This window comes from Tamandua tetradactyla, chromosome 17, assembly GCF_023851605.1.
Source record: "Tamandua tetradactyla isolate mTamTet1 chromosome 17, mTamTet1.pri, whole genome shotgun sequence".
Classification (NCBI taxonomy): domain Eukaryota; kingdom Metazoa; phylum Chordata; class Mammalia; order Pilosa; family Myrmecophagidae; genus Tamandua; species Tamandua tetradactyla.
The window spans coordinates 42,065,099-42,186,994 of NC_135343.1; the positions used below are offsets into that span (position 1 = coordinate 42,065,099).

A 121,896-nucleotide genomic window follows, 5' to 3' on the forward strand; every position below is an offset into this window, starting at 1 on the left:
GGACCCCAATGTAGACAGACTTAAAATTACAGCAGCCAGACAGAAATGTCCCTTGGCAGAAGGAGGCTTGGGAGATACCGCCCCGATGGGCTCCCTCAGTAAATTTTTGCTGAAACTTGTAGTGGAACAGAGGAATGGAGCTGGGACAGAAAAGAGATCACTGAAGTGATGAAAAGAAATAGTTCCTATAATAGCTCTGGAAGCTTTGTTCTGGACAGAGATCAAATTCCCCTCAATCGGAGCCATAATCACTTTGCTATTGGTATTAATCAGAAAGAAAAACTTTCTGACTATGCCTAAGAGCCATAGTCTGCATTCAGCCTTTTCTGTTAGACCCAAAAGTCCTTTAGCAAATTGGGCAAAATCTATACGGTTTCATAAACTGTGGACTATTTTCTGCTATGCTTTTTGTTCTCCAGGTGTTTGGGGATATTTGAAGGTGATCCCAATCAACTCCTCTGTTTGGCCAAAACTGTAATAAGCTTTTACAGAAATCCACATGTGCTCACGGAAGTGACTGAATGCAGAAACCCACGGCGCCCACAGGCTCCAAAGCCTTTTTGTGGATTAACATCCTCAGGGCTTTTTTTCTGCCCCATGTATCAGGAACTACACATGACATTCCTTAGAGGCACCTTAAATCAATACCAACCCTAGATCAACACTGGAAATAATAATTCTCCAAATAAAAACAAATGCAAGTTTTAATTGTACGGGCTACTTTACAAACCATCAACAAACTTCTTTTGCGTAGCAGATAAAGCACGGTGACTCCTTTTATGAAACTGGTCAAGACTCATTTCCTTTTTACCATCAGAACTAATGATCAGAAATTAATTCTTTGCTTTATTTTGAATTTTATTCTTCAAGGACCATATTGTATATTTTCTGATCTTTAAGGTTTGTACTGGCACATGGAAAAAGTGTTGACCTACCACCTGACCTATAAATACTTGGCTGGGTGACCTTAGGCAACTCGCCTCTCCATTCTATTCCTCAGTTTTCTTATTGGTAGAATGGGATGAATAATACCTGCCCTACTCTGTGAAGGTTATGATGGGAATCATAAAGGGGAATTGATTCGCAATGCCTATGGGAGGCAATGTGCCCTCTATCCTGTGGGTGGAATTGATTTAAAGTGAAATCAATCGCTCACATCAACTCTTCCCTTCCCCCAGCAGGTCTGTGTGTCATTACTCAACTTGAACCGTGGGTTTCCTATCACTGGAGAAATCAGCTGCCTCTATCACTTCCTGCTTTGCTGAGCTCCTTGTGATTTCAGGAGAGAAGAAGCCACTGGCAGGGCACTTCATGTTTGGTGCAAAATAGAGTTCTCCAATGTTGGATTGGATTTCCTCTCAGGAAAGCTTCAGGTAGACAAAAAAATTACAAGTTTGCCTTTCTGCAGCTTGTATTCTCTTCCATTCTCTGACTGTCAGGATTATAATATACTCCCTTCCTCCCCACCCCTCCCTAGGACACCACTTCCTCCCACCCCGTACAATCAACCTGATAAACTGGGTGTGTCATCGTTTGCACACGTGCTGGTCTGCTGGGCTGCTGGGCAAGTGCAAAGTTGCTCTTTAAATCACACTGATGATTCTGGGCCAGAATCTGCCAGCACCCTCAGCATCGCGGGGCTGCACTGATTTTGGACAGACAGCTTCCTTCCTTTCTCTCAGCACTCCCCTCCCTGCAACTGGCCCAAGTGCTGTTTGCAGACCGATAGACTTTTAAACAGGGAAGGGCAGGTCTCTCATGCTCCCCAGATTGGAGCAGATGAAGCACATTTTCATGTGCTCGCTATTCTGCTTACATTATTATTAAGTCCCATGAAATGGAGCTTCAGGGCTCTTCAGAACACATTATTCCACCAATGGAAATTATTTACTTTTGTAATACTTATTAAGAACTTGCTTATATGCCAGCCACCATATTGAGTGCTTTTTAGGTATTAACTCATTTAAACTTTCACTGGCTCTTGAGGGAGATAAAATAATTATCTTCATTTTATGTGTGAGAAAAGCAAAGCTTAGAGAGGTTAATCAACAAGCCCACAGTCACTCAGGTAGTGAGATGTGGAGTAGGACTTAAACCCAGGGAGTGTGACTTTAGGGCCCCTGCTCTTAACCACACTCTATAATGCATTCTCACCCACTTCTGGTCCCCTGAACTTCCTAACTTTTCCATTTCACTTATGGCCATGTGAATGCTCAAAGACAGCTGTACAAAACGCCATGCAAAAGATTCAGGGCAAACACACAAGTGTCACGGGCTGAAGACACTCTTGGGCAGAAGGCCAACAGGCACACAGATTTCCTACTTGCCAAATTGGGGAGGGGTGTGCATGGGCTGGCGTTCAGCTGGATGCACCAAGGATCTGCACTCCAGCAGGGGCACCACCACCCCATCTGTGCCTTTCTTATGGGGCCAGTGTGACAGTGGCCGTGTTTTCCACCTTGGGCTGGCCATTCCCAAGCTTGTTTTAGATGTGCTGCTGATGGTTGGTCAGGAATGTGGAATTGCTAGCAAATTCCATGATGATGGACCCCCTGGGAGGCACTGGTCATAAATGGGGTTTCTGTTGTCAGATCAGGGAATTGTAGCACATGACAAAGAAGATAATCTATCATTTTAATAGTCAATGGTCCTCCACTCAGGAGAGTCAGACAACTTCATATGCTGAGAATGTGTTCAAGAAGGTTAAGTTTAGGGGTATGGAGTTTAGAAAGGTGATCTGCTAACTGTGGGCCATCTAGACACTCATGGCAGTGAACCCATCATGCTCCAGCCACAGACTGCTTAGCTGGCAAGTAGTGCAGCTCCATGTCTGATAAGTTCTTGGTTGAGCTTCCGGCTCCTCGGTGGCCATTTCATTACTGTGATGGTTCTGAGCCTGGGTTATGCAGGCCTTAATGGTCTGCTCTAGGTACCTCCGAATGGCTCATTGGGCTTTTCCATTCCATACCTTTTTCTCAAAAGGCGGCCTCCCTGAGGAGCACAGCCGCACACCCATGTTGCTGAGTGTATGGGATCTATGGGTACCAGCCGGACCTTCTGCCTGTGGCACCAGCAGCACACGTGATGGCCTCAGTGCGCTCTGAGTGCTGGTGTGGAAGGAATACTGCCATCCTCAAGCTTGTGGCAGGGTTTGGCAAGGCCTTGCAGGGGGAAATAGCTCCCCTATCCCCTGGGCAAGAGCAGGTTGTGGGAGATCAGTGACCAGTATGACCACAACATCGGGCTCAGTAAATGAATGAGAGGTGGGCCACTGGCCCTAAGGAGTGTTGGGGCTGGGGGTCTGGTGACCATGCTGGGGGGGCCAAGAAAACCCTGAGAATCCCAGTGTGGCAGATTACCCATAGGGGGAACTGGAGCCACGAGGCCCTGGTATCTGGTCCTTTGACTGTTCCTCATGAGCACAAAAGGCTGGGGACAAACTGGCCAAAGAGATAGATATCCAGACTGGAGGGCTATTCTATAGCTAGACTCCAGTCCCTCTAGAGAAAGAGAACCAAGCTCCTCAAGGCCATTCCACAAGAATCTCCAGGCAGCTGAGTAAGACCAGATAATAGGCAACAGAAGGTTCCAGCAGGGCTCTTTATGGCAGAATGAGATATCTGGTCTGGTTGATAGGGAGGGGCAGACACACTTGCTCTGGTCTTGAGCTGGACTGATGGAAAATTGGCTTCCATACCTGTGTGTAACTTCCCAGAGTCCCTGGATGCAAAGTTGAATAGATCTGCCAAGACCACAGGCACCTGTAGATAGCCTGCTCCATCAGCATATGCTGTCAGATTCTGAGCTGGATGGATGCAACTTCCCAATCTCCACCCAGGAAAGAGTTAAGAGGGGACAGGTAGAACCCAGAAAAGGACAAATGGATGGCTCAGATCAGCCATTGGAGCCACTCATCTAAAGTAAGATGGCTAACAGCAGCTTCTTTAGGTGAGAAAGGGGAGAATTTCTGATTCTTAAACTATTGGGAAAATACCAAAAGCCTGAAAAGAAAAACCCTGCATCCTGGGAGAATCAGAGCAAGTGCACATGAGTGCTGTCCATTTAAGCACTTGGCTTGGTTGACCTGCACCGGGCAATGAATGAATAGTCAAGGCCAAGAGGAAACATCTGGGCTCAAGAGAGTGAGGGACGTTCTGGGACCTACCCATACTGGGCCACTTGAGCAGCCTGGAGATCTATTCAGAGAACATTGGCAAAACAGGAATCCAGTGGGCCTTGGAGAGGCCTTTGGAAAATTATAAACATGGGCTACATTCCTTGGGAACTTCTTTGTGGCAGTTTGTCATAGTTGGGATAGGGTAAGGGGGGAGGAGATAAAAGACTAGGGCAGTTATTAGAAGAGATAATGTGAATTGAGTTGTATTCTACAGTTTGAACATGTTCTTGGTCTTGGTCCACATTCTAGTGGGTATGGACCCATTATAAATAAGATCACTTCAAAGTGATATTCAGTTAAGGGGAGGCTCAACTAAATGAGGTTGAGTTTTAATCTGGATTACTGGAGTACTTTATAAGCAGCATGAAAATCGGAGAGAAGCCAAGGGGAGCAGGCAGAAGCTAGAAGTCAACAGTACTCAGAAAAGAAAGGAGAAGACAAGGATAGTAATGTGACAGAAAAGCCAAGGACCAAGGATCACCAGCAGGCAGCCTCAGGATACCACAGTTTTCTAATAGAGAGCATTGCTTTTTGGTGCCTTAAACTTGGACTTCTCCTAGACTCAAATGGTGAGCCAACCAATTCCTGCTGTTTAAGCCAACCCATTGCATGGTATTTGTTTTAGCAGTTAGGAAACTAAATCAGGTGACCATCAAGAACATGGTAAAGGAAGAAGAAAAGGCAAAAAATGCTCCCTTCTTGCCCAAGGGCTCCCTCTAGGGATGAGGGAAAAGCCACCCCCTATTGAGTTCAGAAGACTGGGAGAAGAAAGAAAAGGGAATTGAATCTTGATGTTTTGACCATTTACATCCATCTTTGGGATCTAGTATGTGCTGAGTGCTTGGCAAATACTGATCAGGAACGGCTTTCTGATGGGGCAGTCGTGGCTCCCAGGCCTCTCTGCCCGGATGAGACCCCTGGATGAGAGTAAAGGAACGAGGGATGGGAGGAACTATCCCTCCACTCCCCGGGTCTTCTGGCCTGCCCACCCAGGTTGTACTGCAAAGAACTCTGCTCTCCTGCCCTGAAGGTTTATGCTATAGTTGCATCCTGTTACAGGGACTGGAACCCTGGGTATTGAGAATGGGGAGAGGGAGAAGGTAGGCATTGTCATTGCCGAAAGCCAGCCAGTCTGAGATAAACACAAACTGGACATATGGACTTGCCTTGGGTGGCTTTACTAACATAATTCCTGGTCCCTATAGGTCATCTATGGTGGCAAGATGGAGACTCCAGCATCCCCAGGGTTTATTGCTCCAAAGAGAATAATAAATAATCTGACTCACTTTGGAAGGGAAAAGAGAAACCCCAATTGATTTGGCATGGACATTTCTGATTTGGGTGGGATGGGGACAAATAATCTCTCTCTTCTTAATCCATATGTGACAAGGCCATGCCCCTGATTTGATGAGTCACTGGAGCCAGGGTCACTGTGGAGTCAAACAGGATTGTCTAATGGGTGGTCTTAGGCACTCCCTGGGTAGCCAGGAAGGATGACCTCCCTCCTTCCAGTGGGAAAGGCTGAATTCCACCTGGACTCAACTTCCCACTGGATGGGCCCCCAAGGTCTCCAGTGCTAGGGAACTGACATTTCCCCAAAATCCGTTAAACACCTGGTCTCTAAGTTCGCACTGCCTGGCATCTGAGCCTATAATGTTTATTTCTTATGAGCAAGATCACTTTCATATTAGTTCCATAGAAAAGGGGAGTAGCAGAGAGTATCTGCCTCAGCTGAGGCCCCGCCCCGCAACACATAATCTGGGCAGAATGCTAAGAGAAGGGTGATCACGTGCACATGCTGACTTTTCACACTGTTACATGTTGCCCCTGCTGATATTCTTCCTGGGCCACTTTGGGTGGCCAAAAACATTAAAGTCAAGAGAATAAGATTTTTACATTACTTAAAATATGCATCCAATGGAACTCAGCCCTGAACACTAGATTCATATCCAGCTGCCTACTTGACTATCTTCACTTGGATGTTTGTTGTTTTTAGCTCAGTATGTGTTGTTTCCACCCTGTCTCCCCAGCCTGCTCTTTTGATGTCTTTCCCATCTCTGCAAATGACAACTCCATTGTTCCGTTCTTAGGCCCTGATCCTTGTCATTTCCCTTTGTTCCTCTCTTTCTCTCACCCCTCTCGTCCAATCCACCAGTAGAGCCAACAGGATTGACCTGGGATATATCCAGAATCTAACCATTTCTCACCATCTCTCATGGCAACACCAGGGCCTTTGAAGATTCACATGGCATTGCTTTTGTGAGATTTAGAAAAATATAGCTCCATGACTTAATGACTGGACCTAGCTTTTGTGCAGAGAATGATGCATTTCCATGCCTAAGAACTGGGCTTGGGAGTGGCACTCTCACTGGATTTCAGCCCCACCTCCCCACTAAGCTAGAGCTTTGTGCATTTCACTACATGCCCGCCGATGCACAGTGTACTGGCTACCTCATTGCTCCAGATTCACATCGTCAGTCACCGTTAACCATCACAGTCAGCCTCTGATGTCTCACTATTCTGCCCTTGACCTCCTCACTCCCCCTCAGTCTTCTCTCAACATGGCAGCCATTGTGATCTTTGAAACATATAAATTAGATCCACTTACTCTTCTGATCAAATCCTTTCTCCTTTTTTGTTCCTCATTTTTGAATGAGCTGTGCATCCAAAGGATTATACTTTTCTTCTTAAACCTATTATAAGGAATCAAATAAAACAAATGTGACAACAAATGGCACCTGACACTGCCTATAGGAGTATAAGGACTCTGCAAACTTAGAGTACCTGACCTGTCTGAAGAGGGCGGCCACTGATGAGGTACTGCTGGCCGTGGTACTATGTGGTCACCAGGGGGACTAAGTGGCTAAATTTGCTGTCTGCTTCAAGATGCCAGGAACCTAAATTCCTATATGAATCTACTAATTTTAAAACTGTGGCAATTAAGGAAAGGAAACTGTAAAAGGAGGGTTCGTCAAGCATCCAGAATTATAATTATGTAAGATGTTACAAGTGGAGGAAACTAGGTGAAGGTATACGGGACCTCTCTGTACAATCTTTGCAAATTTCTATGAATCCAATTATAAAATAAAAACTTTAAAAATAATGGTAATTAGTTCTATTAAAGAATGAAGCACTGGGCGGGCCACGGTGGCTCAGCAGGTAAGAATGCTTGCCTGCCATGCCCAAGGACCTGGGTTCGATTCCCGGTGCCTGCCCATGTAAAAAAAAAAAAAAAAAAAAAAGAATGAAGCACTGTGTCATCCAACATGGGGAGGTGACAAAAAGGTATGTGATCTACCCAGATTATCAGGATAAGCTCATTGGGATGTAGTCTTTCAAAGCATTTCTTTTAGGAATGGTGTTCTGTGGATTTTCTGAATTAGGCCACCTGATTCAAATGCAAGACTCCCTGGAACATGCACAAGATGAGTGGTTTTTTTAATAGAACAAAAGTAGATAAGGGCTTGAACAGGGGTTCAAATATGCAGGGATCTGTAGAGGGTGGGGTGGGGGGAGGATGAGGGAAGGTGTTGATATTTGCAGGTGGGTGGCATAATCAGTCAAAATACACAACACCTGGGCAGGTCCAACAGCCAGTTGAGCATTCTCATGGGATGAGCCACCCAATAATAACCAACAGGGGTGCTGGGGATGGAAGTGGTCCAACTAAGAGGAAAGAATGGTTTAGCCTGATTTTTGCTTGGAATTGCTATACGTGGTGCTAAAAAAGAGCTGATAGCTTTTAGTTTTGTTACCATTTTAATATTCTCTACAGATAATGCACCCTTATTGCCCACACAGGGCAAGGCCCTCGCATTGCTCCTCTCTCCCCACCCCCGAGAAAGAAGGACATCAGATCAATGACTGACCTCCATCATGGGGGCCTTAACGAGTCATCAGACAGATGGGATGGAAGCTGGCTTCGGCCCCATCTCTCTTTCCCAAGATAATTTTGGGAAAGAGACTCAACCCCAAGTACTCAAGATTTATCTTTGTTTAAGGCAGTTTCCCTCCAACAAATGTCCAACTGATTCTGTTAAAATCAGCAACTACCAAAACTATTTGGTTAGCAATGGCAACAAAGTTTCTTGTTCCTCATAAGGAGAAACTTACTGATGAACAGGGCATTGTCCTACCCTGACAAGCCTGGGTTTAGAGAAACCTCTCCAGACTTTGTTTCCTGAAGGAGATTGCCTGAAAAATATAGATATGTTGTGAGTCTCCCAGAGCCTGTTCCTTGACTCAAAGACCCAGCCTGTGAAATTGGAAAACAAAACCCTCCCCTCTGCCCCATCTATGTCTCCGATGATGCTCATCAGTGAGGCAGCAAGAGTATTTTCTCTCTATCTGCTTCCCAGTCATTGTAATTGAACCTGCCAAACACAGCAGTTAGGACATTAATGGCTAGGAATGAGGACACTGGAGAGGACCCAAATCTGGAGCATGCAATGGGGAAGGAGAGGCAGAGATCTGCTGACAAGCGATTCTCTCCAGAAGCTCTGATCACACAAGTGTAATTGCTTTTTCAGGCACAACATCACTTCAAAGTACACGAGAACTAGGCAGTGAGTAGGGAAAGGTGGCACTTCGGTGGAGAAGAAGTGCATAGGGAAAAGGCCGTGGGAAATTTGGAATGATATTGAGCACAGTGTGTATCAGCTTCTCCCAAGGATTACAAGGACACAAAACACAATAGTAGAATTTAAGTCAAAGTTAGAGGCCTCTGGTTCTACTCACTGTGGTCTTGGGGAAATGCAGGTTCAGTGTGGCTGCATCAGGAAGCAGAATTTATGCTACGGAAAATCAAACCAGCCAATGAGCACATGAAAAGATATTCAACATCATCACTCACCAGGGAAATGCAAATCCAAACCATAGTGAGATATATCACTTTTGCATCCATTGGGATGGTTATAATAAAAAAGACAAATGTTGACGAGGATGTGAGAAATTGGAATCCTCATACATTCTGGTGGGAATGTAAAATGGTACAAGCAGCCTCTTTGAAAAACAGTCTGGCAGTTCCTCAAAAGGTTAAGCTGAGTTTCCATATGACTCAGCAATTCTACTCCTAGGGATATAACCAAGAGAACTGAAAACTTATGTTCCCAGAAAACTTGCACATAAATGTTTATAGCAGCATTTTTCATAATTGCTCAAAAGTGGAAACAACCCAAATGTCCATCAACTAATGAATGGATAAACAAAACATGGTATATCCATACAATGGATGAACCCCCTTGAAAACATATTAAGAAAGAATCAGTTGCAAAATACTACAGATCATGTGATTCCATTTATATGAAATGTCTAGAAAAGGCAAATCCATAGAGACAGAAAGTAGATTAGTAGTTGTGTGGGACTGAGGATGGGGAATTTGAGCAAAAATGAGGAGGAACTGCTAACAGGTTTCTTTTTGGGGGTGATGAAAATGTTCTAAAATTGTGGCGATGGTTGCACAACTGTAAATACACTAAAAACCACTGAACTGTACACTTTAGACGGGTGAATTGTATGGCATGTGAATTATATCTCAGTAAAGTTGTTAAAAAATTAGTGAAATGGAGGACAAACATAAGAAACTCTCTCTAATTGCTGAGGACAGTAACAGAGAGGATGAAATGAAGGCAAGATGGTAACAAAGTGGAAAGCTAGCATACAGATAAAAACTGGATTTTCTGAAAGAGTACCGGGAGCAAGTGGGATGGAAGTCACAAATAAAGATATAAGAAAAACTTCCTGCACTCATTTCTTGGAAAATCACTCAGACACATAGATACCCAGATACATCTGAGCCCTACAAATGGCTACAGAGAGCATTGAAAAATAATTGTTTCACCATTTAATACAGGATTGCTTGCTTTTTCAACTGGCAATCATTTTAAAAAGTAATAATGCCAAAAAAAGAAAGTAATAATGCCAACTATTGGTGAGATTTTAAGGAAACTGGGCCCCTCATACATTACGCTGATGGAAGCATAAATTGGTAGAACATTCTGAAAGGCAATTTGGAATCTTATCCACTTTCTCAGCATTTCCAACTTTAAGAATTCATCCTGAGGAAAAAACAAAAAGAAGAATGGATTTACCCAGCTATTTAACTGAAAGAATGCTATGAAAATTTGTATACTGTTCGAATGCTCAATGACACAGGGATTTGTTGAATAAATTTTGCTTTGGCCATATAATTAAAAACTATAAGGTCATTAATAATGATGTTTTAGAAAAATGCTTAATGACAGATTCCTTTTTTATTGTCAAGGGCAGATAGCTTATAAAACAGCATACACATTCTAATTTTTCTTTATGTAAAAATACGTATAGTGGGTGCACAGGTGGTTCAGTGGTAGAATGCTTGCCTTTCATGTAGGAAACCTGGGTTCGATTTCTGGACCATGCACCACCACCCCCCCCAAAAAAAAACCATATATGCATGCACATGCACATGCACAGATAGAAAGGGAGACATGGAGAATGAGAATGGAAAAAAAAAGTCTCATTACACTTGAGATAATAATAGTGATTGCTATTTTCTTCATGTTTGTGTGTGTTTGTGTGTGTGTGGTGGTTTTGAAGATGTATGTACCCCAGAGAAACATTTTCTTAAATCTAATCCATTTCTATGGGAAACCCATTCATTGTAAGTAGGATTTTTTGATGAGGCTACTTCAGTTAAGATGTGACCCACCTCATTCAGGATGGGTCTTAATCCTATTAGTGGAGACTTTTATAAGTGGAATGAATGTGGAGAGAAAGAGAGAAAGAAAGCCATAGAGGCAAGACGTTGAAAGCAATGAAACCTGGAAGAGAAGCGACAGACCAGCAGACACTGCCACATGTCTTGCCACATGGCAGAGGAGCCAAAGATTCCCAGCAGCCAGTCTTCAGGAAGAAAGCATCGCCCTGATGATGCCTTAATTTGGACATTTCCTTGCCCTCAAAACTGTAGGCTAAGAAGTTCCTGTTGTTCAAGCTGAATCATTCATGGTATTTGCTTTAAGCAGTCTAGGAAGCTAAAACTCTTCTTTAAAAATGCTTCAAAAATCATGCATGGACTTCTGTAACGATACGAATAACCTTAAAAGGAAATTTTAAAACATCCTCCAATGATTGTCACCGCAGGGTAGAGTGTGAGTCTATGTCCTGGTCTCATGGGCAGTTTTAGCAACTAAAAGTTGCCTAATTTGCCTGGTGGGCCTCCACCCACCCCCTCTACATTGCTTCCTGGGAAGCTGTCCCTGGCCACCCAAGCAGAACTAAATGTTTCCTGCCCCTACGGTGCCCTGTGTGTGGACTATTTTTGTACCTTGCACAGTACTGCTGCTATGTTTACCCTTCTCTCCGGTGAGTCAGTATGAGGCCAGATTCTTAATCATCCTTGTTTGCTCAGCATCCTACACAGTCCTGGCTTGGTGAAAACTCAATAAATGTTTATGGTGTGAATGAGTGAATGAATGAATGAATGATTCTATCCATTGCTGTCTAGACCCACATATGTAGTTGCAGGCAGGACATCTGCACTCCAGTGCCTCCTAAGCCCTGTTACAGATTGAATCATGCCCCCCATAAAAGACAAGTTCAAACTCCAACCCTTGTTCTTGTGGCTATGAACCCATTTGTAAATAGGATCTTTGAAGATGTTTTTAGCTGAGTCCAAATTGGATTAAGTCAATTCAGTATGGCTGAGGTCCTTAAAGCAAAGGAAATTTGAACTGACAGTAGAAACCAGAGAAGACAGAAAGTGACAGAAGGCCTGTGACGGAGGCAGAGGTTGAACCATCACCAGCATGCTACAGACTCTGGAGAAAACATGGCCTGCTGGTACTTTGATGTTGAACTTCTAGCCTCCAAATCTGTGAGGCAGTAGACAACAAATTCCTGTTGCTTAAGTCAAACCAGTGGGTGGTATTTGTCATAGCAGCCCTGGCAAACTAAGAAAGGACCCTAAATGTAACATACCCAAACCTAGACCCCAGTTTTCTCCTTGGCCCACCTTGGCTCCCCACCCCTCATTAGCAGCCTTCTTCCTTCTCTGAGATGGGAACTTCAATCCCCCAATAACTGGAGCAAGAACCACGGGCATCCCTTTTCTCTCCCCAGGGCCCCTCATGCTTATCCAAGAATTCCCCAAGCCTTTCAATTCTACCACCTTGGTGTATCTTGCATTGCTTTTTCTTCTTTCCAGGCCCACTGCTGCAGGCCTCACCCTCACCTTCACTCTCACCTGTATAGCTGCCACAGCCTCATCACCCCTACTCTGCTAAAAATTCCAAAGCCCTCCAGGGTAAAATAAAACTCTTCTCCATGCTTACTGGCTCCAGCCTACCTCCCCAGCTTCATCTCTAGCCCATTTTGCCTCTTACATCCTTTCCAGCAGGAGCCTGATAGCTTTCTTCTTGCTCTGTGCCTCTTATTTGTTCTTTTCTTTGTCTGGAACCTTCTTCCAACTCTCTTGTCTCCCTAATTCATTTGTCAAGTCTTAATTTAAAAGACATTTCCTTTAGAAAGCCTTCCCTCCCTCTCCAAGTCCCACTTAGGCCCTTAAATATAAATTCTAATCTCCCTGCACTTCTCCCAGCATAGCCCTTTTTATGCTGTATTTAATTACTCACTTAACTGTTCTTCTCCTTCTACAGACTATAAGCTGCACAGAGGCAGGGACAATTCTGCTTGTTCATGATGTTCCTTCAATGTCCAGGAAAAAGAAAGTCCTTACTCAAATAATGATTAGCATTTGAGAAGGACATAGATAAATGAATTTTTGCTTTTGCAATCACTGATGCTGACTCAAACTTTGGATGTATAAGATATCTAGTTCTTCATTTTATGAATGTTGGGGGGAGGGGAGGAGACAACACGCCCCCACCCCCACCCCAGGGCAGACAGGGCTCTTTTGCAGGAGGGACATTCATCTGATGGTATTTCCAAGTATGTACGATCAACTTCCCCCATCAGTCAGGCGCTTTTCCAAGACTCACAGGCACCTACTCTACAGAGCAAAGGAAGTGCCCTGTGGGTTAAATAAAGGCCACCTTCAAAATATATTCAGAGTGCCTGAGTTCATAGGTCCCAGGACAAGAATTTGGATGCTGTCAGGTTCCCTGTGGAGATACTGCTGGACTGGGACTCGGAATGGCTTTCCCCCCCAGACAGGGTGAGAAAGGACAGTGGTGCTGGGTCCCCCAATCAAGAGTATAAAATGAGAGTCCTGAAGTCTCTAGTTAGCTGAGCCATGTGAAGAGAAACCCAGTATTCCCGAGGAAGGTACCTGAGTAAGCTGGTGTGGTGACACAGATTGGGGTCTTGATCAGCCAACATTCCATTCCCCTCCCCCTTGGGGCTGTGTGTCCTTCCTGGCCCCTGGCTTTGGGTTTGGCCACATGACTTATATTGACCAATGGAATGAGAGCAGACTTCTTCAAGCAGAGGCATTAAAAATGTGTCTGTGTTCCTTCCCCTTAGGCTCTTCTCATGAACCTGAGAAGAATATGCCCAGAGCTGATGCAAACCCAGCCTGCAGCTTGACGCCCAGAGCCCTGGGCCTGGAACCCAGCCAAGTTGTGTGACACAGAGATCCATGAGTAGAAAGAAATGCTTTTTTGTTGTAAGTATCCAAATTTTGGGGTTGTTTGTTATAAAACATGGTGGGCTGAATTATGAGCCTCAATTTAGACATGTTTTTCATCTTTATCCATGTCCCAAAGGGGGTGAACCCGTTGTAAATATGACCTTTTGAAGATGTTATTTTTAGTTAAGGGGTGGTGAACTGAACCAGGGTGGGTCTCAGTGGAGAACTAGGGCAGGCCTTATAAGGAGAAGGTCACAGGGAGTCAGCAAGAACCTAGAAGAGAAAGAAGAGGACATTCCCATGTGATGGGAAAACCAAGGAACCTCAAGGACTGTCGGCAGCCAGCACCAGAATGCTACAGTTTTCAGGGAGAAATATCTAGATTTTGGACTTCTCCTAGACTCAAAACTGTGAGTCAATATATTTCCCTTGTTTGTAGTATTTGTGATAGCAGCTCAGGCAAACTAAGGCACAAAGCATTATTGGAGCAATGGCTAATACAATTTCAGATGACTGTGCAGTTTTTAATCCAGAAGTCTACCTAGAAATTTCTCATCCTCAAATATTTTAATAAATTTGACTTAATTCCTGATTCAGAGCTTGGGGTCCCATTGAAGCCTTCTCAGAGGTGAATTCATTACCCTTCCTCCTTCTGCTTCCATTTGGCTCTGCTTTTGAACCTGCACAGGACATATTGTTTCTGCTCTTGGGTTAGACATGAATGGAATGTTATATTGCTTACTGCCTTCCGCAAGCTATGCAATCACATTCAAAGTCTTTTTATTTTAAATAATTTTTCTGAATATTTGTGGAACAATAAAGAAAGAGGATTATCTGTCATATCCCACCCCCTCCACCCAGATCTCTTCCTTACTTTCTTTTCTTTTTTTTTTTTAATTTTTTATTTTTTTATTAACGGAAAGAAAAAAAAAAGAAATTAACACAACATTTAGAAATCGTACCGTTCTACATATGCACTCAGTAATTCTTAACATCATCACATAGATGCATGATCATCGTTTCTTAGTACATTTGCATCGGTTTAGAGGATCTAGCAACACAACAGAAAAAGATATAAAATGTTAATATAAAGAAAAGAAATAAAAGTAGTAATAATAGTAAAAAACAACAACAAACAAACAAACAAACAAGCAAACAAAAACAAAAAAAACCCTATAGCTCAGATCCAGCTTCATTCAGTGTTTTAACATGATTACTTTACAATTAGGTATTATTGTGCTGTCCATTTTTGAGTTTTTGTATCTAGTCCTGTTGCACAGTCTGTATCCCTTCAGCTTCAATTACCCATTGTCTTACCCTGTTTCTAACTCCTGCTGAACTCTGTTACCAATGACATATTTCAAGTTTATTCTCGAATGTCCGTTCACATCAGTGGGACCATACAGTATTTGTCCTTTAGTTTTTGGCTGGATTCACTCAGCATAATATTCTCTAGGTCCATCCATGTTATTACATGGTTCATAAGTTTATCTTGTCTTAAAGCTGCATAATATTCCATCGTATGTATATACCACAGTTTGTTTAGCCACTCTTCTGTTGATGGAGATTTTGGCTGTTTCCATCTCTTTGCAATTGTAAATAATGCTGCTATAAACATTGGTGTGCAAATGTCCGTTTGTGTCTTTGCCCTTAAGTCCTTTGAGTAGATACCTAGCAATGGTATTGCTGGGTCGTATGGCAATTCTATATTCAGCTTTTTGAGGAACCGCCAAACTGCCTTCCACAGTGGTTGCACCCTTTGACATTCCCACCAACAGTGGATAAGTGTGCCTCTTTCTCCGCATCCTCTCCAGCACTTGTCATTTTCTGTTTTGTTGATAATGGCCATTCTGGTGGGTGTGAGATGATATCTCATTGTGGTTTTGATTTGCATTTCTCTAATGGCCAGGGACATTGAGCATCTCTTCATGTGCCTCTTGGCCATCCGTATTTCTTCTTCTGGTAGGTGTCTGTTCAAGTCTTTTTCCCATTTTGTAATTGGGTTGGCTGTCTTTTTGTTGTTGAGTTGAACAATCTCTTTATAAATTCTGGATACTAGACCTTTATCTGATATGTCGTTTCCAAATATTGTCTCCCATTGTGTAGGCTGTCTTTCTATTTTCTTGATGAAGTTCTTTGATGCACAAAAGTGTTTAATTTTGAGGAGCTCCCATTTATTTATTTCTTTCTTCAGTGCACTTGCTTTAGGTTTAAGGTCCATAAAACCGCCTCCAGTTGTAAGATTCGTAAGATATCTCCCTACATTTTCCTCTAACTGTTTTATGATCTTAGACCTAATGTTTAGATCTTTGATCCATTTTGAGTTAATTTTTGTATAAGGTGTGAGATACGGGTCTTCTTTCATTCTTTTACTTATGGATATCCAGTTCTCTAGGCACCATTTATTGAAGAGACTGTTCTGTCCCAGGTGAGTTGGCTTGACTGCCTTATCAAAGATCAAATGTCCATAGATGAGAGGGTCTATATCTGAGCACTCTATTCGATTCCATTGGTCGCTATATCTATCTTTATGCCAGTACCATGCTGTTTTGACCACTGTGGCTTCATAATATGCCTTAAAGTCCGGCAGTGCGAGACCTCCAGCTTTGTTTTTTTTCCTCAAGATGTTTTTAGCAATTCGGGGCAAGCTGCCCTTCCAGATAAATTTGCTTATTGGTTTTTCTAATTCTGAAAAATAAGTTGTTGGGATTTTGATTAGTATTGCATTGAATCTGTAGATGAGTTTAGGTAGGATTGACATCTTAATTATATTTAGTCTTCCAATCCATGAACACGGTATGCCCTTCCATCTATTTAGGTCTTCTGTGATTTCTTTTAGCAGTTTTTTGTAGTTTTCTTTATATAGGTTTTTTGTCTCTTTCGTTAAATTTATTCCTAAGTATTTTATTCTTTTAGTTGCGATTGTAAATGGGATTCGTTTCTTGATTTCCACCTCAGCTTGTTCATTACTAGTGTATAGAAAAGCTACAGATTTTTGAATGTTGATCTTGTAGCCTGCTACTTTGCTGTACTCATTTATTAGCTCTAGTAATTTTGTTGTGGATTTTTCTGGGTTTTCTACGTATAGTATCATATTGTCTGCAAACAGTGATAGTTTTACTTCTTCCTTTCCAATTTTGATGCCTTGTATTTCTTTTTCTTGTCTAATTGCTCTGGGTAGAACTTCCAACACAATGTTGAATAATAGTGGTGATAGTGGACATCCTTGTCTTGTTCCTGATCTTAGGGGGAAAGTTTTCAATTTTTCCCCATTGAGGATGATATTAGCTGTGGGTTTTTCATATATTCCCTCTATCATTTTAAGGAAGTTCCCTTGTATTCCTATCTTTTGAAGTGTTTTCAGCAGGAAAGGATGTTGAATCTTGTCAAATGCCTTCTCTGCATCAGTTGAGATGATCATGTGATTTTTCTGCTTTGATTTGTTGATATGGTGTATTACATTAATTGATTTTCTTATGTTGAACCATCCTTGCATACCTGGGATGAATCCTACTTGGTCATGAGGTATAATTCTTTTAATGTGTTGTTGGATACGATTTGCTAGAATTTTATTGAGGATTTTTGCATCTGTATTCATTAGAGAGATTGGTCTGTAGTTTTCTTTTTTTGTAATATCTTTGCCTGGTTTTGGTATGAGGGTGATGTTGGCTTCATAGAATGAATTAGGTAGTTTTCCCTCCACTTTGATTATGTTGAAGAGTTTGAGGAGAGTAGGTACTAATTCTTTCTGGAATGTTTGATAGAATTCACATGTGAAGCCATCTGGTCCTGGACTTTTCTTTTTAGGGAGCTTTTGAATAACTAATTCAATCTTTACTTGTGATTGGTTTTTTGAGGTTGTCTATTTCTTCTTGAGTCAAAGTTGGTTGTTCATGTCTTTCCAGGAACCTGTCCATTTCATCTAAATTGTTGTATTTATTAGCGTAAAGTTGTTCATAGTATCCTGTTATTACCTCCTTTATGTCTCCTCTTCCATTTCTAATCTTATTTATTTGCATCCTCTCTCTTCTTCTTTTTGTCAATCTTGCTAAGGGCCCATCAATTTTGTTGATTTTCTCATAGAACCAACTTCTGGTCTTATTGATTTTCTCTATTGTTTTCATGTTTTCAATTTCATTTATTTCTGCTCTAATCTTTGTTATTTCTTTCCTTTTGCTTGCTTTGGGATTAGTTTGCTGTTCTTTCTCCAGTTCTTCCAAGTGGACAGTTAATTCCTGCATTTTTGCCTTTTCTTCTTTTCTGATAAAGGCATTTAGGGCAATAAATTTCCCTCTTAGTACTGCCTTTGCTGCGTCCCATAAGTTTTGATATGTTGTGTCTTCATTTTCATTTGCCTCTAGGTATTTACTAATTTCTCTTGCAATTTCTTCTTTGACCCACTTGTTGTTTAAGAGTGTGTTGTTGAGCCTCCATGTATTTATGAATTTTCTGGCACTCTGCCTATTATTGATTTCCAACTTCATTCCTTTATGATCCGAGAAAGTGTTGTGTATGATTTCAATCTTTTCAAATTTGTTAAGACTTGCTTTGTGACCCCGCATATGGTCTATCTTTGAGAATGATCCATGAGCACTTGAAAAAAAGGTATATCCTGCTGTTGTGGGATGTAATGTCCTATAAATGTCTGTTAAGTCAAGCTCATTTATAGTAATATTCAGATTCTCTATTTCTTTATTGATCTTCTGTCTAGATGTTCTGTCCATTGATGAGAGTGGTGAATTGAAGTCTCCAACTATTATGGTATATGTGTCTATTTCCCTTTTCAGTGTTTGCAGTGTATTCCTCACGTATTTTGGGGCATTCTGGTTCGGTGTGTAAATATTTATGATTGTTATGTCTTCTTGCTTGATTGTTCCTTTTAATAGTATATAGTGTCCTTCTTTGTCTCTTTTAACTGTTTTACATTTGAAGTCTAATTTGTTGGATATTAGTATAGCCACTCCTGCTCTTTTCTGGTTGTTATTTGCATGAAATATCTTTTCCCAACTTTTCACTTTCAACCTATATTTATCTTTGGGTCTAAGATGTGTTTCCTGTAGACAGCATATAGAAGGATCCTGTTTTTTAATCCATTCTGCCAGTCTATGTCTTTTGATTGGGGAATTCAGTCCATTAACATTTAGAGTTATTACTGTTTGGATAATATTTTCCTCTACTATTTTGCCTTTTGTATTATATATATCATATCTGACTTTCCTTCTTTCTACACTTTTCTCCATGCCTCTCTCTTCTGTCTTTTTGTATCTGACTCTAGTGCTTCCTTTAGTATTTCTTGCAGAGCTGGTCTCTTGGTCACAAATTCTCTCAGTGACTTTTTGTCTGAGAATGTTTTAATTTCTCCCTCATTTTTGAAGGACAATTTTGCTGGATATAGGAGTCTTGGCTGGCAGTTTTTCTCTTTTAGTAACTTAAATATATCATCCCACTGTCTTCTAGCTTCCATGGTTTCTGCTGAGAAATCTACACATAGTCTTATTGGGTTTCCCTTGTATGTGATGGATTGCTTCTCTCTCGCTGCTTTCAAGATCCTCTCTTTCTCTTTGACCTCTGACATTCTAACTAGTAAGTGTCTTGGGGAATGCCTATTTGTGTCTAATCTCTTTGGGGTACGCTGCACTTCTTGGATCTGTAATTTTAGGTCTTTCATAAGAGTTGGGAAATTTTCAGTGATAATTTCTTCCATTAGTTTTTCTCCTCCTTTTCCCTTCTCTTCTCCTTCTGGGACACCCACTACACGTATATTTGTATGGTTCACATTGTCTTTGGGTTCCCTGATACCTTGTTCAAATTTTTCCATTCTTTTCCGGATAGTTTCTGTTTCTTTTTGGAATTCAGATGTTTCATCCTCCAAATCACTAATTCTATCTTCTGTCTCTTTAAATCTGTCATTATAGGTATCCATTGTTTTTCCCATCTTTTCTACTTTATCTTTCACTTCCATAAGTTCTGTGATTTGTTTTTTCAGTTTTTCTATTTCTTCTTTATGTTCAGCCCATGTCTTCTTCATGTCCTCCCTCAATTTATCGATTTCGTTTTTGAAGAGGTTTTCTATTTCTGTTCGTATATTCAGCATTAGTTGTTTCAGCTCCTGTATCTCATTTGAACTATTGGTTTGTTCGTTTGACTGGGCCATATGTTCAATTTTCTGAGCGTGATCCGTTATCTTCTGCTGGCGTCTGGGCATTTAGTCAGATTTCCCTGGGTGTTCGACCCCACAGGTTGAAAGATTTTTCTGTGCAATCTCTGGGTTCTGTTTTTCTTATCCTGCCCAGTAGGTGGCGCTCGTGGCACAGGTTTGTCTACGGGTTCCACCAGTGAAAGTTGCTGTGGGTCCTTTAACTCTGGAAAATTCTCGCCGTAGGGGAAGTTTGGCAGCCGAAGCATCTTGGAAGAGTGCCAGCCGGCCTGGGGTTCCGAATGCGGGGAGGGTCGCTGGCCGCCGCAGCACGGGAGAGCGTCCGGCCGAATTAGCTAGTTGGCCCGGGGCGCCAAGCGTGGCGGGAGGGCGCCAGCTGTCGCAGCCCGGGAGAGTGCACTGTTCCCAGCCGGACGGGGAAGTCATGTGTTTGGAAGGGATCCCCCCGGTCACTGTTCTCTGCAGTCTGGGGATTTCCGACCCAACTCTCTCAGTTGGTCCGGGGGGCCTCGCGTGGTGGGGGCACCAGCCACCGCGGCCTAAGGGGACCGCCTGTCCAATTCTACCAGCTGGCCTGGGAAGGTGGAAGGGAGGGACTCCGGTCGCTTGCCATCCCACCCAGGAAAGCCCGTGCCCCTTGGTGATCTCACCGGAGCTGGTTCTCCCAGATAGTCAGCCGTTCCAGGATGGGGTACGCCGTCCCTTTGATCTCCCTCGTGGCTCCAGGAGCTGCTCTGTATTATCTCCACTCCCCCAGTAGCTGTTCGTGGTTCAAGAAGGCCGATGAAGTTTCAGGGTCTCTCTCTCAAGTGAGACGGCACATGGCGAACACAGTCACGGCGTATCTCTTGGCTGGAAGGGCACATGGCGAATATAGCATCATCTGCTAGCTTTCTCTCCTGGCTTCCTATTTCATGAAGCTCCCCGGGAGGCGCTTTCCTTCTTCATCTCCAAAGGTCGCTGGCTCGTGGACTCTCTGCATCTCATGGCTTCATCGTTCTGCTCTCTCTCCTTACTTTCTTTTTAACCCACTCCCTTCATGATCTGCCTTTTCCCAAGACCTGAACATCATCCTGTTGTCCCCCCACCCTGAGAAAGTGTCAAGTTCTCCACTCCTTCTGGAGTTCACCATTTCATTTCAAGTATAAAATAAAGAGAACATAGTCTTCTGTCTTTGAACTTATGTAAGCTACTTAACCTCTTTGTGTCTCTACTTCCTTATCTGTAAAAAAGGGTTAAAATAGTATTTTCTTCAGAGGAGTATTGTGAAAATTAAATAAGCTAGTACATATAAAGGATTTAAGACAGTACCTGGCATAAATTTTATACACTAAACAAAGGTTATCTTTTATTCTAGGAGCTTCTGTGAGGTGTAACAAGTACTTTAAGAAATTTATTAGTCAGAATGGTTGGGTTAAAAAAAGAGATTTTTTGTAACCAATTTGGCCCATTTTGGTCATAGAGTACATACCTCTGAGCCATCAGTGTGGGTAGGATATGGTTTTAAATAAAAATAATTCTTAGGTTTGCAAGAACAACTGGCAAGACACAAATTTGCAGAGCGTATTTCCACCCCCAACTTATGTGAGCACTATGGACTGTGTACTCTTTGTTCATTCATTCATTCATTCATTCAGTAAGCACTTACTGAGCACCTTCCAAATACCAGGCTCTATTGTGGGTACTGAGAAGAGAGGAGGGAACACAACACACAAAAATCCCTGCACTCATGGAGCTTTCATTCTACTGGAGTAGAAAGATAATAAAAAATGCATAAAACAGGGCCGTGCGATGGTGGCTCAATGGCAGATTTCTCACCTACCATGCTAGAGACCCGGGTTTGATTCCCAGCGCCTGCTCAAGAAAAAAAGGCATAAAACAAATGGTGTGTTAGAGAAAAGGAGAAAAAGTAAAGCATGAAGAGCTATGATGTGATGGAGACTAGGGTTAGAGATTTTAAATACTGTGGCTCTCAGGTAGAGGTTGTCTGCCCTTTTGAAAAACAGCAAGGAGGCCAATATCGCTAGACGGGAGTGAGCAAGGGGGAGGGCGGAATAAAATTAATTCAGGGAGGTAATGGCCGGACAGGTGGGGATATGCAGACAGATCACCCAGGGCCCTGTAGTGGTAGTACATACTGTGGCTTTCACTCTGAGAACCCATGAGGGCTTGGAGCAGTGGAGGAGATCATATATAGCAACATCATTCTGACAACTGGTGAGATTGCTGTCAATCTGAGAATAGTCTGAAGATGGGCAAGCTTAAAGAAGGGAGACCAGTTAAGGAGGCCATTGTTAAAATCCAGGTGAGAGATACCTGGGTGATGGTTGCAGAGTTAACTAGAGGTGGCCACAGTCTGGAATTTTTTAGGAGTAGAGCCATCAGTATCATGTGAGATCTAGAGAAGTCAGGATGGATTGGATGTGAGGTGTGGAAGGAGTCAGGAACCATTGTCAGCTTTTTTTGTCTGTGCAACTGGAAGAATGGACTTGCCATTTAATGAAAAGTCAAGGCAGCAGTAAGAGGCCTTTTCTACAAGGGGCCATCTGAGCTAACTGTTGTGCATGTTTAGTTTGAGACGCCTGTCAGAGATAGAAGCCAGGGTGTGTTTAAGTCTGAGTATAGGGGAATGAGTTGGACTGGAAATTCACATTGGGAGCTATCCACAGATACATGGCATTCAAAGCTTTGTGACAGGAGGGGAAGATGAGGGGAAATCAGCAAGGATGCTGAGAAAGGGCATCCAGAAAAGCAGACAGCACACACAGGCCAGTGAGGAGTGCTGGGAGCCCAATGAGGACTCTGGATTGGAGAAAGGGGTCAAAGATGTCAAATGCTGCTGGCAGGTCCGTGAGAAGAGTACAGAGAACTGGGAAGTTTTGATGTTAGTGAGAAGAACATATTCTGTGGGTCACAGGGGCAAAAACCTCAGCAGAGAGGATTCAGGAGAGAATAAAAGGAGAAACACTAGTAAGTATAGACAATCTCTACCAAAATTTTGCTCAGAAATGAGGGCAAGAAATAGGGTGGTAGTTGAAGGGGAAGTGGTTTCAAGACAAATTATTTCAAAGACGGAATAAAAGTAATGTTTGAGTGCTGATGAGAAGGATTCAGCAGAGAGAGACTTGATGATGCAGAGCTGTGCGGTGGATGACAATTGGTTCATCCTCTGGAGCGAGAGGAATGAGGGTATGGGCTGCATGCACAGGGGTGGGTAGACGTGGAGGTGGGAGCCTGTGCATAGTCTCTTCCAATTGCATCAGTTTCCTCAATTAAACAGGAAGCAAGGTCACCAACAGAGAGTGAGCGTGTGGGAGGCAAAGAAGAGTGTGACAGAGTCATCCAGGAGAGTGGAAGAATGAATGGGTCAGAGACACGTAGCTCATGTGCAGGCCGATAACGACTGCTCTGAGCACTTGGTACCTGTGATCTCATAAAGCCTCACATAACCCCATGGAGTAGACTATTATTCACACCATTTTACAGATGAAAAAATTGAAACACAGAATGGTCAAGTAACTTGTCCAAAGTCACACAGCCAAAAAGTGGAAAAGCCAGAATTCGAACAAAGGCAGCCTGGTCCCAGGGTCCAAATAATCACTGGCTTAGGCTGACCCCAGTAAACATGAGAAAACCTGTCGTGGAATTGAATTAAATGGAATAAGGGTTGAATTAATGTTTGTGGTGCAATCACTATATGCCAATCTCTGTACTAGACGTCTTCTCAACAACATGTGAGATTGTGAGTATTATCAACTCCATTTTAATGATAAGGACATTGAGACCTAGCAGGATTCAGTTACTTTTCAAAAGTTGCAGAAGTAGGAAGTAGAAGAACTGAATTTTGAACCCATGTTGGTCTAATTCCAGAGTTCACATCCTGTAATGCCAGAGAACCATTGAAGCATGCAAGTGGGAAGACCTTAGCTAAATATATCATCCTCCTCCTACATCAGGCTGAGATCACTTGGAATCTTTACCTTGAGCAGGCAGAGAACTTACCATGTGGTCCTTATGGCAGAAAGAATTTAAAAGAAGGTACTTTGGGAATGCCCATTGTCTTACTGATTGTTTATGGATTCTTGATCCATTAGATGACAAGGAAGAGAGATTGGAGCAAAGGTATAAGGTGGGTGTGCTCTGGAATTTTCTTTTTCTTTATTTTCTTCTTTTAATCAAAATTATACCTTATATCACAGGAACACTCATCTAACTTCTACAAACATTTCCAGAAAAAACATTTTCTCCAGAAAGAGTGCTCATAATACACCATCTGCACTGCACAGCACCCACTTCCTCAAATGCAAGGAAGCAGACAGTTAAAAAAAAAAAAAAGCAGAAAGGCAGCAGTTGTTTATCACGGCCTCTCCTCGCCTCACCTCAGAGGGGCCTGAGATTCTTTCGAACAGGAGCTTTGCTTCACATGACGCAGAGCGAAGTGTCAAATGGGATATTTCTGGTAAAACTGAAAGCAAGAGAAGCAGGGTGTACGCATCAGCAGGGTACAGCCCCTGTGGGACACTGGGTGGGGGTAGGGGGAATTTGGGTGACATCCCCAAGAGACAGATGGATGGACCTTTCATCTGAGAGCAAGGAGAAGACACATTGGCAAATCAACCTTAAACTCAAGATTGCTTCTATAGCAATCATAAAGAGGGAAAAGAAACAAAAGCTTGTGGGAAAGATCGAAAGGCAGGCGAATTGTGACAGAATTGCTGCTTCACCAGCCGCTCACCCAAACCGGAAGCAAAATGTCCCTGAAGTTGCCAAGGAACTGGGATTTCAACCTGAAGGAGGCTGGGAAAATAGGTATGGTAGTGTCTTTTTGTTGCTTCTGTGGTTCTTTCTTACACTCGAAGACTCTCCATTTGCATGTTGGTCTCCAGGGAGCGGGGTCTACTTAAAAATGGATCTCATGGCAAATCTGAGCTTGGTAAACATTTGCATTCAAAATGATATGTTGGGTCAAAGTTCCAAAATGCTGGGAGGGGCTTCTTCTTCGCCAAGAGGTAGCTGGGTGGTGGAGCTCCCTGGTATGTGGGAGCTGTGTTACTTTGGATGGGCTGAGGCTACATATCATACCCAACACTTTGAGTTTTCTCTCATTTATCAGAGGGTCATTTCGTCTTGTTTTTGGACACTCATCTGTATTTTGAATGACTTTGGTTAAGAGCACAAAAATTGGAGTCTTTTGAAGTGCTTGATCTCTGATAAACTTGAGATGTCCTGTTTGGGGAGCTTACTGGGCTCCTGGGGTCTCACTGTTGCCTTGGAAGCTGGGGGAAGGGGCTACTTGCAGTGAAAAGTAAACAATGGGGTGCACGGGTAGTTCAGAGGTTAGAAAAGCCCGCCTTCCACGCGGGAGACCTGGGTTCGATTCCCAGACCATGTACCCCCACCCCCTAAATAAATAAATAAATAAAAAGTAAGCAATGAAGAAAAAGAAAAAGAATTTAGACATATTTGAAGTTAAATTAAAGACAATTTTCACTAAAGGAATAGAATGGGAGGGAATTCTTAGATATGAGTTGAAAAAGAGAGATGTATTTTGGATTGTCTTAAGGAATCCTGACACGTTCTCTGAGATAGTCTAGCCTTTATTCTATACCCCTTCCCTCTAATGATGATGAGACGTTAATTTGAATTTGTTATATAATTATTACCATCAGGATCTTTATGGGGATTTCTTCTACCATTAAATAGATTGTAGTAATTTAGGGTAGAGTAATTGGGCTTAAAAGCAACTCTATGTTTTATGTATATTAATGAGATGACTTCCTTGATTTTAGATTGATAAGGGTTAAGGTGTTTCTAATGTTTTGGAAAAGTTTTGTTTGGAACAGGATTCAGACTTGGGCCTCTAATGGTGGGTAGTATCCATTGAAAAGTCACAGAGCAGTGAATGCTGATGATGTGGGCCTAAGAAAGGGTCTTAAAGACAATAGGTTGAAGGTAATCAGAGAAGCCATTTGTCTTGGTAACCACAGAGGTGAGCTTCTCCTAATCAAACTGGGAAATCACTGTCTGATGAGGTTGTTTCTCCTTTCTACTGCTCATACAAATGCACTTGGGTAATTCTCATTCTAATACATGCCATAAAAATTCGTCTTCAGAAGTAAAAATGGTCTGGTTCTGGTTCCCTGCTTCTACTTACTTGGGGCTGTTCTGCCCTACCAGCAGCTGCCTTTGAATAGGTCTTGGGTCTTACTCTCCTTCTATTTAAAATGGGAAACTTGAGCCAGTGAATTGTTGCTTTAAAAAGCTAAGCAATTTCAGGGGAGGGATAAAGGAAACTGCCACCTTAGCGTTCGGGTCTGCATGTTCTCAGGCCTGTGTTTAAGTTGTGTTCACGGTGTCCACCAGAGTGTCTTAAAGCGGTGTCCCAATGGCAGTCCATGAGAATCTCCTGGAAGGATAGTTTAAAATGCAGATTCTTGGGGACCATCCTGAAGTAGAATCAGAACCTCTGGGTGGAGATGCAGGAAGCTGCGTTTCAGGGAGCACCCATCCCCCCCAGGGAAGAGCCCCTGCGGGGGGCACTGTGGTCTGAGGGCTGTGCCTGGGGGAGCTCCCACTCAGCGAGCATGGAGCAAAGTGCCTGGCCCTAGTGACGCACAATAAATATTTGTTGACTGAATTAACTACAAGCAGATGATCCTATTCAGTGTTATATAAGGAAGACCCCATTGGAGGGATTTAGAGAAATCCTTGTCTATAAGCAGTCCATAAGTTGGTCACCCTGAGGGCCTGGTCTACAGCAGAGTGTGCTTCATGACTGTCATGTGAAGCTAGAATCCTGATCACAAGGAGAGTCCTCCATGGGGGAAAGAGTGGCTGACTCACCCACTGGACCTCCGGCCCCCTCTCCAGCATCCTGTGGCCAGCTGCCACAGTAGGAACTGGCTTAGCAATGTATCTGAGGAAGCTCATGTCTAACAAGAAGATGCCTGGAACTGAGAACCATGTTAGGGAAGCCAACGGCCTGGGCAAGTTAAGGGTGGTCCGGTGTTTCTCCACCTTGGCACTATTGACACTTAGGGCTGCACAGTTGTGGGGGTGCTTCCTACATTACAGGAGGTCCAGTGACACCCCTGGCCTCCACCTCCCCACCACCACCACTGGTGACAACCAAAAATATCTCCAGGCATTGCCAAATGCCCCCTAGGGGGGCAGCATCGCCCCAGTTGAGAACCACTGGGGTAGATCCTACAAGGGTGTGATTATATGACTGGGCCCTAAATGTCACCTCCCGATCTACTTCCTTAGTCAATTTTCAAGAGCTCTTAGTAAGATGCAACTTCAGGGGGGATGAGTGGGGGAATCGATTGGGAAACAGCAGGACACTGATCCCACCATGTTTCCCAGGAAGGAGTCCCAGCTCTTTCTTGGTGAGGGACACGTTCAGTTTCCCCTAAAGCCTCTAAGTGCTGAGCCAGGGCTGGAGGGAAAGTGAAAGTCGCTGAACAGCAGGGGAGGGGCTCTCCACTGTCCTTCCATCTCAGAGCCCTGGTCACGGCCCAGCTCGATGGCAGAACTGACCCAGAGACCACCCCCACTGCTGGGCAGCTGGTGGCACAGGGGTGGGAGGTCAGGGCCCAGGGCTACCCTGGATCTGACCTATTTGATCGTGGTGGGGAACAGCAGTTGGAAGAAAAAGAGAAATGCAGAGAAAACAGACTTGACCTGAGGCAGCACCAAGAGTATAAATTTCTTCCTCCCTTCCATCATCTTCAGTTTTAGTCCAGTCATTAAAAACGCAACAGCCCTTCCACAGACTTCATGCAGGCGTGGCTATTCAGTTTGACTAGTTCACATGTCGTCCTTCTAACGGAGCTGTAAGCCCTGCAGGGCAGGGCCCTTGAGGCTGCCTCCGTTCTTTCGCTCTCGGGGGGTCTGCACATCCAGTGCCTTGTGGTAAGGACTCCACCAAGACGATATCGACTGCCAGGGAGAGCCTCCTGGTGCTCGGTGGTTTGGGAGCATTTGGTTGGAAGACTACTCAGTGAATTTCGGGACCACTGAAATTGTATTGTATCCAGTTGCACACACATCTTGTTTTTTTCTCAGGTTCCTCAAGTCAAAAGAGGGGAGACCAGGCCCTGCAAGGTTTATGGGTTTATGATTGTGTTACACAATAAGAAGGTGACTTGGAAGGGATGGTGGAAAAAATTTTTTTTTCCCTCTGAGATTTAATGTTGCAAGAAAAATCTATTCAGAAACAAAAATCCATTGTTCTGGGTGCAGGGGTGGCTCAGTGGTGGTAGAATGCTCCCCTTCGATGCGGGAGACCCAGGTTCAATTCCTGGACCATGCACCACCCCCCCCAAAATCCATTGTTCTACTCTCCCAAGTAGTAAAGTGGATGTGAACGGTGCCCCCCCACCCCATTCCATACTAACCTAATCATCATGTGTAGAACACAGAGTCTAGTTTTTCCTTTTAGAAAATCAGAGAGTAAAGGGACTGGAGATATTTGTTACTTAAGACCTTCATAACTAGACCAATTTACAAAACAATAATGATGCAACATAGGTTATTGTTCTGGTTAAAATGTTAAAAGAGGTCACAGTTGAAAGTATTTATATATATATATATATATATATACATATATATATAAAGAGAGAGAGCAAGAGAGAGACATGAACGGAGGAGGAGAAAGAGAGCGAGAAAACTAGATAGATAAAGAAGTCCTGTGACAATAAAAATTACAAAAAAGAGGCCAATGGGCAAACAACATGAATAGGCATATTACAGAATAAGAATCATACCTGGCCAGTAAACATACGAAAATATGCTTAATCTGAATAATCAAGAAAATGCACAATGACATTCTATTTCTTGCCCACCAAATTGGCTACCACGGAAAAGTCTGACAAGAACAAGTATTATCAAGTATGCAGAGTTGTAGGAACCCTCATGGCTGATGACACAATAATTTTGGAAAACCAGTGGCAATGCACACTCAAATTGACAAGGCACAAGACCCTGCTCACCAGCCATTTCACTCCTGAGAGTGTCCCCTAGAGAAACTCTTGTGCAGGATGTTCATAGTAGTGTTGTTTGTAACAACAGGAGACAGGAAACAACCCAGAGCCCCATCAATACTAAAATGGATACATAAACTGTAGCATCTTCATAGAACAGAAAACCATACAAGAGCAAAAATAATGAATTATAACTACTCATCTAAATGAGATTAAATATCAAACACGTAAAATTGGAGGAAAAAAGGGAAATCACAGAAGAATAAAGTGATTTGTTAATGTAATAAGAAAAAACTGTATATGTATAGGGAAAAACTGAAGAAAAGAAAGGAACTAATATAAAATTCAGGATTGTGGTTACTTCTGGAGGGAAGTGGGAGGAAGACACATTTAGGAAGCTCTAAGTGTTATCGAAAACTAACAGTGTAGGAACATGAGAGTTTGCTTTATTATTGTATGTAAAATAGACAAAAACAAAGAAAACAAACAAACAAAAAACACCTAACATATAAATAAACCTTCAAAACCTGGAAGGATATATACCATTCTCTAATAGTTAGTTAACTGAATGAGGGATTTATGGACATAAGATACACACACATACACGGATTTATATATTTTATATGTATTTTCTAGGTTTGCTTTAATGAACAAGTGTTATCAAGAATATCGAAAGCTAAAACACATTTCCACATTGCTTGGCCGGGCATGTTGGCCCACGGTCAGTGGCATGTGCTCTTTGGCCACCCAGCAGCCAGTTTCAAAGCCCTTGTCTGACAGCCGAGTACGAAGGAGACAGCACCCACACCTCGGCTCCATCGACTTTCTAGACCTCCAGTCTCAGGATCCAGAACTTTCTTGGAAGAGCTACATGGCTCCACAGTGACCAGGCCAGCCTGCGAGGGCATATTCCATGCCTTATGTGAAAATTGAAGCACTGGCTCCCCAGGTTGGAAGCTCCAGCATCACACGGCTCTTGGGGTGCTGTCCTGTGCCTGTTTGGGCTTCAGCTCTAACACTTTCTCTATAATTCATTGCCAGACAGACGTGGTGTTGCCCCCCAGATCAGCCTGGGTTCTGGATCTAATGCAGTCTACTTGCTGTGGCCATAGCCATTGCCCTCCCTGAGCAGACTCCGGGTCCCTGATAGATGAAGTTCCCCTGACACAAGTACGGTGCCAGAGAAGGACATGCTTCTTTTAGGCAGTGGACACTGACACAGGCGGCTCTGCCCCTGGGCAGCCCATGCTGGTCTTTTAGTTAAGGTTACATCACTATTCCTTGTTCAAATAAAAATGCTTTAGGCATAAATTAAATTTTTTCCACTAGGCACATACTTCTTGCCCCTAAAGCCGAGAGCTTTTTGGTCTCTTGGGGAACGGGGACCGACATCTCTGTACCCCCTGCAGCAGCAGCAGAACAGGGAGCAACCTAAGCGGTGATGGGAAGTCAACCCTTGTTTTTATACTCCTGCACGGATGGAACCACTGCAGATGCTCCGCTGGCTGACTTGGAGACAATGCCTTAGCTGAGCCTGAGAGCCCTTGGTGGGCAGGGGCAAGAACAGTGGTTCTCAGTGCACATGTCTGAGATTTAAATAAACCTTCACAACATCTGGAGGGTTTGCCCCAGATTTGCTAGCGGCAGGTAAGTTTGCTGCATTTGCTGACAGTAAATGAGACACGCCGTGGGGCTGTGTGGGGACAAATGGCTGTAAGTCACTTAGCAGCAGCGATGGCGTGGGCAGCTCTGTGCACCCACGCGGTGGTTGAAGGAGCACTTCGCAGCGCCTGGAAGACGGACGAACCCCGCAGAGATTCCGGCCGCCCCCTTCCCAAGCGGAGTGCGCCCTCTGAGTCAGGGAAGGCTCACTTGGGTCCTTTCACACACAGGGCAACTTGGAAGAAAAGCAGTATCGAGGCGGGCTAAGTGGAGAAGTTGAGACAGAAGAGACAGGAGGGGGTGAAGAGCTGACACGAGGCCTCAGAGCTGTGACCACGGCATTGTCACCCGGTGGCATCCGTGGGGCAGAGCTGTGGCAAGGCCCAGCATCCTGAAAGGGACTTCCGACAGAAGATGGCAGGAGGATTTTGTGGCATTTCCAGGATGAGAACTGAGATCATGGAAGTTACAAAGAGAAGATAATTCATATTTCTCTTCGAAAGCTTTTTACAAAACCAAAAATGAACTTCACAAGCACAAAACTATACCCATGGACCTGGCAGCCGAATACTATAAAGACGGTCCTGGTCTCTGCTCCTGCAGGGCTGAGCCAAGGACACAATTACAGCCCCGTAAGGGTACGCTAAGGGCAGCTCTGGGATGGGGAGGAATTCCAGTCCCACCACACCCCTCCCCATCGTGACCTTCCCTTTCTTTAAGACGTATATTCTTCAGTGAGTCCCAGACTCCCTACATTTTCCTACTGATTTGCTTATACATAGTCTCCACTTCTTTGGAGGAAAAAAAGGCTGTAAAATTTTCTACAGCTCCTCCTTGGTGAAGGGATAAAACCAAAACTCCTAAGGATGCCCCCTGTTTACCTACCCTCTTATCTCTTGCCACCTCCCCCTAAGGATACTCACATATGCTCTGGGTTTGGGTAGCCTCTGACCTCCCTCCACTAGAGCCCTCTCTCCCTTCGGGGCTCCCCTCACGTCCATCCAATTCCTACCCATGATGGTTTAGACCTCTCGTCCTCCAGGAGTGCCTAAACCTGTTAACCATTGCAGAGTGAGTATACTAATTCATTTCCAACCATTTAAACAGAGAGGTTTACAGAAAGGAAGACCACTGACTTCCTGTAAGGTGAGGGTAGTAGCTGGCTCCTGAATTTGCATGATATGAGTTAGCCCTATGAACTCATCATTTGGTTTCTGAACAAAAAGTTTGTCCTTAATCCGTAACATGCAATGCCAGCACTCTAGGATCTTGCTGGAGAGAATAACTTTAATTGCCTAAACAAGTGGCTTTGTCGGAGGATTATCTAAGGGAGGAATTGTCCATTGACTATTCTTGATGGGGATGAAAGAGGGCAAGAGGGCATGAGGTGTAGATAAAAGTGCATGGATTGGGGGCCCTTTTGCTAATTAGCTGGGAATTGCAGGGCAAGTTGCTTAGCTTCTACATGATAGGATTAATAACATGAGTGTTGGGACGGAGAAAATCTTCCCTGCACATAGCATACAGATAGGTGCTCAGCATATATTCATTTCCTTTCTTTATAGACACAGTTTCATTTCCAACCTCAGATCAGGCTAGAGACTACTTGGACTATATTATCTCAGCACCCTCAGAGAATGGGGCTTCTCAGGTTGTGCTTGAATTTTCACTTGGTATCATCACTGCAAGTAATGTTTTCATGAAATCTGCTTCTGACTGTGTTTTAAGAATGAGAATGAGGAGTGGACAATGCAAGCTTGACTATGTGAGAAAACTATTTGAGAATTAAGTACTCAGAATTACTTTCTCTCCTCCTTTCTGCAACTTACTCTGTTTCTCTTGTCATTTTGGCTGCCAAGAAGCTCAAAAATATATCTGAAGCTCAATCAAGCTCACCCATGTGATTACATTATCTTCTGCCTTTGATAAGCATTTATCAAATGACGTTTCTTTTTGAATGTGAAAACTCCATTAAGTTGTCTTTTTATTTTTTAAGAAAAGAGTATAAATATATGCAATATAGTAATACCCAGCTCCTCCAGATATCCTGTGAGTAGATTTCAGTGAGTTGCAACTGAGCATTACATTCTTAAATTGGTGTTCAAAGAACATCAGTGCCGAGGTTCAGTTCTTTTAGTTCAGAAATGAAAACATGATTCTGTGACCACACATATTCTCTCCCTGAAGTTACAGAAAATTATGGTATCCTCAGTACATTCAGTCCCATCAGTTCTTTCCTGCATTCACTCATTCACTCATAAAACATTTACTTGTTCACCTCTGTGGGTCAGGCTCTTTACAAAGAGCCTTCCCTGCCTCCGGGCTTCTCCTGCTAGTTACATTCCTTCCTCTATACCCCACCTTTCTAAGAAAAGGGTTTCTCCACTTTAATGCTGCCACCTAGTGTCCATAATCTGGGAGCTATGTCTATCACCGTGACTGTAACTGGTCAGGTGGCGGCCGCTTAACTCCTTCTCTTCCTGCCCATGCCACCTGCTCACCCCCAGAGTGTGAGCAGAGTGTGAGCACCTGCACGCACAGATCTTAGCTCTGCATGGGGGTGATGAGGCGCCGTTGCTGGAACACTGGCCTGTGGCTGCTGATCTGTTCGTGGTTTGGGAGTTTCATAGTGCAAGAGAAAGTGCTACAGTGTAGCTTCTGAGGCTGATGCAGAATGATTGTTATAATTTTTTAATATTTTAAAATAATTTTAAATCAGGTCACAAAAATAATTTCTAAATCTAAAATGGCTATAATGGAATGAGCCAGCTGAAGTGTTTAGAAAGCTGGCAAGATTTGAATTCTAGCGCTATAAATTGCTAGTTATGGAGCCCTGAGAGAAGGAAACTGAGGCACAGAGCATTTAAAGCGTAACTCAAAAGCCTTCATCCCAGGAATGCTGATTGCCCCCTATATCAAGGACAGCTCGAGGCCTTAACAAGAACATGATTTGGGGAAGTATGCTCAGGCTTCAGAAGAGGTACTCCTCCAGCATCCTCGGCTGTGGCAAGAAGGTTTGGTTGGACCCCAATGAGATCAGTGAAATCGCCAATGCCAATTCCCATCAGCAGGTTCGGAAGCTGATCAAAGATGGGCTGATCACCCGTAAGCCAGTGACTGTCCATTCCCGGGCTCGATGCCAGAGAAACACCTGGGTCTGCTGGAAGGGCAAGGGTAGGGGCACAGGTACGCAAAAGGGTACAGCCAGTGCTCAGATGCCCGAGGAGGTAACTCGGATAAGGAGGATGAGAGTTCTGCACTGGCTGCTCAGAAGATACCGGGAATCTAAGAGTGACCGTCGCATGTTTCACAATCTATACCTGAAATGAAAGGGAATGCGTTCAAGAACAAGCAGATTCTCACGGAACCCATCCTCAAGATGAAGGCAGACAAGGCCTGCAAGAAGCTCTTGGCTGACCAGGCTGAGGCCCGCAGGTCCAAGACCAAGGAGGCATGGCTCCAGGCCAAAAAGAAGGAGATAATCAAGACTCTTTCAAAGGAGGAAGAGACCAAGAAATAAAGCTCCCTTTCTCATCTGTACGTAGTGGCTTCAGCAGTTATATAGGTCAGTCACTCAATAAATTAAGCCTTTATCTGCAAAAAAAAAAAAAAAAAAAAAAGCTAGTTATGTGTCCTTGGTCCTCAATTTCTTCATCTGAAAAATGGAAATAATAATAGTGCCACCCCATATGCTTATTGTGAGGATTAAAGGAGATGAGCTTATATAACCCTAAGCATAATAGCTGGCAAATGGTAGATGCTCTGTAATGCTGGTCTTCATCACCATCATCATCGTCATCATCATAACAGGTGTTACTGCAATGCAGGACTGATATCAGCACCTTCCAATGCAGGTCATGAGTTCATGGGATTTGTTTGTCTTGGCCCAGTTTAGTTACTTTCCCCCTTTCTTTAGAAAATCCACTTTCCTACTCATATATCAGTCCCGGGCCCCAGGCAGCCATTCCGGCCTCTAGCTGGGGGCTCACGTCTTACTCTTCAACTATTGAATGTACAGCCTTTCCTTGGTGCATGTGGACTTTCTCTCTGTTTGCAAAGCTCTACTTACTTCCCCCCCCCCCCTTTTTCTGATCCCTTCTTTGTTTTTCTTTCTTTTTTTCCTTTTTACCAGTTGTGTCTTAAATTTGTAAAATGCCTGCGTGGTGACTTTCCAGTAAGGAGCACGATGAGTAGTTTCTGGTCTCCTGTGGGATGAATGCGTGCTGCAGAAACCCCAGTCTCCATGCTGTTGCGTTCAGAGTAGTTCCTCCAACTCACCTTACTTTAGGTGAGAAAAGCGTACTGCCCGGAAGACCTTCTTCTGCTATGGAGGGGCTCTTCTTCCAGAGTTGCTAGCCACCCCCCACTGTCCCTTTACCTGGGGCCACTTAAGTGAGGTTACATGTTGTTTGTTTGGTTCTCCCTGGGGTTCGGTGTTTAACCATTAGTGATCATTTACACACAGCGGTAGCAGCGGTGTGGCAGTTTCTGCTTTGCCATAAGAATCCTGCCCTTGGCCTACTATTCATTTCCAGAGCATTATTTCTAGATATAATTGTGAGGACACAACAGGACCTTCCAATGGAGTCTCCCTTACCTCCTCACCTTCAATTCTGCTGTTGCTGCCCTAGCGTTCTTAGGAGGACATTCTCCCCTCGAACTAGCCACAGCATTCTGTGCACTGGAGCCCATGCATTTAGAACCGGAACCCGGCTTTGCTGGCAGGTGCGGCATCTGGCCAGACACACAATCGGTAGTTATGATGTTAATAGTAAAGAGCAGTGATCACCTGCACTCCCTTTTTTGCCAAGGCGCTTTTTTCTCTGTCCTGAGGCCAATCTGCTTTATCTTCATTTTGGCACCACTCTTTAAGCCCTGAGCCATTCCTAGTTTTCCCTCCCAGCTCATGTGACAAGCCATCTTAGTTTGCCTGGGATCCGGGAGCTTCCTTTTCTCAGTGAGAGAACCAGGAAAGCCAGAACCTATTTTCAGCTATCCAGGCCTGAGAAAGCAAGGGGTTTTGAGAAAGCAATGCTGAACTTGTGGGTAGATGCTCTGGGTATTTCTTGAATTGAATTTCCAGCAATGCCAAACAGTTTAGGGTAAAAATGGAGTTAAAGGAAAACAACTTTAAATCTTGAATTGCTGTTCTTTCTTTCCAGCACTCCCTTCAAAATCTCCCTTCAGCTTACTTGAATCTGCCATGTTATCTTCCTCTGTCTACTTAATAAAATCTTTAATTCTTTCTCACAATTTATCTGGAGAGCCTGGGAGTCACACCTGTCAACCATATTTCAGACAAAAACTACTGCCTTCGTGGAACCCACATCTGGACTCTCAGCTTGCCATTCTACCTTCTGGATTAACTTTTTCTACTCTGTTGCTTCCTCTCCTTTACTGTGGCCTCCACCTATCTCTTGCTGGGAAGCCTTCCTCAATTCCCCAAATGGAATCAGTTCCTTCATCTTTGAAACTGTACCGCTTTGCTCACTTTTCTTCTAATCAGATTGACAAATGTTGTTGGGCGCTTACTAGATCCTGAACACTGTACCAGGCTCTAGGTATAAGAAAGTAAAATAATTAAGCTCCTGGCTCAGTTTGGGCGGAATGATATCTGAGGGAGAGGCTGTCCTGTAACTACATTTTTCCTTGCCCCATTGGAACCATTGCCCCAAAATATCTACAAGGGGCAAGTTCTTATTTATTAATTCAAGTGGGTACCATCTATTTTTCAAAATAAATAAAGTTCCAAATCCCAGATTGCTACTCTAACTAGGAGCCCGCAGAGGGCACCCTCAGACAATAGAGCAGCATTTCTACTGAAAACGGCTCTGTTTCCATCGTTCTCTCCAGAAAACTCAGGTTTTAACCACTTCTCTGCAAACACCAGATTAGCCCCATACCCTCTCACCCTCATCTTTCTGTGGCCCTAACTGAATGCAATGAGTGATTCAGTCACCTTTGTCTTCACAAAAATCAGAAATGAAGTTCCAGATGCAAGATGTTTCTCAAAGAAAAATTGAAAAGGCACATTACTTAACCAAGAAACCATACCCTTTGACCGGTGGAGTCTTTAAGTACATGGACAGTGAAGGCTTATACTCCTGGGTTTGGTTTCCAGGTCAGCCTTTCATCACTTCTTTGACTTTTGTCACATGAATCCCTCTGTGCCTCAATTTTCTCATCTACAAAATGGGCACAATGGTTCTCTGCCTACACTATAGAGCTGTCATGAGGATCAAATCATGTGTGTGCAGGTCAATTAGCACAGTGTTTGACAGTAAATTGTTCTTGTTATCAATACTATCACTTGGCTCCAATAATGCTTCCTCCTGCCACGTCGGCCACTCAGAATCATAAATAAATCATATCATCTGTATAATTGTACTACCTCAAAAATCTCACCTTTAGGCTGCCCACTCTGTAATCACCGCATCCTCTGCTCCCAGCTCACTCAGTCCAGACACCCTCTGACCTCAGTGACCCGCCATTGCCTTGGTTCTGCTCTTCATCACCCCATTGCTTCATTCGTTTGTTTTTACAATGAATTCCTAATTTTAGTATTAAATTCACTGCTGCGCAAACAACCATAAATCCTTTGTCCCTCTCCCCCACTGTCATAGCACCTGGGAAACCGCTAAACTTCTTTAAATCCACCGATTCACCTTCTCACTGCCTGTACTTGGGCACCTGAACATCACTGGAGAGAAATCAGAGACCATGGAACTGGTTAGATTCACTTTAAATTTATGACCCATCATCTCAAGTGGGCGTTCAATACTGCCAGACAACCCTCTTATAGGCACCTTGCGATTTTACTTTCCTTTTCCCCAACTTATTATGTCATGCTTTTTTTTCTCTCCCCAATGCCCTGACACTATCTCCCACCATCACTCTCACTTTCATAGTTCATAGAGAAAAATAGGTGCCACTGAATAAGAGCAACGTTATTTTCTCACCACCAAATGCTTCTGTCTCCCCACATCTTTGTCTCCAGCACTGCCCTTATGCCTGGGCTCCAGGCTTTAGATGTCCTGCTCTAGCCTTGGTCTGTCTAGCATGCTCCTCTTCATAGAACAAGGGTTTGGCCAAGGGAACGGGCTCACCCAGAGGCTGTGCCCTGCCTGCCTTCTGCACCGCCTGCGGCGGGGTAGATACCTGGGACTGGGGCCTCTGCTCTGCAAATCACCAACAGCTGGTTTCCAGAACCCACGAAGGTGTTTTCCTGGGTCCTCTCAATGTGTGTTCCGAGGATGGTTGATCGCAGAGAGGTCCAGAACAGAGCTTAGACATCTGGGCTGTTCACACGCACACATGCGAGGACCCTCACCGAGAGAAACGGAGCTGGAGGTGGGAAGGAACGGGGCGTGGGCTGCAGGACAGGGCCCTCGGTTTGGATTCAGGCCGCAGGCTCTCAAATGTCAGTTGCAGCCTGATTGCTGCTCACTCTCCAGTCGGCTCAATTAAGTGTCAGTACACTCTGGTCCACCAACAAGTTTCTTATGAAGACACTGGTAATCAATACCACATGGCTCCTCTGTCCTTATGTTACTCAACTACTCTGCAGCATTTGACACCATCAGCCATTTTCTCTTTGAAATCATTTCTTTTCAAGACTTCCTTGATGCCACACTCCCTGGCTTTCCCTCACCTCATTACCACTCTTTCTGAGTAGTCTCTGGTGGAGACTTTTCCTCCACCAGACCTGTTACCGTTGAAGTATCCCAGGCAGGATACTTGGGTGCCCAGTGCAAAATGAAAACACAAGGTCCCTATTAAAATTAAGAATTTCAAGATGATAACCACAGAACATTAAGAGTGAGAGGCCCTTCTGAACTCAGGGCCCTGTGTGATTGCCTGGTCCCCGGGCTCCATCTCCCAGTCTTCTTCTCTTCATCCACACTCACTTCCCCAGTGATCTCATCCCTTCCTGTGGCTTTAAATTCCACCTGCACGTTTAGACATTAGCCTACCCCTCTTAGCTGGATTCTGCTCAACATCTCTACTTGTGTAACTAAGAAGCTTCTCTTATCTAGCATGTCCAAACAAAAGTCAGAATCATTTCTTTTCCCACCTCTCCCTGGCCAGTTTATCCAGCCTCAGTGTGGTGACTTGGAACATTGTATCCAGAAAAATGTTCCCAGTCTTAATCTATCCCTGTGAATGACCTCTTGTAACTGGGACCGTTTGATGAGGTTACTTCGGTTAAGCGGTGGCCCAACTGGGTCAAGATGAAGCTTAATCCTATTTCTGGAGTCCTTTATAAGCAGAAGCATATTGAGAAGTCAGGAGAGGCCGCCGTGTGCATGGCCATGTGCCAGAAAAGCCAGGGGCCAAGGATCACCAGGAGCCAGCCCCTGAGTGCCGTAGTCCTCTAGGAGAAAGCACTGCTTGGAGGATGTCTTGATTTTGGACTTCTCCTAGCCTCAAAACTGTAAGCCAGTAAATTCCCATTGTTTATGACAACCTACTGCATGGTATTTGCTTTGGCAGCAAGGAAACTAAAATGCTCAGTAAAGGACTACCATTCACGAAGTTGCTCAGGCTGAAAACTTACAGTCATTTTCCATTCATCTTTTTCTCTCCCACCGTGCATGCACTCCATCAGAAAATCCTATTGGATTCATCACTGAGTTATATCCTTCATCTGATCATTTTCATTATCTCTGGTACTTAAAACACCATCATTTCTTGCCTATTCTGCTACAATAGTTTGTAACTAGTCTTCCTGCCTCTACTCTTGACCTGTACCATTTATCTACATGCCATGTTCAGACTCAACATCTTTTATAAGTAGAAATTAAATCCTATCAATTCTTCCTTAAAACCTTCAGTGCACTGCAATGAAATTCAAGCATGTGCTCCCTGTTCCATAGGATCTTCCCCCTACCCCTTTCTCCCAGCCCATATGCTCCCCTTCTCCCCAGTGTGCTCCACCCGTGCCCATCTTCTGGTCTAAACACTTAGCACCTACTGAGACTTCAAAGGCTGCCTGAAATGCCCTTCCCAGCTCTGATCAGTTTCAATTCAGCTATCCCTTTAAAGAGGTTTTTCATGGCCACAGTATCTCATATAGCACCCCCTGCTCAAGTCTCTTTTTATCACATGATCTTATTTTTTTCATAGAACTATTTGTATTGGAAATGATTTCTTTCGTTTACATGTTCATGGTCTTTAGTCCCACTCGGATGTAAGCTCCTTGAAGGCAGGACTTTTCCGTTTCATCCACTTTTGGATCGTTGTTTCCAAGAAGAGTGCCTGGCATACAGCAGGGGATCAAGAAGACTTTGAGGGGTAGCTGGGGACTGGCCTGTGGTCTGTTAACGACAATGAGAGTGGGTGATGCACGTCCCTGCACGCCAGGGAAATTAAGTTAAAATAAGACCAATATTTGTTTTCTGTTGACTCTGTCAGTGATTGAGCAATGGTTTGATCGGGGGAGGCAGTTCCGACTTTCTTATGGGAAGAGAGGGAAATAAGACTTTCGGTTTCTGAAGCTAATTTGGAAAGTGATTGCGCTATTCTTGAGAGAGGTCAGGGCCTGAGTCACGGGAATGATACTGATGTGTAAGGTCACAAGAGATGCTTCTTGCTCCTGTACTCAAAGGCTTGGGGACTGAAGCTAAAGTGTGAGCAAAGATTTCCCCCGCTGCAGGCTGAGGTTTTGAGAGAACCGTGCTCACTGACATTGCTCCTTCCCCACCTCTTCTCTTTAAATGGACAGTGGTTCTCTTCTTTAGGATCCAGGGAACTTCTAACTAACCACTTAAAGTTTTTCATGTTAAGGGCTATGGGCTATGAGTAATTTAGTTGGTTTTTCCTCCATGGAGAATAATAAATTGACTTCACATTTAATAATGAGCAGGAGAAAGGCAACTTTACTCAGGAAACACAAACTCTAAACTTATACATCAGTTTTGTAGTATGGTCAATTAGTCTGGGTAGAGAACTGAGATGCTGAGAAAGGACAAGCTGGGGAGAGAAGGAAAGGAAGAAAGACAAAGAAGGCAAGGGAGGGGCACCCAATATATAGAGGGAGCCAGAGGCAGACAGAGGAGACAAAGAGGGGATGAGGCAGGAGGGAAGAGACTGCTTACCCTGTTGGAGAGGATACTATTAAAACTCTGCAAACTGACTTTCACCAGCTGCAGAAGGGTGGCCAAACTGAGCCTAACGATCAGATTCTGAAAGTGATCCTGCCGCTGGGCCATCAAAACAGGCTGTGGGCATTGCTCTAGAATGCTTCACTCAAACTTCATTCTACCGACGCTCTATTTGGAGACGCTGGAAAGCTAAAAGCAAAATTCCTCAGACTCTCTTGCATTAGAATTCTAGAAATGGATTACATTCTGCCAATTAGATTCATTCTTTGAGATTTGGAAGGCGAAGTAAAATGGAAGCATTTTATAATGCTTATAAACAGGATGAGAATGCATGGCACTTCCTAGTGGCACAAGCCCAGTGCCCACCCTCTGGTTCCCTGGGCATGAGAAGCAGCTGCGGTGAGGTCTTACTTCTGGCATTTCTGCACTGCTGGCACGAGACGCAGGTATAATTGCAGCTGCGGTGAGGTCTTACTTCTTGCATTTCTGCACTGATGGCCTCACGTATTGTTGAGAGCCATTACAGGAACTGGAGCTTGCTCCCTCAGCCCTTCCAAATATTTTATAAGCACCAAATTTCCTGTAAGGTTGTTCCTATCTCCTAGAAATACTGACAAATATATTGTCTTACATCACCATAGACACAACTGTTATCATGCTCTCCAGATGGAACGTAGGCTCTTGCACCATGTACTTCTCGGTCGCTGGTGCCCTTAACATCCCAGAACCCAGTGTCTGAGTAAACCACAGCCTTCAGAGGCACACTCATGCCACTCAAATATCCTGCAGGAAGTTCACTGGCCAGTAGGAAAATCTCCTGCAATAATTCTAGGCTAGTAGTTGGAAGAGTACATCTTTGGGTCCTTCAAAGAGACAAAGATCATCAGTCCAGGGGCCTGTGATCTCTAGTTGGCTCTCTCCAAGCAAACTCTTCTATCATCCACTTTTTGCTGACAGCAGATCCTGTTTTCAGCACTGGCTTCATGGCGTGTGATCTGAATGCTCGGTCGCACAGCTGCCTCACGCTGGTCTGACACTCCACTGTCCCCATCTTGAAATTCTCAATCTTTTTTGAACAAGAGGTCCCACATTTTTGCTTTGCACTGGGTCCTACCAATTATGTTCCTCCACCCTGTATTCCAGGATCTGGGTTATCGCGGAGGCAGCCTTTGCCCAGGAACTCTCACTCTGCCTCAGCCAGCACACCTCCGCCCTGTGATTCTACATTTGGAACCTGCCTCCAGGCCACCCACTGCCCTTTGGCTCCACGTCAGGCCTAGACAACCCTGAAAGCCTCCGAACCATTTTCGGCTTCCCATTTTCATGACCTTTAAATTATTCTTCACGGTATTTCTTTTACCTGAAGAATACCACCGTATAATCTTTTCTCTGGTCACTCCCTGCTGCCTACATGTACTGATGGTTTCACTGATCTCAGAGACGTCGTCTCAGGGCTCAAGGAATGAGGCCTCGGTGGCTTCAGGCTGTTGGGCTGAAGAGTTCCCATCTCTCCTCTAAATCGTTGGTTCTCAATCTTGTTTGAGGTTTAAAAACACACCGCTGCCTGTGTTTTGCTCCCGGAGATACTGATTTGAAGTGGTAAGGGGTGTGGTCTAGGTGTTGGGACTTTTTATAAGCTCCCACGTGCTCTGATGTGCAGCAAAGTTTGGAATCGGCTGCTGCAGTGCCGCCGAGATGCAGGATCTCAGCACGGTAGGGAAAGCCACCCAACCTGGCCCGGAGAGTCCTGGAGTGCTTAGAGTCGTGTTATTCTGTTTTAGTTATTTTGAGTTTTGAAGCATTTTTCTCTTCTAATAATGTACATGAAAACATTATTGATGCTTCAGAGTGTAACTGTGGATAATGTGCAATAATCCATGAGGTAAATATGATGCTCTTTTTTTCTTCCTTGATGGAGTGGGTGGGTCTTGCCGAACCCACAGGTCACAGTATTTTGCTTATAATGTGTGTGTTGGGAGAGGGACTAGTAATCGTCATTGATGTCATTAGTCAGCATATCCATGGAAAAGAGCAAGTTCAATCCTTTTTCTCCCAGCAAGCCTAGCTAACTCTTTTTTCCACCTGTCCTAAGCATGAACGGCATGCTGTTTGCAGCTTCTAACTCTAAAAGTTGTATAACACCTCAGACACTGTCTTTGTTTCCCATCTGTACACAGTGTCTCAGTCCATCTAAGCACTCCTCTAGAAGGAATTATGGAATGTTCGTCCTTATTTCAGAGCTAGGAGAGGGGACAGGACTTGCCTACATTTGCTCAGTGAGTCAGGGGGATGCTGGCCTGACATCAGCCAAGCTTCTCACTCTGAACTCAAACCTCCTTGCTGGTCAGCCAGGGACTGCAGATGGAAACCAGAGGGAAAAGGGGAGGGCTGCGAAAAACTCAGGTGTGTGAAATAGGGAGCCAAGTGTAAGGGCACAAAGGACAAGATGGGGGATTCACAGCATGAATAAATAGGACTAAAGAGCCATGTGGGCATGAGTGCATTTTGGAGGGTAGTAAGGAGCTCGTTTTCCTTCCTTCTCTCATGTCATTGTTTGTCTCTGCTCCAAAACAATTTCAGAGTGGCTTGCCACTATACATTTAATATCCAGCTAAAATTAATATTATATTCAAATTCAGTATCCTTCCCTAGGTGACCATGCTATTTTCTATCTATTTATTTTTTGCATGGGTAGGCACTGGGAATCGAACCTGGGTCTCTGGCATGGCAGATGAGAATTCTGCCACCAAGCCACCATCAAACCACCCAGAGACCATATTTTTAAGGACTTCAGTAACCCACAACCATCCTGAAATTGTTTGAAAAATTTTCTGTGCAAATGCAGACTCTCAGAGGGGTCCATACTCTTATAAAGATTAAAGCCATTGCTTTGTGTTTTGTAAGTTCCAGAAAACCACCCCGTAAGGAACCCTGTGACAACTGAGCCCAGACATAACAACTGTCTGAGCAAAGGGCTCAACACCTCTGCCCTGCCCTCCCCGCAAAGTTTTACCTTCCGGGTGTTGTGTGCAGAGAGACGTGGACGGAAAGAGAAGGCTGGCAGGGGAAATGCCACTTGGGGTCCCCGTCCATATACTCCTGGCCACATCTTCCTGGCTGAGCCCATCATAGGGGTGACAACTAACCGGGAAATTCCTACAATTGTTTCTTGTTGCTGCATTGCTGGGCCCATGTGTGGCTCAAAGGTGTGTAAGCTGCACAGTGGCCACCAGAGGGCAGCAAACTCGGCTAGGGTTGAGAAGGGTTTGGACGGTGCAGCCAGCAGCCATTTCATCAACCTCCAAATAACCCAACTGTGTGGAGTTGAGGGTCGAATTTGGGACCCCACTTATAGTAGGGCAGGGACTTACAGTGCTTTCTAATATCTCACTTGGTCCTTTTAACAATCATACATGGCAAGCTGCATAATTCCCTCACATCCTGGCATCTCTGAGGGAGCAAAGACTGGGACTGTGCTAAATAAGCGAAAATGGTCAAGGTTCATGAAATCAGCTATGCAGACTGTGGAAGATAAGTCCTAACTGCATGTGTTCTGTAGCAGTGTAAATATTGCAAACTGTCCTCAAAATAAAAAAGTGAAAAAAAAAAAAGGAAAGAAATGTTATCAAAGAGAGAGCTGCCATTTCTACCTCTGTGTTCCCTGCCCGGGCCCAAGTCATTTATTTAATGGTAGGTTCTGGAAGATGCAGTCCTTATTCCCACTTTCCAGACAAAGGCAATAGGCCTCTTTGGGAACTGACTTCACTCCTCGTCCTCTCTGAGTGCTTCACCCAGTCTCTACAGGTGACCACTGTCCCCTTGGACTTAGCGGACTGGAGCAGGTGAACAGCTGACCCAAACTGTGGCAATCTTGTTTCCTTGGTGTCTGAGGTTCCTGGAGAATGCGTGCTGGGAACAGAGCCCCATTAATGCCAAGGCCCCAGACGGAAAGACCTTGGACTCTGCAGAGAACTCTAAATCTGCAAAATCTGCCTTGTTTCTAATCAGCCTGAGCTGTCATTTTTTTCTTACAATTTCTTTAGATTATATGAAATGATATGCAATACTTTAAAAATTATATATGTATTTATATACATTTGTATATATACACACATCTAAATATTATATGTATGTATGTATCTGTATTTATAACAGAGTTTTCCAACTTCAGAACAGTTGACATTTTGGGCCAGAATATTTCTGTGGTTGTTGTGGGGGGGCTGTCCTGTGCATTGCAGGATGTTCAGTAGCATTCCTGGTCTCTGGAGGATGCCAGGAGCACCTCCAGGTGTGATAGACAAAAATATTTCCAGTTACTGTCAAAGGTACTTTAGGGGCAAAACCACCCCTCAGCTGAGAAAACCTTTCTGCTCTATATCTGTCTATCTGTGTATGTATCTATGCATGTATCTGTTTATCTCTCTATCTATCTATCCATTCATCTATTTAACCTATCTCTATCATCTGTCTAATCTCTCTGAATTATATCAGCTTGATTGGGTATCTGTTTCTTGCTGCCAAAAAATTGTTGACTAAGACAGGGAGGAAATGAAGACACAGAAAAATTTCATGAACTGACCAAATATGAACACAGCAAGTTAGTGGCAGGCCCAGAGAAAGAGATCAGGTCCCTGGAACCCTACTCCAGGGGGTTTCTGCAACTTTCCACAAGACAACACCTTTACTGGGTCTTTTCCAAAATGTAATATAAATGAAATCACACAGTCTGTAGCCTTTGGGATCTGGCTGCTTTCATTTAGGTAATGCATCTGAGATTTATCCATGTTGTTGCGTGTTTTGATATAAACAGTTTTCTCCTTTTATTGCTGAATGGTATTCCATTGTATGGATGTATCCATTCACCAATAGAAAGACATTAGGATTGTCTTGGATTTTTGGTCATTATGAACAAGCTGCTATAAATATTTGCTTACAAGTTTTTGCATGAACATGATTTTCATTTCTCTTGGGTAAGTACTGAGGAGTGAGATTGCTTGTTCATCTGGTAAGTGTATGTTTAGCTTTATAAGAAGCTGTCAAATTGTTTTCCAAAGTGGTTGCACCATTTTGTGTTTCTACCAGCCATGTCTGAAAGTTCCAGTTGCTTCTCATCCTTACTAGGTCTTTGATATTGTTAATTTGATTTTACATTTTATTTTAGTCATTCTAATGCTTGTGTAGTGGTATTTATCTCACTGTGGGTTTCATTATTTTTTTATATATTTTTTATTTTTTGCATGGGCAGGCACTGGGAATCAAACCCGGGTCTCTGGCATGGCAGGCGAGAACGCTGCCTGCTGAGTCCTTGGCCCGCCCTCACTGTGGTTTTAATTTGCACTTTCTTAATAACTAATGATGCTTAGCTTCTTTTCATTTGGCGAATTATCAGTTCAAATGGGTTGCCCATGTTTAAATTGGCTTGCTCATTTACTCACTGTTAACTTTTGAGAGTTCTTTATACATTCTGGCTATAAGTCCTCTGCAGATATGTGATCTGCAAATAATTTGCTCCCTATCTGTAGCTTGCTTTTCATTCTTAGTAAGCTTCACAGAACAAAAGGTTTTAATTTTGATGAAGTCCACTATCCAATTTTTCTTTTATGGATTGTGCTTTTGGTGTCAACAAATTGCTTTTGATTATTCCAATCCAGGATAATCTGGGGATATCAAATATGTTTGCTCATTAATATTATAGACTCTGAGTTTCTCATTTGATTTTTGCCTGCAGTAGCTTGCAAACATTTTGTTTCCTCTCCAGCACTGCCCACACCAACACTCCCACACACTTACACATTAGAAGCACAGATTTCCTGTCTCTCTGAACCCTCCTCCATCCTTTTCCAGGCCTCCTCCCAAAGATCATAAAACTTACATTTTTTTAAATCTATTTTATCACTCAGGGGAAGTGTAGGAGGATCGGAATGGCCAGTGCTTATTTTTATGGCAGAACACTCCAGAATGTCACTCTATACCTTCCTTCTCAAAATTACACAAGTTGAAATGGCATTCTGGAAGCTCAACCTCCAAAATTCATCTGTCCTGGTATAACAAAACTCACTATCTATCAATGGAATTTAATGTTCAAGCCAACTAATTAACAGCATTTATCTATTTGTATTTTTAAACATATTAAAAGGAACAGATACTTTCAGAGGCTTTTCTTGAGTCTATCTACAGCTCCCTCCCGCTTCTCGTAGGTCATAGGTGAAGTCAGCTCTCTCTGCAGTTGATACAGTGAATAAATGCCCAGAAAGAGGAAGAGAGAGGGGAGTGGCAGAACTAAAGAGTTGGAGGAGAAAAAATATATAATTTTTTCTGGAGCACATGAAATAAATCATTTTCTCCTATTTTTTATTCCACCTTAAATATTTACTATTTCTTTTCTAATGTACACAATGCAGTTTATTATAAGACATGTAGGTTGTTTTATGTTTGATGGATCTCCGCCGAGCGCAAGCATTACATTTAATGAATTGTTTCTTAACATAAAACCCAGTGCAAACATTACACATTAGTTTTCACCTTGTGCGGTCTCTTTTGCCGTAAGATGTGCCAAGCCAGAGGGACTCAGGAACTGGGTGTGAATCCTGCGTGTCACAGTGTCAGTGAGCTGAGCCACCCATGTGTGCTTCCCCTCCTGCCACTTCCTGTCTGTCCGTGGTTCCTGCTTCTTCAGCCTCCGTCCCTGCTCCTTCAGCGCTTAGTTCATCCTTCAAATGACTCCTGGCTACAACAACAACGACAGATAAAGTTAGAAAAAAAACAACAGTGGTGTGTATGAGCAATGAGAGACTTGGTGTAGAGAGGCTCTGAGACCCGCCAGTCAGTGTCACCAAAGTAACATATGAAGGGCAAGGTCAGTGTCTGGCCACCGAGAAAGCCCAGGTCAGACAGAGGCACGAAGGTTGCTCACAGATGCATACAAAATCAATCCTAACATTTTTGTGAGGACATTAGGTGATAAAAGGGAAACCCGTCAAAGCATATTTCAGACAGCAGATAAAGTCTGACAGCTTTGAAGAGGAAACAGAGCTGCAGGATGTCTGTGGCAGAATCACCAGGCGGAGAGTTCTGCATTCTGCAAAGCCTCACTCAAGTCCCATGAAGTGTAGGCTAGACTTGATTTCTAAAAATCTTGTTAATGACAACATTTGATGAAAAAGTAGAATCAATGAATTTTCTACAAGGCAGCAGCTCAAGGTAAAACATTCACACTGATATTTTTTCTATTTATGTTTCATGAATTTTAGAATGAATCCTTCTTTTCAACCTTTAAAAAATTTTTAACAGAATTGCATAATATCCCAGCAATAGAAATTTTCAGATATTCCATAGCCCTCAATTATATGACAATGTAGAAGCTTCAGAAATTTTCTGCTGTGTCATTTTCTGAGTCTTTATAAAGCATGTCACTTGTGCTTCATCATTTTTCCCTATTCAGTTGGAACACCAAGCAAATATTGGGTGAATTGCTAAGAAGTACAGTTCTTCCAATTTTCAGCAACATAAAGCATTCTCTCAATTCCTCATCTTGTTGGTTTGAGAGAGATATTCTTTAATACCTAAGAAAGTATTCTCTTATTCTTTAAATAAGTTTTAATGTAAATCATGTTTGAACTTTGATCAAGTGCAAGTTCCCAACATTCTGAGAACATACAGTTGGTTTTTTTTTTTTACTTATGGATATGATAAATTGTTTAATAACTTTCCTAATACTGAATTATCATTGCTTTTCTTAGGTATTTTAGATATGTGGTACCTGCGGTGGCAAAACAGGCAAAAATCTCTTCTTTGAGGAGCTTACCATCTATTTATCTTTGTAAAATGAGCTGGAAATTATTCATCATTATTCCAAGCAGAGCCTATTTAGCTCTTCACTGCTTCCATTTGGGATTTTTAATGTATGCATGTGGCAACTATATGTAGTTTTTAGTATGCAATTTTTTTACAACTTTATTGAGGTACAATTTACATACTATAAAAATTCCCTCATTTTAAGTGTACAAGTCAATGATTTTCCATAAATTTGTAGAGTTGTGCAAGAATTCTCACAATCCAGCTTTAGAACACTTTCATCACCCCAAAAATTTCCCTATGACCATCTGCTGTCAATCCCTGCTCTCACCATCAGTCCCAGGCAATCGCTGATCTGCTTTCCATTTTTATGAATGTGTCTTTTCTGGATATTTCTTATAAATGGAATCATATACTAAGTTGTTTTTTGTCATTTGGCTTCTTCCACTTAGCACAAGGTTTTTGAGTTTTATCCATATTGTAGTATGCATCAATACTTCTTTTTTTTATTACTGAGTAGTATTCCATTGCACGATATACAAAATGTGTTTTTCCATTCCTCTGAAGACGAACTTGGATTCTTCTAGTTTTGGCCACTGTGGATAATGCTGCTAGAAACATTCACATACAAGATATTTTGTGGACATGTGCTCTCACTTCTCTTGGATAGATTTCTAGAAGTGGAAAGGCTGGGTGGCCTGGTAAGCTTATGTGTAATTTATAAAGAAGTATTCAGGTTAGGGAGAGGGGCCCTTCTCTGTGCATGGAGAATTTTTTTTTCCTTGTGGTAGCTCCAGTTTAGTTGGAAATGTGCCCTCTGCTTTCCTTAGTACAGTCACCAGTTTTAGGAGCCAATAAGACAGGGATAACGCTTTTTGCTTGGTCTTACTTTTGGCACTAAGCGTAAGCTGGAAGAAACGAGCCCAGCTAGTCCACGCCCTGTGTGCACTTTCAGAAGAGGCCCCCAGGGCTTCCGTTTGCTCCTTCCCTCTGGTGCTTTTGCTTCTTTCTGGGAGCTGTTGACTGCAAATTCTTCTTGGGACCTTAACCTCCGGGTGGGCTGTTCCTTCATAAGCATTTATGGGTTGGTCAGCTCATCTCATTGCAGACTTGCTTATCCTACATCCTCCACAGATCTACTCCCACTTGAAATGCACACAGATACCATCTTTCTTAATTTCTACTTTAATTTCAGCTTATCCCTTATTATCACTGAGATCATCTTTGGTCATTTCAATGGGAATTTGGAAATGGGGCTGTTATGTTGTTGAATACCTGTAGTTCCCAGTGGTCACTCTTCTGGGCTCCACCAGAACATCTCCCTCCTGCTCCCTCAGGCTTTTCTCCCTTAGGGAAGCACACAGCTTAGCTCAAAGAACGTGCTCAAGCTCTACAGCTTCTGTGATGTCTCCACTGACAGCTCCAGGCATCGCCCATTCCCTGCTTCCCTGCACATTTCTCCTTTTATTTTCCTTCCAGTGCAAGTATTCCCTCATTTCTGCTGTCTGCGTTTCTAATTGTATACTCAGGATACTTTATGGTATTAGTAGACAGTGCTAGAATACAGAGACTAGAAGAAATTTGGAGTTGGAAAGGACCTTAGCGAGTGTCTTGTCCAACTTACTTCATTTTACATATGTGGAAACAGACTTGCAGAAGTTATTCTTATTAATGACTCTATAATTAAAAAAAACCTATACCTACATTATATTTCATAAAGGGCATTTATATATTGGATCTTGCTAGAAAATAATGCTGTTAGCAAGCGAAGGATGATTTGCTCAAGGTGACTTAGCTAGCTCTGGAAAAGATCTATCTCTAAACACTTGGAATTCTCTTTGGTTTCAATGATGCAAATTGCCTTTTAACGTTGGGGCAGATGCTCTTCAGTGTTTCTCTGTCTTGTCTCAGTTAATTAGTCTAAAGAATATTAGAATGGGAGATCTGGCCTGTAGGCCATTGAAGAGAAAGATGACATTGAGCTTTTACAAATAACATTTGTTATCGTTATAAAAAAAATTGCAGCAAATAGAAAATGTAAAAATTGTCTGTAATCTCACCTCTCAGGAAAGACTGTAGATAACCCTGCAATGGTCTTGTGTAAAGTCTGCCCTTATGGTTTTTGGCTCTGTTGCTGCATACATTTATCCTTTTCCGTAAATATGTGTGTTCACATGTATGTGTGTGTGTGCGCGTGTATATTTTAACAAAATGGAATCATACTGTATATACTGTTTTGGAATCTGCAATTTTTAACCGAACTACACAAAGTCAAAGTTTTCCATGTCATTACAATCCAACAATGCAACGTTTTAAGACTACATGATATTTTATTTCATGAGCATACCATACTTCATTTAACTAATCCCATATTATTAGGCATTCATATTAAATTTATTCCAATTTTTGAAATAAAATTGCTCCAGTGACTATCCTCGTAAATAAATTTAATCGTCATATATTATTATTATTTCCTTAGCTGACTTCCTAGAAGACTTCTTTGTCAAAAGGACATGAATGTGTTTGCAGCTTTTGATTTATATTACCTGGTACAGAGTTAGGAAGATCTATCCAGAAGATGATGTGTCTGTAAAATTTGGGAGTTAAGGTATCACTCCAGAACAAACTGGCTATGCTGCCTTTCGAGCCACAGGTAATAATAATAGTGGCTTTCGTCTTTGCGCCTCTTACAGTGTATTATTATTGACTTCTCAAGTGACCTTTTTCAGCCTGGTTCTAAAATTTACAAACACTCTGGACAGGGGGAGACAGGCAATCTATGCATGATTATAATGGTACAGTGGTACAAAAGACATTTTACTAAGTCCATTTTTCTTAACCCATTAGAAAACTGCATCCCCAGAAGTCCATGTTCTTGGTATAGAACTGGAGTCCTGCCTGAGTTTACCAATTAAGCTAGACACATTACACCTAAAATGGAATTTCAACACAAAGTCGTTGACTGAAAGTTGCTTTACAGGTTGATTTAAAAACTTTAGAGTCTAAAATGCATTAAATATACTTTATTTCTATGATTTTACAGATGAGGAAATGAAGGCTCCGAATGGTCAAGAGGTTATACAGCTGGCTTGTGTCTGAGCTAGAACTCAGAGCCAGGTTTCTTGATGCCTGCTACCCTCTGTTGCCCACCTATTTATTGACCACAAGGCTAGATAGACATGGCTGATTGATGGTGCTCTACCACGCTGCAGTGGCATGATATGGACCATTGGCTCCTACTTCCTCCACCTTTCTCATTGCAAACCCTGCAGCTGTCTTTGCACTGAGCTTGCCCTGGGCATCATTCCTAAGCAGATGGAGCTGCCATGCACAGTGAAAACGTGCTTTGCTTTTCTTGCAACAGTTGTTCATTGAGGTGGGATTACCCATTCCTCCTTCCCTTACCCTGGGAAAATCACATACACACACACACTATCACCACCACTAGCTGTTTGAGTCAAAGTTGACTATACAGGAAGTACTGTCTATAACTGGAAGCATCAGGAGATCCTTCCTTCTTCCTCTTCATTAACTGATAAAACGACATTGCAGGGGGAAATGGAGGGCCAGTGTCTGCCTGGGAGGGAATGTGTACGTGTGTGGTGTAACATCTGTGTAGTATCATTTTGCTGTGCTCAGAAGAATAACTAACAGGTCTGGAAATGCAGGCCTGGGAAAATGAGTAAGTTGAAGTTCAGGGCAACAGCTGATGTGCGAAAAAAAAAACTTAAGCTTAATAGAATCTTCTTTCTAAGCCTAATAGTATCTTGAAAATGATTTTTTATTGTACAAACATTTCAAACACCACTGTAGAGTCAAGTGCGATGAACTTTCAAGAACTCATCATTGAAATTCAACAATTACCAAGATTTTGCCACATGTGCTTCATCTATCCCTTTCTCTTTTTTTTTCCTTTGGTGAGATATTTTAAAGCAAATCCCAGACAGTGTGTACTTATTCCTCAGGCTCAAGGAAACACTCTTAAAAATATGGGAGTTTTATTTCCTAACCACATTGCAGTGATCACACCTAGCAAACATAATAATTCTTTGGTACCACCTACCCTCTATCCATAAATCAAATTGTCTCCATTTTTAATAGACTCTTTTTTATTACATTGCAGAATAAGAAAAACGTATTATGACCTGCGTCCCAGGCCCATTCCACTGCAAACATTGTTCCCACCCTGAGCAGAGCTGAAGGTGAATATCGGTATTCCAGAAGGTCAGTGAAGACCTGGGAATGGATTAGAGTGACATCTGTTAGGGGGACAGTAGCTTGTCAGCTCCTCAAGGACCAGGCTGGGTGTCAGGTGTCTGTTCTTGAGGATCCCTGACTGTGAAACGTGGGGGCCACAGAATGTAGTCAGGTTTAAAATATTCAAATACTTCCAACATCCTGTTGCACTATTTATGAATGCTAATGACTAATAAAGCAACTTTCCTTTCCTAAAACAGAGGGCTAGCTTGGACAATGGAAGGGTCAGTGCTTCTCTTCAGGATTGCCTAATTCGTGTTTAAACTTGCGCTGAGAAAGAGGCAGCTCAGGACCATGATTCGTAGGAAGCAGTCACAGTTCTGCAAAGCTGCGTGTTATTAGCGCGGCTTCCTGTTATGCAGAGAAGGGCAGAGAGAGCTGGGGGGGAAGTGTTGCAACCGATGGAGACACACAGACCCACAAGAGGTACCTGCTCTGTCGGCTCCCCAAGGGACATGAGGGCCCCAAAGCATGAGCACCAGAGTGGCGCCCTGGGGAGGCACCTCAGGCCAAGGGAATTTTCCAGAACACAGATGACCTTGAAGGCTCCTTGCAAGCTCAAGTTTCCAGAGCTGCTGGAGGGAAAGAAGAAACAGAACGCTTGACTCTCTCTTTGTCTCTGGGCTCCTGAGACAGCATTTTTCACTTCTTCATTCAGAAGACTTTTTGATGTGTGATTAGTCCCTTTTCAAAGCAGAATTTGCTCTTTCAGGTTGAAATGTTCACTTGTCCAAAACTGAAGGTGATTTCTACAGGCTATAGAACATGGGAAAATTAATTTCCTGGATATTGAGGCATTCAGGGAACAACTTCTAAATGTTTCTTCTAATTAGGTTATGTAAATTAGTCTGAATGGAGAGTGTTCTGGGAAAGCCTGAGTGGTTTAATTTCAGGGTTCAGGGGGCAAAGTCTTTAATAACAGTTAACAATAAAACACAGCACGGAAAATAAAAAATAAAACCAGGAGAGCAGCCATAAAAAAAGTAACTTAAAGTCTAAATGCCAGTCTGCGTGCGCGAGTGCGGGGAGCTGAGGAGGTGCGAGGTGGGTTTGTCATTTCCAGGCTGCGCCGCTGCTGGCTCCCAGGCCTCTCCCCCGCCTACCTCGCCTCGAGGCGCCACAGCACGCTCGGGTCAGAATCCTTAAGTCTAGTCAAATGAGCTTGGGCTAGGACCTGGTAAGACGTGACCAGATGACCTGATACACCATCTTCCTGCTGGGTGTCTGCGCGGGCCCCGGTAGCCGGCTTGAGGGTTTTGTGCCGTTTCTGTGCGCCTTAATGACAAGGCCTGCGGAGCAGAGGCTGGGTGGAAAAACTAGCCCGATGTTGTTTACACACACTATGGAGGTAAAACGCCCCCTCTCCGCCCCCGCCTCCGCACACAGACACGCGCTCTGACTCTCACCTGCTCCCATGCGCGGGGCGGGGCTGTCGCGGTCCCAGGTCCCCGGATAGAGAAGGGGCGCCGCTCACTGCCCGGAACAGGGCTGGCGTCTCTTGCGTCCACCCGACTCTTACTCTCTAACCTTGTGACTGATTATCCCAGATGTGTACGCCTTACCGTCACTGCTCCAATATATGCTCCTCTGTGGGCTGTGCGAGAGAGACTGGCTCCAAGATCACTCAGAAGTAGAACCTCTTACCAGGGCCCTGGCTTCCCCACTCGGAGCTGCAGTTCCTCCTCTGTAAAACCAGGATAGCAATAATAGCAGGTTTCACCAAGAGTTGATATGTGCCTTCAGTGAGAAAAGGCATGGTAACGCACTAGCATTGTCCTCAATTAATAAGTAACTTGAGTGGGTCATGGTGGCTCAGCAAGCAAGAATGCTTGCCTGCCATGCCAGAGGACCTGGGTTTGATTCCCAGTGCCTGCCCATGTTAAAAAAAAATAAATAAGTAACTTGATGTTTATTATCATCACGTCAGGCATCATACCTGCTCCTCCCCGCTCGGCTTGCGTGCGTGCAAGTGAACGTGTGTACAATCCCACCCGTGGGTAGACTGGCCAGTGTTTGTTGCAAATGTAAGATGCCTTGATGGTGGCTTGTAAGTCCCTCTAAAATTTTTACTTTATTCACACAATAAATATTAGTTGAGAACCTTTGATGGGCAGGCACTCACTCTTCTAGGAGTCAGCATAGATCAGTGAAGAAAACTTGTAGAACCACTTTCTGATGGTTGAGCTTCCATTCTGTTCTTCTCTGATGGTTGTATTAGTTTGCTAATGCTGCCAGAATGCAATATACCAGAAATGAAACGGTTCTTACAAAGGGAGTTTACTAAGTTACAAGTTTACAGTTCTAAGGCCATGAATATGTCCTAAGGCATCCAGAGAAAGATATCTTGGCTCAAGGAAGTCCTTTCTGGGAAGGCACGTGTCTGGTGTCTCCTGGTCATTGTTCCCAGTTCCTTTGCTTCCAGCTTCTGATGCCAGTGCTTTCCTAAGTGCCTGTGGGACTTCAGTTAGCTCCTCTGGGACACAACTCTGGTTTCTGGCTTGTGTATCATCTCCTGGGAAGGCTCTGACTGTTTCTAGGCATCTGTTCTCTGTCGGCCCTCCAATCATCTCCAAACATCTGTGTCTCTGTCAGCTCTGAAGCAATTTTCTCTAAGTGTTTGTAACTGAGATTTCTTCAAAATGTTTCCCCTTTTAAAGGACTCCAATAAACTAATCGAGACCCACCTTGAATGGGTGGAGTCACATCTCCATCTCCTCAAAAGGCCACATCCACAATTGGGTATGTTACATCTCCATGAAGATAATCTAATAAAAAATACCACCCTACAGTATTGAATCAGGATGAAAAGAAATAGCTACCCCCGCAAGATTGGATCAAGATTAAAACATGGCTTCAAACTGGCATAGTGGTGTTTTCTCACTTTGAAAGAGAAAGCCTGCATGAGGTAATAATCTCTTCTTAACACTTCATGTTCACAATTGATTACTAATTCCCCCTTCCTTTTTGAAATTTTCTTTTTTTTTACATGCGCAGGCACTGGGAATATGAACCCGGGTCTCCAGCATGGCAGGTGACAACTCTACCTGCTGAGCCACCATGGCCCACCCTCCCCCTTCCTTTTTATAGGAAGGCTGGGGTCTGTCAAGAACTAGGGCTGGAGTTGAGGTGGCCATTGGCAGCAGAGAAGACTACAACTCGTGTTTGTGCGCCAGTGTGCACAGTAAATGTTTGAAACCTCACGGGTCTCAAATTAACTAATTTAAAGGGTTTCTACTACTTCTCTAATCCCAGCCAGTACCTTCTCCAGGGCTCTGTGCATAAAAAATGCCTAATAAATTGTTCTGACTGGTTAATGAAAGAGATATGAGAGGAAGATGAATTTCTTTGTTAAAGAGAGACCATCTAATGAATCTTTCATTTGAAATTATTCAACATTACTTTTTCTCTCTCCACATATAACACACATGTGTGCATGCACTCTTTTTTGTTTTTTACTTTTTTATTGTATAGTGTAACATATATACAAAGCAAAGAAATAAAAAAGCAATAGTTTTCAAAGCACTCTTCAACAAATGGTTACAGGACAGATCCCAGAGTGTGTAATGGGCTACTATACCATCCTCTCAGATTTTTCCTTCTAGCTGCTCCAGAATATAGGAGGTTAGAAGGCTTAAATATTTTTTTATCGTCACAATTGACTTTTTTCCTTCTTTTCTTGTTAAAAATAACGTATTCAAAAAAGCAATAAATTTCTATGCATAGCACCATAATTAGTTGTAAAACATATTTCAGAGTTTGTCATGGGTTACAATTCCACCATTTTAGATTTTTACTTCTAACTGCTCTAAAATACTGGAGACTAAGAGATATCAATTTAATGATTCAACATTCATATTCATTTGTTAAATCCTATCTTCACTGTATAACTCCACCATCACCTTTGATCTTTCCATCTCTCTCTTTTGGGATGTTTGGGCAATGGCCATTCTAACTTTTTCATGCTCTGGAGAGGCTGGGCCTTCTAGGTTTCAGGATTTATCTGGACCAGGAACCCATCTGGAGGTTGTAGATTTCTGGAAAGTTACTCTACTGTATGGAATCTTATATATTGCCCTAGGTGTTCTTTAGGATTGGTTAGAATGGTCCTGATTGGGGGTTGGCAGGTTGTGATAGGTAGCAAGGTCTAACTGAAGCTTGCATTAAGAGCAACCTCCAGAGTAGACTCTCAACTCTATTTGAACTCATTCTGCCATTGATACTTTATTAGTTATACTTCTTTTCCCCCTTTGGTCAGGATAGAATTGTTGGTCCCACAGTGCCAGGGCTGGATTGATCCCTGGAAGTCATTTCCCATGTCACCAAGGAGACTTTCACCCTTGGATGTCATGCCCATGTAAGGGGGAGGGCAGTGATTTCACTTGCAGAGTTGGGCTTACAGAGACTGAAGCCACATCTGAGCAACAACAGAGGTCCCCCAGAAGTAACTCTTAGGCATACCTATAGGTAGTCTAAGCTTCTCCACTACCTACATAAGAGTAAGCCTCAGGATTGAGGGTATGGCCTATTGATTTGGGTGTCCCTAAAGTCTGACACAAGAAATCAGGGGATTTCTTGATGGTAAGATTTAATAGTTCCATGGTCTTTCTCCCATCCTTCAAGGGACTTTGCCAATCTGTTTAATATACTCTAGGATGTATCTAGGCATTGCAATAATCTATAAAGGATTCAAGGACCTCTTTGTTATTCAGGGTTCCCTGTTTTTCAGTTGTTCAAATGAGCTATACAGATAGGTTGAATTAGATTATGTGCTAGCAGAAAATTTCACTTTCAGACCAAATAAACCTTTCTTCCTTTGGTCTCAAAGAGTATGTGTGGCTCTAAAATATAGACACTGTCTTCCTTACCCCTGTGTTCTGAATTACTCTAAACTCAACCTAATCAGCTTCAGTCTTATCTCTAAATATCAGGTTATATATAAAACAGCCTCTCGAAATCCAGAAGGAGACCATACCAGTGTTGTTCTTTTGTTTCTAGTTTATTTTGCCTCACCAAATGTCCCACATGTTCATTCACATCATTGCAAACCATGCATACACTCTTGTACACACATAGTCACAGACTTCCTTCCCGTCTTCACTCTTTCCAATGAAATTTTCTGAGCCAGATCCCATGATGGGTCCTCAGGATACAGAGGTGTATTAGACATGGTACTTGCCCTCAAGAACTGCTTTGGAGCTCTGGTGCCTTAGAACCCACAGACATATGATAAAAGCTCAAAGATGTTGCTCCTGAAGCTACGAGACCTTCTGCTCACTTTGTAGTCAGATAGACCTTTCCAACAGAGACATCTGGGATCAAATCTTGAACACTTCTTTAAAAAGGATCTCTTGCTTTTGAATGGTGCTTTATAGCCTTAAATGAATTCTTGCAGAACACGTGTGGTTATGCAAGTTGTGTATTGCCCAAAGGTTTTGGACAGAATGAGAGAGTAGGGCTGAAATCTAGCTGCTGCTCCTTTCATTGAGCAGTTACCCTGGTAACTGCATTCACCTGGAGACAGAGAAGTCTATTTCTTCTCCCAAAGACACCATCTGCTCACCAAGACCTGCTTCTGCCTCAGGTGTGTTGCGTGGAAGGGAAGTGGACCTGTCCCTTGCTTGGCACAGGATGAAAGCTTCTCTCCTTTCACTCTCTTTCCAGACAGCAGCCTCCTGCTCCAGTCTCAACCTATGGGAGAAATGGATTTTCTCACTTTTTCTCATTTCTTCCATTCTTCAGCCTAGTGTCAACTCTCTTGAAAGTCTCTGGAGAAACAAACAATGCCACTGTCTTGTGTGTAGGTTGATCTCCATAGCCCCAAATTAAAATTGCTTTCATCAGTGTTAAATGCCTGCATGCTCAGGCTTTTTGTTTGTTTTTGGACATGTATCGTGTTTCTTTTCTGTTCTGAGATTAACGTGTCACTCAAATATTCTGGCTTTCACTTGTGCCTCTTTTTTCTCCCTTTCTTAATCTGAAGACCTTATCTGTCAAATACCAGAGTTCCCGGGAAGCCTGGAGCTCTTGGGACACCCTCACTCGTCATCATGTCCAAAACTGGACTCACCCTCCTGTCCAAACCAGACTTAGCAACTCTGACTTCCTTCCCTGCTTCTAGGAATTGTTCTCCCAGGCCTTTGAGCCCTTTGGGGCAAGGTTGTTGTGGCTGACTTTAGATCCCCAGCACCCAGCACACTTGCTGGTATAGACGAAGTACTCAGTGACTTCGTGGATGCATTGAATCAACAGATGAAGGAAGTGACCTTGCCTGAGAAACCTCACAAGAGCCTTTGCCTTACACTCTCCCTGCTTAACCTCAGGTCTGCTTCATATTCTTTCCTTTCCATCTGCCACCATCCTAACTCAGAATTTGTATCTCAAATACAACAAAAATACAGTTAGTCTTCCTTTATCCTTTCATCACTCCTCTTTCGTCTCTACTTTCTTTCCTCTCATTTAGCATAAAATTGAGTACGTACTCTTACAGCAATATTAATAATAATAGCAGCTTCTATTTAATGCACATGCCTTACAAGGCTGTTGCTAGCTGGGACTTCTGCACTTGTCATTGCTAATCCTTACCATGTAATCACCCCAAAAGTGCATATATATTTCCCAGAGGAAGAAGCTGACTCTTGGAGGGAGCACATGATTTGCCCAAGGCTGCATATGCAGCAGCCTCTGCACCTTCTGCTCCTTCATCCTGCCTTTTCTTTGTCAGGCCTTCTATGGATGCTGGAGATTCAAGGATGAGTAAAACACTGAGAGGGCACATCAAGAGGGGAGACAGAGTAAGAGTAAAGGACCCCCTAATGTGAAGAAGGGACAGAACTGAAACGTGACTAAGTCTGGCTGTGCTAAGGAGGGTTTCTCACAAGATATGTGGCCTGAAGTGACTCTTGAAGGGTGAGCAAGAGCTTTCCAAAGTGGTCAAGTTGGGGTGTGGGTGGGGACAGGTGGGTAAAGGGTGCCAGCAGAGAGAAGAGCATCTTTGTCCTGGATGAAGGGCAGGATGGGTTTGGAGGAAGAGTAGGAAATGCAGTTAGGAAAACTTAAAGGCCTCTGAGCCTCATGCTAGGGAGTTTAGTCTTCATCTTTTAGGGTGAAGATAATGGTGGCATGTTGGGGATTGAATTATGGACCCTAGAATAAAACATGTTCTTAATCTTAATCCATGCCTGTGGGTGTGAATCCATTGTAAATAGGACCTTTTGATGAGGTTATTTTTAGTTAAAGTGTGGCCTTAATCAGGATAGGCCTTAATCCTATTACTGAAGGATAATATGGTGGTGGTGGGTGGAGGTTGGGGTGAGCCAGAAGCTGGAAGTCAATGGAACACAGAGAAGATAAGAGAGAATGTTGCCATGTGCATCACCATGTGATGGAAAAGCTAAGGAACCTTGAGGATTGCCAATGAGCCAGAAGATACTGACCCTGCAGGAAGCAAGCTTTTTAGGCTCCCATTGATATAGGGAGTCATTGGAGGCTTCTAGGCAGCATAGTAACATGATCAGATTTGTATTTTAGAAGGGTCATGTCACAAACCATGTCATCAGAGGATTGGAGGTGGGACTGGTAGGAGGGAGACAGGTCAGGGGACTATTGTAGAAATGCAGGTGAGGCTAGGAGGCCAAAACCAGGCCGGGATACGAAGGAAGGCTGGATGGGAGAGAGAGAGATGCTGATTGTGATTGATGGCTGATTGGAGTGGGCCCCTGGCAGCAGAGAGGGCTGAGCTGGCGGCCTACTTTCCGGCATGGTTGGCTGGGAGAAGTTATTCACAGCACATTCCAGAGACCAGTGGAGGCAAAGCAGGCCCCGGTGTGAATGTTTGGTGCAAAGCTGGGCAGTGGAAGGAGGGGGCAGGGGGAAAGTGGTAAGCTTGGCTAGTGACCATGGTGAGTTTGAGATTCCCTGCCGAAGTGTGTGCAGGCAGCTCAGAGAGAGGGGCTAGCTGAGGAGAGAGGTCTGGGTGGAACCCTGTAAATTCCAATTGCTTTTTAAGTTGCCAGGCAAATCTACTGCTCATTGACATGAGAAAATATCTTAAATCTTTCCTCTTAGATTTGAATTACCTGCTCACACTTCTCCCTCATGTTCAAAGCCATTGTGATCTAAACCAAGGCAGAGCTGAAAGCAGATATAAGAAATATCTCAAGGGTAGACCTTAGGAGATTTTGTGATTGTTTATTTTGGGAGTTAGACTGTTCGAAGGAACTACCAAGGAAAGTTAGTCAAAACAGACTAACAGAGCAGATGGGAAGATTAAAAAAGGAAATGATAAAGTTTCCCCAGCCGACTCTTCTGTTCATACTTCCTTATTTACTTTTCTCTTGCTTCAGCTCAGACGAAAAGTAACTAACTTCTACTGCAGAAATGAAATCCCTGATTGTGGCATTTCTCTCAATTCTCTTCTTTCCTTTATTGTACCCTCCCTCACCTGAAGACTGTATAAAAAGTTCAGTATTCATAGTCAAAGGACATATTTCATCTATATTTTATCACGATCCTCCTTTGCTCAACAACATGAAATGGCTCTCTCTCTTACCTTTCAGTTCAAGGTTCAACTTTTCATTCTGCCACCCCAAGCCATGTTTTTCTGCTTAATTTCTCCATGTGATGAAATGCCAAATCAGCTTTATGGCCCATTTTGTCCCATGTTTTGGAATAATAGCATTCAGATTCTGGGAAGTGCTGACCAACAGAACTTTCTGTGAATGATGGAAATATCCCCTGTTTGTGCTGCCCAGTATAGCAGCTACCAGCCACATGGGGCTACTACTGAACACTTGAAGTATAGCTGGTGTGACCAAGGAACTGAAGTTTCATTAAATTTAATTCATTTCACTGTCCACAGCCTCCATAGCTAGTGTTGGGGCTGACATTACTGAGACCTTCATTTCCTACCTGCCCCAGAGTGTTCTGTAAATGCTTAGCAGCTTCCTGTCCACCTTGGTTCTTGGACTGCCGGCAGCCCCCTCTCCAACCCCCAACCTGGTTCAGCCTAGTCCTCAAAGGGCTGGGAATATGTACTCAGTGTACAATGGCTGGCTCACTAGCAAAGCTTATCTTGATTATTATTTTCACTATGAGAAACAGTGCTATTAATAGTCATAGATGTCTTTGTTTACTTTATCCGGGAACAAATCATACCCACAAAGAAGAGAGACTACTCGAAGGAACTACCAAGGGAAGTTCATCAAAACCAAGTGAAACTCAAGACCCACCAGGCTTTCTTCTCTGACCTTTGAATCATCTCCTGATGGGTGACTGGTTGCTCAGCATTGCGGAAGGCTAGGGCAGGAAGGGACCAAAAAAGCTCCTTTGCTCAGTCACTGGCTCATCTGAGCTCCCAGCCATCATCTCCCCAATGTCTAGGCAGAACTTCCAGCAGTTTGAGGTTTGTAATGAGCCATTTCACTCTCCCAACTTGTAGCACATGATCCAGTTCTTATAGTCATTCTGGTTATGATGAGGATAACAGGTGCTCAAGAAATGCTGGTTGGAATACAGGTTGGTGTTGGTGTTGCCAGAATATAAACGATGGCCAGCCAGAGCCTTGCCTGTGTGCAGGCAAAGAGGTAGGCTTCCTGGCCCAAGGGTATCAGTGCCCTTCTTGGCCAGGTCAGAGAACGTAAGACTCTATACCAGGGAACTCTGCAATGCCCAGACACTTCTGGGGGACCCTCATCATGCCATTTTTGGAGGGGCCCTTCTCTGACATCTGCCCTCCTTCCTGTGCTGGTCATTACAGTCACGCCGGGCTGCACTGTGCCGAAGCTCTCCGTTGAGGGGATAGGGATGTACCTTCATCTGCTTGGATGCCTCACTCTTCTTTTTCTCCAGAAATTTTGTGTGGGAACCACCCTTTTAATTTCTGCCTACTGTCTGCCTTCTTTCCAGGATGGCTGTTTGTCTTTGCCAAGTGCAGTCTCTGACCTAGAAAGATGGACAGGTGTCCTTCAAATCCTTTCCTCCCCTCTGCATTCCTACTAATGCCCCCCCCTCCTTTTTGCTTCTTTGGATCCTTTATGGAGATTTAAAGTAAGTGATCAACCCCAGAGTGGCTGTTTTTTGAGTTTGAGAGGGAAAGTTTTAAGATAACAGGTGGCCGAAAAGCAGGATTCTTATTGATTCTTAACTAGTAGGCCTGGACACACTGACATAATTAATGCAAACCCTTTTCAGGCATGCTGTCTAATTGTCATCAAAGTGTGAACTTTCCTTTTGCTACAACTGAGTACATGCAGTCTTAGGATGATGTCTGTCCAAACGGAGGGTGAATGGAGAGTGTCTTGCAACCTGGTCTCCGACATAGAAAGACTAACACAGGCCAGTGGTGAGAGGTGAGGAGTGACTGCAAGCTGGCTCCTGGGATGTCCCGGAAGTGCAGACCCCTGTGAGGGCCAGTGGGCCAGTGGGGGCCCAGTCTTCTTTGGATAGCAATAGAGGGCTGATGGGAAAACAAGTAAATAGGGTGATAATTAGATTCAGTGGAATAAAGACTCTGTAACACAGAATAAAATTCTGATATTTGAATATACATCATGGACACAAATAAAAATTGAGAATTAAAGACTAGAAAAAAATAGAATGAAAGGAATTAAGCATAATGGGGGAGAGGGTTGCCATGAAATGCGTTGAAGATAAGAATAAAGGAAGAGAGGACGCTTGATGATACAGACATTTTGAAGTGAAGACAAAAGTTGAGGTTCTCAAAGACAGTCTCCATTTTTGCAGCAGGAAGTAAAGTCATTTGTTGATGGAAACAATAGGAGTAACATTTGCTTCCCTTCGACCAAGGCCTGTGCTAAGTGCTTCCCACAGGTTAGGTTACTCCAGTCCAATTCCATAGAGCAGGGATTATTATTATCCTAGTTTTAGAATTTACTCATGGTCACAGAGCCAGGAAGGGCTGAATGAGTGCCCCACGCAGATGAGCTAAAACAGGGTGAGAGTGGGACTGACGGCTTAGCTCAGCCATGTCCTGAATGTTCTGGGAACCAACACGAGCTGGATAAAGGAATTGTGGATGGAGACTTCGGCCAAAGGGGAAGGTCACTGGTACCAGCAGGTATGGTGCGTCTTGAAAGGTGTTGTCCAACTGACTGAGAAAGAAAGAAGGTGAGGCTCAGAGGAAGCATTGAGCTGGGGCCACAGGCCAGCTGACAGCTGAAGAGGTGGGGGAAGGAGAGAGTTGTCCAGGGTGGGACTTACCTTAGAGACAACATGTGTGAGCTTCATCCAGTGACAGGCAGAGGTCGCGTGGGAAACAAAAACTAACTACCCTATGCGGTGGGTTGAGGGGGTCTGTATTCCGATTCTGCTTCTGCATTGGGTTGAGGTTCAGATGCTTTCGAATGCTTACACACTCATCAACCACACGGGAGCGACAACTGACTCAAAAGCTAATAGGAAGGCAGCAGATTGGGAAGCTCTGGGTCCTGTGAAAAGCACTGTAAACACTCAGGGGGAACACGCACTGTAAACACTCAGCGGGCAGGAAACCGAACGGCACTCAGTAGGGAAATGCAGGAGGTGCTGACGTCCCCCGTGCTGACGTGTGGACAGGGGCTGGGGTTTTTAGTGGGGTCCACGGGAGAAGGACTTGACTCCACAGTGAGGTCAGGGCAGACACAGCTTGCGCCGCTGCAGCACTGGCCACCGTGGAAGATTGCCTGGGCGGTTTCCGGTTGCTCTGCAGCTGCCTGGGGCTCACCCTGAGCCTTAGAGAGAGGCTTTTTTTTTTTCTCCACTCTTTTGTCAGATAGTAACTCCCACGCAGGAAAAAGGAAGCACCTTTTGTCAGATGCTGCGGCCACTTCCTCTTCAGAAGGCTCCAGCCAATCTTTCACTTTGCAGAATGAGGGGGCCGGCATCAGCGGCTGGACTGCGGGTGCCATGGTGCCCCTGACTTTCACCTCGTTTTCCGTCTCGGTCCAGCCCTTACTGGGGGCAGCCGCCTCGGCTGTCTCCCTGGGTGCATGGGGGATTTTCTCTGACTCACATCTGGATCTTTGAGTGGACCGGGCTGTGGCCCCATCCAGCTTCTCTGCCCCTGTGGGGGTGTCTCTCTCGCCACCACCCCCCCCCCTCCAGGCACCGCTTCATGTCCCTCAGTCAGCCCGCCTGTCTGTTCCTTTCCATAGCTCGGTCAAGGAGCGTGATGACCGGCGAGCTGATGGCAGCCTTCCACCCGCCGTCCACCCCCAACCCGCTGGAGAGACCCATCAAGATGGGCTGGCTGAAGAAGCAGAGGTCCATCGTGAAGAACTGGCAGCAGAGGTACTTTGTGTTGAGGGCACAGCAGCTCCACTACTACAAGGACGAGGAGGACACGAAGCCACAGGTACCAGCTGGGATTTCAGCCTCGACAGTGGGGCTCTTCCTCTCCTGGCACGGGGTTGGCAAGCACAGCGGCTATTTAGATGGTGCATAAACTCAGATGGGCCTTCTTACCAGGACTAGGTGCAGATCCATCTGGGGGGAGAGTGTTGTTTCCTTTTCACCATTCTCTAGGTTGCGGAGATGACAGGGCAGTCTTCCTCGAAGCTGCGAGATGAGCATTGTGGGGTTCCCTAAATGGAGCTCTAAGCCAAGGCTCGTACCCTGGTTGCGAGGATGGTGATACTGAGTACAAGGGCTCAGAGTGGACCACTTTGGGTTTAGGAAAAAGATTCAGGGCTTTCATTTATTTGTTTAGTCGACAGATTTTTATTGAGCATCCATTCTGTGCTAGACACTGTTCTAGGCACTTGAAATAAATCAGCGAGTAAAAAAGATCAATATCCCTTTCCTCTGACATTTAGAATATAGGAAGAAAGGCATAAAATACGCATCCCAAATAAGGAAAGTAGATCGTTGGTTAGGGAAAGCAATAGCTCCATGAGATAAAAATAAAATGGTTTAAGGGGGAGTTGCTATGATTTCAAATAAGGTGGTGAGGGGGAACCTCATGGAGAGGATCAGATTTAGGCATAAGCAAAGAAGAGGGGGTATTAGCCATGTAGGTGGCTGGGGGGAGCATTCCAGGCAGAGTAGAAGCCCAAAGCCAGGGCATGCGGAGCTTGGGAGGAAGGAGGAAAGCAAGGGGGTGAGGGCGAGAAGAGACGGCGTGGGGGCGGGGGGGGGGGGCGGTGCTGGTTGAGGAAGGGTGCAGGTGAGAAGACAGGGCAGGCCACCGCAAGGACTTGGGTGTTTGCACGAAGGGAATGGGGAGCCGTGGTAGGATTCCAAGCAGAGAAGAGGAAGTCTTTGACTTACCTAGTAAAAGGTTGGCTCTGTCTATTATGATCAAGAGCATACGGAGGGCAGTGGGAGATGGGAACGGGCCAGGATAATCTAGGTAAAAGCTTGTGATGTTTAGAATCTCACTGGGAGTTGTGGGCTGGAGGAAAAAGATCAGATGCCAGGGACACTTGAAACAAACAGGATTTCCTGATGAAGGGGAAGGGGCTGTAAGAGAGGGCTTTGATCCTAAATCTTGGGTCTATGTCTCTTTTCCCCACCTCGTTAATGGTCATTGTGTTGTGTAAGAGTGAAAGGAGGGTGCTATTATTAACAATGAACTTGAACCCCCAAGTATGAGCTGGATGTCCACTGGGGCAACCAGGACTGCTGGTCATCCTATCTAGAGCTCACACCTGTAAAGTTAGAAAGGTGGGTTTGGCCAGAAAGAACTTATTACAGAAGGCAGACTCTGGAACCTTTTGGAACCAGAAAAAAAGTCCCAAGAAGGGTGATGATGTGTGTAGGTGTTTGAGGTGAAGAAATCGAAGGGTCATTTGGGAAGAGGATGTTATCTCCTTTAAGGGCAGGCTTAAGAATCCTTGAGACATCCCCAAGCCCTTGATTGACCAGGCCTGCACCCGAGGACTGTGGGACTCCTGGGTGTCCGTCCCTGTGGAGGCTGGGGAAGGGGCCCAGAGAGCCCCATAGACTGGCTTCTTGCCCAGTGTCCCGTGTGTGGTAACCGGACTTCCTTCTCTTTACGAACAAGCTGGTTCTTGTCAGAGCCGAGCAATCCCAGGCTCAGACTGCGGTAGTTGGTGTGTAAACATCCAGCAGGGGAAGTGTTTTCATCTCTGTATTGTAAGGGAGCTGGCAAGAATGCCCCGGCCCTCCCTAAATCAATGGAAAGGGCAGCTCGGTGCTGTTGGCTTCCATGAGGCACAGAGCATGAGAGCACGTTATGTCAAAATTGTGTTCTTTTCTGGCTCTGCTACTGTCTGGGCAAGTAATTATTTATAAAATATATATTATTATATGTAATAGATAATTATGGTACAAAATTAAGTTTTGTAGCCCTCTCGTTCTGCTCTTCTCTCTGTGAAATGGTGCAGTAATACCTGGCCTACTTTTGTCACAGGGATATAGAGTAAATGAGACGAAGCATGTGTGGAGAACGCTTCTATAGAAACTTAAGCTGATGTCAAAGGGTAAAATAAGTATTTGAAGGTCTTTAGCTTCTCCTCCTTACTCCTAGGAGGAGGATACCCAAGCCTTCTCAGGATTAAATTAACCTGGCGCAATTAAGTAAAGCTTCTTCTAGAAAGACAAATATGCTTTGCTTTTAGGAAATCTATTAATATAATACATCATCTCAAAAGATCGAGATCAATAAATCAAGTGAGAAAAGCCGCACGACTCTTTCACAGATGGTTAGAAGATCATTTGATAAAATGTCCAACACTCAGATAAAAAATATAAAACTGTTAGGAGTAAAATGATAATTCCTTAGAAAGAATATAGTACTTTATGTTGCTATTTACATTTTTATTATAAGACCTTATACATGGGGCATTGTAGAAAATTTGGAAGATGCAGGAAAGAGCAAAGAAAGTAACAATTATATGCAACCCCACCATCAAGAAATTCATTTGTTATAAAGGCAAAGTTAGTATTACATTATTAAAAAAATTAATATGTCATGAACATTTCCCCTTTTATTAAATATTCTTTTGCAGTGTAAGTCTGAATGGTGGCAAAATAATCCATTGGATAGATGTTTTATAATTTATTTAACAAATTTCCTACTGTTAGGAATTTGGGCTTATATCTGTGTACCATTATTAGCAACAGGAATTAGAGTGGCCATCCTGGTGACTTTTCATATGTCTGTAATTATTTCATTAAGATAAAGAAAACCTATTTAAAATAAATTATTATAACTGTGTTATCATTTAACCTTGTTTGGGACACCTAGACATTGTAACTAGAAATGAAACGGAAGTTACAACTGTGGCTAAATTTTTGGGGCAAAGTAAAGGTGCATTTATCCTTGTCACATTTCATACCATTTGTAATTTTGGATGGATTGGGCTTAAATGTAAAAAATGTTAAAAGAGATGTAGTTATTTTCACAATTTTCAGGAAGCAGACTTTTTTTTCATGCAAGAACTTATTTATATTTGTAGTGTTAATCATTGGGACACAAGGGTCTATACAGCCCCTTTCAATCATGTTCACCTTCAATATGGTAATGTTACTTATAGACCCACTAGAGAACCACCTTCACTCTGTCTATTCCCTTACATTTAAATTCAAGCTCATTAGCTAACCATTCACCCATCTCTAGCTTCTGTGTATCTCTAGGTCTCCTGTATTCTGTATTATAAGCCTCTGATTTTACCTTTACCATGGTCATAAAAGTAGAACCATACTGTATCTATCCTTTTGTGTCTGGCTCATTTCACTCAGCATTATGTCTTCAAGGCTCATCCATCTTATCACGTGCTTCAGGACGTCATCTCGTCTTATTGCCACATGATATTCCACTATGTATATGCATTTTGTTTATCCACTTAGAGGCAGACATACTTTAAGCATAATAATAAATACAGCACAGGGGAAAGGTTGCTTTAATGGCATACATAAAAATATGCCGTTAAGTACTTTAAGCACCAACATAATAAAGTGCAAAGGCAAATGATAAGTAGGAAAAAATGGCCTATACACATATGATGAAGAAATATTCTTAAAACTGTAAGTATTCTTCCAAGTCCATAAGAAAGTTCCAAACAGTGCAATAGAAAAATGAGCAAATGACACAGACAATCCATCGAAGAAATATAATAGCCAATAAGCACATTTAAAAAGTTCTATCTCAGCAATCATCAAAGACATGCAATGTACACTAATGCGCTCCCACTGTTCCCATGTTAAAATTAGCAAAGATTTTCTAAAAATCTCAATGCTGGCGGGGACCAGGAGCAGGAATTCTCAGGCACAGCTGGTGGAAATGAAAATCGATACCTTTCTAGAGAATCATTTATCTTTTAAGACTTACAAATCCTTTGGACCCCGGTTAAGAGTGACGTAATACTTAGATTTATCTGTATGAGCTTTTGCCACACCATTGTTTATGGTAATGATGTGAGAACAATACCCAGTGGTAGGGGCTAAGGTATATCAGGGTATGTTTACATATCTAAACAATGAAATATAATTCGACCATTGTTTACAATGCTGCAAATGAGTACTTTTTAAAATGCCAAGATATCCACAATGTTATTGTTTGTGAACAAGAAGAGAAAAAGCAGCTTGCAACAGAAGATGCTTTATATACTAGTCCCATGCTTAGTTGATTAGTCACCAAATATGCTAATTTTTGTGGAGGTGGGGCATGAATCTGTATTTATGAAAAAAGTCTGGAAAGAAATAGAGATGTGAACTGTGGTTTTCTCTAAGTCCTGATGCTGCACACAGTTTTAAAATTTTCTCTTTGTGTTTATTTTCTAATTTTCCTGTAATGAACATGTAATACTTTGTCAATTAAATATAACACACACACATTCTACCCAAACCAAACCAAGGAAAACCACCATAATAATCTTGGGGCAATCAGGTGGAAGGGGCTGTGGGATGAGGTGTGGGAGGTGTGGACACTGGTCCAGCCCTTAGACCTGGTGCTTCTGGTATACAGGTATCTAAAATACATAAAAAGAGACATGCAGTGTTATATAGAATGAGAAACATTGGCCCGAATGGCCACAGAAGATGGTTAAATAAATTCCATGAGGGACTTGTGCTTTTGAGGGACCTTGGTGCACTGTGGAAGTTCTCAGGAAAGTTCTGCCCAGCTCTGAGAGTATAGTGCTCTATAAGACTATGCGTTTGCTTTAAATCACCCATTCCAAAAGATTCTTTGTCCGGGAAGTTGTTGGAGAAAGAATCTCAGCAAATTGTCCTCAAGTCTTGGCTACAATGATGGTTTCAAACAGTTTTAGCTTAGTAGGTAGACAACATGTTCCATCAGCTCATCTCCTGCTCTCTGTGAAGTTACCAGTGCTATGCTGGTAAGTGTGTGCCAACCAGGTCTCATGGAGGGGGTGATTTGTGGAATTTGCCAATTTCCATGATATAAATACTCCAATGGTGGTTTATTTGAGCAATGCTGAATGCAGGATTGAGAAGGATATGTAGTTGCACATCATATAGTATTTCTACCGCACAGATAGAATAGATATAAATAATCATGAGTAGAAATGGTATAAATCGTAGGGAAAAACTTAGGAAGAGATGGGTTTTGACTGTTTTTAATTTAAATATTTCATTGTAAATTTCTATCATTTATCTTTTCATAGGGCTGTGTTTAACAACTTGCTCACAAAGTTCCTAAAAATCTAACTGTCAGTTCTCTTGAGTCAGTATAAGCCACTTCTAGCCTGTCTCCACCCCATACCATTTCTCCTGCTTCATTGCTGAAGGACTTGTGGCCTCTTGAGCACAAGCTTCTTCCTGTCCCTCCTTCTATTGTATACAGGGACAACCTAATTGACTTATGAAGGGGGTGAAAGTGCCTGGGACAATACCTCTTCCCTATCACTGTCCCCACCCCTGGCCCTACTGGTACCTTTTTCACTACATCCCATTCTTCCTCCTCTTTTCATTTAAGATGTTCATATCCAGAAAGGGCCTGCTCTTAGTTACAGATGCCTTGGGTGAAGTCACCTAACTCTGACTGGTACTTCTTCCAGAGAATGGACTTGCCCTTACTAGTAACTCTGGAATCACACTGATCTAAGTTTGAATCATGGTTTTCCTACCACTAGCTTTACGATCTTGGGTCAGTTAATTAACCTCTCTGAGTCTCATTTCCGCTTAAAGCTCTTATGAAGAGTAGATGTGACGATATATTTAGAACATTTAGCACACGCCCTGACACCTAGGAATTATACTTTCATGCTTCTGAGCTGATCTTCTGAGATTTCCTTACACCTCTTTGCCTTTATGGTTTTCTCTTTCCCCATCCTCTACAACCATATTTTTTTTTTCTGGAGAAAGACACGTGTTTGCTCAGCTCAAAATCAGGTGTGCTACCTTCAACAGCTAGTGATTTGTAAATTATGAGTGACTCCAGAATAAATCAGCTGGGCCACTTTCTACAGTCTTTTAGGCTTTCAAAGCATCAGTTTCCTCGTCTTCAAAGAAGAAGTGATCATTCCTACAATCTCTTTGTATCCACTTTTGTTGGGACCTAATGAGATATTGCAAGTGTATTGTGTATGGCAAAGCACCATTTCTTTTCTAATGACACATTTGTGTATAAGAGCTCATGTATCCCTACTGAACTCTTAATCCCCCTCCATAGATCTATGATTTTTTGCCTCATTTACATGGGGGACGGTTTAAGTTGACATGTCCCCCACCGTGGCAGCTGTAATGGTAAGGAGCACAGGCTTGTGACTCACTAAATCTTGGCTCTGCCACTTACTAGCTCTGTGCAAACTCCTGAGCCTTTATGATCTCCAGTCCCCTCATTTGTAAACTGGACATAATGATGCCTACTTGGAGGATAGCTATAAGGATTAAATGATTAATATATTCAAGGAGGTTAACAAAGAGCCTGGCACTCAGAAAGTGCTGCTCAGTAGCTCTTGATATTACTAATTATCTTATAATTATCTTAACCCCTGAGGTCTACCTGTGGTTCAGTCCTAAGTGCCTCCCTACCCCCCACCCCCACTTCCTACAACCAGGCAAGTGGTATAGTCCACCTAGACTCAGAATTGTCTTTATAAGTTGTCTGATTTGACCATGAAGTCAGGTCCTTGGAAAAGTGGGAGGAGGCAGGCGTTGGTGATGGCACCCTCTTATCTCATTCTCCTGCCAGGTCTTGATCCTTTTCTCTCCAGATACCTGGCTTGCTCTCAGATCCTGCCACTAAATTTGACAGAGCTCATGACCTATTTATGTAGCGCATTAGGTCCATGTGGCCACATGAATGGAGTTCCACTGCCCCACGTTTTTTAGTTTACAACTGCTTTATACAAACTGATGCCTGAACTGCCATCTACCACCATCTTATATGACCAACTACCACGAGCTCCAGCCATTGGGCCCCAACATACCAATACATAAATCAATTAGATTATGCATTCTTGATTCATAATTGTTGGGTCATACTAAAATAATGTGAAATTAGGTCTGGATAAAGGCTTCAGAGATTAATATTGAGTCAAATCCCAAACTCCTATTTCCAGGTAATGCCTCAAATTTACTATTTCAATAAAATTTATGCAGGTGACATATGAATAAATTTTTAAGCATTCTGTGTCTTTCAGAAATGCTTGGACATCTCTGGGCTCAAGTATTAGCTGATTACTGCTTATCCCAAAAGAGTCATTCTCAACCTTGGTTGCATAATTAGAATCATCGGGGGAACTTTTGAAACTCCTGATTCCTAGGGTCAGTTACAATGTAAACCAATCAAATCAGAATCTCTGGTTATGGGATTTGGGTATCCATATTTTCTAAAGCTCCCCAGATGAGTCCAAAGTGAAGCCAAGGTAGAGAAACCCACTCTAGTGAATCACCACTTTAATAGGGTTCGCAAAGCTCATGGAACTCTTGAATATGTCAGGAAATGAGTGGAAGTAGGCAGGCAGCAGGGAGAGATAAGAAAGATAGAAAGTTTGAGTTTATTTAGGTCTGGAAGCATGCCAGTGTCCTGGTCTCAGATTTTGTGTGATGTTAGGGAAATCATTTGGATTTCTCTGTGTCTTCATTTCCAAGAAAGTGGGGAAAATGCTTATCTCCCTCTTTAGGTGAATTTTGTGAGTCTAACCTGGACAAGATATTAGGATCTTGCAGTGTTAGAACTAAATGGGACCTGTATATTATCTGGTCTAGTTCAACTTTCTCTTTTTACCAGGAGGGTATTGAGGCCCAGAGAATCAAACATTACCAGACAAAGGCCATGGATTCTTTTGCCAGATGCATTCAATAACCGATTCCTGAGACATCAGTGTTTCAAAAAGAGAATGACTTTATTACGAGGCATTTAGTAGGAGAGCAGATGGCCTATGGGCCCAAGATCTGTCTCCCTAAACCCACTAATTCTGATAGTTTTATTAGAGAAAAAAATGGGCAGAGTTTAGGAATAATGGGCATAGTAACACCAGATGATATAGTTAGAGGTGATCTGATTTTTGAGCATGCACAGATTGATTACATGCTTAGTCACAGAACATACAAAAAAAATGGCAGAATGACGTCTAGGTGACATGTAGGTTTAAGTCTAAGCTACTATGCATGTCAGGTGGGCCCACTTTGGTTAGATCCAGTCTCAGTCATCAAGATAATTTTAGATTTGGGGTGAATTAGTTCTGGGCTGACCCAGGATCCTTCATTAATAAACATTAGGGGCTGTCTTTAGCGATTACAAGACTCTAAAATTGAAAAACAAGATAACTGGGTACAAATGAAGACTAGTCACAGAGTTTTTGTAGTCACGGGGCAGAAGATAAGGGCTATGCAATCATTATCAAAGATCAAGGTAGCTGGATCACAGTTCAGAGATTTCAGGTATTTCCCTCTGTCTACTCCAATCTGCCAGAAAGCAAAAAGGAACATTTATGTAACTATTCAGAATCAAAATCATCCCTTAAATCCTGATTTCTTGGTTACAGAAGGGGTTTGTCCAAGGTCACATGACTGTTAGCATTGAAGCACGTGGTAAATTGATTGACTATGCCTCGTTGTCAATTGTCGGCTGCAAGTCTCTCAGAGAAGAATAGACTTATGAATTCATAACAGACTTATGAATTACAGGTATCATTTGCTAGTTTAAGTAAAACCCATGGTCTTGAGTACAGCATTGAGTATTTAGGAAATATAAGGCTTGTAAAAATAAAACATATTTATGAGCTTATTTTCCTAGAGAAGGTAGGAAAAATGTATCTTAAATTTTTTATTTTATTTTAAAAGACACATGGTTAGCCTTAACAACAAAATATAGGAATATAAATAGGATTCTATTGTTTAAATTTGCTAATTGTAATGTAATTATGTTAAAACATTGAATGAAGCTGCATGTGAGGTATAGTGTTTTTTTTTCTCTCTATTATCATTTTATTTCTTTTTCTGTTGTCTTTTATTTCTTTTTATAAATCTATGCAAATGTACTAAGAAATGATGAATATGCAACTATGTGATGATGTTAAGAATTACTGATTGTGTATGTAGAATGGAATGATTTCTAAATGTTTTGTTAGTTAATCGTTTTTAATTAATAAAAAAAAAATTTGCTAATTGCTCCTCCACAGAATTAAGTGGGACTGGTTATTCTTGTAATTTGCTGGTCCTTTTGAGTGCCAGTTTCTCCCAAATCCTGACCATATTTATTTACAACCAAGCACCTGCGATTGGGCAGGCGATATGTAGAGCTCCTTAAGGACCCATGAGGAACCAAGGGCAGAGATTCTTGTCTGAAACATACTTTCAGGAACATGGACACCATCTGACACTGATCTGGGGTGGAGTTTCAGTCTCCTAATCCTTAGTTTCCTAAGATTCTGTCCATACTAAATGGGGCTCCCCCTGGATGACACGTGGCGGTGGGGGACGGGGGAGCAAGAGCCCCACAGCAGGAAGGGCAAAAAACCCCTGCCCTTGGGGAACTCTGGGACCCTTAATGCCAGGTTACTGAAAGGAACAGTAAGTCAGAGCTCCTAAAAATAAGAGATATCTTTGAAAAAAATTGATGCAATATTTTTTTTAAAGCATCAAAATGGTTATCATAGAAAAAATAAAAGCTTTGTTTTCATACAAATACTTTTATAACGTAGTTTAGTCTTGTTTTGAAGGGCGTAAGCTGGGGGTGAAAATGCTACCATACTATTTTCATTGCTAAAAATAATATCTTAGTCTGGTCCTGGGACCAGGATCTTAATCTGGTTCTGGGAATATAGGTCTGTTTTTCCAGTAGAGGTGGGACTTGTGTCTGTGAAGGGACCACTGCCCCCAAATGCCTCCCTTCCTTAAATTCTTATCTTGTGACCAAACCTTTTACTCCAAGATGAGTGAGAAGCTTAAAATGAAAGCCTATTGGATCAGACGCTAAGAGTCAGTCTCATTCACACTAAAGTGACAGCGGCTGATATCCCTTTTCTCTACAGGTAGATTTGGGTTGATAGGGAGGCCACTTGGTATCTGGCTGGTGCCCCAGCAAAGAGATGAGAACTTGGAAAGTGATGCTTGAATGGCTTCAAAAAACTACTTCCTTAAATGCAACCAAATTAGTTTTGGGGGAAGGGTGCAAGAGATATTTGTTTCTGGTTAACTGTCCCCAAGTGAATGTGGCTGTCACTTTGACTTGAGATCTTAAAATATTCATGGGAATATGAATTGGGCATGAAAAACAGCTTAAGGTCGCAGAGGCCTGAGCAGCAGAAAACAACTTTAGGTCCCAAAGGCCTGAGCAGCTCCATTCAAAACTGGAATGCTAAATTCCTCTCCACACTTCCCCCAATCCTTCCACTATCCCACCCACTGTTCTCCAACTTAATTTGAGTTCAGAAGTGATAAAATTGCCACTCATCTTAAAAATCTGATTTTTGATCTTTCAGGGCTACATGTATCTACCAGGAAGTACCATCAAGGAGATTGCCACAAACCCAGATGAAGCTGGGAAGTTTGTCTTTGAAGTCATTCCAGGTAGGTGACAAAAGTGGAACAGAGGAGCATTACATTCCCGTTTTACTTCTGGATCTTAAAAGTCAAAACAATATTTAGTGAATCAGTCACCCAACCTGTTAAGAACCTAAACTAGTTCTATATATCGTTAACAAACCTATACTGGCACATTAGTATCAGATGCCCTGATAAGGCCTGTGAATTGAGTTGGTGTGCATTTGGTTCAGTTATGTAAGTGTGTTTGTTATGTAAGAGCACTCCAGTAGGCTCTGGGACACTGATGTGAAAAATACATCAAGCTTACTTGCTAAAAGGAGCTCTGTGTAGAAAGGGAGTGGCACATTAAAAGGAACAGTTAAAATATAAATTGAACCATACAAAATTGCCATCTTAGAAGGTCAAAAATGGTCTACTATCAGCAGCCTCATATGATTCAATGTGACATAATGACAAGTAACAGCTTTGCCTTCCTAGCACTCACCATGTGGCAGGTGCCGGGCATTACATATTGTGTCTGTGAGCAGCACACCGAGGGGGCCTCTTCCCAAGTGCTGGTCACCTTTCCATTGGGAGAAAATGGGGTTTGCCCTGTGTACCTGCATCTATCCACAAGGAGGTGCTGCTTCTGCTCTCTCTTGCTTCCAGGCCAGCCCTAGCCCTGCGGGAAAGTACGGGACTACTGGTCTCCCGATGGAAACCTTGCACTCAGGGGGGTTTCTTTTTGTGTAAAATGGGGACAGTGACAATGATAGGATTAAATAAAGAGACATTTATGAAACACTTGGTACAGAGCCTGGTATATCGTAAATGCCTTATAAGTGTAGGATATTTGGGGGATGGCTACAGGGAATTAAAATGTAGAAAAAAAAATCCCTAAGGCTGGCTATAATTGTTTATAAAAACCAAAGAAAATTTTTTTAAAAGTTAAGCTCTTCCCTGGTGGAATACTCTCTGTTTTCCTATCTCAAGGTCTATCACTCTTTGCTTCTTCTAAGAGAGAACCTGCTTTTCCAGGCTACTCTCTCCAGAAAAACTCCACCCGGTCCCACCAGTCTTCATCTATTCCTAAATTTGGAAATTCCCCTCTCAGTGCAATCCACGGAACACACCAACCATGGTAACGTGAGTCACAAAGCTTGAGTTTTCAGTCTAGGCAAACACTATTGAGAGCTTCAGCTGAAAATTCACCATGGGCTGTGCACCAAAAGACTTCTGTGCCAGGTTAAAGTAAAGATTTGTTCCTTCATTAGCACTCACTTTTTTGTGTATATGTGGAAATAGGAAAACCAGTAATCATTTATTTGAAAGGTCAGGGTCCCCTGAGTAGCCAACAATATCTTGAAAAAGAAAAATGAAGTGGGAGGCCTCTCACTGCTTAACTTTAAAGCCTATTACAAAGCTACAGTAGTCAAAACAGCATGATACTGGCATAAAGCTAGATATACTGACCAATGGAATCAAATTGAGTTTTCAGAGGTGGGCCCTCTCATCTACAACTGCTCTTTTTTTAAATTTTTTATTGATATATATTATATAGTCATACATCATGTAATCATCCGAAGTGTACAATCAGTGGTTCAGAATATTATCATATAGCTGTGCATTTATCATCACAGTCGACTTGTTTTTCTTTTTCTTTTTTGTGAAAACTGACATATATACAAAAAAGCAACAAATTTCAAAGCACATCACAACAATTAGTTGTAGAACAGATTTCAGAGTTTGGTATGGGTTACAGTTCCACAATTTAGGTTTTTACTTCTAGCTGCTCTAAGATACTGGAGACTAAAAGAAATATCAATATAGTGATTCAACAATCACTTTGTTAAACTCTACTTTCTCTGTATAACTCCAGCATCACCTTTGATCTTTCTCCCACTCTTTAGGGGTATTTGGGCTATGCCCAGTCTAGCTTTTTCCTGTTGGAAGGGGGTGTCGACATTATGGGATAGGCTGATATTCTGGAGAGGCTGGCCCCTCTGCATTTCAGGACTTACTTAGTCTAGGGACCCATGTGAAGGGTGTAGGTTTTTGAAAATTACCCTAGTGTGTGGAACCTTTGCAGAATTTTATTTAATGCCTTAGGTGTTCTTTAGGATTGGCTGGAATGGTTTCGGTTGGGGGTTGGCAAGCCATAGTAGGTAGCAAAGTCTAACTGAAGTTTGCATAAGAGTGACCTCCAGAGTAGCCTCTCAACTCTATTTGAACTCTCTCAGCTACTGATACCTTATTTGCTACACTTCTTTTCCCACTTGGTCAGGATGGCATTGTTGATTCCATGGTGCCAAGGCCAGGCTCATCCCTGGTTGTTCATCTCCCAAGTCGCCAGGGAGTATCACTCACTTTTGTAGCTGTTTCTTGAGTTCCTGGGGAATTCTTGGCCAGTTTGACACACATGGACATATACAGACACACACACACATACACATACACACAGAGCTCATCAGGGCAAACAATACTAAAGCTATAATCAGGTAGGGAACCCTTTTCCTAAAGTCCTCATCATCCCCCAGGGCTATATCCAGCCTAAGGTGAAGCAGCTCTTTATGGTATGATGTAGAGAATTTTCAGTTCGTCTTTTTTGCCATCCACTTGTGCAAGTCTATTCTGAGGAGCCAATGCTAGCCTAAGAAATGGGCCTTTCTAACCAGGAACCTCTCCAGGGTCACCACTTTAGTTGCACAAAGGGCAGGTAGAAGTCTTTGATCATAGTTATGCTTTTCTTTATTTGGGGCACAGGCCAAAATTTAGGACAAGTTTCCCTGCTCCTACTTATCCTTAATGAAATAACTGTGTATTCTTCTCTATCTAGAGCGAATTGCCAGGAATAAGGTGGTTCCTTCTGTTGTATAAGTAATCTCATTTAATTCTCATATGTGATGAGATGTGCTCATTCAGGCATACAACAAATTTACTGAGCATCTGCTATGAGCCAAGCACTCTTGTAGGGACTGGAGAACCCAGAAAAGAACAAGAGTTTCATGCAACTTACATACAAGCAAAGGGAGACTGAAAACAAATGAAATACACAGGTAGCATGTGTAGGTTTTCATATGGGGTAAGTGCCAAGGAGAAAGTAAAAGTAAAGAAGGAGATAGAGTGCTGATTGAGGGAGGATGTGGTGGTTGATTTATCACTTTAAAAAGTATGGGCAGACGGCCAGGCTGTAGTTAGGTGTATACCTATAGGAACTGAGAGCAGGGAAAGGAATGGACATTTGCTCACTGGTGTTTATGGTGGCAGTGTTCATGTTATGCAATGGATGGAGTGGCCTAATAGTAATTGACCGAAGGCTGGAAGGGGAAACTGTGGTGTATACTTATAATGAACTACTGAGTGGCTGCAAGAAGGAATGAAGTTGTGAGGCTTGCAACTAGGTGAATGAAACTTGAGGTCAGTAAGTTGAGTGAAGTAAGCCAGAAACGAAAAGACAAATATTATAATGCCTCACTAATATGAGGTATTATAAATGTACAAAGACTAAGAATTGAATTCGAGAGCATGGGTTTATCAGGAAAAGGCTTATTGAAAAGGTTCCTAGATTGCAAGCTTCTACAGCAGTCACATCTGTTCTGGAGTTGTAACTGTTACTGCTAAATTCTTAGATGCTGAGCTTTTTGTGTATAACTTGGTCATTCCATGAAACTTTGGGTATTTGTGTGACACGTGAGACTCAGAGCTAGAATTCTGAAGCTGTGAAAGTATGTATTACTCCATATAGCAACTGTTAAAAACACGGAAAAAGAAATCAGACTTCAATTAGAGATATGAATGAAGAATTAAGGTATTTCACACTAAAGGATAAACAGTGATATTGACGGTATTTTAAAACTTCAACCTCTGTTTAAGTCCAAAGGAAGGGATGCTTATTTGGTGCAAAATTATATTTTTGGTAGTACACTATCTAACTTAACTCATGCGGTCAGCTTATTCGAACACCATAACTCCATGAAACCATGAATAGGGACTGGGATCTCGTTGATTTGTACAGGTTGGTGTGCTGCCCCAAACATCCCCCAAAACTGGGCAGGAGATTAAAAGTATTTCCAAGGCGGGCCAGGGTGGCTCAATGGCAGAGTTCTCGCCTGCCATGCCGAGACCTGGACTCGATTCCCGATGCCTGCCCATGCAAAAAAAAAAAAGATGTCTCCAAAGTCCCCTTTAGGGACTGGGGAAAATGGTTGAAGTATTGAAGGCCCCCCTGATATTCTCCCAAGCATTGGGGACTGCCAATTGGATAGGCCAGACTCTTGACTTGCAGCTTGCCCCTGTGAAACCTATTCCTGCAATGGAGAAGCTTAAGCCAACGTATGATTATGCCTAAAAGTCACCCCAGAGAACCTCTTTTGTTACTCAGATGTGGCCTCTCTCTCTCTAAGCTAATTCCACAGGTGAACTCACTGCCCTCCTCCCTACATGGGACATGACTCCCAAGGGTGTAAATCTCCTTAGCAACATGGAACATGACTACTGGTGATGAGCCTAATCCTGGCATCATGGGAGTGAGAAAGCCTTCTTGACCAAAAGGGGGAATATAAATGAAACAAAATAGTGTTTCAATGGCTGAGAGGTTTCAAATAGAGTTGAGAGGTCTTTCTGGAGGTTATTCTTATATAGTATATAGATATCCTTTTCAGTTTTTGGTGTGTTGGAGTAGCTGGGGGAAAATACCTGAACCTGTTGAACTGTAATCCAACAGCCTTCATTTTTGAAGATGATTGAATGAATAACTATAGAGCTTTAAGAGTGTGACCATGTGGTTGTGAAAACCTTGTGACTGACACTCCCTTTATCCAGTATAAGGACAGATGAATATGAAAAAAAAAAAGTAAAAAAATAAACAATAGAGGGCACAGAGCATGGGAGGTATAGGATGTTTTGGGTGTTCTTTTTCACTTTTGTTTTTATATTTTTTTGAGTAATGAAATGTTAAAAAATTGATTGCAATGATGAATGCACAGCTTTATGAGGATACTATGAACAACTGATTGTATGCTTTAGATGATTATATCTCAATAAAAAAAATTATTGAAGAAAAAAATAAAAGGGAGTGGCCAAATGGGGCCTCTTTGAGAAGGTGGCATTTGAGCAAAGATCTTAAATCACTGAAGGAATGAGCCAACAAAACATCTGGAGAAAGAACCTTCCAGGCAGAGGCCACAGCCTGAGCAAAAGCCCTGAGCTTGTGTCACATGTTCAAGGAATGTCAAGGAAGGCAGTGTGGAGTGATGATGGGGAGAAGAGATTAGATCCGGGTTGGGTCAGATATTATCGGCACATGGGGGCAATTGTAAGAACTTTAGCCTTTATGCTGGTAGGATGGGAAGCCATTGGCAGGTCTGGAGCAGAGGAATGTCCCCCATCTGACTTAGGTTTTGAAAGCATCACTCTTTTGAGTTGAGAATAAAAAGTAGGGGGTGGGGTGGGAATAAGGACGAAGCGGGCAGGCCAGTTAGGAGGTGGCTGCAATGACCCAAGCCAAAGAGGGTAACAGTGAAGAGGGTGAGAAATAAGCAGTTGCAGGACACATCTTGAAGGTAGAGATGACTGCATCTGCTGATTGCTTGGATGTGGAAAAGAAAAGCCGAAGGTGATCACAAGGTTTCAATGTAGACAACTGAAAAGATGGATTTGCTGAGGTTTGCACATATATTGAATTTTGGGGGAAGATCAGGGTTTCAATTTCTGACATATGAAGAAATTACCTCAATTTTTACCAATACAGAAACCAACGTTCAGGGTAATTTATATCACTTTTGTTATAGAGGTAAGAACAGGATGTTAAGGAAATATAAAATAGGGATTTCTGTCTCAATTTGGTGCAGAAAGAGGGGATGTTAAAAGGTGTCGTTTGAGCTGAGTTTTGAAGGAAAAATAAGAGTTCTGTAGTCAGGTAAGAAAAGAAGGGAGACCTGTTTCTGACAAAGGAAACAGTCCAATAGGTGACACAAGTCGAGCAGATTATGTTTAAGTTGGAGAAAGCGTGTGCCTGAGGACAGAGTAGCTATTCATGGGTCCTGCACTGTGTTGGGTCATTTCCCTCACAGAGAACCAACAAGGAAACATTAATTATAGCTTGTCTGTAATCTTAAGTTTAAAGGGCAAATATTAAAGGGACCCCTAACTGGCTTCTATCAAATATGTATTGAGAAGCTGCCATTTCCAAGTTCCTGTGCAGGAAGGAAGAAGGAACCCTGAACAGGAAGCACCTGATTTTGTGAGAAAGGCACACACATGCTAATCTCCCTCTCACCCGAGGCTGCTGTCCTCTCCCTACCACACAAATGAGGTTGGATGCAGCTTAGGAGAGGAGCCATGATTGGCATGATGGACTGCAGTCCTCAAACTTACAGGAGCGGATCCTGTTCCCTGTCCCAAGGAACCTGCAACGTGAACTTCCTCTCCCTTTTCGTAGGAAGTGGCTTCCGGGGAAGCAGCTCTCGAACCAAAGTCACCCCAGCTGCAAACTATTCTGCTCGATGATTTGTCAGTAGAATTAGAGCTTCAGCAAAAACAATAAGAGCACATTGATATTCAGTTCCGCTGGATTGATTAGATGATGTTTTTGGGTTGTTTGACTGGTAGCACTTAATAGAACCGAGAAATTAATTCAGGTTCAGTTTCCCTTCCCTGCTCCTCACTCTCTGATCCTCCTGCTACCCCAAGACCTTCATCAGTGCTCCTTCTTCCAGCCTCATGGGACCAGAACCGTGCGGGACAGGACTCTTACGTCCTCATGGCCAGTTCCCAGGCGGAGATGGAGGAGTGGGTTAAATTCCTCAGGAGAGTCGCCGGCACGCCCTCTGGAGGTAAGGAGCTCCTGAAGGCTTTCCTGGGCAGGTGTCCGTGGGACACCCCAGTATGGGGAGGAAGTAACTCCAGACAAACTATGCTGTTCAAGGGAAACAAGCAGAGAAAGGCTCTGAGGTAACAGTCATTGCCAAGTCCTCCTCTTTTAGGTTGGGAGGCAAAGGGGCTCAGAGCCTCTCTGGTCACCTCATAGAGCCTACTCCAGATCAAGTGAGGCGACCTCAAGCCCTTTGCACTGACCAGCGGACGTGTGATGTCCTGGAGCAATTTTTTCTCCTCTCCAGGGCCACGATATGCTCAACTGCAAAATGAGGGGGCCAGACCAGCTGACGCCAGGACTCTGGCAGCGCAATATTCTATAGCATCATGAGGTTGCCTGGTTATGGGGATTGTGAATCCTGAGGGGACTGAGGGCAAGAGCTAAGCTGAAAGCATAAGTCGGGTCCATTGGCACAGGACAGTTAAGCTGCTGTCTAGAAGAGGCAGTCAGACTCAGGAGTGGTTCAGGACACTCACTGGTATGCAATGAATTCCACATTCCACACTTTTCTGGGTTGCATGGCTCACGTGTTTGAGGGCTCTGGGAATCCTGGAGATGTTTCTGTATGAAAAGAGGTCCTACCTGTGAAAACCTAATACTAAAAAGATCTGAAACTGACAAGTAAATTCAGTATTTTTCCTTTATCAAGTTGGCATTTTCCTCCAGATTTTTAGGAACACACCTATTTGTGTCAACTGCAGGATAACTGTATAAACATGTGATTGTTTATCATTGCTGCTGCCTGTAGTTTTGGAAATCATTTATGGAGAATTTCATGGTTCAAATACAGCATATTTATTTGATGGCTCAGTGGCTTCTTTCAAGAATGAAAAGAACACCATAATCATTTTGTGGCAATTCTAAAAATATATAGAAAAACAATCACCCCTAAAGTCACCTGAAGGAATTTTATATTTTTCTTCTGACCTTTGTATATATCTATATACTTTTTTCCAGAGTAACAAATAGGATATACAGGCATATCCCATTTTATTGTGCTTTGCTTTATTGGGCTTTGCTGATATTGCATTTTTTACAAATTGAAAGTTTGTGTCAACCCCGCATTAAGCAAGTCTATGAACACCAGTTTTCCAAAGCATGTGCTCATGTTGTATCTCTGTCACATTTTGGTAATTCTCACAATATTTCATACTTTTTCAACGTTATATCTTTTAAGGTCATCTGTGACCAGTAATCTTTGATGTTACTATTGTAATCGTTATGGGGTAGGGGTGGGGGGCACAAACTGCACCCATATAAGATGGTGAACTTCACGAATAAATGCTGTGTGTTCTGGCTGTTCCCTTGTGTCTATCCCTCTGAGACATAACGACATATAAATTAGGCTAATCAACAACCCTACAATGGCTGCTGAATGTTCAGGTGAAAGGAAGAGTCCCACATCTCACTTTAAACCAAATCAAAAGTTAGAAATGATTAAGCTTAGTAAGGAAGGCATGTCAAAAGCCAAGATAGGCCAAAAGCTAGGCCTTTTACATCAGTTAGCCACGTTGTGAATTCAAAGAAAAAATTCTTGAAGGAAATTAAAAGTGCTACTCCAGTGAACACACGAATGATAAGAAAGCGAAACAGCCTTATTGCTGATATGGAGAAAGTTTTAGTGGTCTGGATGGAAGATCAAACCAGACACAACTTTCCTTTAAGCCAAAGCCCCCCTTAATTCTATTCAATTCAATGAAGGCTGAGAGAGGTTAGGATACCTCAGAGGAAAATTTGAAGCTAGCCAAGGTCAGTTTATCAGATTTAAGGAAAGAAACCATCTCTATAACATAAAAGTGCAAGGTGAAACAGTAAGTGCCAATATAGAAGCTGCAGTAACTTATCCAAAAGGTCTAGATCAGATCATTAATGAAGGTGACTACACTAAACAACAGATTCAATGTAGACACAATAGCCTCCTATCGGAAGAAGATCCATCTAAGACTTTCATAGCTAGAGAAGAGAAGTCAGTGCCTGGCTTCAAAGTTTCAAAGGACAGACTGACTTTCTTGTTAGAGGATAATGCAGCTGGTGACTTTAAGTTGAAGCCAGTGTGCATTTACCATTTTGAAAATCCTCAGGCCCTTAAGAATTATGCTTAATCTACACTGTCTGTGCTCTGTAAATGGAACGACAAAGGCTGTATGACAGCACGTCTGGTTACAACATGGTTTACTGAGTATTTTAACTTCAACTTTCAAGACTTACTGTTGAAGAAATACATTTCACAAGGGTGCAGCTGCCATAGAGAGTGATTCCTCTGATAGATCTGGGCAAAGTACATTGAAAACCTTCTGGAAAAGATTCACTATTCTAGATGTCATTAAGAACATTTTGTCATCCATGGAAGGAGGTCAATATATCAACATTATCAAGAGGTTGAGAGAAGTTGATTCCAACACTTATGGGTGACTTTGAGAGATTTAAGACCTCCATGGAGGAAGTAACTGCAAATGTGGTAGACATAGTAAGAGAACTAGAATTAGAAATGGAGCCAGAAGAGGTGAATGAATTGCTGCTATGTCATGATAAACTTTGAATGGATGAGGAATTGCTTCTTATGGGTGAGCATAGAAAGTGGATTCTTGAGATGGAATCTATTCCTTATGAAGATGCTGTGAACGTTGTTAAAGAGACAACAAAGGATTTAGAATATTACATCAACTTGGTTGATAAATCAGTAGCAGTGTTTGAGAGGATTGACTCCAATTTTGGAAGAAGTTTTCCTCTGGGTAAAATGTTGTCAAACAGCATCCCATGCTACAGAGAAAGCTTTCGTGAAAGGAAGAGTCGATTGATAAGGCAAACTTCATTGTTGTTTTATTTTAAGAGATTACCACAGCCACCCCATCCTTTAGCAACCACCACCCTATTCAATCAGCAGCTATCAACAGCAAGGCAGGACGCTCCACCAGCAAAAAGATGACAATTTGCTGAAAGCTTAGATGTTGATTAGCATTTTTTAGCAATAAAGTATTTTAAATTAAGGTATGTGTTTTTTTTAGACATAATGCTATTGTACACTTAATGGACTCAGTATAGAGTAAACATAACTTTTGTATGCCCTCGACAGCAAAAAGTTCGCGGGAATTGCTTTATCATGATATTCTTTTTATTGCGGTGGCCTAGAACCAAACTCATGGTATCTCCAAAGTGTGCCTGTATACAATTTGATACCTTTTCTTTTGTAGGTTAAGAATTTCCCCAAGTTTCTACGTAAACTTAATTGACACATTTCAGGGATTCTTTGGTCGTAAGAAATAGAAATCTTATCCATTTAAGGTAAACAACAAAAAGGAATTCACTGGGTAGATCTAGTAGCTTCTCATACAAACCCAGGGCAAGCACTGCCAAGAGGCTTCACAAGGCCCTGCGAGCAAGAAATGGAACATGGACATTAAATCTACTGTGTCTCTGGGGCCACTGCCTCTCATTCTCCTTAGCTCTGCATACCCTCCCATATTCAGTTAGTCAGCAGCCCCTTCGCATCTGTCCTAGATTCGCTTTGACAGCCCCTGCTTTCCTACACGTCTCACTGAGCCTTTGCAGAAGCTGAACCTGGGCTCTGAAATCCTGTTCCAAACTCCTGAGAAAGAGGATCTACCTGGTTTAACGTGAGTCAGGAAACCATACATGCCCCCACCCAGAGGGGACTGTGGGAAAAGAAGTGGCCTGTATGAGGCAGCCAAATTCAACAGCATCTGCCACAATCACCATTCAGTACTGTGGGAAGAGTAGCATAGTTCCAATAACCATTTCCAATTCCCAAGCATAATTTTTATTGTGCTCATCATACCGAAGCTAGGTTTTTATGTATGGGAACTTGGTCACATGCTGTTCGGCCTGGATAATCTTAGCAATGACTTTCCTCATTACCTTGGATTAGGAGACAGGAGCTGTGTTGAGATTATTGGCTTTCCCTAGTTCAGGGCTTTAGGCAGTCTGCATTGACCAGGGTAGCTCATGTTGCCTAGCGATGCACCTGCTCTGAGTCAAAATGCCGTACATGAACTTTCACCAGGCTGTGCGGCTCCAGTGGTGTTTGACGAGAACTTGCAATGATGAAACTGCTGAACACAGTCATAAAACACTTGGGGATTTCTCCTTCACCCTACCCCAAGACCACCACCCAAAGAAGCAAATCAAGCCTAAGTCCTGTAGGTGGTGGAAAGTCCAGGGGAGGGGAAAGCAGAGTGCAGCACTATTCAAAGAACAGTGCTTGACTCTTCTGTGCCATTTTTAGACGGGTCTCACTGAACCAGAACCATGGCTCCCAGGGCAGGAAGGCTGTTCGAGACAGCAGAGAGTCCAGTCTGAGGCCATTGCCTAAGTCAAATATATGTTCTCCTTATTTGGAAATCATGAGAATTAGGTGACAATTCTGCAGAGTGGAAGCCTCTTCCTGGCCTAAAGTCCCTTTTTGGCTCCTTATCTCTCACTGCTAGAGAGCTGGCCCACCATGGCCTCCTCTTGGGTGTTCCTGCCTGAAGCTGGCTGAGAAGGATCCTCTCATTGTGGAGAGCAGCTATCTATGCCTTGACCCTTTCCTTCCCACCTGGATAATTTAGCTCTTTTGTTACAACTCTTTCCTAAGGGCCTGGCTAGAAAGGTTAGACCATCTCTTTTTCCCAGAACTTCTGGATACAATCAAGGTTTTCTGGATTTGAGCAGGAAAAAGACTGCAGAAGCAATTGTATCTAGACTGTTGACAACTTGTGACCAGGCTCTACCCAGCTAAACACTAAGGCCCTGGGGCAGGTCCTGTGTTTTAAGCACCTTTGTGTGTCTGCCAGCACAAGGCAGATGGTAGGCAAATACTGAATATTATACACACCATGTTCCTTTTCTTCTCCCATCCCTTTACACCTTTCGCATCCTTCCAAGCATGAATTCACAATCCACAGCACAGTTTGCTTGTTGGGGGTGTGCTGCCTGGGACCCATTATCATTCCATATGTTCTGGTCCTTTCTCTCTAGCTAAACTGAGAGGTGATTTCCACTTACTTTTACTAGTTTCCTTGTCCCTCCCCACCAGCTCCTAATACCAAGCAGATGTTTGTTCATTCATTCAACAAATATTTCTGGAGCATGTGACAGATGCCAAACACTGTGCTAGCCCCGGGGGGTGTGCAACGGCGGGAGAGAGAAAAGATCAAGTCCTTCCTCTCAAGAAGCTCACAGTCCAGTCCAAGAAATGGAAATTAATTTAAAAAAAAAGTAAAAACATAAAATTACAACTGTGAAAAGTGCCATGAAAGGAAAACACTTGATACTAGGTTGAAAAAAAAAATGAATCAATAAGGCCAGAAAAGGCTTTCCTGAGCTGGTGATGATCAAATTTAAATCTGAAGGTCCAGGAAGGGACAACTAGGCAGAGAAGGGGGAAGAGGACCAGTGTCTCAGTCAGAGGGAACGGTATGTGCAAAGGTCACATACTGTATGTGCAAAGGTCACAGAACAGGCACTGCAGTGAGGGAAGGGTTGTAAAAGTGAAGAAAGGCCTCTGTAAGGATCTTGATCTTTATCCCAAGACTGGTGAGTAGCCATCGGGGATTCAAGTAAGAAGGTGATAAGATTAGATTATACTTAAGAGATCATTCTAGTGGCTGTGTGAGAATGCATTGGACTGGGGCTAATGAATCAGAGTGAGGACACGAGCCCAGCTATGAGGTTCACGTGGTCATCCAGGTCAGAGAGGCTGCATGGACAGTAGTCCAGATGAAGGAGATGGCAGTGGAGAGAGGGGTTTGCACATTAAAGAGAGGGGTTTGCACATTGCCAGGCTGTGGGGATGAATTCCAGCTGGGAGGAGAATATGGTGTCAAGGATGAACGGAGGGATGGACATTTGGTGGCAGGGCAGCGTGAGGCTCCCCTGGGGTTCTTTCTGTCTGTCCATTTCCAGTCTCCTGGGCTTGTCTGGTAGGGTTGCTGCACAAATTGCTAAATCTACTCAAAGGGTGGGGGGGGGGAATCATCTCACACTGGCCAACAACCCACCTCCAAGACTATTATCTTGGAAGGCCCTGACTGAGCCACGTGCCACTCTGAAAGCATTTCCAGAGAAGGCTAGGCTGGCTTCATAAATGCTAAGTGAAATCCTGTGCTCTTGCCAGACACTTTGATATATGGAGCAATGCTGGTAAAGGCTTGCGCGGGGGATTTTTAATTTTTTTTATTTTTTAACCCACCTCCTGGGTATCCCCTGAATGGCAGTTGACAATTAGCTGCTAAGTAAAAGGAGGCACTTATGTTTATTGCGGGCCCTGACAGCTTTATGTTCGCTCTTTAGAAGCCAGGAGTCATGTGTGTAAAGGTGAGTGGGAAGGGGAGGGCGGGAGGGAGGGAGGGGCCGGCCAGGGGCAGGTGCGGACAGATCCCATCATTTCCGTATCACAGTCAGAGCCTGGGGAGGATTCGCAAGCATGTGCTGATGCGGAAGCCAGCGAGGACAATTCCTCCAGTTTGGGGCGGAGAAGGGGAGGCCTGAGGCTGCTTGGACCAGAGGCTGCGCGTCCTCACCTGTCATGCTTCATGGTCCCGGGATGCCGTGGTGGGATCTGTGCCGCTCCTTTTCTGCTCTGGCACTGCTCTTTTGCTGGGATTTCAGGAAGAAAACTCCCAAGCTCCGAAAGAAAGGTATTTCCTTCTTGTTTTGCAATTCAGTTCTTCCAAGAACATGCGTTTTCAGCTCCCCAGCCCTCTCATTTCAGGGATGGGGGAGGATCCTTAAGAAGCAGGTATCAGTGGGGGCACAGGGCAGGGGAGGAAGGGTGGGCTTTCTGGTGACCCGGGCTGCGGTGGATGTGGGGCTGGGGAGGGGCTCTTGCTCTGAACCCAGGAGGGTTTTTTGAGTGATGATGAAGGAGGAATAAGGCTGGAAAAGAGGTGACAGCCGAGCCTATGATTTTCACTTCTCCAAACCATTCCATTCTGGTGTCCTAGGGTTGTGCAGCAACCTAGGAGGTGGGAAAGCTTGGAGGTCAAGGATGGAGGATGGCCTGTGACAGAGATTGAGCAGTTGCCAATGTCTGTTATACAGTGGTCTCCTAATCCTGTGGTTGTTCAGCTTTCTGTCTGGGGGGCTGCTGATGAGCAAGGCAGAGGTGGTATGAGGGAAGGTTGGGGTGGGGTGGGCTGGCATTGGAAGACTCTGTAAGAAGCACCGAGAGTCCCAGCCCCCCCTTATTCCCACTCTTTGTGACTTGATGATGTTTGCAATTTCATTGAGATAATTTTATCTCATTGACTTTAAACAAAAGGGGTTAAATCACCGAATATAGAAACTGGAGGCACATCTGACCTTGGGCATGTTGCCTAATCAAAGTCTCAGTTTTCTCATCTGTAAGAGGGAAATAATAGTGTGTGGTTCATAGAGTTCTTATGAGAACTAAATGAAAGCTTCTAGGGCAGTTGCCAGTATAGAGTTAAGCAAATTGATCAAGTTTAATTAACATAATTAATTGAATAGAATTAAATTAAATTATTAATACTTAAATATATTATACTATATATAATAATTTTAATTAAGCAAATAAAATTTGTATTTGTTAACAGAGCCATGTATCTGCTGACAGTGATTGCCTCAAGGTGCTTGTCAGTCTGGAGTGAATGAGTTGATTAGACCCTTTTCTACCAGCCCAGGGTAGAAAGGGCAGTAGGGCACTAGTTCCCTGAAGGATTGGGCATAGCGTATTAGGGCAAGACAGGAGCAGAGAGTCTGGATCAGCAACATCACAATTTTTCCCCTTCTTGTCTCTGGGTTGGGAGATGGTCTTTGAGTACCTCCTGGCCCACTGTCTGCTGTTTCCCTTCTGCTGGTGCCTGATTCCTTGGGATTTCTCTGTTCATTGATTTCCCCATATCTAGGCTTTTTTCTTGTCTACCTTGGCTCAAAGGGTGGTGATCAGGACCTAGAGGTCAGAGGCAGGTAAAATTCAGGACCGGGTCTTTGGAGTTCCAGGGAGATTTTGGATATCACCCTCCTCATATGCAAACTTCATATGGGCTCCACAGTTTCATGAAGGGTGACATGTAAGAAGAGATGCTACTCATCCTAATGTCTTTAGAGCAAGCAGTGGTTATTTCTTGCTGGAGGGAATAGCTGTGACTGACTTCTAGGATGAAGATGTAAAGTTTGGACTCTTCATCGTGTGGGTGATATTTAAAGCCAAGACATTATGAGGAAGTTTGTGCAGATGAGGAAAGGAGAAGGTCCAAGGACAGATACCTGGGGCATGTCAAAATTTACAGGACAGGGAACAAAAGGGGAATCATCAAAGGAGCCTGAGAAAGAGAGACCAGTGAGATAAATGGAGAAGCAAGAGAGGCTGGTGTACCAAAATCCGCTGAAAGAAGGGACCCAAGAAGAGGGAGGGATCTTCGTGTCATGTGGCTGATCCAGCAGTTAAGACGAAGACTAAGAATTTGAGCCCAGGTTTAAAAATGTAAAAGTCCTTGAACCCCTTGTCAAGGGCAGGTTTGCAATGTAATGGGAGTGGAGACCTGGTCAGAATGTGTTTGAGAGAAAATGGACCAAAAATGATAAGACTCAGAAATAGGTTTTTTGAGTACTAGACCATGATGTACCAGGCACTATGCAGGAGATAAAAATAGATGTTGAACCACATGCCTGTCTGTCTTTGAGGAGCCCACAGTCCAGTGGAAGAGAGAGATGTTGAAATAAATCATCATAAGATTGCATGGGAAGTGACAGAGTAGAGTTATATGTAGAAAGCACTGTGAAGACAGAGGGAGAAGTGACCGGTTTCTCCGAGAGGACATTTGAACTCCAGCTTGAATGAAGATAAGGCTTCTAGGTGGCAAGTAGAGAGGAGGACATTAGCTTGAGAATTTTCAGGAGCAAAGACCATCTTTCATTCTGTCATGACTTCTAGCTACCAAAGGGCTTGATCCATGGCAGATGCTCAGTCTGCATTTCTTGCATGATTTTGTGAATTCCAGTGAAAGGAATTTGCAAGACACAAAGCTGTAAAGGAAATCATTAAAATAATTTAGACAGTAGCAGTGAGGATAGAGAAGAGCTGATTTAAAGACTCCTTGGATTGCACTGGTCTATTTGGATGAAAGAGGAGTGTTATGGGTGGTTCTAAGGCTCACACTTTTGCTAACTGGTCTAGGTGACCACAGGTACATTGTGTTAATGACTTTATATTCTCAGTACCCAGCAGAGTGCCTGCTACTTGACTGATTGAAACGTTCTCACTCACAAGGAAGACTGCAGGAAGAACAGAGGGCAGGGCATGGGGTGAGAGTAAGATTTGAGAAGACACTGAAAGAATTGCCATTAGACATAGGAATTATGAAACTAGAGCAGAGATAGAAATAGACAGAAGAGCAAGAGCTAGAGCTAGAGATGATAGGAGAGAGAGAGAGACCCAGACTAGATATGAAACATTATAAGTCATCAGTTTGTAGGGGATGCCCCAAATCCGTGGAATCATATGAGCTTTCCCAAGGAGAATGTGTAGAGTGAAAAAGAAAGAAGTCTGAATTGAAATTCTAGGAAATGAAAATAAAGGAGCTGATAGAGGAAGGGGCACAGCAAAGAAAACTGCAAAGGAACCAGGGAGATGGAAGTAGAATGAGAATAAATGATTTTGTGGAAGCCACAGAGGAAGAAAGTTTTGAGGAGGAAGGAGAGTCTATGCTGTCAGAGTCTCAGAGATAATTCAGGTGTGGAATGAACACAGGTCAATTAGAAAGACACTGGAAATGTGAATGAACAAGTTCAATGGAAAGAAGCAAGCTGAGGAAAACAGACTGCGATGGGTTGAGAAATGAATGAGAAGTGAAGTAGAGGCTGAGTTTGGATAACTCTTTCCAGAAGTTGACATGCTTTTCTGTGAGTGTGTTGGTGAAGAGAAGAACGGCAAGTATCAGTTGTTTGCATGAGAGCTGGGGTAAGAGTTTTTCTTTAATAAATTGGATAAAACTTAAACTCATGTGAGCTCTTTCAATAAAAAAACAAAAGTTTAAGATATAAAAAAGAAGGAGCAAAGTCCTGGAAGAGGTGGAAGGATTGGTTGGGACCCAAAGTTTAGGAAAGCATCATCTTAGAGGAAAGCACAGGACCCCTTGTTTCCCTGAGCGGAGACAGGTACACAGGCAGGCATGAAAATGGGAGAAGTGAGTGCTGGGGCTGAGGAAGCTCACTCATGACAGCCGCCATTTTGGGAAGCAGATGAAAGAGGAGATGAGGTCCCCTGCTGAGACAGAGAGGGGAAGAAATGGTTGATGAGTTCCAAGGGAGTGGTGAAGATCTGGTGAAATTCCTGCAGATATTGAAAATATCAGTTTTCCTTGAAATATTTATGCTCTGTTCCCTAGTAACTCTCAGGGCCCTGAGTGAAAGAATGGAGAGGACAGTGGGAGTTAGAGGAGTGGGTGTGTCAAAGGACAAAGGAGTCTTGGGAAATATGCCTACAGGTGAGAGTGACATCAAAATGATGGTCTGTGGAGCCTGTGAGGAATTGACAGTAGCATAGAACAAAGCTGGCAGACTCAGATGAGGAGAAAAGTTGGAGGATTAGCTATACAGAAGGGTGTGAGAAGTAGCTTGGTTCTACATCACCTCCATGATGGAGCATTGGCCCTGGAACCTCACAAATGGAGCTCATATTTGAAAGCACCGACTTCTCTGTGCACATCATAACCACCTATTTAAGGGACGCAGGCAGTTAAACTGGATTGCTATGGGTTAAGAAGTGAATAAGAAATGAAGTGGAGGCTTCTTTCCTACTGAGGTCCACTGGGGCCCTTGCACCCAAGTTTCAGCTGCCCTGGAAAGCATCTGCTTTTCCCTTTGAGGTGCTTCCTGCCCGGACCCTCAAGGGGAATTTACACGTGCCATCTGGTCTTTGCTTTAAGTCAGATCATTTCCACACATCCTTCCGATTTAGTGAAAATATCCATATCACTTCACAGATAAGTAGAAACCCAATTCTGTAAGATTATTGGCATTCTCTAATTGTTTCTCATCGCTCAGGGTTGGGAAGAAGTCACTCAGTCTGGGAGTCAGGCAAGGCCTGATGAGACGATGAATTTGAGGAGGGCTGAGGAAGACAAATTGAATCCAGTAGACAGTGAAGGGGGAGGAGACCAGACCAGATCATCAGAAGAGACTGTCCTAGGGCACTTGACATGAAGGAGGGTGTCAGAATAAATGCCCACTTAAGGACTGTCTAGTGCCAGGTTTTGAACTTTAGTCCCAGACAATATTTCATCAAATCAAGTCCCACTGAAATGCAATAAGCAAAACAGTCAGGAGCCCAGCAGGTCTGGATGGGAGCATGAGGTGGTCTCAGAGGCCCCCCTGCTCAATTCCTCCTGGATCCAGCTGCCCTCACTTCCCAGCACCTCACATGATGTGGGGGCTTCCCCAGGGCCTTGAGGGGCAATTTGAAAAGCACTGCTGTGGCCACTGGGGAAAAAGTGGATGACTATTAAAAACAGGGTTGCAGAAAGCTGTCAGAACATTGGTTCAGACAGGTAGGTAGCAGGAGTCACAGGAAGGTGTTAGAGAGAAGGCAGTGCAGCAATGGTAGGTAGGAGAGGATACCAGGGGGTGGGGGTGGAGAGGGCACAGTGCATTCAAGAGCTCAGGATAGCTCTTTCCAGGTGGAATCTAGGTTAAAGACTGACTAGGCATAGGGGACAGAGAGAGAGAAGTGTGGGGATAACCAAAGGACTTTGAGGACCAATATCCTACAGATTGAAGCTTCCAGTGCAGCAGAGCCCTAACCAGTCACAGGGAAGTTCAGGCAGGACAGAGCCGCAGCCGGGAGCTGTCTTCTGAGAACGCTGGTCATGAGAAATGAGGATCACAGGGGCTCTTGGGAGAGCCGCAGCCAAGACTGTCCTCTGATTTACAAACTAACCTTGTTACACCACTAGGCTGGGCAGATGATAGAGCCCAGAGTTGGTGAGGCTGGGCGGAGCTGGTCTGTACATGCTTTGCTGGAGGCTGTGCAATTTGGGAAAGATAGTTTTGGAAAGCAATTTGCATGTCATCATGTCATAAACATGTTCCTACCACTTGACCCAGTAATTCTACCTGTGGGAAATCTCCTCAAAGAAGAAATTCTAAGAACGAGCTTTATGTTCAGCCGCCAGCATGTTAATTAACTAAGCAATTAATTAGAAGTTATGCATGGTGCCTAGAAACTCTGCTAGGCAAATGAACATGTTTGCTTAAGGCTCGGTTTATAATAGTAAAAAAACTAAATTATTATAAATGCTGCAGTGGTTTAATATGGCATGAGATAGGCTATTGTGCTTTAATGCTATATGAAATAAGCAGAATTCAAGGTTTGCTGCTGTGGTTGAGCTCAGATTCTCTTGAGTTTACTACCTGATCTTGAATTCTCCCTGACCTGGTAAGCTCACGCCAAGACTCAGTGTCTTTAACAGTGAGATGGGCATGCCACTTACCTATTGGCTGTTGTCAAAATTAAATGAAAAAAAAAAGTTTTGCAAAATGTTTAATGCAATTCCTAACACATGACAAGTGCTCAGGAAGAGTGAACTGTTGGTGTAAATATGTGAAAAATGTGGGTCAATAGAGAAAGACTGACAGGCACTACCCCCAATTTACAGCCTTTGTCTCAGGGTGATTTGTCTTCCCCATTTTATTTAGTATTGTTGCATTAAAAACATTGAGGTCACAAATGATGCAGAAAATGAAGAGGTAAGCAAAGCATTTTGACGTACCATTTCTTCCAAGAAGATTCAGAATGATGGGCAAGTCCTGCTTTTTTGTTCTCTTTCCAGCGGTGTTTGGGCAACGCTTGGATGAGACTGTGGCCTATGAACAGAAATTTGGTTCCCACCTCGTGCCCATCCTGGTGGAAAAGTGTGCAGAGTTCATCCGGGAGCATGGCCTGCACGAGGAGGGCATTTTCCGCCTGCCTGGGCAGGACAACCTGGTGAAGCAGCTGAGAGATGCATTTGATGCCGGGGAGCGGCCCTCTTTTGACAGGTGCGCTGTCCCCCTCCATGCTCTGATCTCTGTCCCCATCTCTGTATTGCTTGTTAAGAGGAATTATCCGTTCCAGTTGAGCTCTGGAGCTTGCAACAATGTTTCCAAGAGCCCTGTCTCCCAGTAGAAAGAGATTTTTGTTTGGTTTATAATTCAGAATTAAGGAGCTTGGGACACGGTTAGGAGAATATGTTGATATGTTATGGGAGAGATGGTCTGGACAAGAATTAGAGCCTTAGGCAGATTCAAGAGATGTTTAGGTTACAGGGGCTAGAGACATGCAGGGAAGGGGAAATAGATGGGGCCCGGTGCAAGGCCCACCCACTGGGACGGATAAGGAACATCTCAGGAAAGCTGAGCTGGCTGTACAAACGGACTCAGATGTGGTAGAGATCACATGAAAGCTATACCCAAGGGTCCACACTGGTCTGTCTCAGGTTTGCAGAAGTGGCTAGACCCAGCACTTTTTATTGGCTGGAGAGACCACAGTACCAGCATATTTCTAAATTTAGTTCTGAGTCCTTTAGGAAAGAGCATATACTGACACCTCCTCAGCCTGGGGCATTCCTCTGTGGGGGTTTTCAAGCCCTATTTGGGCATGACAGGTGAAGTGGCATTCCTTCCCATCGCTCCCCTCCTCCTTCCACCCCACCTTCTCCAGCCCCCCAGCCAAGGTTTCCTTCTCTGTGGGGCTTAGCTAGTACAATCCCAGCCCCCAGCCCCCAGCCCAGCATTGTGCACCCCTTGCTTACTGTGTAACATTCACCCTTGGCTGCCTTGCCCTCACTCGTCACGGTGGCATAAGAAAGACTTCTCTTTCAAATTAACTGTCAATAAGCCCTGATTTAATAACCAGGACTGAATTCTGCCCAGTTTCCAAAGGTTGAAGTTCCATACAAACTTATATAGGACTGAGAAGTTGGACTGATCCTGGGAAAATTGTGAAGACCTAAGAGCTTGATTCCATCATATGTTCCTCAGATGCCTCCCTAGGATGAAAGGGCATGGAAGGGCTATAATTTGGTGAGGTTCTGGTGCAGGTGTGTCTGGTTCTCATAAAATAGTGCAAATATGAACTAAAATTCTGTCAAGCTTGTACGGGACAAGCCTGTGCACTTCCTGTTACATCTATATTTCTGTGACAAACAGACCTACAGACGTGCACCTTATAAACATCACTGCACAAGGGAAGGGTCAGCAGACCCATCTGTGGGCTATTGGCCACTCCCTGGCGGGTCACGTGAGGAATTAAGAAGTTACCTGGCTCCCGGCTTGCTCTCAGTCTTCGAGCTTTAAAATATATACATATATATCAATATCATTTAAAAGGGTTCGGTTGGATTGGAAGAACAGAAAACTCAGAAAAAATCATGCTGGAAACTTAGACCAAAAGAATGACATCTGAGTCAGTCCTATTCCAGTGGGGACACAGGCATTATACCAAAAATGTACAGAAATAACTACACAGTTTCCATTGTGTTGTTGCTAAAATATAAACGTAGAGGGTACTATGACCTTAGAACGTGGGATTTTAACATGGTCTAGTGAATTTAAGAAGAAAGTGACATTTAAACTGAGAAACCGCCCCCCTCAAAAAAACAAAAGCAAAAACATTAGGAGTTAGCCAGGCAAAGTAGGAGGCAGGGATTAACAGAACTGTCTTCACCTGGTAGAATGAACTGGGAAGTTTTCCAGAGGCTTCAGTTTTCTAAAATGACTCATATATAGCTGATCGAGTTCTTTTACCGTAACTTAAAAATACCTATACTACATCTGTGGTTATAATCTCTCTCTCTTTGCAGGTATTGGATATTTTTGCTATCTCAGTTTCTTTTGATTAAATTATCTAGTAGTTTGTCTTTATGGTTGTTTGTGTTGTGTTTCTCCAAAAGGTCCAGATTGATAACTTGTAGTTTATGTTGTTTTGCTCCTCTCAAATTCTATGTTTTCTTCGTTCCTTCTATGGGTGTGTTTTGAGAGACTCAGGGGAATGTCACCAGAGCAGGGAGACCTGTGTGAGGGCAGGGCAGTGTTCCTGGTAGAAGATGATGAGGGACTCTGAAAAAGGGCAGTGAAAGTGGGGGAGGGCTTTAGAGGGGGGTCACATGACCATGGAGAACTGAGAGGATTTGAGGAGTGTAATTGGATATCCGGTGAAAGAGAGGCCCCCGTCAAACTGGAGTTTTGGGTTTGGAATGAGTGATCCAGGGGCTCCAAAAAGAATGCCACCCCTACAAATTGTCAATCGGTTGTCTTTCTGCCACTTTCTGGAGAACTTCTCAAGAAGTTCATATTGACAGGGAATCTTTTCCCTGCCTGGCTTTGCCAGGGGTATATTTAGATAGTGACTCAACAGGGAAGGATTTTCCAGAATCCCCACATTAAGGGAATGGTTCCCAGCCCAAATGTCCTGAGGGCAGTGGTGGAGCAGAGCCGGGGCTCTGTGCCAGCCTGAGTTCTCCCTTTGAGGTAGAGAATTAATAAACTGCAGAAAGCGGAAGTTTTTTCAGGAGATAGGCTACAATTGAAAACAAAAGTAAAAAATACACGTAAAGCTGAGTTGGAACCCTGCAGTCAAGCCCCGGTGTTATTTCCGCTGCCTCAAATGCCTCCCTTCCCCTCCTCCTGCTTAAATTCCCTCCCTGCCCTCCTACAGCAGGCATTGGCACTCCACCTATTTTATATTCCGAATCCCAAGAGACACTCAGATGGTCTGCTAATATGTCCCAGCTTTTCTAAACACCGCATCGCCTAGGATGCCATCTTCCTGGATATGAAGGAATAAGTATTCCTTCACTAGTAACCTTCAAGTACTTGGTATTTTCTGATTTCTTTGCTCTTGTACGGCTGCAGTGTGAGTGCAATCGTCCTGAAAGCCAGGGGTCAGCAAGTTTTTTCTTCAAGGTCCATCTATTAAATATTTCACACATACGGTCTTTGTCGCAACTCCTCAACTCCACTTTTATGGTCCGAAAGCAGCCAGTATCTACATGAATGCGTGGACATGGCTGTATTCCTGGGAAGCTTGATTTAGGAACACTGAAATACGAATTTCATGTCGTTTTCCTCACATGTCATTGTCATGAAATGTATTCTTCTTCTGATTTTCTTTTCAATCATTAAAAAATGTAAAAAGCATCTTAGCTCCTAACCCGGATTTGGCTCATGGGTCGTGGTGTGCCGACCCCCTGCTGTAAGCCGGAAAGACCAAGCTGAAGAGCTGTGTCTCTTTCAGTCACTTGGGTGCTTATATGCAGTGATGTCTCAATTCCTGCAGAAAATAGTCCTCTGTCATCCTCCAGACTGATACACAATCTGTCTGCCCCATGCAGTCACTCTTTTCTTATGTAACTCATCGTTTTTCAGATCTCACTTGAGGAGTCTGCTCTTGCTTCCCAAGTCTGGGCTACCCTTTCTCCATACTTCCATATACACCTGGGTCCTGGCCATCCACTATCATGGTACTTGGCACACACTATTGCACTGACCTGGTAATGTTTTTGACCCACACAGTTTTGTGGCTCAGTGAGTCCCCGAGGCCCCTTGGACTTATGACTGTGCCTGGCACAGCATCTTCCTCCTAGGAAACCCTCAGTGCTTGTTGATTGAATGAATGATTGAGTAAAGGGCTGAATGACTCCCAGAATTATTCTAAGTACTCTGAGGAATTAAAGAGATCAATGAACTATGAATACAAAGAAGCTAACACATGAAAATTGAGAGAATAATTTAGAGAATGCTAAATCAGGTGACTTGGAGAAAGAAAACATCAATAAAGACTAAAAGAGTTGAAGAAAAGTTAATGAAAAAAGTGGACCTAGAACTTACCTTTGAGGCAGATGGGTTAAAGAGAGAGAGAGATGTGTTAGGGATAGCTATTCCACAAGAGTGGGTTCACTAAAATGTTTTGATCTATACATCTGTACCAGACTCTATTCCTCTGAAAAACTTCCCTTTGGAACCTGAGCTTCATTCAGTGGATCACTGGGTGGAAATGAAGAGAGACCTGGAATTTTCTATTCAAAGAGCTTGCTTATTACCTTTCAGAGACACAGATGTGCACACGGTGGCCTCCCTGTTAAAACTCTATCTCCGAGACCTCCCGGAGCCGGTGGTTCCCTGGAGCCAGTATGAGGGCTTCCTGCTCTGCGGGCAGCTCATGAGTGCGGATGAGACGAAGGTATGTATCTCATTCGTTAGTCATCCTGCTCGGGAGGAAAGTCATGGGTTTCCCGAAACCTGTTCTGATACCGTTTAGTGAAACACAGTGTCAACGTGGAAATTCCTCAGCAATCATGGTGCCTGGCAAACCCACAGCCTGCACGAGACGTAACAGTTCAGTAAAGAACTGGACTTTGATCAGAGTTTTCAGCATCATTTTTAAAGTCCTGGGAGAAAGAGGACACTTCTGAGGTCGGTTTTAAGAGCATGAACTTGCTGAGAGCTGCTTGGTTATGAGGGCAGACTAACCAGCCCAGCAGGCAGGCACCAGCTGGACTACTCAACTTCTGTGATGACAGCAAGTGTCAGGGGCAGTGGCATGAGTCATGTGCATGCTAGAAAGAAGGACAGGGAGCTTTCCTTTGTTCTCTTCAGCTACAGTTGTGGGTGGGTTGGGGTCACCTGCAGGATCTTTGGTCCTATACAGGTTGCTTCCAGGAGGACTTCACAGACAACAAACACCACACTGGAGTCATGATAATGAAACAAACCAACGGAAGAAACCAGTAAGACCTGACTCACAACAGTAAAACCTTCGTGACTTTCAAACAAGATTCGTAAAACCAAATGGCCCATGAACACTTTGCATTTGTGTTTCACTGTTGATATGGGAGTCCAATTTTCCTTCCTAAGTAGGCTCATTTTTATCACTATGTTAAAAGTTCTCTCTGGCAAGTTATGTGCAGAAAAACTTGTAGTGGATGGAGACTTGGATTTAATTTTGACTTTGAAATTCTCCTGCAGTATAACGTTAGGCAGATGTGGCATCTTCTATGAAACTCAGTTTACTTTCTTAGATTAATAGAATGTTCCATGATGGTAGACCTGTTACGTATCTGCATTGTCCAATAGGATAACAACACCTAGCCTCGCAGGACAACTGTGAACTTGAGAGGTGGCTAGTGCAACAAGGAAACAAACCTTAATTTTATTTAGTTTAACTTATTTAAATTTGAAGAGCTGTATGTGGCAGGTGGCCATTGCAATGGACAGTAGAAATGTAGATGATTGTCATAATAATGTCTGCTATACCCATGATTATTTTGAGGACCAAGAAATATGATACAGATGAGTGAGTTCTAAAAATTATTCATTTAAGGGGAGGTTTATGTTATCTATTTTTAAAAAAATGGATAAGGAAATAGTGCCTTAGGACTGTTCAAGAAAAAAAAAACGCAGTCCTGGAACTTTCTGTTCTGAAAGTAGAGAGCCTCAGGTTAGGAACCCTCAGAGCGGGATCATGATTTGAGTTAGATCCTGGCACAAGGAGAAAGGTCATTCTATATTTCAAAATGAGGAAGAGACTAATAATGATTCATCTAACATGCTAGAGCTATTGTAACCAATTTAAAAGCAAAAATTCAGGTGGCGTGATCTGTTACAGGATATTTTGCCTGTCATTTCTGAAGTTTGGGGGTGGGGTGGGGTGGGGTGATGTGAAGATACGGAGTATCTTAATTTATGCAGGTATAATCAGCTCACACTTGTGAAACTTATGAGAATATGTGGGATGAAATTTAAAAGTCAAGTAAAAAGTTCCCTGTCTCAGGTGGTGTCTCGCCCCTCCGTTTTAAGGCAGGCGGATACTGCCCTACCGGGGCCGCCCCTCCTTGACCCCTGAACGTCCTCACTGTGTTTTTAGTTGCTTTTACCAACATTTTCAATCTCACCGTGCATGGCCTCGCACATCTTGGACAAGGGACCAAGGCCTTTCTCACCAGTGACTACGTGGCAGGGGAGGTAATCGGGAGAGCTGAGTCTATTGCAACCTTGGCGAAGAGTTCATTTGATGAAACTGAAGAGGAAAAAAGCTCCAAGTGAAGTAGGCCCTCCCTGGGCAGCAGAAACTGAACGCAGAGAGGCAGCACAGAGTTGTGGCAGGAGGGCTCACCTGGCCGAAGGGTGTGTTTATGTGGGGTTGTGTGACAAGCCGCTGCTCAGGCCTGAGGATGGCCATGTACCTCAGGGGAAATCGTTACATCACTCTTACATAATTGTAGGCGAACATGCTATACAAAAACTACGAGCCTTTCTATACTATTTTTTGCAACTTCTTGTGAGTTTATAGTTATTTCAAAATAAAAAAAGCTATATATAAAGGAAAAAGTTATATAAAAAAGCTATGGGAGCAGACGTGACTGCCAAAATGTTATTTTCATGCAGTTATACCCACTGCATTCTCGGGTCTGCCCTTTGCTGCTAAAGGGACAGGCTCATTTCCCTGTGTTAATGGTCTCTTCCCAGGCTCAGCAGGAGCTGATGAAGCAACTCTCCACACTTCCTCGTGACAACTACAGCCTCCTGAGCTACATCTGCAGGTGAGCGTTCCCTGGTGTGGGCTCCAAAGTGACAGCTTTCAGCCATGCAGAGAAAGAAGCCCTTAGGGGGTGAGGGGGATGTCTGTGCGAGCTCAGAGATTCTGGCTCAGATCCCGGCAGGGTTTGGGGAAGGTCAATTCTATTTACACGGCACTGAGGCTTCCTGTTTCCATAAGATAATTTCAAGGGTCCTTAAAAAGCTGGCGGGCACACAAAGTGAACATGTCTCCCTCTTTAGGTCTGCTTCAGCACTGGCCTGAGTCCCGGGACAAGCAAGAGAACCTAAATTCTTATAATGTTTCTAGAATTCTCTCCCATCTTCCTGACTGGGTCAGGACTTAGCACCCCACAACATTCAAGGCCTCTCTTTTTATTTCCCTTCATCCCTTTCTAAGAGTCTGTTGTGTGTCATTCTTGTGGCAAAGCTAGCAAGTGGATTAATTCACATCTGTCTGACTGAAGGCCTGAACCTACATGCCAGATGGAGCTGAAATTTGACTTAATTTTTTTTTCTAATAATTTGTTGTGGTTTCCAGATTATAAAAGTAATACATGCTTTTTTATTTGGAAACTGGGAAACTATAGCAGTTTATAAATAAGAACATAAAAATTACTCACACTCCCTCATCCACAGATAATTACAGTTAATGCTAGGGCCTGGTTCCTTCTGGATATTTCTCTCTTTTTGATAGATCATTGCATAACAGCATTATGAATATGTAGAAACACTTTCTATGGTTACAAATTTGAATCTTTCCATATATATAGATATAGATGATATAGATACATGTGGTTAAATCCTGCTTTTATTGGCTTAATGATTTATCATGAGCATTTCCTTATGTCATAAAATATGAGAATGACTGTAAAATATTTAATAATGTTTCATTATGTGGACACACCACCATTTATTTAATAATTTCTCTGTGTTTGGAATTTTATGCTGCATCAGTCTATCTATTTGAAAACAAATTCCAGAAAGACTATTTAGAAGTCCCTGTGCTGATTTGTTCAGGTTTTTTGTTGTTGTTTGCTTGTTTTTTTACAGTGAGTCTGAAAGCTGCATTCCTCAAATAGGTAGAATTGTAGTAAAAATTCATTATTATTGTTAGGCAGCTGCTGAGCATTAGAGATGCTTGATGCTCTAATTAGAGGGTGGGTGTGAGGGCAGACTCTCTTTTTTGGGGTGGTTTGGGAGCTGAGAACCTGGGAAGTGAGCCTGTATAAGCTGGACAAGGAAGCAGTCAAATACCTTCTTCCAGTGCTTTCTGTCTTTTAGTTCCTGTCTGGTCCCTGCACCTGATGACGTGAATCCCCCATCCCCTCACCCTGACCAGCAGCTGGGAGGCCCCCTCTTTCTTTCTTTTCCTTTCCTGGTTTTGGATCTTTTAGGTCCAAGTTAAACTTTTGTGGGTAGGGGCAGGCTGGTCCCAGCACCAGAGACCATGAGGAAATAGTTGGGCTCCATTGCCGAGATTTTGTGCGTACCCATGAAGAGCTTCCTGTTTTCCCTTGTGGGATTTCTTGGCTGCTTGCAGGTTCCTACATGAGATCCAACTGAACTGCGCTGTTAACAAGATGAGTGTGGACAACCTGGCCACTGTGATTGGTGTGAATCTCATCAGGTCGAAGGTGGAAGACCCTGCTGTGATCATGAGAGGTACGGCCACCCTGTGGGCACCCTGACAATTGTGACAACCCCACTCTGTGGCGTTTTTGTGTGACTCTACAGTTAAGCAAACATTTTCAGCTAATGGGCTTACCTAAATCTTTTATAATTGCCCTTTGAGGCAGGCAGGGCCGGAATTATGTCCATTTTCCAGTGTACATTTAAGCTGAGATGTTAAAAAATTTGCCCAATGACTACATAGTATAGGAGGCCAGCATGAAATGGTTCACTAGCATTTCTTAGTCTTTTACTACTTTTAAATACTTCCAGTTAGAGAGTAAAACAGGTTTCGTTTGATAAACTAGCTCACACAAATGTTGCCTGTAAAGCTATATTGAAAAGGCTTCTGAAGCCCAGTAAGCAAAGTCTTGGCATAAAGTACTGATGCTTGCCGTGGCATGGAGGGAGTATGCCTGGCACATATTCAGTGTCCACATATCTGGTAAGAAAGTTGACTGTCATGTTGGGGAGCACATTAGGACAGAAAGATGTCTCTCTCTTCTCCCTTCTGTTTTATGACTGTCTTTCCTCATCAAAGACTGCTTCAGCAGATGTAAGCCCCAAATAACCCTTAACAGCTCCCTCTTTCATCCCACTCCTATATTCTTCTTCCATCCTGTCTTTTTCATAGCACAAACCCCCACCCCAAGGAATTGTGAAGGTTTCAATGAGGAGCAAAGTAACTTCTCATGTCAGCTATGGGGTTCTTTGGGGCCCTTTGCTTTAGAGCCAGGTTTGGAGACGCCACGCAAGTCGAAGACTTTGCAGGCTGTCTTCCCTTCCTCTTGGGGACTGATGCTACAAGTGCCTTTCTTCTTTCTTCCAGGGACTCCTCAGATCCAAAGGGTGATGACCATGATGATCCGAGACCATGAAGTTCTCTTCCCCAAGTCCAAGGATGCACCCCTGTCACCCCCTGCCCAGAAAAACAACTCTAAGAAGCCTCCAGTGGCACGTAGCTCTGTGGGCTGGGATGCCACTGAGGACCCATCAGGTTCTCGGACAGACAGCTTCAGTAGCACGGTAAGGTGCCGAGAGCCCTCCTCTTTCCCTCTCTCTTCTTTTAGTATGGATGATTCCATGTAAGGGCTGCTCAGGGGTGGCCACTTCAGGTGGCAGAGGGCACAACTGGCACAAACTCATTTGGATACCTCTTGAAAGCCTCTTTCTTTGAGTTTCTGTTAGAACCCTAGAGGTGGGAATCATGGCAAGTGAACCAGTCACCCAGTGACTGAGCAACAGGGGCTCTCGCTGAAGCCCCCCTCTGAATGAGAAACTCTTTCTAATGCAGTCGGGGGACATTCAATGGGGAAGCATTTATATACCACGTTTTAAATGTTTTGTGACAGTTGTTGAAAATTATGGGTGAGAATCTGAAGAGACATGATTTCCTGTCACCCATGAAACATGATTTCTTTCTGAGAATATGTGATATGTTCGTGTAATATTTCTCATTCCCTGATAATCAGTTGCAGCAATGTCAGCGCCCTTGTTTGTATTTAAGGATTGGGGCTCACGTCCCCAGTGTACAAAACTCTGCAGACTCTGAAATTTAGACTATTCGAGGGCAATAATTTACAAAGGTCAAATATTTTTATATACTTATAGGACAAATATTTGTACAAAGAACATGCAAACTTTATGTTGCAGCTTGCTTCTTTATGTGGGGCCAAGAAATGAATTTAAGACTTCTGGTTGACCAGGTAACTTAAGTTACCTATAGCACTGCCAGTTCTGAGGATGACTAAAAAAGTATTGAAAATAAAGGTAGGTAGTGGTCATAGTTGTGGTTTTCTTAGATGGGATCTGTCTTTACAGAACACCTCTGACTAACACCCTATGTTTCTAGAACATACTAAAATGTAGAAAATGCTCATAATTCATCTAATGAGAACATTGAGAGTAGCCATTGCTCATTTGACAGGTAGTTACTGTTTGCTGTCTGCTGGGGGACAGCAGAGCTGCTCTGCAGTGTAAATAAACCACCTGAGCAGTCCTCACCAGAACTCTGGAGGGCAGTGTGTATCATTCACACTGGGTGGTTGAGGATGGGAGGCTCGGAGACGATGGTCATTGGCCCCAGGTGACCAGGTAACTAGCCTGTTAATGAACGGGCTTGGCCAGCCCCCCTAGGAAAGGGAACTGGAGAAAGAAAAGCCACATTTCGTTTCGCAAATCATGTCACCAAAGCAGAACTGTGAGACTGGGTTGTCAGTGCTGAAGGTTGACCAACGGAATGTTAGGGTTTGAAGACTGACAAATACACCTGAAGAATTCATGCCTTTAAAAGAAGGGCACTGGGGGGGAAAGTCTCCCTCGTAACAAGGGAGAGGACTCTCAGGGATGAGTCTGGCCCTGGCACTGTGGGGTCAACAATTCCAAAAGAGGGAAAAGAAGTGTAACTGATAAAATATCAGTGGCAGAGTTCAAATAGAGTCGAGAGGCTGCTCTGGAGGTTGCTCTCATGCAAGCTTCAGGTAGACCTTGCTACCTATCATAACCTGCCAACCCCAACCAGGACCATTCCAGCCAATCCTAAAGAACACCTAGGGCAATTTATAAGATTCCACAAGGGTTCCAGGCACTCGAGTAACTTTCCAGAAACCTACAACCTCCAGATGGGTCCCTGGTCCAGATAAGTCCTGAAACCTAGAGGGCCCAGCCTCTCCAGAACATCAGATAGTTCCATCTCCCTACCGCATATTAGTGATAGCCCCTTCCAATATGAAAATGGTAGAATGGCCATAGCCCAAACATCCCTAAAGAGAGGAATGGAAAGATCAAAGGTGGTGGTGGAGTTATACAGAGAAGGTTGGGTTTAACAAATGAATATGAATTATGGATCATTAAATTGATCTCTCTTTTAGTCTCCAGTATCTTAGAGCAGCTGAAAGTAAAAACCTAAAATGGTGAAATTGTAACACATGTCAAATTCTGAAATATGTTCTACAACTAATTGTGGTACTGTGCTTTGAAATTTATTACTTTTTTGTATAAATGTTATTTTTCACCAAAAAAAATAAGGAAAAATTGATCATGATGATAAAAAAATATTTAAGCTTTCTAGCCTCCTATAATCAGGAGCAGTTAGAAGGAAAAATCTGAGAGGATTGTATGGTAACCCATGACAAATTCTGGGATCTGTCCTGTAATTACTTGTTGAAGAGGGCTTTGAAACTATTGCTTTTTTCTTTCTTTGCTTTGTATATATGTTGTACTATACAATAAAAAAAAGTAAAAAAAAAAAATGATATCAAGGCAAATAAGTAAATCCAATATTTATGTGTTACAAAGTCTTGGTTCATAATGATGTTGAAATTTTATTATAACATTTTTGCTATATTTATAAAACTGTTATTCAAAGTTTCAGTTTTTCAGATTGATGTAATATATTTAATATCATAATTTAATTTTACGTTATACATAGAAAAAGAAATATATAAATGTGCTTTAATGTTATCCTTAAACAACTCCTTGAGGGAGGCAAGGGCAGCCCTGACTTCCTCAATCTATGGATTAGGGACTGAGGCTCAGGAAGGGTTCACATGCCTAAGGTCACAGAACGACTAACTAGTGACCCCTTGACTCCTAGTCTTCTCTTCCTTTTCCATTAAAGTGCCATGATTCCAGGCTAGTTAAAAATTTTAAAGGAAAAGTAGGAAAAAAAATTCTTTTTTTCCATCTTTCCCCCCTTTCCCACATCTGTTATTATATGAAAATAAATGGGCTTCAAATGTCTTTTAAAAAAAGGAGACTGGGCCTTGGATTTAGTTCTCACATCAAGGCCCAAGCACCCCACTCCATATGGGATTGCTGAGACAGGCAATCACCTAGAAGGCTTAGAGGGCAGGAGGGACAGCTCTTTTTTCATCACATAGCTGCGTATTCATCACCATGGTCATTTTTTTTAACATTCGCATCTCTCCAGCAGAAGAAAATAAAAAGAAAGAACTCATACATGCCATACCCCTTACCCCTCCCTCTCATTGACCACTAGTATTTCAGTCTACTCAATTTATTTTAACCTTTATTCCCCCTATTATTTTTTTATTTCTTATCCATATTTTTTACTCATTTGTCCATACCATAGATAAAAAGGAGCATCAGATGCAAGGTTCTCACAATCACAGTTACATTGCGAAAGCTGTATCGTTATACAATCATCTTCAAGAAACATGGCTTCTGGAATACAGCTCTACAGTTTCAGGCGCTTCCCTCTAGCCACTCTAATATGCTATAAACTAAAAAGGGGATACTATATAATGCATAAGAATAACCTCCAAAATAACCTCTTGACTCTGAAATCTCTCAGCCACTGACACTTTATTTTGTCTCATTTCTCTCTTCCCCCTTTCAGTCGAGAAGGTTTTCTCAATCCCTTGATACTCATCCCAGCTCATTCTAGGATTTCTGTCCCACATTGCCAGGGAGATTTACACCCCTGGGAGTCGTGTCCCACGTAGAGAGGAGGTAGGCAGTGAGTTTGCTTGCTGTGTTGGCTGAGAGAGAGAGAGGCCACATCTGAGCAACAAAAGCGGTTCTCTGGAGGTGACTGTTAGACCTAATTTTAAGTAGGTTTAGTCTATTTTTTGCAGGGATAAGTTTCATAGGGACAAACCCAAGACTGAGGGCTTGGCCTGAATTTAGAGGGAGAGCTTGAGCTCTGGTTTACTGATTTCACATTTAAGTCTCTCTTTTTTTCTTTTTTCTTTGTCTTTTTTGTATAATTTAAAATATATATGATTCTGTATAATTTAAAAATATGTAATGCATATGCATGGTTCAAAAAATCAAATTAATAGCTAAGTTTTTCTCCCTCCTCTGCTCTCATCCACCCCATTCCTCCCTGCCTGTACTAATTTCTTATTTATCCTCCTGGTATTCCTTTATGCAACTAGAAGCCTATAGAATGTGTTATTTGCTTCTCCTTTTACTCAAAATGTAACATGATATGTGTATCTCTGTCTTTCTCTCTTTCTCCACACATGCATGCATGCACACACATATTTTTCCATATCTTGATTTTTTTTCTACTTAATGGTATACCCTGGATATTTTTTCAGGTCAGTACATAGACAGCAACTGCACACAACCTTGTGTTTTTGGCAGGTGTAGATGCTGTGCATGTACCATAATCTATTTGCCCACGCTCTACAGATGGACAGGAGGTTTTCAATCCTTTGTACTACAAACAAGACTGCAATGAATGACCTTGGTTATGCATCAATTTGTACTTGTGCAAATGTATTTCTGGGAAAAATTTGCAGAATAGGATTGCTGAGTCAGAGAGTAAGTGGATTTTTAATGTGTAATTTTGAAAAAGAATTGTTAAATAGAGGTTGTGCCACTTTGTACCCCCACAGGCAATGCATGAAACAACCTGTTTCCTGACAGTTTCACCAACAGAGTATATCATCAGATTTGGGGGTTTTGTCCATCTGATGGTTGAGAGCTCATATTTAAATAATTTTGATTTTAATTTCAGTTATGAGAGTTTTAATATGTTATGTTTAAGGGCCAGTTTCTTTTCTTTTCTCTTTTTTTTCTCTGTATACTGTCTGGTCTTGTATCTTTTCCAGTGGTGGTTGGTTATTTTTGTCACGATTTTTAAATGAACTTTATATATTTGGGAGAGTAACTTGTTGTCTGTGAAATGCACTGCAAATATGTTTGCCGGTTTATCATTTGTATTTTGATTTAACATGGGTTTATTCATTTTCTTTATTTTACTCTATTTCTTATTTTTTGTTATGTGGGTTGAGTTTGTCAATCTTTTCTTTTATGACTTCTGGATTTTTGAATCAATTAGAAAGGTCTCCCCCATTCTAAAATGATAAAGGAACCCTAGTTTAGGACCCTTTTCATCACACACCATCACTTTTAGCCAGCAAGTCACCTCCAGAGCCTGAGTTCCCATAAGTGCAATATCCTCTTGAAAAAACATCACACAGATAAGCAACGAATGTGGGAAATTGAGAAATGGTCTTATAGTTAGGACTTAGGTGTGCAGCCAAGAGTTGTGTTTTTGTTTGTTTGTTTGTTTTTGATGTCTATAGTTCTTATCTTGGGAGCAAGACACATGAGTGGCAAAGATCCATATAACAGTCGGGCCATTTCTTCTTTCTTTTCTTTTCTTCTAGACCAGTGACTCGAGTACCACCAGTCCCACGGGACCACAGCCGAGGGAAGGGTGGCTGGAGGAGAGCAACAAGTCCCCTAGGGAAAAGTTAGGAGACTGGAAGTTGCAATCGCGAAAAAGGACTCAAACGCTCCCAAACCGGAAATGCTTTTTGACTTCTGCTTTGCAAGGCGCCAACAACAACAAAGTGGAGATCTTTAAAAACGAGTTCTGGTCTCCTTCTGCAGAGGTGAAAGCAGGGGAAGGGCACAGGAGGACACTGTCTCAAGACATGCACCACTCTACTGACTCCCAGAGGACTTCCACCTACGATAATGTCCCTGCCCACCTGGGGTCCCCCAGGGGCGAGGCAGGTGCCCCCTCTTTCCAAGCCTGCGATTCCAAAGGAGATGCACTTGCCAGCCCAAATTCTGAAGCTGGGCCCGAAGGAAAGGACTCTGGAGAAGAGGAACATGAATCTTTGCAGAGGGTGGTACAGGAGCTACAAAGGGAAATGGAAACACAGAAGCAAATGTATGAGGAACAGATTAAAAGGTAAGTCACCCTAGGGATGAGTCTGGCCCTGGCACCATGGTATCAACAATGCCATCCTGACCAAAAGGCTGAGAAGAAGTGTGAAAAATAAGGTATCAGTGGCTGAGATAGTTCAAATAGAGTTGAGAAGCTACTCTGGAGGTTGCTTTTATGCAATCTTCAGTTAGACATTGCTACCTGTCATAACCTGCCAACCCCCAACCAAAACCATTCCTGCCAATTCTAAAGAATACCTACGTCAATATAGAAGATTCTACAAAGGTTCCATGCACTAGGATAACTTTCCAGAAACCCACAACCTTCAGATGGGTCCCTTGACCAGATAAGTCCTGACACCTAGAAGGCCCAGCCTCTCCAGAACATCAGCTAGTTCCGTCTCTGAACCCCATTTTATTGACAGTCCCTTCCAATATGAAAAAGTTAGAATGGGCATAGCCCAAATACCCCTAAAGAGTGGGAGAAAGATCAAAGGTGATGGTGAAGTTATACAGAGAAGGTCAAGTTTAACAAATGAGTATGAGTGCGAATCATTACATTGGTATTTCTTTTAGTCTCCAGTAGCTTACAGCAGCTAGAAATTAAAACCTAAAATGTGGAATTGTAACCCATACCAAACTTTGAAATCTGTTTTATAACTAATTGTTGCGCTGTGCTTTGAAATTTGTTGCTTTTTTGTATATATGGGTTTTTTTACACAAAAAAAGTCAATCGCAATGATAAACATATATATATTCCTTCTAGCCTCCATTGCTCTGGAGCAGCTAGAAGGAAAAATCTGAGATGATGTTATGGTAACCCATGACAAACTCTGAAATCTGTCCTGTAACTACTTGTTGAAGAGTGCTTTTTTCTTTCTTTGCTTTGTATATATATTATGTTATACAATAAAAAAGGTAAAAATAAATATATAAATAAAAGGTAAGTCACACCCTGAGGGGCCCTGGGGAGCTCCTGAGCTTTCATCAATAGAGACCAAAGGAACTGTCCTCATCTGCTGAATAAGTGACATTATAAAACTTTGATGTAGAGGCCACAGGGAACTATAGCAATTGAGCTTAATAAGGAAAAGGGTAAAAGGTGTGAGGAGATGACTAAATAAGTGAAAACTCCAAATTTTAGATTAAATTTATGTGCATTTAAGTATCTATCTAACTTATGGAGCTTAATAAACCATTTCAAGGATCAATATGCTTTAATGAATTAAGAAGAACTTTCTGAATTCATCAATTCCATAAATATTTATTGAGCACCTACTATGTGCCAGGACAGCATCCTGGGGAATAGAACTGAACAAAACAGATAAAAGTCCCTGCATTTATGGGGCTTTCATAATGAGGTAGGGACAGACAGGTAATAAAAATAAATAAATAAGATATATGCCATACCAGGTGGGGAAATGCTATGGAGAAAAATGAAGCAGAGCAGGAGGTTAGAATGTTCTGAGAAGGGTTTTTAGTGTTAACATGTTCAGGAAAGGTCTGGCAGAGAAGGTGGCATTCAAGTAAAGGCCTGAATGAAAGCGGGGACAGGTCAGGCCCATACATGGGGAAGAGCACTCCAGGCAGAGAGCGTCAAAGGGGCCACCGCTCAGGTCTGGGTGTTCATGGACGGGCAGCACATGGCAGGGTTGGAGCAGGAGGAGAGTGGAAGGAGATGAGGCAGGCGGCCAGAACCTGTAGGGCATTGTTACCCAGTAAGGCCTGGGTGAAATGAGAGCCTCTGCAGGATTTTGACCTGACTCACATTTCAAAGGGCCACTGGTTTCTGATTGGGTGTAGGCCGCAGGACGGCAAGCAAAAGTGGAGACCAGCAAGAAGGCCCTTGCCACAATATCGAGATAACTGGGTGCAATTGCTCCTCTCAGGTAGGGGAACCATCTTCTTGAAATCTTTTACACCCTACTGGTTGTCCAGAAAACTTTGTCATGAGAGAGAACCTCAATCCAGTTTGGTCCATAGTAACATGCATCTTCAATAGTGAAATATGAGTTAGTGGTTTTGTTTTTTTTTTAAATAATGGATACTTTTCAGTCCATTAAGACTCAAAGTGAAAGGAAGAAAAGCAAAACATAGCTCCTTTGTCTAAGAACCTGAAATCGATAATGTGTAGAATTCCAAGACTTCTGTGACCTTGTCAGTGATTAAACAACTCAGAAAAGTCTCCCACTGTACTCTCCACCCGAGTGTCACTGGAGGAGTAGTAAAAGACTTGGCTGTCCCAGAAGTGGTTGCTCATCCTGAATCAAACACAGTCTTCCGAATTCACCTGTCAGCAGAGCCTCCTGCCTGTAGCAGAGGGAGGGGAATTAGCCTGACAGCTACTACTTCAAACTTTGTGCTTTGGTTCACCCTCTCATCTAATCCCTACAGCAATCCTGTGGAATAGGAAATATCCTCATTTTACAGAAGAAACGGGGCTTGGGAAATCATTCCCTGAAAGGCATTCAGCAGATAATTGGTGGTATTGGGAATTAAGCTAGTTTTGCTTAAGAAGAAATAAGCTAGAGGTGAGATTCTGAGGAGGAGCCATTGCATATGTAACAGATCAAAAGGAAGCTCAATTGTCCATATGAAAATAGTCAGGCCATCTGGGGGACATGAATTTGGAAGCAAATCTCCAATCATATAATCTCCCCACAGGACTGAGATTCCCTCCTTTAGCTTAAAAAAATGGAATGTGTACAATCACTCCAAAGAGAACATATTTAGCTGAGTCTGGCAGGGAGGAGGGGAGCATTAGGGACTACAATAGGATTTGGGTCAATAAAATGAAAATCTTGAGAATTCAGTATTCCAACACATACTTCGCCTGGAGCAGGGTCTTCCAAGACTTTTGATCCCCAAAGGACAGCTTTCCCCCTTCCTTCTCAAAATCTTGATCTGATCTTTGATGAGGTCCTTTGAAGCAGGATGAGGGGGTATTCATGGGCGCAAAGGTGTGGGGAATCCAGAATATTGATTGGGCCTCACCAGTCAATCAACAGTTTCAACTGAGCAGGACGGATGCGAGTTTTTGAGGAGTTGAAAGATACATAAATCAGAGGTGGGCCCTTCTTTCAGAGACTTTAGTACCTGGGTGAAGACATAAAACATAGGTTATGTGAAAAACAATATGAGATATCCCAAGATGGTGTTAAATGATAAAGGGCTCAAACATGCTCTGGGAATTCATGTTCACCTGGAAAGCCCTTATGTGGGAAATGGGACATAAAAAAGGGATAGGTTGGATATGGGAAGGTGGAGAGTCAGAAGGTCTTGAGATTTGAAAAGGGCAATGGACAAAGAAGGTTGTGGGCAAAGGTGAAGGAAGAGTTAGTCCACTATTCTGTCATTCTTTTCTTTTCTTTTTTGTAGCCTTGAGAAGGAAAATTATGACGTCTGGGCTAAGGTGGTGAGGCTCAATGAAGAACTGGAGACAGAGAAGAAGAAGTTTACAGCCTTGGAAATCAGCCTCCGCAATGTGGAGCGCTCACGGGAGGATGTTGAGAAGAGGAACAAGGTCTTGGAAGAGGAAGTTAAGGAGTTTGTCAAATCGATGAAGGGTCCCAAGACTGATGCTTAGGGTTCCAGGAGTACTGCAGTGACAGCCTGGGAGAGGCCTAGTATTGCTGCCATTCCCAGTCCCACTTGATGACTTGGAAGCAAAATTACTCCCTAAGAGGGAAGGAACATTTTGGGGGAAAACATTGTGTTTCCCAGTAATAAATGAATGGAATTTGCAGGATGATACAGGGGAGCAGGGACATGTGTGGACATCTCTGCCTGCCCTTGCTGTGTCCAAAGGTGTGGGTTGCATGTTCCACCATGGCCTTGGGCCGAGTAGAATGGAGTCTTCCACCATGTATCAGACTATGTCCAACAGAGACTTTTGAGACAGGCCACGGCTCAGATTCGGGCAACAGGCTGGCCCCAACTCGAGGCTAGGCTGAGGTATTAGTTCTTTGTTTTCTGTGTGGAGCAACTCACCCAGTCAGATGACCTCAGCCCTTTGTGGGAAATTCAGCTTTTGAAGGCTCACCCATGGCATGCTGTGTTTTAGGAGGCTGCACTTGCTACAGTTAGAGCCCCATTCTGCCACCCCTACCATGAGATGCACAAGCTCCAGGGGTTGAAAACTCACGATTACTGTTAGAATAAGTGGAAACAAGCAACAAATTTGTATTTATGACTACAAAATCAATGAAAAAATTATATTCAAATAAAGAAAAAAAGAAAGGCAGGGCCTTTACTAATCTCTCCAGCACCTTTGTGAGTTGCGCCCTCACTGGGGCATTCAGCTAGCAGACAGGTCCCAGACTGGATTTCAGCCCCCATTTGCCTTTTGGTGGCCACGACCTGCCCAACTTGTATGGAGTGCCTTGGAGCAAAGTCCTTCCCATTAGGATGAGCCCTCCTGAGAGACTAGTTGGGGGTTTAGGTAGTATTATTATGATTTTTTTTTCCCACTGAAATGCAAGTGATTTCACCTTTAAAAGGAAGTCAGGCAGTAGAAAATAGCTGCAAGAGGAAAAAGCTTCCCCAGAAAGCAGCTGACCATTCTCCTAAGTTAAGCCAGCCTGGCTCCAGGGTGAAAAGTCTAAAAGTCCATGACCCGGGCCTTGCTAAGTAGGTTGATTGACTCTTATGATTTTTGTCATGTTCTAGTCAGATGGTCTCCCAAGCTGTTTGATTGTGTACCCCTTAAGTAGGAAATGTTTGCACATGCACCTTCCAATATACGTACATTTATTTATTTAAAAATAATATGCATGTCCTACCGTCTTACTACATGACAAATATATGAATATAATAAAACATACATGGTACAGAAGCAGAATAACGATGAGTTGAAAGCAAACAGAATGGATGTCTTTTGAGCTCTGGAGACCACTGGTCTAGTTTCCTCCTAAGTATTGCCTGCAACAGTTTTATGTATTTCATCCCATTGACCTGATTTCATCCCATCCCACATGAACTCTTGAAGCCACATGGCTTAACTAGTGGTTTGAAATATGCAGTGAGAGTGTACCCTTCCCTAGTATATGTGCCTCCTCTGAAATCCCTCTTTCTCCTCCTCTCTCATTCCAATGTTTTATCCCTCTGGGTATTCCTCCTCTGATGTGGTCGTGACTTTTACCCACACCAGGGCAAAAGAGGTACAGATAGGAGGATCTGTTTCTCTTAGTATATACTCAGGACTTGCTCCACCCACCCCCAGGGGCCTGGGGACCACACTTAAAGCATCCCGTTGTCGGCCTGCTTGCAGAAAGTTGGGGGCAACATTGATTTGAAAACATTATTAAATGAAGCAATAAAAATATTTGATTTCCTGGGGTTTGCTTGTTTTTTAATTACGTGGTTACAAACCTGGAGACATTTGCTGCAACTGCAATCTGAAATTCTGTCAGACACATGCTCCATGTTCTCACGTTGACCCTTTGGGTGCTAAAACAAGAGTTCAGTGTGGATGGAAGTGGCTACCTTCACGATTCCAAGTAGAACATTGGTTTTATGGTACAAAAGGAAGGTCCTATAGTCTGTTTGCTTTGAAGTCTATTTTATAGATATTTTACAGATATTGCTGGGTCTGGGAGCAAGTTGCTCAGTCTGCATGGAAGTGCCACATTGGTACTGTTCTTCCTCTAGTCCTTCCACCCTGTACTATGAGTTAATAGAGCTGTTGCAGCTTTGGATGCACTGCACAATCTGGGGGCGTCAATCCCTCTTCCCAGTCCAAGGGGTAATCTGGCTGGCTTAATTTGTGCTACTTGGTCCTGCCCCACCCTCCAAAGAAGAACCACTCACACAACACAAGAAACAGGATTCTTCCAGGACCCCAGACCCTCATGAACGTAAAGGAAGACAAGGGAAGAAGTTTGGGGGTCTGGCGCCACTGTCCTCACTGCCTCCAAAGGCTACACATGAAATGTGTGACAGGGAACCAAGGGGCTAGCTTCTGGAAGGAAGTACTGGAGACTGACCTATGGTATCCGTGTTCTGTTGGACCTTGGGGCTCCAGTACTTACTTTTAGGTCCTTCTGTGGACAGAACTCTATTAGATCTGTCTGTTTCCAACCACACCTTTATTAACTCCCTCTTTACTTTACCTCCTCTTCTTTCTGCTCAGATTCTCAGAAACGAAAATACTTTTAAAAGGTATTTAATGTGCACTTTCAAATCTCTTGATCACTTCACCTCCAAATTCTTCTTCTCCTTCACAGCCTCAAGCTTAGCACACATCAGGGTAATTTTCTTTTTCAAGAAGTTTGTTAAAACAGTAAAAAACAATGAAAAATTGTTCATTGTTCACACAGGCTCTGTACTAAGAATGTCACATAGTTGATCTCTATAGGCCTCAGGCTCTGACCAAATCCACTGGAAGTGAGTCATCCCAGCCAATTTCTTAATACAAATATTCTTATCCAGTGGACAGCATTATTGTAAAACTATAAAACTTGAGTGATGATGGACTAAAATAAAATTTCCAAGGACTTTCTTTTATTAGAGAAAAGAGGAGCCTAGTGGGTGGTCCAGGAAAGAACCATTGATTGTGCCTTTTCTGATTTAGCACCAAGATGGAGAAATATTTTCAGGCAGAGCCCTTCCCCACAGCCTCAAATCATCCTTGCCTGCTTGATCTGAGGATGACCAGGAGGCCACATGCCACCAAGTCCTTGTCTGGAGTTGATTCAGAGTCCCATGTCAGCAAGTCCACACTCAAATAGCCTCCTGGGAATAACTCTGGGGTTAGAAGCTCCTAGGAGTCTCTGTTTCCACAATGTTATAAGGACCAAGTCCCTCGGACCTCTATGCTGACTTCCTCACCTATTCTTAACTCTCATTTTCCGTTTAAATGATCTTTCTCTTCCTAAGAGCTTAGAAGGGCCCTCAAGTGGGGTATACGGTATGAGTTTGAAGGAGGTACTGCCAGTGAAACATTTAAGAGAGAGGAAACTTTCCTCAGGTGCCATCAAAAGGACTACATGTGAATAGGGTGGTGTTGATGGAAGGAAATAGGGTCACACAGTCCTTATCATTTCCTCATCTTGAGATGTATCTAAACTAGATAAAATATCTGCCCTGTGCAAGTTCACATCCTAAAACAGCCTTGCTAACTGGAAGCTCACAGCTTCTGAGTCTAGGGCACTGGAATGGCTTCACCCTGTTTCATAAGGTCTGGTTGTTTTCAAAGCAATCCCTTCTGGATCAGTGAGCAGAGGAAGCACCACCATGTCCTGCTTTGGAAACAAGGCTCCAGCTAAGGATGCATTTACATTGACTTGCTCTGTGCATCTTGTGTTTTATCATTACTGCATTTTTGGCTCAGATGCAAAATCTTTCTTTCCCTTAGAAGTTGCTCCTTCCCCAGCTGTGAAAAGAGGGCAGAGCTTTGCCTGTTGGTCCCCTTTTAGGAAAACACTTGCGGAGTACGTGGCCCAGCTCAGCTGCCCTGGAGTTGGACAACAGACATGTCCTGTGGGAACATGAACTTGATCATCAGGAAGCAGGTGGTCTGGATTAGATCCAGTGTCTATTTTAGACTAGAAATAACCTTCCATGAAAAACCACCCCCAATCAGAAAAAGCCAACAACATTTTGTACAGTACTGAGTTTACTCACAGGATGAAACACTTGTTAATAAGTGGAACTAATACCCAATTCTTTGGGCGATGCACCCCAGTACTCTCAGAAGAGCAATGGGAGCACACAAGAGTGACTGCCCATGACTGAATACGTAGCATGCAAGTCAAACAATTTCTATGCGCAGCTCTGAAAACCTACAAGGCAAATTCCATTAGATTTCAAAAATGAGGATTATTTATAGATAGATGTTTTATCTTTGGGGCTTGAGAGAGCAGGAGCCCCATCCTCTCCAAGGGCTTATGTGGCAGCACTGTTCTCTCCAAACACTGGGGTGAGAGTTGTAACATTGGGGAGAATTGGGGAGACTAACTTGTCTTGCCCCCATTCTTCTCAAGCATCTGGGTGGCATCAGGACTCTCTGCCATCTCTGGGGCACATGCTCAACCCATTCAGAAAAATTGGGTGGTAGCCAGGCTCTCCCAAATCCCTGGGGAATGTGTTCAACCTTCTGCACACTCCAGGGCAAACTCACCCTCTCCATGTGCATGGGTGGATCTGCTTTCCTGGGCCAAGGTTTCTTTGCTGCAGACCATAGTTTCCATGGTTCTGCCCTTGAAGTCATGTTTCCTTCAATCTGTTCCTTTTCTGTCCCTTTTAGTCCAGCGCTTCTGTTTATACAGACCCTGAAACACACTTTTCTGGGTTTCCTTGCAGCAAACAGGGATCACAACCACCAGACAATAGGACTTTCCACAGATCCTTCATGGATGTCTCCATTTCCAATTCTTGCTTTCTCTGAAATGGCTGACAGTTTCCATGTTTGGTTAAATCTTCATGTGGACACTATTCTCTGGGGTCTCACTTTCTGGAAGACCAGAATTTTCCAAGCCATTAATTTCTGGTTTCTTTGTACCTAAGAGTTTGGTTCCCAGCTTGTCCCCTTCTTCTCTCATTTTACTATAAACTGCAAGGAGAAACTGGGCTGCATTTTCCACGTTTACTTTGGAAATCTCTTCAGCTAAGTATCCAAGCTCGTTGCTTTCAAATTCTCCCTTCCATCCAACACCAGTAGTCAAGTTTGCCAAATTTTCTGCCATTTTAAAACAAGGATTGCCTTCCTTCTTGTTTGCAATGACACATTCATCGTTTCTGTTTAAAACTTCATCAGAAGTATCTTTAGAGTCTATATTTCTACCAACAGACTCTTCAAAGCATTCTAGGACTTTCCTATTAAACTCCTCACAGTTCTTTCAGAATATTCTCCTTATCCATTCATAAAGGCATTCTGGCATTTTTGGTGTTTGTAAATTGTAGCACCTCACTTCTTTGGTACCAAAATCTGTTTTGGTTTGCTAAAGCTGCCAGAATGCAATGGATAGGCTTTTACAAAGGGAATTTATTAATGTACAAGTTACAATTCTAAGGCTGCTGGCATCTGGGGTTCATCTGTCACATGGGAAGGTACATGGTGACATCTGCTGGTTCATCTCTCAAAAATAACTCTATGGGAGCTTTCTTTCTCTCTTAACTTCACTCAGCTCTGAGCTCTCTCCAAAATGTATCTCCCTTAAAGTACTCCAGCAAGCAGATTAAGACTCACCTTGCATGGGCAGGGTCACATCTCTGTGGAAACAACCTAATCAAAAAGGTGTCACCCAACAATACATCTGCCACCACAAGATTAAATTAAAAGAACATGGCTCTTTGGGGGTACATAATAGATTCAAACCCAGCATACCCAGTATACCCTCCATACATGTTTTTGTTGATGACAATCTGTCTCTAGCTCTAGATTAAGCCTCTGCTCTCTGAAGATCTCCCAGTAATTTACTACAGAAGTATTTCCCAAAGCTCATCTTTGGCAAGCTTCTTTCATTGTTGTTACATGAGATGCTCTTTGAACAATGGATTTCATGCTCAAATAAATTTGGGAAATATTGCACCTTCTAGTTCAACTCACAGATTCCCAAGGCAGCCAACTCCATCATATTTAGTCCATTTCTTAAGCCTGTAGAATGAAAATCACCTGTTGTTAAAATTACCTTTGAGTGTCCCCCAGATCGCAAGTTCCATAATTTATGGTTTTATGTGTACAATATGTAATATGTGTACACTCTAATCACTAAGGTATAAGAATAATAATAATTCAGGGTGAATTGTGGTCCTAGTGATTGCTATCTTCTTTTCCTGTCATCCCATTAAAATTTTTATTTTATTTTTATCTGGTATATAGTTTAATTTCTACAACTTAAATACATGTGTGAAATTAGAAATAATTATGATGCGGATAGTATTAAGAGCTAATATTTGTTGGGTTCTGACCACTGCCTGCCAGGCACTGTTCTATGCACTTTATTTGTATTAATGGAGTTAATCATCACACTCCCCACAGAACTAGATATCAGTTTTTCCTTTTTACAGAGAAATAGCTTGCTTCTCCTATTCCTCCTGCTTAGGCAATACTGAGGCTCTACAGACTATCCTATATCCAGAGGAATATGTTTTTTCCGACAGCTGCTGGAGCTGGGGCTGGGAGTGGAGCTGGGGCAGATCTAAAGCAAATTAACATTTTAAAAAACCTCCAGTAATCTGATGAATTGTCCATCTGATATATTGGCTTTTGGCACATTAGTCTGCTTTCCTCAGTCAGCTTGAACTGCTTGAAGCATAGAGATTTACTGGAAACCATAGAGAAGCAAGAAGTGAAGCCATCCAGAACCTGATAGAAGGAGAGTTAGACAGGGGGTATAAGACAAGGCAGAGACCATTTCCTGGCCCCTGAACAGGAAAACACGGCTGGGTTGGGGTGGGGTGAGGTGGGACCAGAACCACCACAGAGAGGATGAGAAGGAGGCCACAGGCAGCGGGAGCTGACCATTTGAAGCCCGGGAGGTGGATGCCTCAGGGCCGTCATGTTCAACTGTACAGCTGAGGGGCGAGGGCAGTCCTTACCCAGCCACACTCTGCTCACCGAGCCTGGTGCCCCGTCCCCACCCAGGCAAAGGGGGCCTTTTCAGCACACTGAGCTCAATGCAGCAGCCCAGGGGGGGCCCATTTCTCACTTCACACCAAAGATGCCATATAGGCTGCCTGGTGTCTCTCCACCAGATGATTGCAGTGGAGTAGAAATGGCAGAGTTGCACGGTGAGGATAAGGGAGTTCCAGATGCTGCCTCATGGAGCTTCTTGGCTGTCAAGAGATTGTCCAAGAAATCCATCATAAGACAGCTCTTTACTAGCAAATGTCATTATTGCTATTACTAGTACCACTTATAAGCAAGTGAGAAGATATTTTTGTAGATAAAGGAATTAATATCAACATGGCTTAAGAATGAGAGGATCAGTAGGTCCAAATTTAGGAGCACAGACTTTCCAACTCTAAAATAATTTCCTTTCTTCAGTCTAGAAGATGGGTGGTATTGGTTGGTCTAAATAGTACCTTGGGATACAACTGGGATAGTACCTTGGAAGAACTATTCCAAGTTTTTAATTCGTTACTCTCCTTGAAGGTGTCTTATCACACCACTCCCTGCCTCACAAACTTTTTCCTGCCAACAATACAAGCTCAAACACCTTCAACTGGTGCATCAGGCACCTGGAGAGTGGTCCAGTCCAGGCCCTTTTTGTGGGACCTGCGCCCTGCCACCCACACATATGCTGCCCTGTGGCCAAGGGAGCTGCCATGTTAGTTCATTGTATTCCTTGGGGCCCCAAGACGACTGCCAAGACAGTGCTGCTGCAGGAGCCAGCACTCAGCTGCTTTAAGACTATCTTTTCTGTATACACTTTGGGGAGTTAATTTGACTGACAACAGGGGTGTCACTCAAGGTCACCCTGTGAAACTTCACTTTCCTTGCCTGTAAAACTCGGGTAATGGTGAGACCTGTTGTACCCACACCCAAGACAGTCTTGGGAACAAACAGAATAACGTACGTCAAAGGGCCATATAAGGGTCAGCTGTAAAAATAAGGATTAGGGGATATTGC

At 43.1% G+C, this 121,896-nt stretch overlaps 1 protein-coding gene and 1 pseudogene across 4 annotated transcripts; both read left to right on the plus strand.

Moving 5' to 3' along the window:
- The first annotated feature begins 13,653 nt into the window (after nucleotides 1–13,653).
- Nucleotides 13,654–115,656, plus strand: ARHGAP25 (Rho GTPase activating protein 25). 4 transcript variants are annotated; one of them, XM_077134440.1, is made up of 11 exons: nucleotides 13,654–13,781; nucleotides 64,852–65,051; nucleotides 75,553–75,640; nucleotides 82,312–82,428; nucleotides 95,261–95,468; nucleotides 99,516–99,648; nucleotides 101,934–102,007; nucleotides 103,546–103,667; nucleotides 104,503–104,699; nucleotides 109,817–110,349; nucleotides 113,703–115,656. In XM_077134440.1, exons 1-11 carry the CDS (start codon nucleotides 13,769–13,771, stop codon nucleotides 113,908–113,910), a joined length of 1,893 nt encoding a protein of 630 aa, XP_076990555.1. In that variant the 5' UTR covers nucleotides 13,654–13,768; the 3' UTR covers nucleotides 113,911–115,656. The 4 variants fall into 4 exon arrangements, with proteins under 4 accessions (XP_076990555.1, XP_076990554.1, XP_076990556.1 ...); XM_077134439.1 differs by lacking the exon at nucleotides 13,654–13,781 and adding an exon at nucleotides 24,193–24,711; XM_077134441.1 differs by lacking the exon at nucleotides 13,654–13,781 and adding an exon at nucleotides 57,810–58,283.
- LOC143660939 (large ribosomal subunit protein eL19 pseudogene) lies at nucleotides 28,547–41,150 on the plus strand (annotated as a pseudogene).
- Nucleotides 115,657–121,896: the final 6,240 nt, after the last annotated feature.

Excerpts from the sequence above, each read along its gene's own strand:
- ARHGAP25 (XM_077134439.1), top strand. The coding sequence starts at position 24,654 with ATGTCCCTGAAGTTGCCAAGGAACTGGGATTTCAACCTGAAGGAGGCT. Across the intron at positions 24,712-64,851 it reads GAAGGAGGCTGGGAAAATAG|CTCGGTCAAGGAGCGTGATG; the intron begins GTATGGTAGTGT and ends TCCTTTCCATAG. Across the intron at positions 102,008-103,545 it reads CTCCTGAGCTACATCTGCAG|GTTCCTACATGAGATCCAAC; the intron begins GTGAGCGTTCCC and ends GGCTGCTTGCAG.